This window comes from Hevea brasiliensis, chromosome 6 (assembly GCF_030052815.1).
Source record: "Hevea brasiliensis isolate MT/VB/25A 57/8 chromosome 6, ASM3005281v1, whole genome shotgun sequence".
In the NCBI taxonomy this organism is placed as follows: domain Eukaryota; kingdom Viridiplantae; phylum Streptophyta; class Magnoliopsida; order Malpighiales; family Euphorbiaceae; genus Hevea; species Hevea brasiliensis.
In genome coordinates this window covers 96,198,390-96,306,772 of record NC_079498.1, presented here as the reverse complement: position 1 = coordinate 96,306,772, position 108,383 = coordinate 96,198,390, and the positions used below count along the sequence as shown (strand labels likewise).

At 33.4% G+C, this 108,383-nt stretch overlaps 6 protein-coding genes across 12 annotated transcripts; 1 reads left to right on the top strand and 5 right to left on the bottom strand.

Annotated features, from left to right (window-relative positions):
• Nucleotides 1-14,659: 14,659 nt before the first annotated feature.
• Nucleotides 14,660-16,207, bottom strand: LOC110636448 (transcription factor TCP20). Its single transcript, XM_021786161.2, has 2 exons — nt 14,936-16,207; nt 14,660-14,841 (listed from the first exon to the last, which is right to left on the bottom strand). The coding sequence occupies exon 1, from the start codon at nt 16,084-16,086 to the stop codon at nt 15,133-15,135; it is 954 nt and encodes a 317-aa protein (XP_021641853.1). The 5' UTR covers nt 16,087-16,207; the 3' UTR covers nt 14,660-14,841; nt 14,936-15,132.
• Nucleotides 16,208-29,802: 13,595 nt separating this feature from the next.
• Nucleotides 29,803-41,504, bottom strand: LOC110636449 (probable metal-nicotianamine transporter YSL6). The gene is made up of 7 exons (XM_021786162.2): nt 40,734-41,504; nt 40,465-40,637; nt 40,165-40,262; nt 39,767-39,904; nt 39,235-39,424; nt 38,614-38,746; nt 29,803-30,887 (listed from the first exon to the last, which is right to left on the bottom strand). The coding sequence occupies exons 1-7, from the start codon at nt 41,074-41,076 to the stop codon at nt 29,953-29,955; spliced, it is 2,010 nt and encodes a 669-aa protein (XP_021641854.2). The 5' UTR covers nt 41,077-41,504; the 3' UTR covers nt 29,803-29,952.
• Nucleotides 41,505-42,952: 1,448 nt separating this feature from the next.
• On the bottom strand, nt 42,953-48,748 carry LOC110636450 (uncharacterized). Its single transcript, XM_021786163.2, has 2 exons — nt 48,499-48,748; nt 42,953-43,255 (listed from the first exon to the last, which is right to left on the bottom strand). Exons 1-2 carry the CDS (start codon nt 48,664-48,666, stop codon nt 43,208-43,210), a joined length of 216 nt encoding a protein of 71 aa, XP_021641855.2. The 5' UTR covers nt 48,667-48,748; the 3' UTR covers nt 42,953-43,207.
• Nucleotides 48,749-52,025: 3,277 nt separating this feature from the next.
• Nucleotides 52,026-65,489, bottom strand: LOC110636460 (ABC transporter I family member 11, chloroplastic). 7 transcript variants are annotated; one of them, XR_009149515.1, is made up of 13 exons: nt 65,285-65,488; nt 65,131-65,194; nt 64,902-64,981; nt 64,762-64,813; nt 64,531-64,664; nt 60,878-60,992; nt 60,621-60,707; nt 60,433-60,481; nt 59,781-59,865; nt 58,661-58,785; nt 55,748-55,902; nt 54,977-55,052; nt 54,076-54,829 (listed from the first exon to the last, which is right to left on the bottom strand). XR_009149515.1 is itself a non-coding variant. In XM_058148655.1 (11 exons), the coding sequence occupies exons 1-10, from the start codon at nt 65,371-65,373 to the stop codon at nt 58,707-58,709; spliced, it is 834 nt and encodes a 277-aa protein (XP_058004638.1). In that variant the 5' UTR covers nt 65,374-65,488; the 3' UTR covers nt 52,026-52,295; nt 58,661-58,706. The 7 variants fall into 7 exon arrangements, 4 of the variants coding, with proteins under 4 accessions (XP_058004638.1, XP_058004639.1, XP_058004637.1 ...); XR_009149514.1 differs by having other exon boundaries at nt 54,076-55,052; XR_009149513.1 differs by lacking the exon at nt 55,748-55,902.
• On the top strand, nt 53,272-57,090 carry LOC110636456 (protein LAZY 1). The gene is made up of 5 exons (XM_058148657.1): nt 53,272-53,402; nt 53,491-53,557; nt 54,333-55,081; nt 55,637-55,925; nt 56,889-57,090. Exons 1-5 carry the CDS (start codon nt 53,397-53,399, stop codon nt 56,909-56,911), a joined length of 1,134 nt encoding a protein of 377 aa, XP_058004640.1. The 5' UTR covers nt 53,272-53,396; the 3' UTR covers nt 56,912-57,090.
• A 2,918-nt stretch (nt 65,490-68,407) lies between the features above and the next one.
• LOC110636473 (uncharacterized) lies at nt 68,408-72,225 on the bottom strand. The gene is made up of 10 exons (XM_021786198.2): nt 71,968-72,225; nt 71,343-71,496; nt 71,187-71,252; nt 70,956-71,061; nt 70,611-70,653; nt 70,291-70,363; nt 70,061-70,148; nt 69,097-69,153; nt 68,935-69,013; nt 68,408-68,669 (listed from the first exon to the last, which is right to left on the bottom strand). The coding sequence occupies exons 2-10, from the start codon at nt 71,411-71,413 to the stop codon at nt 68,656-68,658; spliced, it is 597 nt and encodes a 198-aa protein (XP_021641890.2). The 5' UTR covers nt 71,414-71,496; nt 71,968-72,225; the 3' UTR covers nt 68,408-68,655.
• Between the last annotated feature and the right edge of the window lie 36,158 nt (nt 72,226-108,383).

Sequence of the window (108,383 nt, the reverse complement as noted above, 5' to 3'; positions counted from 1 at the left end):
AATCCCCAAATTTTCCAACCAAAACCTTAAGTGCCAAGAACTCTAATTTTCAATTGTCACAATTCATGAAATTAAAGTATACCACTAACATCTACTCACTCAATTGGGCTTGTATACATGATTAATTGAATTAAATTACATCATTTCCCTCAATTACCCATGGCTACCGAAATTTTATCTCCCCTTAATATGCATGATTTTTTCCATTTTTCTAAGTCAATTCTACTTGCTCAACATTAATTCCACAACTATAAACCAATAGGAATGTAAAAAGAAACTTACCTTATATAGAGCTCTTAAATCCTCAATTCTTTCTCCAAATTCTTTAAATTTCTCCCACCAATTCTTCTTATCAAGGTCAATTAAGAGGGTTTTATGGGTTTTTGTTAGGGTTTATAGGGTGAAATCAAGCTTTGAAAGCTTGAAGATGCTTAACAACGGTGGAAATTTTTTAGAGAGAAAATGAGAGAGAGAGTGGCTGGCACTTAGAGGAAGAAGAAGACCAATTTTAGCTTTTTAATTTCCATTTATTTCCTATTTATACTTTCCCAAAAATAGTTAATTAAATAATAAATATTTATTATGTCATGCTTGCATCATATGGTGATGTCATAATTCCTTTTAAGTTTATTTTCTTTTCTTTTTCTTTCACTCACCTTTTCACTTGTAATCTATTTTTCATAATTTTAATTTTCTACATTTTAATGGACATTTAGGCCAAAAGTCACCTCTAAGGATGAATTGACCAAATTGCTCCTTACTGGTCTGATCCGTTTTTCCAATAGCATTAAATTGCTTTCGGAACTCTGGTTCAATTATTTAAGCTGGTTCTCTATTCTTTTCTGTGGTTTTCACAGTATCATTAACTTTGCAATAATCCTTAGGCCTGGGGTGTCATAAGGTCCCACTCGAAAATAGGGCAGCGACTGAACTCACAGTCACTTTCCGGTTCGGTCACCCATCACTGTGGCCTCAACTCATTTAACCCATTATACCTTATTTTCTTAATTTCTATTTTACCTTCATGTAATTGTTATTAATTTTTGTTTGTGGCTTTTTTAGGTGACTTAAATATGGTTTTAAACCCCTTGACTGTCCGGACCAACACTAGTCACTGGAACAGTGAAATGTACACAACTAATGAATATAGGGGTGTTACAAGACCACTCACATTCCTCGAAGAGGAATTTATTCCTTATATACTACAACTGATAGCACACCATAGCAAAATAGGATAAGTCCTCAATAGAAACAATAGCCATAATACTGCAGAACTAGTGTTTAAATGAGGAACCATGAATTTGACAAACAAGAGAGAGATTACTAAGGTTCCACATGGTCACAAAATAAACAAGTGGATGGGACTATGTTAATCCTCCTATGAAGAACATCCTTGTTTGGAAGGATATCTAGGTTGCATGCCATAGCAAATTAAGAACTTTAGGAGGGACACAAATATGCCAAAAAGACTTCCAAAAAGAAGAAGTCGAGGAACTCAAAGAAGATTTCACACCAACTTGAATTGACATATCTAATGCCACTCAATACCCGCTTTTCACAATATAGTTCCTACTTAGATCATAATTGTAAATGATGGCATTCTCACGCTCCAAAGATCCCAAAGGAAGTTGCCGAATATTATCTGCATCAATTGGGAAAAAGATATGGTGAACAAGATCCGAATTCTATTAACGAGTATGTTGATTTATGAGTTCCTCAACCAAAGCATAAGGGGAAAAGACCCTGTTTGGAGTAATCACTTGAAAGGAAATTAGGTGAGATAACCACCTGTCTCTCCAAATATGAATTTGTCTACCATTTTTAATATGCCAACTCGTTCCTTGAAGTAAGATTTCCTAACCTCCTAAGATGCTCCTCTAAGAATAACTAAAGTAAGCACCTAAGGAGGCATGTAAAAAATCACAATGAGGGAAGTATCTAGCCTTCAGAACTCAAGCAAGAAATGGATTCAAATTTTGAATTAAATTCTAGCCCTGTTTAGCCAATAACGCCTTATTGAAACATGAAAAATCACAGAATCCAAATCCTCCTCTATCCTTAGGAAAACACAGTTGATGCCAACTATAAAAATGAAAATGATGTTAACCATGGCATTGTCCCTACAAGAAATGACTAATCGTAGCACATAGTTCATCACAAATTGACATAGGGAGTAATAGACATTGCATAACATAAGTTGGTATTATCTAAGCCATGATTTCAAAAATTACCTCTCTTGCCACCCCATATAAGAGTTTTTCTTTCCATCCTTTCAATCAATCCTTAAGTCTTTCCTTCAATTTAGTAAAGCGCACCCATTTGGAACCACTTACAACTGTTAGAGGCCTAAATACAAAGCATGCTGAACCATTTATCAAATAACTAAAATGCCAAATAAGGACTACCTCAATTCAACACTTATGTTTGAGCTAAACGAAGCCTCTGATTTTTCAAAACTCACCTTTTGACCCAACAGCTGTAGCACAGAATGAATTGCACCAGCCTCATCAGGTGTAGCTTTGGAAAATAAAATGTGGTCATCTATAAAGAGAAGATGAGAAATAATGGGTTCCCCTTTACAAATAGAAACACCATGAATTTGACCAGTTCAAGTAGCCTCATGAAGTAAGGCAATGAAACCCTCAGTGCACAATAAGAACAAATAGGGAGAGAGGGGTCTCCTTACTTCAACCCATGGGTAGGGGTGATGAAACCAGTAGGCTTACCATTAACTAGCACTAAATAAGTCACAGAGGTGACACTCAGCACGATTAACTCAACCTAAGACTTCGAGAATCCAAGTTTAAGCATCACAACACAAAGGAAATCCTATTCCACCTATCATATGTTTTGGCCATATTGAGTTTAAATGACATCGACTTTTGATTAGATCAACCTTATCACTTCATGAAGTGGAAGAGCTCAAAAGCAAGCAAGAAATTATTAGTAATAGGACAATCTGGAACAAATGCACATTGAAACGTTGATAATAACTTGTAAGACATGTTTCATTTTGTTATCAATATCTTTTATGACAATCTCATAAAACACATTGCAGAGACTAATAGGGCGTACTCTAAGATTAAAGATGGATGTTGAACCTTAAGAACCAAGCATATGTGAGTATGATTAAAACATCAGGCATTTCTCCCCTATTTAGGACAAGGGAAACTAGATGAATCACATCATTACCAACAATGTCCCAAAATCTGTGAAAAAATAACAGAGGAAGACCATCAAGACCAGGTGTTTTTAATGGGTGCATTTGCCTAATAGCTAGTAAGATCTCATCAATAGTAAATGGCTATAAGAGAGTAGAGTTCAATTCACCAATTACCTTAGACTGAATAAAATTAAGATCCTCCACCCAGCAGCCTAAAGAAAAAGAGGAGAAAAGCTCAGAATAAAAGGAGAAAATATGGGCATTCAATGCCTCCCCATGTAACTCACTACCAATACCATTTCACAAAAGATCAATGTGGTTAACCTGCCATCGAGTGAGAAGTAATAAAGTGAAAATGTTTCGTGTTCCTATCCTCTTCCTATAACCACTACTCTCAAGAACATTGTCTCTACCAAATTTCCTCCCTTAATGATACCTTAGCAAGTCTCAACTTCACTTCCTTATGGTTTCAAACATTAACCAACTGGGTAGAGGTACTCTTATTGGCTAATTCAATAATCAACTGATTCTTTTTGGACCTTATACTGTCCAAAATTATCCTACTCTAATAACATAACTTCATATAGCAAGACTCAAGTCTAGTAGTCCAATTGGATTGAATATCTGATGACAAGGAACTAGCCACCCAAATCATACCGGTTCACCATATTCAGGTTTATAGAACCATATTACTTTAAATTGAAACTGATACCCTTACTAATGATGCATTAGTGGAGCTTGTAGGTCACAACAAATAAGGAGATGGTCTAACTCATAGTGAACTACATGCAACAATACTACTTTAGGAAATAACTAAAGCCAACTTAGAGATGCAAGACCTCTATTATTCCTTTTGTCCATAAAAGTATCACTCGACCTCTTATTATCCTTAGTGAATGGGTAGCCATCAAACCCTAAGTCCTAAAGATCACATTGCACAACGACAGTCCTAAAGGAATTAATAAAATGCTCAAGATAAACTACAACCCCAAATTTCTCAGAATGCAATAATATCTCATTAAAGTTCTTGAGAATTAACCAAGGCAAATTAGACGCACCATGAAGCGTAAATAGAAACATCCCTAACTAGAGAGCCCACATGAATAGGTGTAGCAATGCTAAGATAAGCATTATTAATAATACGCATAAAACTGAGATTCTCATTACAACATAGGTCCACATGATCCAAAATTATCCCCCTGTCTATTGCCTCATGAGACTTGCTTATCTCCTTCGGAGGCATAATCTATGATCTGAAAAGTTTCTCATTCAAACCTTACAGCATAAACATCAACATAAGGCCCAAGCCAGAATCAGAAGTAGAATTATCATCACCCTCAGAATTTAGTCGCATCGGTGATGCACATTCAAAACCACACAACTCCGCTATTAGTCATTTTTTTTCTCTTTTCCATCAAGTTATGAACTTTATACACTTTCTTCATAAATGCCTGAAGCCATAAACCTTACTATCCTGAAGCTGTTGGCCCATTAGTCTCACATTCATACAAAACATGTCCCATAAAACCATAGTTAAATAAAAATTGATGAGGTCTTTGTACTACAAATGCACCCACTGCACCACAAAATCAAAAAATCACAAAAGAACTCCCTTGTTAGGAGGCGTATCCACGAGTGTCCACACTTTGACCCTTAAATAACCAGACCAACCAATCACATCATCATCATCAAATGCAATAAAACTATCAAACATCTCACCAATAACTTTCATTGTATGGCAAGAGTGATAACAAAAAGGAACCCCAACTGCACGTATCCAAAAGGGGCAATCTGAAAAGGTTAAGGAAGAAACTAAATACCCTTTCACCATTTCGTTTAGTAATCATAGATGATCATCAAAGCACTAAGGTTCCTCATTCAAAACTCTCTACCTATGATCATCAAAGCACTAAGGTTCCTCATTCAAAACTCTCTACCTATCTTCTTCTAAAAAGAAATGGTAAACAAAGAGATTCTCTCCCAACTATTGTGGCCCAAACCCTTTCTTCAATTACCAATTAAGCAACATAGTCATTTTAAAAATAGGTACATTAAATCTTTATGGGTTTGGAGTTTACTGACCAAGCAAAGGGAAATTTTCAATTGTTGATGATAGTCATTATCATGACCCGATTTCTGGGTTGGACTGGCACTATGACTTGGGTCAGTATAAGACTCCCGAAGCTCGTAGTAAGTATTACTATTTTTAGTCCAAACATAAAGCCCATAAATGTAATCCAATTTTAAGGAAATAAATGGATAAAGTTCGACCATAAATTGGACTATCCAACGGGGATCATTAACTTATCCAACCTGTAAACACAAAAAATCAAAATTTGGAGAGCTCAGCTCACCCTCACAATCCTCAATACATATAGTTAATCAAATGGGAGCTTAGCTTCCTAGATCCATAGAAAATAAATATCGTAAACATCCAAGCATATCCACATAAACAAGCTTACAACTCCAAAAGATTAAGTTATTATAACTCTAGATAAGATTAATATATTATTGGTACATGCGGAGTTCTAGAATTTGAAACAAGGAAAATAAAAACACAATTAAGCTTTTTTAGTAAACATGTGAGAAAGAAAGCAGGTTATTCTTAATAAGTCTACCTGTCACTTGAGAAAAAATAGTTGAACAGGGGTGAGCATTCGACTCATAGAGTAAGATATTGATTTTAAATACAATTTCTATAACTATCTAGAACTAATGCATTTACTAGAGATGAAATGCAGCATAGACACATAGTGTCAAACAATTCAAGCAATATTCGTACAAAAGAAAATTTGGAGCATGCACATACCTGTGTATCACATTAATACATATATGGGAGGTGATCTCCTATATAGCTCTCTTAATCCAATACTTGCCAGCGAGGTCAACTCAAGCTAGACTTTCTCTTAATAATCCAAATGTGGGGGTCAGCAAGATCAACTCAAAGCCCTACTTACTCTGACTTATCCACATATATAAGGATCGGATCCCAGTGAGTCCAGCTCTAGCCGCGACTACCCATCGTACCATATCCATATCCACACCATACTCATGCCAACACACGCACACAACTCCAAATTACCTTAAAGTGACATCCACATACAAGTTCATCAATAAAATATACAATACAAGAGTATGCCTAGCATTTAATTGTTTACACACACATGTATATAAGTGAATGTATGAGCATGATATGAATATAATTTAATTATATTAAAATTATAAATAAAATCAATATCAACTCACAGATCAACTAGAGATCGCTGAGGCGGCTAGGCGGAGGAGGAGGGTTGACTCGAATCACCTAAATAATTATATTCATGATTTTATCAATATTAAAACAAAATAAGAATTTATAGAGTCAAAGACATCCTAAATTTATGCCGAAAATTCGGTAAAATTTTCCCTATACCTAGAACCTACTCAACCTGTAAAGCAATTCAAACAACACTTTCAAATCCAATGGCCTCAGGCCCATATCACAACAATATCATATTGTCCCTCCTAGGCCTGCCAAACTAACCAAAACTCAAATAACTACACAATTCGCTATAAAGTTCAAAACTAACATTTTACAAAAACTATTCAAACTAACCCCAAAAATTCTATAATCATATTTCGCAATCCTTAGCGATGCTATTATACTATTACAAAAGGAATTGCAATTTTCTAGCTACTCACGAATATTTTATGAATTTTTATTCTAAACTTAGCATTAGGCAAAAAGGCATTTTGGAGTTAGGGTTTACTTATGTCAATTTTGATACCTAAAACACGTCTGAGGCGTCTGAAAATGGTGAGAAGCATTGTAATATTGACTCACTTCTGAAGTGGGTTCGATAGCCTACCTGTCCGGCCTAAAAATACAATCTGGTCACCAGTGGAATTTCCTTGAAATGAGAACACTTACACGAAGCCCACAACACCAGGAGTTAAAATATAATTTTTATTTAATTAAACAAACCCATTAAAAATCCAAAAAATTACTGCTAAGTTCATGGGACTCACTAAATTTTTGGTGTCGAAAAAATTCTAAATTGGTGTTGTTGCGAAGCTCTCGACGAGTGAAGCATGCTGGTGGTCTTAGAATCTCAGTGGGGTTTACGGTTTGAGAGAAATCTAGCAAAAAAATTGAAATGGGCTAAAACTTTCTGAGCTTAATTCTCTCAAACCGCCCTATAAAAATTAGTGAAATAAGTGTCTATGGAAAGCTTTCGAGGAGTAGAATACGAAGGGAACTGGACCCGGTCTGATTGATGATCTATTGGCCGGAATCAGCCAAGGAAGGTGAAACAGCACGTGGAGGAAGGAGGGACTTTTGGGGCATTTTTCCAGCTGGCTGGAGGGGCAGCGACGGCAGGGGAGGCTAGCTGGAGGTGCGCCAACGAGTGGAGAAACAAGGGGGTGGGTCGACCGGCAGTGAGGAAGGGAGGAAAGAGAAAAAAAAAGAAGAGAGAAGGGAGAAAGGTGGTGCACGCGAGAAGAAGAAGGAGGAGGAGAAGAAGAAAGCCAGTTCGATTCGATTGGTCCTATCCGATCCGGTTTGATTCAATTAGTTCGATTTAAGATACCCAAAATTTGATTTTTGCTCTGCCTTGGGATTCAAAATAAAGCCCAAAAATTTCAAAAAATTACAAAAAAACTCAAAAAAATTTATAGAGTCTAAATATATTTTTAAACTTGTCACGTAATTTTTAAATTAATTTTTTAAAAATTATCAAAATGAATTGTCTTGAAAAATAAAAACCTGATTTTGAAAATCCAAAAAATTCAAGTTAAATATCATAATATTTAATACATTAAAATATCATATTAAAATATCATAATTTACATATATTATAATTATTTAAAAATTCGAAATGTTACAGCCATTGTCAGAATAATCGCTACTGCACCAATCAGTGGTAGATTCAGTATGATAAAAAAGTGGTCAATTACCCCCTCTTTTTTATTAAATTTCTCTTATATATTTACATATTTATTTATGTTGACCCCTCGTAAATATAAATATTGAACACTCTTTTTTAATGAAAAATATATTTTTTTACTAATTGGAACTCCATTTTTTTACTAATAAAAATATATTAAATATTAATATATATTTATTAAGTAAACTATTATGTACTCGTGTTTTATGTATAATTTCGCCCACAAAAGTATATATCTAACATTTCTAAATTTAAGATTTAATTGATTTTATATAAATATTTGTACATTATTTTTTAGTATAATAAATATATTATATAATTTGTCTTCATATTAACTCCAAAAAATTTTTAACTAGATCCACCACTGACACTAATAACCACCTCTACTTTAGTTAAACGAAGGGAGGCCAACACATCTTTGACAGAGTCCATTAGGCTAACAGCAACGGAAGAATATGATGAAAAAAATAAAAAAGAAACAGTCATGAAAAAACAGAAAAACAAAAAAAGAAAGGAAAAACAGTAGGGAGGAAGAACCCAATGGGAGAGAGACTCCTAGACAAGAGAGGAAACTGTTTCTCATATTTATATCATTATTGTATTTATTAAGGTGTAATATATCCAGAATGATTCTTTGAGATTGCATATTGACTATAGAGTAAACATGTGTGAGTTGAGGTCTGTAAATTTATGAACGTGTTCTATGAGCTGATCTTTCTTTCGAGATTTCATATTGATTATAAAGTGAATATACGAGTAATTTATATAAAAATAAAAATTTTATTTAAATTATTATAATTTTAATAATAATTTATTCCTATCATTTAATCATTTGTGTATTCAGGACACTTAGGGCGACCGATAAAGCGGAATGGGAATTTAGGGCGAATAAAGTCAGCGTGTTGGTTTGGGAAAGCGGCGGAATAGCACAAGGGTTGAGGTGCCCATAATAATAATAATCTTCATGCGGATGGATATGTATGAATACATTCCCATGTGCACATTCACAGTAGTTTGTCTTTGGTGGCCTAACCAAAACAAAATGTCCAACCAAATGTGTGGGCCCCTTTCCGAATAAATGTATCGATCAAGTGAATCCCTCTATAATGATACCGGTGGGTTTATTTTTAGTAAATTAATTAAATATTATTTTATAAATAAATTATAATTAAAACAAGAAAACTATTTGAAAAATTTTATTATATTAGACTCCGACATAAAATTTTATAATTTTAAAAATAATAATAATATTATAAATTTAAATTTATTAATTTATAATTATTTATTTTAATTATAAATAAAAAAAACAAAATAGATACTTTACTATTTAAAATATTAAATTATTTTAATAATTTTTAAAATATCAACGCTATTTTCACTTTAGCGGTCATAACATTTAATTATAATTTTTTTATTATTTTAATAAATAAAATTAATTTTAAATTCATTTTAACTAAATACTTAAATTATTTTAAAATTATTTTAAAATAAATTTAACTACTTATTTTTAAATAAATTTATAAATTAAAAAATACAATTTTAATCAAAAATTAAAAATAAACAGCTAAATTAAATATTTTCTAAATATTCTTACTTTTAAATTTTATGATATTTTTAGTGGCTGCAATGAAGTAATAATTATATATATATATATATATAAACATTAATTTGCAGGGCTCAAAGGATGAAAATTGAATGTAGTGAGTGACTTGTATAGAAAAGAAGTCTTCCATTATGGTGTGAGTGAAGTGGAGTGGGTAATGGTTTTGGTGTGAGTGAAGGAAGACTAGCAAGGCATAAGTTTGTGTTTTAGTGGGAGTTGAGGTTGGAGTCAACAAAAAATATGTGGACAAGATCCTCCATAATATGTCCTTCCATTTTCACTGGTATGGCTTCCTTCCTCAACTCCAAACTTCAACAATTCTATTCCCCTCTCTCAAATTAAAATTTTATAAGTATTTAATTCAATTAATTTTATTTTTGTTAATTCTTATGTTTAAGATGAAATAATTCAATTCTTTTTAATTTAAAAAAATTATTTTTAAAGAAATAAAAATAAGTATGATAGTGTAAAAATTCAATTGAATTTTTTTTTACAAATTATTTACTTCAAGGAAAAACCTTATTTTTCTTACATATTATTTATTTACTTATTACTTTTATTTGTCAATATTTATATTTATATTTATAAATTTAATTATTATAATATAAATTTTATTTTATTTATCAAGAATTATATAACAAATCTCTTTGATATGAAATCATGAGAGACTAAATAAATGTTTTGAATGATAAATTGATTTTTTTTTTCATGTATTAGTCTTTTTTATTAGGGCTGTTTATAATGATAAAGATTGATAAAAAAAAATATATAAATAAAAAAATATCAATTGAATTTATAGTTAATCAAATCTTTTTATTCTTAAAATTTTATAAAAATAAAAATTAAATATATAAAAGTAAATATTGATCATTTTGCAAGCCCTCCATTTTTAACTTATTAGTTAATTCAAAACTAACAAATAAATATTAATTTTATTATTTAATTTATTTATTTATTAAAAATATTTTATTCTACTACATTTAACATTTCTAATAGATTCATTTTTAATAATTGTTTTTATCTCATTGGACTTATTATACATTTTAATTAAATGAATAAACTTTTATTTTATATTAAAAATTATTTGCTAAATCGCATTGTTTTTATTAATAAATGTGTAACAAATTTATTTCTTTCTTATTTTTTATAAAATAAAATATTTTTATCAGTTTTATTTAATTTTTCTTTTTTTAGATTTTTATTTATTGATAATGCTATTCTTTTTATATAACACTTCCTTCAATGGATTGCATCTTGGCACACCCTTGGTTGGGTTTACGGTAGTGGGTCCTAGCACACCCATGGTTGCTCATGTTAATGAGTTTTTATCCCTTTAGGGTCTCGATTCTGGCTATGCTTGTGTTTGAACCTCCTACGTTGACAGCCTCTGGAGACTCTGGCAACGGTAGCAGCTACTTGGAGTTGTCTACAATAAGCAAGTTGGCATAGGATTGTGAGCTAGAATCAGGTTTGTTGTGTTTAGCCATGGGTTGTTTTTCATTAGTCTTCAGGACATTGGCTCTCTTTTTTAAGCTCGTAACTAGGCTAGCCCATGTACTCTTATTTCCATTATATATCTCTAGACCTACTAAACACAGCAAAATTCAAAACCTTTCTATCAAATTCCTCAAAAGGTATACTGCCCATGACTGCATGTCATATGTATTTATTGCGTGCACTCATGAATTGCAGTGTGTTGGCATTTATTGACCTTAAAATTGAGTGTTATGGCAATGGCATTAACTCCAAGCCGCAAACGTTGCAGACATAAAGACGATGTCTAGTGTCAGATTATTCCTCTTAAAATTTGAATCCTAGAGATCAGGCTTTTTACTCATTCTAAGAATCCTAGAAAGGAGGGTCATCCAAATCAATAACTGTACCAACAGGAATTAACTGTAACTTTCACAAAAGAGGGAAAAGGGCATAGAAATGATGACCCATTGTGAAGTTTCGCAGAAATAGCCAAGTACTTGCCTCCTTGGAGTTATACCCATTTTTCTGAAATCTGTGTACGAGCTTTCAACATCACAAGGTGCTGGCCTTTGGCAATTGATGCTGTCATATTAGGCTAAACATGGCATATTATATATATTTGGCAGACTTTAATTCTAGCACATTTTCTTCAACCCCAGATATCTATAGATCATTAAATGTACCATCATTCCTCAGTTTTCACAAAAGCAAAGATTATGATCAGGCAATAAGTTCTAACACTGCTTAAGCTTTGATATTGAGATGCATAATTATCTAATGGAATCGGGATGATTGATATTAATAGAAAGAGAGATGAAACATGCAGGGAGCCGAAACGATGGAATAGCTAAGATGGGATTCAAAGATGTTAATGTTTGATTAAGAAACATAACCAATGGAAAGGATGCAAATGGAAGGAATCTGCAACAGAATGGTTAAAAAGAAGATTGATAACCCAGATATGGTGTCTATTGTCAAAAAAGAGTTCACAAATTCTCATGCAGCATAAATATGCTCCAAATACATTGAGCAGTCCATTGTAAACTGACACCTACCCGTCTCAAAGCTATGCTGCTAAAGGAATTTATAGATGCTTCAAATGAGTTGCTTGATATGAAACATACTAATGACAACACTTGACAACAAATGAGGTTCTACTGCAAAGCTTTTTTTTATTTTGTTTTTGTCATGGAAATTCGGCTTCATTCAATGCACATAGATTTCTTGAATATACAAGTAAAACAAGGCAAGTAACAAGAAAGCAGAGTTTTGTAGGCTACAATAACAAATGACATCCAAGGTCATATGGTTATATCTCTTCAAAAAGCAGATGTCTTTTAAATAAAGGAGCTTCCAAACAAAGAACCAGGAGAGTGAATTCCGAGAGGAAAAAATGAGCAGAAAGAGACCGCATCGAGAAGAACAGATGAGGACATGGATTTCGTCGCCAACCACATGAATAATTGAGACGATAAAGTCAATGATGAACAGTATCTTCTTCCTTGAACATCAATGATTTTCAAATTTCAAAACAAGCAAAAGACCTCAGCCCTATAACGTACACAAGTAAGCTGCATGGTAATATCAATCTGATGGAAAAAAATGCACCCAGGCCTACCCTTTTTGACACAAATATACTTATCGCACAGCTTCTCTATTTGTTCTTTTCTATTCTCCGTGTTTTACTCCATAAAATTCTCATCTAGTCCCTTTCAAACAAATTTCATTGATTTATCACTTGTTCATGATTGTTTCCCGAAGCTGAATGATTTTCACAAATAGACAAATCACTGTATTAATACTTCACCTTTCTATATTCCTGTCAATCACCACACTAGAAAGCTAAAGAGAAAGATAAACAAAACAATAAGTTCAAAAAGAGCACAAATGAAAACAAATATCAATATGAAGGACCCATAGATCATCTATTCTTGAATGGCCAAATGATCAATCAACATGATTCCAAATGTATTGAACTCAGAGAAGCACACATTTAGACCTTTCTATTATGAGCAGAAAATATTCTGTAACCACAATAAAAAAGGATAAAAAGTACGATGGATAAATTATGAGACAGCCATTGGAACACTCAATAATAAAGAAACGAATTTTTTAAAATCAAACATATTCAAAAGCAAAGTTGTACTATTTTCAACCATTCCATTCTTAAGCACAAACACTTAAAATGCTATCTAATTTGCTGAAGACACTCAAAACTCCAAATGGCTATCGAGAATGTTGCTTCCACTTGATACTCCATGTCCAAATGTCATACTTCAAATACAGGATACATTCAGCAAGTACTAATTGCACAATAATAAATCTTGACTTCCTCAATTCAGGCAACTCTACACCTATATGTACTTCACCACAAGCCCATGGCCATATACCAAGGCAACATCTTGACGATTTGAGACATTGATATCCACTCAAAATCACAATTTACAATAAAGTGATTTTGCAAAATCAGAGCTTTAAGGCAAAGATGAATGCCTGATACTGATAAGCTTTACCAGACAGAATGCTCAGTGGATTTAAGTAACAGTTTTATTCAGTCTACATTGAACATCTTCCTAAAAGAGCTCGCTTCATATTTACGAGATTTTTCCTTATGTCAAGAGAGAGTTGGATTACAGTACAGAGCCTAAATAGTGTTGTCAGGTGTTGTACTTAAAGGTTCATGTGTCATGAATAACTGGTTCTCGACTTCTTGGAAGCTTGGAAAGGCAAAGGCGCCACAAATTGATTATGAGTGACAGTTGACAGAGACTTTTAATTTAAAAACTTGAGTTTTGTACAGACTAAGGGGGAAAAGCCAATATAACTATTTGAAATATTAAGACTATCTAAATTGTATGGTTGTAATAAAGGCCTCCAATTAGCAATCATGGGAGGGCGACTGATATACCTACAATTCAAAACTGGACATAATAAGAACTCACAAGAATTTCAAATATTACACGAAGAACTATGATTTTGAGTTGTAGTTGAAAATGTCTTGAAGGAATTGTTCCAAGAACAATGTGGATTAGCAATCCTCTGAAAGGATAACAGCTCATCTTTACAATTTAACTATGCCAGTAAAAACTCACTCATTTCATACATTATAGGAAGAACCATAATTTTAAGTTTATACTGGATTCAAAAGGGAACAAAAGAGCACAACAAGTACAGGATTGAAAATCTAGGTGATCAACAACCTAACAGCAAATTTATGTAATCCCCTACACACGAAATAAGTGGTCAATATACATTTCTAAAATGAAAATTCTTTGATGGAGACAAAAATTGAGACACAGAGAGACAAAGATGAGTGAGAACAAGTTGCAGAGGAAAACAGCAAAATGTTTTTGAAGAATTATAAGGTGATGACTAGAGAGAATAATTCCCAGAAACAGTAAAATCCATATAAGACACGAAAATGTGAAAATTAATTGTCCCTTTGGAAAACATTTTCTTCTACCAGATAATTAAGAAGCTTTCTAAATCTAAAATGAAAATTGGACAACTATATCACTATTTAATCTCACAAACAAACTGATCACCGCTTCATCCAGACAAAGATAAGAACAAAATAATTAAAGATGCCTTACACTATAACCAACACACCTCTCTGAATTAGATAAGAAGTTAAGCCCAAACCCAAACTATTTGGCTGTGCACAATTCCACCTGCACGTTCCACAGCAAAAAAGAACCATTACAACCGTTGCAACCTAAATAATTGCACACCCAAAACAAAAAATCAAGAACCATAAAAAAGCACCTGTATATGGAGAGTGATGAAGGAGAGAGTAAGAGGCAAACCAAATCCAGTCCCTATTGAATTTTCTTAAGTATCTCTTTTTTTTTTTTTTTTGGGTCTCTCTCTCACATTTTTTTTCATCAATTATACAACACAAAAACCATTACAAAAATCACTCGGCGTCTCTCAACATCAAGAATGACTACTCTGAACTGCTATTACTGCCCTGACCCTTGAGAATCATCCTTGGCAGGATTCTGCTGTTGATGCTGGTGCTGCTGTTGCTGTTGCACTCTAGGCTGCCCCATCTGCTGATAAATCTGACTCAAAGTATGTGGATTCAAAACCCCAATATGGCCATCCTGTGACAAACCAAGCTCCAACCCAGGTATCTGCTGGTTAGTCCCACCCAAAATTGAGGTAAAACTCATAGGACCCATATTATTTCCTGGCAAGTCAAACCCAGGAAACTCAATTTTTTGCAAATAACTAGAACCCTCAGTCCCTAAATTTGTTGTTGCTGGACCAGTGGTAGATGATGACTGGAACCCAAATCCACCCACTGGGGGCCATAATCCTGTTGTTGCCACATGGTGAGGTCTGGCTAAATTGCCACCTACCATTGCCCAACTGGTCCTACTACTACTGGACCCACCTAATTCATCAATCTTTTGGTGCAATCCAGCTGACAGAGAGGTCCCTTGCTGCGAAACTGATCCACCAGCAGCTGCCAAGGCTGATGCCGGTATTGTTCCTGTCCCAGTTGCAGCAATGATCGATGGTTCAGCTTGTTGTAACAACCACTGTATTGTTTCCCCATCAGATTTGTGACCCAGTTCTCTGGTCAATTGAAAGATTCTTGCTGCACAAAGAGCTGGCATCCTTATCCTCCTTCCTCTACCTTCAACCTTGGTGTGTCGGTCCTTGTTTGAGCTTCTTTTTGGAGCTAACTGCTTCTTTTGCTCTTCTTTGTCTGCAATTACAATCTGGAAATCTTTAATTTCTGCTGGTTTGTTCTCTCCCATGCTTGCCTGCTGTGGCTGTTGTTGGTTTTGGTTTTGGTGTTGCTGCTGCTGCTGCTGTTGTTGTTGTTGTAGGGTTTTAGAAGGAGGGTGGGTCAAGAAGTTCGGTAGTTCATGTGGGTTCTTTGAGTTTGAGCCCTTGGGATCCATGAACAGGAGGAGAGGCAGAGGCAAAATAAGCTTAAAAGAGGGGTCCTCTTTGATTGAAGAAGATGACCTGAAAAGTCCAACACTTTCATGAGTTTTCACTGTTTTTGGCAAGAAAAGACTCGGCGGACAAACGACACCAATTATAATAATATTAAATTTCCAAATAAATTATTTAATTTTTCTTATTAATAAAATAATTTTTTCATACAAATTTTATTTAATTTACCATTAATTATAAACTAAATAAAAAAAACTTTTAATTTTATTTTTAAATTAAAATAATTACATTTATCAAATAAATCAATATGTCTATATTTTATATTTAAAAATTATATATCTTATATGGCAGGGAAAATTTGTCTGTATTATCGTGTTTTAAATTTGTAAAAATAATTATTTTAAAATATTTATATCGTGCTATAAATATATTTTATATTGATATTTAATTTATAAATTCATTAAATATATGAGAATATAATAAGTTATATTTAAAATTAGAAGGATTAAAATAATTTCATTACAATTTTCATGATTTATAATAAAATTTTATGAATAATATAATATTAATTAAATTAATTTATACTTTTTAAATAAAACATATTATATTGATCAAAAAATTAATAAAGTGTGCAGTATAGAAAATATTAAATAAATAAAATAAAATTTACATGATGATGAATAAAAAATTTTAGAAATTTAATTGTTTTAAATTGAACAGATGATTAAAAGTGTTGTAGTTTATAATTAATAATAAATTAAATTTAAATTAAGTAATTATTTTATTAATAAAATAAAAAAACAAAAAATGATATCTTAAATAAAAATAAAGAAATTGATTTTTTTTTTATATAACTAATAAAATGATTTATAACTTATTAAAAAAAATAATTAACAATAAATTAGCAATCTTTTCTTTGAAACTATATTTTTAACTTTTTCTCTTTTTTCTTTCTCTTTATTTCAAGTTTCAACAAATTACATACATGTGTACTTCACTTCATTACCACTTTTTTCACAGTAGTTTAGCTGGTTTATTTTTTTTATAAAATTATTATTTAATCCTTTTATTTTTAATAAAATTAAATACTTAATTTTTTATTTTAAAAAATAAATTAATTAATTTAAATATTTTTTTAATCCTTTTTATGGTTTAGAAGCTTATTTGAATTTCATTTAATCATGTAATTTGAAAAATATAATTACATAATTCATCTATTTTTTAAATATTAAATTATTTAATTTTTATTGACACTGAATAAGAATAATTTAATGAGTTAATATTCTACCTAGATCTCTCTAACCTGTGGCACTTAAGATACTACACGATAAAAAATTAGAGCTACATCTACTAATACTTTAAATTACAGTGATAAGCTTTTGACCTTATAATTTTTATTGTAATTCTTTTTTAAAATTTTAATTTAAACGAAATGAAGGGTCTAAAAAATAAATAAGATAAAAATATATAAATTAATTAATTATATTTTTAAAATAATAGGATTAAATACTGGCAATTTCACCATCCCAGACAAGGACATGGGATCAAAGGATAGAAGACATAAGAATAACACACCTCAGGCCCTTCCCACATTCCATGAATTCTTATCTATACTTTACTCTTATTATTCTGTTCATAATTTCTCATCCTCTACCTTGCATGCCATTATTGCAACAGCAATTTATGGTGCCATCTCTTACAAGGAACTCAAAGTGCCCATGTGGATGTTTATAATCCTAACACCTGGATGACACAAGAGTTGCTTCTAACCCACCCTTCCCATAATTAGTATTAAATTTAAAGTGGGAATATAATTAAAGTGAGAAAACCAAAATTCAAAAAACATAATATTAAAATAAATAAATAAATAAACCTGGATAGGCTGGCTGGTCCTGCTGCATGTTGCAGTTATAAAGGGGCACTGAGGATTTGAATTTTTGATCAGTTTCATGTTTGTTTGGACTTTGGAGATTGGATCTTTGGTGGGTCCATCCCATTTCCAAAAGGGTTCTGACAGTACCTTGCTAATCTTACAAAATATCCCATTGTCAACACATCCAATTTATTTACCAAATGTAGCATGCATGATTTAGGGTTTCTTTTAGGATACTTAGGCTCCTTAATCCTAAGGTTATGTTCTTTTAGATAAAGATATAAAGATATTTCTTTCATTTAACTAGCATATGGGTATTATTTTTATAATTACTCTCTTCATTTATTTTTATTTATTATTAATTAAATAATATAAAAAATAATATATAAATGAGTTGTATAAATTAATAATAATAATATATTATATGGGAAAATTTTTGAACAATAGATACACCAATAAGCTGTTTAATAATTTACATGGAAATTATGGTAAGGAAATTTATGGCAAATGGTACACCTGTCAAAGCAATTAATCCCAACTAATTTGAGTGGATGCCTATTAATAGCTGAAGAAAAAGACACCAATTCCCTTGAATTTTTCCTATGACATGACAAAGATACCCAATTTTCAATCCTACATTAATTCAAAATGATTTCTTGTGTCTTAATCTCCATTATAATATAAGTTAGTAATGTAGTATAATTTTTGCAAACCTAACAAGAGAGATAATAACAATTCTTGAGGTACCTACATGTGTACCTCTTATTTGTACCATCCATATATACATTTTTTCCAATTGCACATAAATGAGAAGAAAAAAAATTACATTAAAAATCTAAATTATATTATTTAATATTTAATAAACTTCTCTCTATCAGCTAACGACTTTAGAAGTGACAATATTAACTTAAATTAAGCATCAATCTAGTAACGATTATATGAAATTGAGAAATCAAAATTTATATCATGTCTCTCTCGACTTGTTCAGCCTCGACTTCTAATCTCTTATACAATAATCGATTACTGTATCTCTCACCCTTTACTTTTACTCTACTGACGATCATGTACTGTAGTCTCAATACAATGATCGCTAGAGATTTAGATTCGAGTCTTGACCCGTTTTAGCTTTAGGGCTCCATGAGATTAGGTCATTTTAGTGAAATGATAAACCATCATAAAACAAAGTTACAACAACCACCTCTATTGATTTGAAGGCAAATTTTGAATTAGTATTTACCAATCAATGTGCTAGTCTAATTTCTGCCACTTATCAATGTCAATAAAGAGAAAGGCAATAAGGTGTTTTTTGTTTTTTTTTTGTAAGTATGATTGTGAGAGATATAATTTCATTTGTGATAATTAGATTATTATTAAACTTCACTAGTCACTTAATTTTTTTCATAAAAATATGGTTGGAATTTTGGATAAATCTCATTAGAATTTAGTCATTGTGATTTTATTGAGAAAAAGAAATTAAAAATATGTAATTTTATTAAAAAAATTAAATTAAAATAATTTTTGCACTTGAATTTAGTAATAGATTTATTACCATTAATGAAATTAACTTCAAAAAATCACTCTATCTAAATTCGAACTCTATCCAAATTTAAACTTAACTAATATTTTTAAAATTTAAATTTATCTCAAAATGCAATTAAATTTTACCTTAAATTATTCAAATCCATCACAAATTTAATTATTATAATATATTTAATTTTATATGTTTTAATTTATAATATACATAAAATATATTTTTATTAATAATTTATATTTTAAAAATTTAATAATTATATAAAATATTTAAATTCTATTTATTTAAAATATAATATATAAAAATGTAAATATATTATTATAAAAATACATATATTTAATTAATTATATACATAAATAATTCAGATATTAAATACCCAATACATAAAATTTGAATCCGACCCAAACTCAACATGGATTTCATTTTCCAAGTGTAAATTTATTTCAAACTCGATTATATTATAATTAAACTTATTCCAATAGGATTTGATCAAATCAAAATTTTGAAAATATCCCAAAGTTTCCATCCATATTAATAGAAGTTATCAACTAATTTAATTTTTTTTAGAATAATTTGATTTATTCTTTAACATAACATTTAGTTCACAAAAATCTTTTGCAATTTCATCCTCCTACTTGGTTGGAGACACCATGTAATAAGTATGAAATTCCGAATTTGCACATCAAACACTCCATAATAACGTCTTTAACTCACTTTTTACTTGAAATTTTATGATTTTTTTTTATCAGTGTATTAACTAATTACTAATTATTTAATGGATTCATGAATCTCATATATTTGTATCTTAAATTTATGATAAATCGGATTTATGTAAGAATTTTTCTTATTTAATAGTGTATATTATCATTTAATTATTTTTATTATATTTTTAAAAAAAATTCATATACTTATGGTGCATGATCTACTAATATATTAAATAAAAAAAATTTAGGCAAAATAAATAAGTTCACCTTTGAATTTTATCAAAAAAAATTTGCAGCACCTTAAATTCTTAAAACGTCCTATGAGTCATATAATACACTTCAATTCTTGTAAAATGAAATTAAAATATTATTTGATTTATTAATATGACAGCTTATTGACTAGAATTCAAAGAGTATCTTATTTTTACTTTACAAAAATTAAGGTGTATTATGAATATGTTATGAGATATTTTAAAAGTTCAAAGAGTTATGAGATTTTTTTGATAAAGTTTTTCAGCTAAAAATTTACTATTATCAATAATTGAACATAATAATTATTATCATTGAAAAAAGAAAAAATGGGTTTAATTATAAATTTAGAAAATATTATCCTAACTTATAAAATTAAGAAAAAATTCAAAAATTAAAATGTAAATTGGTAGTCTATCTCAAGTGAAATTACATAAGACTTGTATGCTCTAGGAAACAAAAGAATGAATTGGCAAATGGTCCAAAGTTGCTTTTTTTAATTTTCAAAATTCAAAAGTTGGAGGTTGGAATGATGATTGTTTCACCTTTTACTATTAGAGAAAAACAATTAGATATCAAGTTAATAAGAAAGTGATTAACTCATATTTTCAAAGGAAAACAATTTCTCTTCCATCCCATATATATGTGAAAAAGGGCACACAATTTTTCCACACTATCAATATCAAATGAGAGACTTCCAACTCCATGTGTTAACACTCCCCTCCACTCCACTTCATTGACTTTCATTTCCATGAAGTTGTTGGTCACTATGATGGATAGCACAAAGCATGTTTTAACCTCTGATTTTTACTGAGAAAGTCTAATAACACCTTAATTTTTAAGTGAATTTTGTGATCTTTATCATCATCAAAATGAAAGGAAAAATTAGATTAATTAAAGATGCCACTAAACCTTTATAATAAATATCGAAGGTTAATTTATACGTTTGATATTTTTAAATTTATTAAATTATAAAAATTAATAAAATAAAAATTTTTAAATTAAAGGTTTTATTAATTTTTTATTAAAAATTAGAATTTAATTTATGCATTTAGGGTTTTTTTTTTTTTTTTTCTCTTTTATCATTGTCTCCAACTTGATTGCTAAGTCACTTTAGAATTTTGGTATGAATCACACAAAGAATGGTAGAATTGGTTGATTTTTTGTTTTTCTCCCCCTTTTGCCCTTTAAGTATAGAACTTTGCTTTGATGTGGAGAAGACCAATATGATGATAATTATGATAGGAGGTGGGTATGTGTGTGTTGGTGATTGTTTTGGTAGTCATTTGTGCTTCCCATCATGGAGACAAGGGAGGCCCCTCTTTGAAAGGTAGGTGTTGAAATTATTATCAATTCCCTACAATATCCCATGAAATCAAAGCTTGAATGGGAAAAAAATTTACAATCTTTGCTTTCCATATGGGTTGTTTTTTGAAGAATAATCTCCCATTAGAGATAAGCTTGGATCTACCCTTTGTCTAAATCAATATTAATTTATGCCTCTATCTATCTTTTTCTAAAGTTTTAAATTTGCCCATTTGAAGGGAAAGGTTGAATTATTGTGATGTTAATTAAGATTCAATCAACACATCTTCTCAAAAAGAAAAGAAAAATCAACATTAAGTTCAAGTGATTTTCTTTATTTTATATATATATATTAAACATTTAAAAAAATCAGAAATTATAATGATTAATTTCTCTTCATTCACATTATAGATTATTAAGGGTGTAAACTATTTCCTATTATTATTATTATTATTATTATTATTATTATTATTATTATTATTATTTACCCTTTCTTTTAAAAGATCTTCTGGACCTCTTAATTATATGTGTTAATTTAAAAAAATTACAAAATAGAAATAAAAAATACATAAGCATGTTTAAAAAAATTACAAAATAAAAATAAAAAATACATAAGCATGACACAAGGCATGAAGGTTTATTTTATATTATTTTATTTTATTTTTAGAATTTTCAATCCACAATCTAATTAAGAGACTAAAAGGAGTAAGAAAGCATTCAACACATGCATTGGCTTTTCCTAGATTATGTATGATTTGATCTTTTGGTCTTACAAAGAGTTGATTTTAATAAGTTGAATTCTCGAGTTTGAATTTTAGTTAAAATTAATTATTTTTAAAAAGAAAAAAAATTAATTATATTTAGATAATTAATATTTATTTAACTCATATTAAAAATTAATTATTTTACTAATTTAATTATTTTCAAATATCCAATATATTGTCTTCTTGTGGGGGCTCATATGATTTCAACTTCACACAATCTTACCGTCCAATTTATTTTACCAAATATATATATTTTTTAATATCATTATTGAATTAATATTATAATAGATAAACTTTATTGTATAATTAAAATCTTAATATTTTTTTCTTTACAAAAAATTTGGTGCTTCATTGGGACATTTAGTCCTCACATAGCCAATAAAATCTTGGAAAGATAAAGAAAATAAAAGGATGAAAAATAAGGAAAGTAATTTTATTTTATTTGTAAAGTAATTTACTAATATCTTCAAAACAGAGAGAAAAAAAAAATCATGAGTCAATTTTGAATAAGGAAAATTATGAGTCAGAAAATGCAATCATAATCCAAAAAAAGAATGTTTATTAATTACTATGATGAAATTTCTATATAATTAAAATATTTAATTTAATTAAAATATTTAATTAAATTAAAATTTAAATATAAATATTTAATTTAATAATTATTGATTTATTCTTATACGAACTCTGGCTTATGATAGCCACACCTATAATAATTATAATTTATACTAAATGATTTAAATTCTAATTCAATAATATTTATTGTAAAATAGATGGTTAATAAAAACTTAAAAAATAAAGTTTGTTTCTCACCATAATAATAATAATAATAATTTGAATCATGACAATAAAGAAAATAATTTTATTTTTTGCTAATTTCCTAATTTTAAAATGAATTATTATCCTCACCGTGATAAAAAAAAAATATAATAAAAATAATAATCAATTAATAAATTAATTAGTGGCAATTCATTAAATTAAAGAAAGATAAATCTGGCAATTTATCCAAACATAGTAGAAAGAGAGCAAGCATGGGTTTTTCTTTTTCTAGTTTATCTTAAAATACAACTCAACTCAACTAAATTTTTATCCAAAAAATTTGGGGTCAGCTATATAGATTCTCTTTCTCCACTCTAAACGATTTTGGGTTAAATTTTCGGAAATGTATAATGCTTTTAGGTCATGTTGTACTACTCTCCTCTAAGTTAGTTTAGGCCTACCCCTTCTTTTCTTTCTATCATCTAATCTAATGTGCTCTACTTGTCTAACTGGAGCCTCCGTATGTCTACGCTTCACACGACCAAACCACCTTAATCTCTCTTCTCTCAACTTATCCTCAATTGGCACCACTTCTACCTTTTCTCTAATACTCTCATTACGGACTTTATCTAGTTTAGTATGGCCACTCATCCACCTTAACATTCTCATCTTCGCAACTTTTATCTTAGACACATACGACTCCTTCAGTGCTCAACACTCACTACCATATTAAATGGCCAGTAATATGGCTGTACAGTAAAATTTTCCTTCCAACTTATTGAGAATCTTGCGATCACATAAAACTCCGGTGGCATGCCTCCACTTCAACCATTCGGCTTTAATCCTATGACTAACATCCTCCTTACTTCCCCCATCTACTTAAAGGATTGAGTCGAGATATTTAAAGTGATTACTTTGGGACAGTACCACTCTATCCAAACTAACTCCTTCCCTATCACCAGTTCGACCTTCATTGAACTTGCAATACATGTATTTTGTCTTTGTTCTACTTATTAACTTAAAGCCTTTGACTCTAGAGTACTTCTCCAAAGCTCTAGTTTTTTATTGACTCCTTCTCGTGTCTCATTTATCAGAACTATATCATCTGCAAACATCATGCACTAAGAGATACTCTCTTGTATATATTTCGTCAATTTATCTAAAACTAATATAAAAAGATAAAGGCTTACAGCTGAACCTTAGTGTAATCCAACTGAGATAGGAAAATCTCTTGTGTCCCCTCTCACTGTGTGCACCAAAATAGTTGTTCCTTCATACATATTTTTCAACACTTGTATATATCTAATAGATACCTTCTTTTGTTCTAACACTCTCCATAAGACATTTCTTGGAACACTATCATAAGCCTTCTCCAAATCGATAAAAACCATGTGTAGATCTTTATTCACATCTCTATATTTCTCCATCAAGCTTCTAATGAAAAAGATCGCTTTTATAGTTGAACGACCGGGCATAAAGCCAAATTGATTGAGAGAGATAGAAGTATCATGACGTAGTCATTGTTCTACAACTCTCTCCCATAACTTCATAGTATGGCTCATGAGTTTAATTCTCTTATAGTTTGAGCAACTCTGTATGTCTCCCTTATTTTTTAAAATAGGTACTAAAATACTCATCCTCCGTTCATCAGACATTTTCTTTGAGTTTAGAATCTTATTAAATAATTTAGTTAACCATGCCACTCCCATATCTCCCAAACACTTTCATACTTTAATTGGTATTCCATCGGGTCCACAGGCTTTACCCACTTTCATTCTCTTAAGTGCTTCCTTTACTTCTAAAGATCTAATACTTCTAGTACAATTCACATTCTTTTCTATTGCTATGTAGTATATATTTACGCTATTACCATTTTGACTATTATTAAAGAGATCCTCAAAATAATTTTTTCATCTTTCTTTAATGTCCTCATCTTTCACCAACATTTTTCCTTCTTTATCCTTAATGCACCTAACTTGATTGAGATCTTGATGTTTGTTTTCTCTCCTCCTTGCTAATCTATAAATATCTTTCTCCCCTTCTTTAGTTCTAAGTTTCTCATATAACTTTTCAAAGGCCTGCGCTCTTGCTTGACTAACTACCTTTTTTGCCTCTTTTTTTGCTATCTTGTACTATTTATATGCCTCATTATTATCACACTTAGGTAATTTCTTATACCATTCCATCTTTCTCTTCATTGCCTTTTGTACTTTCTCATTCCACCATCATCTCTCTTTTGAGGGTGGTCCATGTCCTCAAGATTCTCTAAGTACTTTTCTAGCTACTTCTCTAATCTTTGATGCCTTATGTATCCACATACCATTGGCCTCCATATCCAACTTCCATGCTTTGGACTCGAGAAGCTCATTTTTTAACTTCACTTGCTTTACTCCTTTGAACTCTTACCACTTTGTTCGAACTACACTATTTCTTCTAACCTTACTTGAATTGTTCCTAAACTTGACATCCAAGATCACTAATCGATGTTGACTTGTTAAAGCCTCTCCTGGAATGATCTTGAAATCCTTGCATAGAGCTTTATTTATCTTCCTGGTTAAGAGGAAGTCAATTTAGCTTCTATGTTGCCCACTTTTGAAAGTCACTAAATATGACTCTCTTTTTATAAAGTAGGTATTTGTTAGTATTAGATCGTATGTCATGGCAAAATCCAGGATGCTTTTTCCCTCCTCATTTCGACTGCTAAAACCAAAACCTCTATGAACATTCTCATAACCTTGCTTATCACTTCGTACATGTCCATTCAAATCTTTACCAATGAAAACATTCTCTTCATTCGGTATGCTTTGCATTAAATCATTCATATCTTCCCAGAACCTTTGTTTACTCTCACTATCTAGTCCTATTTGTGAGGCATAAGCACTAACTACATTTATTGTTTCTCCTTCTAGTACTAGCTTTACTAGTATAATTCTATCTCCTACTCTTTTCACAGCTATTACAGCATCTTTCAATGTCCTGTCTATGATTATACCTATTTCGTTCTTATTTCTCTCCTTTCCGGTAAACTACTGTATGTACCCTGAATTACCCATTTTCTTACTTTTCTCTCCTACCCATTTAGTCTCCTGAATGCAAGCAATATTTACCCTTCTCCTTTTTAATGTATCCACAAACTCCATTAATTTTTCTGTAAGTGATCCAACATTCCAAGTACTAACCCTGATTCTCTCCTTATCATGTTCCTTCCTAATTAATTTATTAATATTTAATTAATAAATTATTAATTTATTTATAGCGAGATTGACAAATTGGACAAACTAACTTGTTGAATTAACATGGCATAATTTATGCAATTTCAACTCAAAACGGTCTCGTTTTGCCTTTGAAACTTGAAAAACATAGCCGGTCCATAAAAGTTTGATTAGACGGGTAGAGGAAGCATTTAATTGGGCACAGAAAATAACAACCTCAAAATTCTCTTTTTATAAAGTATGTATTTGCTAGTATTATGTCGTATGCCATAGCAAAATTCAAGATGCTTTTTCCTTCCTAATTTCGGCTGATAAAACCAAAACCTCCATGAACATTCTCATAACCTTGCCTATCACTTCCTACATGTCCATTTAAATCTCCACCAAAGAAAATATTCTCTTTATTCGGTATGCTTTGTATTAAATCATCCATATCTTTCTAGAACCTTTGTTTACTTTCACTATTTAGTCCTATTTATGGAGCATAAGCACTAACTATATATATTGTTTCTCCTTCTAGTATTAGCTTTACTAGTATAATTCTATCTCCTACTCTTTTCACAGCTATTACAGCATCTTTCAATATCCTGTCTATGATTATGCCTACTCCGTTTTTATTTCTCTCCTTTCTGGTAAACCACAGTATGTACCCTGAATTACCATTTCCTTACTTTTCTCTCCAACCCATTTAATCTCTTGAATGCAAGCAATATTCACCATTCTTTTTTCCAATTTATTCACAAGCTCTATTAATTTTTCTGTAAGTGATTCAACATTTCAAGTACCAACACTGATTCTCTTTCTATCATATTCCTTCCTAATTAATTTATTAATATTCAATTAATAAATTGTTAATTTATTTATAGCGAGATTGACAAATTGGACAAACTAACTTGTTGGATTAACATGGCATAATTTATGCAATTTCAACTCAAAACGGTCTCGTTTTGCCTTTGAAACTTGAAAAACATAGCCGGTCCATAAAAGTTTGATTAGACATGCAGACGAAGCATTTAATTGGGCACAGAAAATAACAACCTCAAAATTCATTGGCTTCCTAATTTTTTTTTTTTAAAAAGACAATTTGGATATGAAGTTGGGTTATGTTCTAATGTAATATTTATTAATTTTTTTTAATAAATTAGACTTCACTTTTTTAAGCAATGTTATAAAAACTTCTTGATAATGAGCTAAATTGATGATAATAAAAAAATAAATTAATTAAAAAAACCCAATTAGGATGTAGAATTCATTATTAATTTTTTTTTTAGAAATATTTTACAATCAGATAGTTATCGCCTTGATTAATCCATCTCTTTAGTTATGTGTAATGCAGAGAGTCAAATATTCTATTATAAAAATATATATATAATAAATTCAAGTAGTGATTAAAATAGTGAGAAGAAAGAGAGCAAGTCTAAGATGTTATGAAGAAAAATAATATTAAAGGATTTATAATTTGGATATTGATGCGTACTTATATCTATAAGAGGTAAATATCTAAACAGAACCCATATAGCTGCTCCAAGTTAATGGGGAAAATAATGTTTTATGGAGCTGTTATTTTTCATGGCCACAACCACTCAGCTAGAGGGAGAGGTGGAATGTATTGACAGGGACCTAATGTAAAAATAAATTGTCTTTTTCACAGCAATTAGAATCACAAGTACATAATCCTTACCATGTAAAATTTTTTGAGTGAAATCTGCAAAAGCTTTTACTTAGCCAAATTCTATCTTGTGTCCTTGTCTATTTGCATTATTATTATAATTATTAATGAATAGGTGTTGATGAATGGAGTTACTGTTTAGATCAGAAGGAATGAAAATGAAGAAAGAAAAGGGCAGCTGCAGCTCCACCACAATAAATAGGAGCCACACCCACCAATTGCTGAGCTCCAATAAAGCCAGAATCTCTAACTGAATGCCTCTCTTTTGATAAGATTTGGACCTCACCATTATTATCCTTAGGTCACATCTACATCTGTCACCTATACATTCTTTTTCTAGGATCCTAATGCAAATATTATAATTCAAATCATGGCAGTTTATGCATTTTAAAATTGCTAAAATATAAAAAAAATATACTAATAATTAAAAAAATCATATTTAATTTATAATTAATCTGTTTATTTCTTTTATTAAAAATATATATATAATTAAAGAAACGATCTGCTTTGCTCTTTTCAGGGGGTTATAATCCTTGCATTATTGAATCTGATTCCTTTCAGATTGTTCAACTTTCTTCTTCTCAAGTGGCCCCTCAATGGGCTCTTGAAGTTTTTATTGATGATATTAGAATGTATCCGTCTCTCTATCCTTAATTAAGTATTATGTTTAATCCTAAATATTCAAATAGATGCGCAGACTGGGTAACAAATGTGGCTAGGACCTTTTCTATAGAGGCAGGATGGGTGATAAATCCTTCATCCCAGTTGCTTTCTCTTTTATATTTGTATAAGACTGTTCTTTCTAATTTACAAATGAAATTACTTTCAGATTAAAAAAAAAAAGACTATATATATTTTATAAGATGATGTGATGATAATTAATTGTTGTAATCACATAAGTTTATAAAATGACATTTGAGGGTAAGCATGATTTGACAAATATATAGCAATAATTAATTATAGATCACAAACAGATACATGGCAGCAAATTTAGATTAAAATAATTAAAAAAAGGGGATGGATACATAGATTCCATATACAGGAGGTCACAATCTCAGCCACGTGGTTGATATGGAAAACAAAAAATCAAAGTGTGGTGTCGTGGGGTGCATGTGGTAACCCTAACCTTTTGCATGTCTATCTTTTTCTATTAATGTTTTGTTGTGAAGTATCGAGGCAGTTTCTATTACTTGCTAAATGGTCTAGTGCTTTCTTGTTGTATTGATACAAATTGTATCTCATGCTAGTCTTAATCATTCTAAACAAGTGGTTCAATCACTTTCAGAAATTGGCTCATAGGCGTGGGAAGAGTGCAAGACTAAGTTTCTTTTCTTTTGGACGTTACAGAATCTAAAATGGGCAGAAACATGGGTCATTGAAATACCTTGCCCAGAGAGAGAGGTTGTGATATGTGAAGGGCCCACCAAGAATCCATCAACCTCAGCTGCGTCTTTGGGCCTTACTCAAATGCTCCCTGGGTTTTGCAGTTCATATCATGAAAGATCCATCACCATCGCCTTGCCTAGGTTCAACCTCTCCATTCCTGCATACGCCATACCATAAAAAGAACATGTACATACACAGTTCATAGAGAAAGAAAATACTTGTTTACATCTCTTCTCTCTCTCTCTCTCTCTCTCTCTCTTGTTTTCCACTTTTCAAATTGTTTTCCATTTTTCAAATCTGTGCTTGAAACTTCTAAATAATCAAACACCACACACATTTACAGAATCCAATGAACACTGCAGTTCAAATAACGTATTACGTATATTTACAAGTTACAACACATCCATCAGCTACCCTACTCAGTTACTCAAAGAAGGCCCAAAGTACATGCATATGGGGGGATTGATCCTGAAAATAGAGAGGATTGCTGATGGTATTGTCCAGATCCCATCGCCGCATATCAAACCTGATGCAACTGCCCCAGCATAATCTTCTGCATCCTTCCGATTTATTCTCTCCCAGATGTATAATATCACTGTCCCGACAAACATATCAATTGCAAAGTAAGCTCCGATATAAAACGGGACAGCCATAGCCATTGGAATAGGAATAAATTGTGAGAACTTCTTAGGAGTTACATCTCTCAGAAGATTTATAACCAAAGCGGCTATAAAGAAACCACAACACATGGCCAGGCAATGTTTGGGCAGCTCAGAGAAGCCCTCAATACCTAATATGGCCATCTCCCTGAATATTACTGCATATGGAGCTTTGTATGGACCATCTGGTGCTCCAATATCAAAAGCAGTCCAAAACATCCAAAATGTCAATGGGGCTATAACACAACCCATGGCTGTGCCTATCAACTGGCTCACAAACATAGATTTGGCTGATGATAGAGTGAGGTAACCAGTCTTGAAATCCTGCATGAGATCAGCTGCAGTGGAGACAATTGACATCATCACCCCACAAGCTGCTAATCCAGCTACAACTCCTCCATTACTCCCAACCATTGAAGCAATGATGAAAAGCCCAATTTTTCCATAGGTTGACGCCAAGCTCCAGTCTGTTAGCCCAGTGCCATAGGAATTACAGAAGGCAAGGGCAGGGGCAATAACGTATGAACTGAGAACCAAATACCACTTGAGGGGTGGAAAAATGATTGGAATTGTTGCTGTTGATATTGCAGCCAGGCCCACATATCCAGAAGCTGCAAACCAGGAGGGTATTGTGTCTTTCAGAAATACCTCATCTCGCTTTCTCTGTTCCAGTAGCAATTCGGAAGTCTCACCATCTGTTCAGGCACCATTACAACAATTAATCTCAAGCAAAAACAGTGCTCTTTTGAAGCCAGGAACAGTTATAATACACACGCATTAAGCAGGCCCCATTGAGCTCAAAGTTCAACAGGTACATGCAATATTTGAGGATTATATTAGTTGTATAAATCTGTTAAGACACAACCGCCTAATAATGTCCATTAAAATTCCGTTTCTTGAAATTATACTCCTAATTTGAATGATGAATTATAAATATTTCCGGTTATCTTTTTAAGTTAACCTCCTAATTTGACATTTCAAGCTGAACACAATAATTGAATAATGTTAACAATTATAGTTGGTGCAAAAGATGAGATGGATCTTAACAATTATAGTTGGCCAAAAGATGAGATGGATTTTCTATAGAAACCCAATATTTATCTATTTATTTATTTATTTTAATTAGCTAACAATAATTTAATATATTTATCTAAAAAAAAGGAATATTTTATTAGATGGCCTGCTTATTTATTTTTTTATATATATTATTTTTGAAATTAAATATATATCTGTAATCTGAACAACCCAGTTCAATAATAACTCTTATCTCATTCTACACCTAATAGAACTCTTGAAATATATATACCATAATCATCTCTTTCTGCTAAACTTTACTCTCAAAACCTGTTTATCATCTCCTTGTATACCAAATACTCTCAACAGGTATTTTTCATCATCTTTTATTTATTGTTATATATGTGTATATATATAAATATATAAAAATTTATGATTTATAATCTGATGTGCACAGAGAATCTATAAATTTTTACTTTTCTATTCATCACCTTCGATTATATTTTCAAAGATATTCGAATATTCAATCTGTCAGTTTAAATTGTCTCTCTTCCGTTGAAAATAATTATTATCTTGGAAGTTCCAGATGAGTGGTAATTATAGTACATGGCACCGTTTTAGTCCCTTTTAAAATTTCTTAACATTAAGTTTGTTATTAAATGAAATTTTAAATCAATATTTTAACAATTATTTTACATGTGATTTTCTTGAGTTTTATCATTGAATTTTATTTTGATTTTGATTAAATAATTGATTTTGTCAACTATCTCTGCATTAGACCTATTAGGATTCCGGGAACAGGCCTTTAATGTATTTATATTGATTGATATTTGACTATAAAATTTACAGATGTATTACACTGAATTGATTTGAGATTATTGACTCTCTGAAATTATTGAAATAAACTATTGGAATTGCACAATCAGTTATTATTTGCTATCTGAAATTTTTTATTGATTTTGATTGATTTGTACAAATTGATTTTCTGTTTTGAATTGATACCTGTGCCAAATATCTGTTTTTATTATCTGGCCCCACCGTGTGGACTATCACGGTATTAGGTTGTATTGTCGAGTCATGCATCATTGCAGTTTATAGTTTGCATTAGTATCATATACATTGATATCTGTGAAGGAGGAGGAAGGTATCTAATATCTCGTAACGCGCTTGCCATCTGGCCTTTAGTGATGTGGGGTATCATCACCCTAGTGCACTGTACCATAAAATTTTTATTGAATGAATTTCTTTTATATATATGTTTTGTGAAATTATTTTATTAATGATTTTGACAGCATGAGCATGATTTTATTGAATAGAAAATTTATTATGAAATTAATCAAGCGTCTGCCTGTTCCTATTCCGTTGTGTGTTATAATTATCATTCACTGAGCATTTAGCTCAAACCACATTTTCTCTGTCTATTCTCTGTTTCAGATCAGTAGAATTCTACAACTAATCCAAATATTCAGTCCATTTTCTGAAGAGGAACAATATTTGATTTGTTCTCATGGTATGCCCAAATTCATGTTTTCTCGGGCTAATAATTAGTTTAGTTTAATGAACAGTTTAAGTTTTTATTTGAAATCTGTAGAGACTCCGCAGTTTACTTATGGGATATTTATTCAGCATTTTGTTTATTTGGATTTTGTCTATTTTTTGGGATTAGTAAGTGACAATATATTCATTTAAGATACTCTGATAAGGCTTACATGATTTAAGAATACTTAAATTATGCGCTAGTCACGGTTTAGAATTTTGGGTCGTGACAAAGATGGTATCAGAGCACGGTTGAGGTCTAGTAAACTTGCGGAACATAGGATCCTTGACGTCTTTTCAGTTTATCATTACTTTAGATATCCGCGTCCTTCGCACTTTTTCACCTGTCTTAATTTGGCTCACATTTTCAGATTTAATACTTGTTTATTAAAATGAATAGGTGCCTGAGTCTGTTAAACGTAGGAGGAGAGCTAGGGCCAAGGGTCCTAATGGTGCAAACCTTGATCCAACAGGGGAAGTACCACATCAAACTATTAATCAGACATCTAAACAGACGCCTATGGCTAAGTGGGCACAATCATTCCTTTGTTTCTCCATACTTTTCCATGAGATTTAGTACAATACCTACTTTGTTAAGAGTATCCTTTATCTGTATCAATACCTATGGGTAATGCAATAGACACTGATATGGTGTATAGGGGATGTATAGTTCACATTGGAGATAGGGAATTAGTTGCAGATCTTGTTTCTTTGGATATGTTTGAGTTTAATGTGATTTTAGGCATGGACTGGTTAGCCACTTATCACATTTCATTGGATTGTCATAATAAAGTTGTGTTCTTTAAAATTCCTGGGAGACAATTTCAATTTTAGGGAGATCGTAGTATAGCCTCTAGTAATCTTATCTCAACAGTGAGTGCTAGACGATTTTTGCGAAAGAGGTGTAAGGAGTATCTAGCTTATTTTAGAGATGTTCAGGTAGAAGGTGCAAGTTTGGAGAATGTTGCAATGGTTAAGGAGTTCCCTGATGTGTTTCCAAAAGATTTATCAGGTTTACTCTCGGAACGAGAGGTAGAGTTTAGTGTAGACTTAGTTCCTGGAACTGAGCCCATATCTATGCCACCTTATCGTATGGCACCTACAGAACTTAAGGAGTTGAAGGAGCAGTTACAGGATCCACTAGATATTTATTCGCCTTAGTGTTTCTCCATTGGGTGCTCCTATGTTATTTGTGCGGAAGAAGGATAGGTCTTTGAGAATGTGCATTGATTATAGGCAATTTAATAAGGTAACTGTGCGTAATAAGTATCCTCTTCCACACATAGATGTCCTGTTTGACCAACTTCAAGGTGCAAAGTGTTTTTCCAAGATTGATCTTCGATCTGGGTATCATCAATTGAGGGTCAAGAAATAAGACATACTCAAGACAGCCTTTAGGACTAGGTATGGACACTATGAATTTCTTGTAATGTCTTTTGATCTTATCAATGCTTCAACCGCTTTTATGGATCTCATGAATAGAGTTTCAAGCCTTTCTTAGATCAATTTGTTATAATGTTCATCGATGACATTCTAGTGTACTCAAAGAGTAAAGAGGAGCATGAGCAGCAGTTGAGAATTGTCATTTAGACTTTACGGGAACACAAGCTATATGACAAGTTCTCAAAATGCGAGTTCTGGTTATATAGTGTGGCTTTCCTAGGCCATACAGTATCTAAGGATGGGGTTTGTGTTGATAAGAAGAAAGTTGAGGCAGTGCTTCATTGGCCTAGACCCATAACTGTGTCAGAGATTCATAGTTTCTTGAGTTTAGCAGGGTATTATAGACGGTTTGTTCATGACTTCTCTCGTATTGCAGCACCTTTAACTAAGTTGGTACAAAAGAATGTAAAATTTCAGTTGACTAAGGTTTGTGAAAAAAGTTGAGTAGCTTAAAACTCGTTTAACTACTGCACCAGTGTTAGCCCTTCCGTCTGGATCAGGGGGTTATGCAGCATATTGTGATGTTTCTAAGATTGGTTTAGGATGTGTTTTGATGCAGCATGGATGATTTATTGCATATGCTTCTAGTAAGTTGAAAAGGCACGAGCAGAATTATCCAACTCATGATTTCGAAATGGCTGTAGTAATTTTTGCTTTAAAAATCTGGAGGCACTATCTGTATGGTGAGACTTGTGAAATCTTCACTGACCATAAAAGTCTCAAATACATCTTTGACCAACGTGATCTTAATCTTAGGCAAATGAGATGGGTAGAATTGCTGAAAGATTATGATTGCACCATACAGTATCACCCTGGAAAAGCTAATGTGGTAGCTGATGCTCTAAGCAGGAAGTCTTCTGGTAGTTTAGCCCATATATCTACCAAGAGGAGGCCTCTGATTGGTGAATTACATGAGTTGCTAGATCAGGGAGTAGAGTTTGAAATCATAGCTAGATCATTCTTAGCACATTTTCGAGTTAGGCCTATCTTGATTGATCAAATTAAGGCTGCTCAGAAGAGGGATTCTCAATTGTGTGATATTATAGATAGTATTCATCAAGGCCAAGCTCAAGGGTTCATGTTAAATGATGATGGAGTTCTTCGTTATGGCACTAGACTTTGTGTCCCCAACGTTGATGAGTTGAGAAGAGAATTCATAGAGGAGGCACACCATTCTGCTTACACAGTATACCCAGGTTCAACTAAGATGTACCATGATTTAAGGGAACATTATTGGTGGGGTGGCATGAAGAGGGATGTTACAGACTTTGTTGCTAAATGTTAGACTTGTCAACAGGTTAAGGCAGAACATCAGAGACCATCTGAGTTACTTCAGCCGTTGCCTATTCCTTAGTGGAAGTGGGAGCATATTGCCATGGACTTTGTTGTGGGTCTACCTAGTACACGAGGTGGTTACAATGCAATCTGGGTGATAGTGGACAAATTGACAAAATCTGCTCATTTTCTTCCTGTGAATACTACATATGACTTAGCTAAACTTGCACAGTTGTACATAAACAAGATTGTTAGTCTTCATGGAGTTCCAGTTTCCATTGTCTCTGATCGTGGTACTCAGTTTACTTCTCGATTTTGGAAGAAATTCCAAGAAGCTTTAGGAACACGAGTAGACTTTAGTGCTGCTTTTCACCCTCAGATGGATGGACAGTCAGAAAGAACCATACAGATATTAGAGGACATGCTTCGTGCAGGCGTTATGGATTTTGGTGGCTGTTGAGATCATCATTTGCCTGTAGTAGAGTTTGCTTATAATAACAGTTATCAGGCAAGTATAGAGATGGCTCCATATGAGGCATTATATGGTTGAAAGTGTAGGTCACCAATTTGTTGGGATGAAGTTGGAGAAAGAAGGCCTACTAGACCAGAGTTGATACAATTAACTTCAGAGAAGGTTCAACTAATTCGTGATCGACTTTTGACTGCTCGAAATCGACAGAGAAGTTATGCTGACCCTAAGCGTAAAAATGTAAAGTTTATGGTTGGTGATCATGTATTTCTGAGAGTTTCACCTATGAAAGGAATCATGAGGTTTGGGAAGAAGGGGAAGCTTAGTCCTCGTTTTGTTGGTCCATTTGAAATTTTGGAGAGAATTGGAGCAGTTGCTTACCGTTTAGCCCTTCTACCTGGTTTTGTACATGTACATCCAGTTTTCCATATCTCTATGCTTAGAAAGTATGCACCTGATCTATCTCATGTTTTGCAACTTCAGACCACACAATTTAGGGATAATATGTCATATGAGGAGCAACCAGTAAAGATTTTAGATCGACAAATTAGGAATTTTCGGTCTAGGGAAGTGGCTTTGGTCAAAGTCTTATGGCATAATCACACAAGTAGTGAGGCCATATGGGAGGCAAAATCTGAAATGCAAGCCAAATATCCTCACTTATTTAATTCTTCAGGTTAGAATTTTGTCTGTTTAAATTCGGGGATCGAATTTCTTTTAAGGGGAGAAGTATGTGGGAACCCAACATTTATCTATTTATTTATTTTAATTAGCTAACAATAATTTAATATATTTATATAAAAAAAGGAATATTTTATTGGATGGCCTGCTAATTTATTTTTTATATATATTATTTTTGAAATTAAATATATATCTGTAATCTGAACAACCCAGTTCAATAATAACTCTTATCCCATTCTACACCTGATAGAACTCTTAAAATATATATACCATAATCATCTCTTTCTGCTAAACTTTACTCTCAAAGCCTGTTTATCATCTCCTTGTATACCAAATACTCTCAACAGGTATTTTTCATCATCTTTTATTTATTGTTATATATGTGTATATATATAAATATATAAAAATTTATGATTTACAATCTGATGTGCGCAGAGAATCTATAAATTTTTACTTTTCTATTCATCACCTTCGATTATATTTTCAAGGAGATTCGAATATTCAATCTGTCAGTTAAAATTATCTCTCTTCCATTGAAAATAACTATTATCTTGGAGGTTCCAGGTGAGCAGTAATTATAGTACATGGCACCGTTTTAATCCCTTTTAAAATTTCTTAGCATTAAGTTTGTTATTAAATAAAATTTTAAATCAATATTTTAATAATTATTTTACATGTGATTTTCAAGAGTTTTATTTTATTATTGAATTTTATTTCGATTTTGATTAAATAATTGATTTTGTCAACTATCTCTGCATTAGAGCTATTAGGATTCCGGGAACAGGCCTTTAATGTATTTATATTGATTGATATTTGACTATAAAATTTACCGATGTGTTACACTAAATTAATTTGAGATTATTGACTCTCTGAAATTATTGAAATAAACTATTGGAATTGCACAATCAGTTATTATTTGCTATCTGAAATTTTTTATTGATTTTGATTGAATTGTACAAATTGATTTTCTGCTTTGAATTGGTACCTGTGCCCAATATCTGTTTCTGTTATCTGGCTCCACCGTGTGGACTATCACGGTATTAAGTTGCATTGTCGAGTCATGTATCATTGCAGTTTATAGTTTGCATTAGTATTATATGCATTGATATTTGTGGAGGAGGAGGAAGGTATCTAATATCTGGTAGCGCACTTACCATCTGGCCTTTGGTGATGTGGGGTATCATCACCCTGGTGCACTATACCATAAAATTTTTATTGAATGAATTTCTTTTATATATATGTTTTGTGAAATTATTTTATTAATGATTTTGACAGTATGAGCATGATTTTATTGAATAGAAAACTTATTGTGAAATTAATCAAGCGTCTGTCTGTTCCTATTCCGTTGTGTGCTATAATTATCGTTCACTGAGCATTTAGCTCAAACCACGTTTTCTCTGTCTATTATCTATTTCAGATCAGTAGAATTCTACAACTAATCCAAATATTCAGTCCATTTTCTGAAGAAGGACAATATTTGATTTGTTCTCATGGTATGCCCAAATTCATGTTTTCTTGGGCTAATAATTAATTTAGTTTAATGAACAGTTTAAGTTTTTATTTGAAATCTGTAGAGACTCCGCAGTTTACTTATGGGATATTTATGATATTTATTCAGCATTTTGTTTATTTGGATTTTGTCTATTTTTTGGGATTAGTATGTGACAATATATTCATTCAAGATATTCTGATAAAGCTTGCATGATTTAAGAATACTTAAATTATGCGCCGGTCACGGTTCAGAATTTTGAGTCGTAACATTTTCCAACAGTTTCAAATACCTTTTTTAGCTAAAGTTAATTATTGAACTATAATTGATCAGCTGTTGCATGGATTAGAATTAATTCTAAACCTATTTGAGATCAAAACAACTCACATGGTGATTGGCATCAAATTAACAGCTAAAAAATATTTAGAAGATATATAGCTACTCACAGCATATGAAACAACCATAGCAAGCAAGATCATGTGGCCACACTATACAGATCCAGATTATAACTCACCTTGAAACTCCCTGACAATAGGAAGGTGATTCTCCTTGGTGCTTTTATTGCATATTTCCCTAATAGTTATTGCAATTATCTTGATCAAATTGTAAAGGCCATCCCCAAGGATAAGAGAAATGGCTATAAAGACCTGCAAACAATGCAATTTTTTTTTTTTTGGGGGGTGTGGGGGGGGAGGGGGGAAGGGGGACAGATATTAAAAAAAAATTCACCAAGCTAAAAACATGCATGAAACATTTAAAAATAAAATATCATAGAATATAGGGGTCAATCTCATATTGCAAGATTGCTTGTCTGAATGTGGTTATTTTTCTTTTTCTTTTCAGCCTGGCACATTTATCTAATATCTTCCAACAATTGGCCTATTTAAGAGGTGAAAGCCAAAACTTCATAGTTTTTAGAGGGTTGACAAGCAGTTCTGTCAGTGTTGGTATATATATATATATATATATATATATATTTATATGCATGTGTATGCGCCCACGTGTGTGTACATACACATAGGTAATGAATGCAGCCACATAAGCCACATAGACCATTGAAAAGTGCAGGTACATCAATATATAAAGCCACAATAGGGTAATCTGATTGTCACAAAATAATGATTTTCTGTCATACCTTGTATCCGTAAAGACCCTTAAAATCATTACTACCCAGGTCAGCTGGATACCAGTCCCCAGCATGTTGGGAGATGAAGGGCCACAGAAACCCCCACGAGACTATAGCCCCCAGAAGAACTGAGCAGTTGACTATGTGAGGGCAAATAAGACCACATCCAACATAAGTTGGACTGAAGTCAAAATAAAACCTGCAAGGAGTTTTGTGAATCATGTGGTCAACTAATAAAATTGTGAAGACAAATCAGCATTTATGTCAACAAACAACAAAACTTCATGATATTTTGCTGAAAATTAAAATAATATCTCTATCTATGCCTTCTTACAAAGTTTCTTGAGTAAAAGACTCAGCCAAAATGAAATCAACTGCACAATATAAACTGAAACTCACAATCAAACAATGCGCAAGTGCATAATGATGACATCTAATTCCTTACTAAATTTTAATTTTAAAGTACCAACATGAAAAGCATGGATCAAACAGCAGTTTGAAGACAGAGTTGATTCAGAAACTACATCCATTTGAAGCTTACGTGTTTTTGAATAGTGTTAAACCAAAACTTGGGAAATTGTCAAATCCACATGAATCCCCAATACCGCTAAAGAACCACTTAAAGCAGCTCCAAGCCAAACTTATGCTCAAGTGCTTTCCAAGACAAGTGACTTGTTTCCTGTAAAAAGTTCACAAAAAGGAAAATAATTAGAAACTGTTTTTTTTTTTGGGTCCTCTATGCTTGTTTCTGTTTAAAGAAGCTCGAAATGTTCTTATTGGATAACCGCTGAACAGTTAGTACAAGCAGAAAAGGTAATCGCAGTTTATTAGATTCTGTTGCAATATTCCTCACAAACATGATTCCGACATTCTCCACTTATTTAGAATTTTCAAGATGAACTAATTAAGAAAGGCGGGCTTAACATAGAAGGCACTTACCCTGCAAGCTCAGCTCCCGTGTTTGTGTGAAAGCTATTTATCAACATTGCTGTAGCTGTCCCACTGGGATATGTAAGCTTATAATCCATGACCATAACCTATAATCTCAACCCAAAAAAGGAATGAGAAGGTGAAGTAATAGACGTGTAGAATATTAAAGAATATTAATGAAGCTAGTATAGAACATTAGCATAAGCATAATAATTCAAAACCCTAATCATTGGTGAAAATTGATTTGCACAAAAAACTTGAAATTCCCTGTAAATATAGCACTAAATAAGAGTTTGGGTGGTGTTTGACCTTGCGAAGGGGAACAAGACTAAAAAGTCCAAGGAAGCTGACAACAAACAAGAATCCAATCATCCAGGCCAATCCTGGGTTCTTGACATCCTCTGCCCTGTTACCAGGGTAATCAGGACCTATCAATTCATAAGTTCTCTCGTCCATTGCGATCAAATACGACCCAAATCCTCCTGTCAACAATAGAATATTCAAAGAAAAATAAGCAAAACCCTTTTTATCGCAATACAAAAAGTCCCGTCATGTACATGTGGGGGTATGGTGTTTACCGCTGAAAGCGAGGCCATAGCAAGCGACGACGCAGGTCTGGATAACAGTGTTCTCCTGTTTGGTAAAGGGAGAAATTGTGAAACCCAAACTGGATAAGAATCCAACCCATGACTTGACAAAGAAGAAGCCGAGTAAACCAGCAGCGACATTCAACGAGGGGATAATGCCAACGGTGAGATTGAGCTTGTGGGTAATGATGCAGAAGAGCGTACCCAACAGGGCGCTAACTACAAGGCCTCTGATCGTGATCTGATCCTTCCACTCTGGGATCCGCTCGGCGTCAACGGCCTGGATTTTGCTAGAATCGGGCAGAAGCAACGGCTCTGATATATCAGTCCCCATGATTCCGTTTGGGAGAGGGGAAAGGGAAGGGATTTGGATTGGAAGGAAAGAAGGAAAGGAAAGAAACAATTGAAAGTTTGTTGAAAGGAAGATAATTCAGGGACGGAAAATTATAGAAATAGTGGTTGAGTTGGTCGAGTAAGGATAGGCCACGTGCACATAGTTGATGGGCTGGGTTTGGTGGCAACTAGTTAGTAGTTTTGCACATGAAAGGGGAGTTTGTTCCGTTACTTCTGGCTGAGAAACGTGGGCGGCAATGGTACCTCGATGTTGGATACCATGACGACGGTCTTAGCTGGCATAGCCGCTCTGAAAGTTTGGGATTACACCTCATCTAATTTCAGACTGGGCCGCGAAAGTTGGACCTGGATATGTTGTCTCTATTCAGACCCGATCCGATAATTCGGGTCTATGCAACTGGCTTTTTATGGACCCACCTGATGGCATCTCTGTCTGCATTAGTATTACTTTATGTACATTGCCTTCTTTCATCGAGTTACGAAAAGTATTACCTTTATCTTTCCACGTGCGTGTTTGTCTCGATCTGAATTGTTGATTATATTACGTCAGTGTAATTCACCTAATTACAGCTAACCTTTTCTCGTTCTCAATGTAATTTCAATGGCAACGAAGAGTTTTTTTTTTTTAATTTTTTATACAAAATTATTATTTAATATATATATTTTAACAAAATTAATTTTTAATGTGCTAAAAAATATAATATTTAATTTTTTATTTTAAATTATGAACTGTTTAATTTTTTTATCAATGAAGTTATTTTAGAGTAATTCAGTTTCTATAATTTAATAATATAATTATTTATTAGTCTCAAAATTTTAAATTCATCTATTCAATTTTTATCATTTGATTTTTATTCCTTCAACTAATTTATCTATAAAAAAAAATAATGAGAAACACTAAACAATTTTATGAATTAAAAATATAGAAATTAAATAATATATTTTTTAAAAAGTAAAAGATATATATATATTTTTTGAACATAAAAGATCAAAGAATTAGAGTTAGGTTTGGAGAGGGATTTCATTTATTTGGATTTAGCTTATCTAAGCTTGGGGATTGTCAAGTTGAAATGATGAGGAATAATTTTAGTTGATTTGTTGATTTTTATGATGAGAATGATAAAATGAAATCCGCTGACTTTAGGTGAAGAGGGCAGGATGGATAAAGGGTGTTATCGGAAATCCATAAATACAAATTGCAATGATTTTATTGTTTATTAAATTAAAATTAAGAATATCTTAAGATATAAAATTGAACGTCCTCGAAGCTGAGAGCGCTGATAAAATTTACCCATTTTTCTGGAGAACCGACTGATCTCAGCCAGCGTCAACGTCTCGTCCGTCAGGCAAGCGTACAATGTAGTGCATGAACCATTACGCAAGGTCATGTAGGCATGAATGGGCCAGACTGAAACCTATATAAGATCTTTTTCAGAAAACACACCTGCCGTAAAAAAATAATTTAAAATTTTTATAATTATGATATATTATATTTAGTTTTTAAATAATTTTTTACAATTTTTATTTAATATATTTAAAATAATATTTTTCTTAACAACATGCGTAAGGGAAAACTTGCATATGGGCCAAACCGAATCAGATTAAGAGAGATATGGCTCAACCCCAAGTTAGCTCATTTGAAATAACACAGACTCCAGTCCAGCCCAAATTCCTTTTTATCTGTGTTATTATTCTGGCCTCATGCAATTGCTTTGCTAGTTTGCTCCTATGCAATGGCATCAAACATACCCTTCATTTACCTGTAATATGCTCCATATTAGCTATTTTGGCATCTGAAATGGGTAAACTATTACTATTCCTACTGTTCAGATACCCTAACAAAACAGATCGCACCATCCAGACAACTGAATGAAACATTATTATATCACAAGTAGTAACCACAAAACATTCAGCATTCCCAGCAAATTAGCAGATTTCAAAATATAAGAGATACTTCTTAGAAAACACACACACACACACACACACACACACACATATATATATATATATATATAACAATTCCCAGATATGGGCAAAGAGGTCCCAACAGAAAACCAGTTTTACTTCAGGTGCAATTATCATCGACTGTCCAGCATTGTAAAGAAGAAAAGTCAAAGGAACTTCCTGTATGGCCTGCCTGCATCTTCATCTTGCATATTCTGTCAGTGCATATAGCCAATATGTCAACATAATTCACAAGTTTAACATGTAAAATATTAAAATACAACTGAGAATCACTTCTCCATAATGGGAGGATCCACAATATCAAAGAAACTCTAATATAAATAATCAACCAAGACCAAATGTCTACGCTACTCTAAAGCCAAATGAAATATGCTAAAATGAACATTTATATGAACAACAAACCAAGATAATGAGTCTATGTTTCCCCTCATTCTAGGAACTAAGGCTGTTACTTGTAAGACATACAAAATTAACAACAAAAAGACTGCTGCCATATAATTTAAAGAAAATATGCTCATGGAACACAAGAAATTATTAGTTAGAGATGTCATAGGATGTACTTCTTATGTAGTCCCAGAATTATTCCAGTGTCCGAAGCCAATGTAAAATTTTGCCAACAAAATAAAGACTAGCTAAAATTTTTGGAATCTGACAAGGCCAAAAACAGTAAACTAGCAAATATAGTATTTAATCAAGTCAGCTACTAGAATCAAGAATGACTCATGCTCAGGAAACAAACTTAATTAGAATAACAATACTTTATAAGTATCTGGTGTTGCAACTGATGCATTAAAAAGCCAAATTAAGGAAATATGGAAACTGCAAAAAGAAACAAATTTTTTCTGCTGCTAAAAATTTGTAAGCATTTCAAATTTTCAATTTCACTATCAAAATGAAAAGAGAAAGCCCATCTTGCTTTCAGATAGTGCATGCATTTCAAACACATTAATTCACTCCAATGCACAATCATCTCCAGCAGAAACCTATATGATTCAGTAATTAAGGAATAAAGGACTCTAAATAATTATCCAAACATCAACCTCCATTAGACAGTGAAAAATATGCTTTCTCAAGACTAGATGACATTTTCAAAATATAGATCAGGTACAATAAGAATTTAGGTGAAAACAATACAATACTATGAAAAGCTCAGACAAGATTAACTTCTGACAAACCCACAAAGAGTTACGATGATCGCTCTTTCCACATATTGGATGAAACACGGAAAAATGAAAGAACTGGGGTGCGAAAAGGGTGACATATCCTGCAATCAATTTTCAAGGAAAATGAAAAAATAGAGGGATAATTTCACAAACGTATCCTGCGGTTTAGCATTCTATCACTAAAGGAAAAAAGTTTGATTTTTATCAAAATGGTACCCTGAGCTTTTGTGCCGTTACATTGTACCTGAATCTGTTAACAGAGAGCTGGCCCGTTAACGAATTCAGGGACAATGTAACATAGTGAAAGTTCACGGTGCCATTTTGATGAACATCAAACTTTGGTTCCTTTAGTGATAAAGTGCTAAATCATATGATACATTTATGAAATCATCCCAAAAAGAAAACAAACATCTGAATCTCATTACTGTTTATAACAAAAGAAAAATTCACCCAAAATATTTTTGTAGAAATTGTATGATTAATTGACCCAGCCTACTGATCTTCCATTAATTAAGCCACTAAGAAGACATGTAAACAGGTTGGGAGGCCATATCATCATATTGCTTTTGTTTGCATAGCCATTAAAGATATAACCTGTCACCTTTTATTTTAATTGGCTCAATCTACTGCCAATGCCATCCAATAATTTTCAACTTTTTAGGTCACACATAATGGAAGCCTAAATCCAAACGCATACACAATTTTGTTTCTCTGAAAGTGAACTACCAATCACCCAAAGCATTAGTGCAAGAGCAAATGCAGATCAAGCTTTTGTGAATTGAATGAATGCACTCCCTCTCTCCAATTCTGACCTGAATTAATCTAATCTTAAACCTAAAATAAGTCTTAATGACAGGTGGCTACAAACATATATCTATGTCTTGATGTTCAGTTGATGTCCAACTACATTGAAGTCCATGACGACTTGAAGCAAAACGGGCAAAACCAAAGCATGCCAAGGCTGTTCAAAATTTGGTTCAAATCAACCGATCTGATCCGACCCAAATAGACATTTCAGGTTGATTCACTGGATTGGGTCAGGTTGGCCAATTCATTTTGAAATTTATCCTTTGTCGGTTAGGTGATGAAATTATCCATATCTTCATCCAAGAAACATTCCATATGATCACCATTCCATCGTTACAACTCAAACTCTCACCCTTTAGTCCATTGGCGACAACTCAAACTCTCCTCAGCTGTCATGATCACAACTCCTGCCTTGCTCCGAGCTCCCTACTGTTGCATTACTGATAGTACCTCACTCACAGCTCCCTGCTGTCACATTACTAGCATTGATTTTTTTCTAGGTTTTTTTTTTTTTAATTTTTATTGCTCTGAATTGCATATTCTTCTTAGTGCTAGCTCGACATTGATATTGTGGTGGCTCTTTCGCTTTGCATGTTCATTTTGTGATCTGGTTATGCCCATTTCAATGGCATTAGCCTTCTACACTTGAATTTCCTTGTTTTTGCTTTTGAGAAATCGGTTGCTTTGGTTGTTTTTTCTTTTATTTTTTCTAAAGTTTTTGCGTATTGAGTTGTTCAATTCGCATGGTCTGTTTAGATTTACAAGTATGAATATGATTTATTTGTTCTCTTAGGATTTTGTTAAGACTTTAGGCTATCGAAGAAACTTGGGGGCAGGGACATAGGGAAAGTGTATTTGGTTGGGTTGAGAGGGATGTGTTTCTATTTCAATTGTTTTCTTAATTTCTTATTCAAATCTGTGTCTGTTGGTTCTAGGTTTTCTTTTATATAATGTCAAATTTGTGTTTCTATTAGATTGCTTTTGATGCCCTTAAAGCTAGAGTCTTGAATGTCAAGTCTATCTCTCCCTTGAGCTCAAAACCAAACCTAGAATCTTGCTTTTGATTTTTTTTGCAAGATTATATATGTTTCTTCAACTAGGTTTTGGGAGAGACTAGAGCTTGTGAGTGGAATTGCTTGTAGCAGTAGCAGCTCAAGGAAGGTGTTGTATTGCTTGAAAACAGTAAGTTGTCTGTTTCTTATGTATTTGTCAATTTGATATTGTTGGTTGCTCGAATATTGTTTAGTCTCTATTTCTTGGAACAATATGCATGCTCTAATATTGTTGGCAGCTATTTTATGGAGGCTGTTTAATTGCTTTTTAATATATATCATTGTGTGCCAAGTGTCAATATATAGGTCCTGCATAATAGCGGACAAACCATTTTAACTTTTAAGCACCTTGCTTCAACTTCTTCATTAATTTGCTATTGGATGATTGATTAACTAGACTTTGTAATTTGAATGGAGAATTTTTATTTGGATGGATAACAATTAGCCTACAATTTTTTACCAAAATGAAATGGATGGAGTGAAGAGAATGATTCGAAACAAGCTAGTATAGCACAACAAATAAGGAATTAAACCTGGAATATTTTAATCATATATGTGAATTTTACAAGTGTTACTAGCTAATTGCCTGATCCATAAACTTATCAATAATTTTTACTTAGTCAAAGCTTCCGGTGTATGTCCAATTTGTGCAACCCACATCTCTTTGATTTAGTTTGTGTTTGCTAATTTACTTTGATGTCGCCTTCCCATTTTACTAGGATCATAAGCAGCTCATGTTCAACAACTGAATGTTTCTGGGTGCCTGTCCATGTTCATGCTTTTAAGTACTCTAGCAGCATAGCAAACTAAATTTGGGAGACTCCTATTTGTATTGCATGATCAGCAAACAGCACAGCAAGAAATTTCAGTAATTACTGTCAACACATGAATATGTTTATATGAAATTATCAATGAAACAAATTTATATGAAATTATCAATGAAACAAAATCTAACTTCTATAAGAAAAAAACTACAAAAAAAAATAAAAACATACTGCTTCGATTAACCAGCTTTAGTAGGCATTAGGCACATAGGATTCTTGACAGAATACTTTTTTATCAGAAACTCCAAGATGTGATGCTCCAGATTGTTGAGGCAAATGCAGGATATCCCAGTTTATGTAGTATGTCCTGATGTGGGTTGGGACTATACTTAAGGGACAATATATTTATTTAATATTTAATTTTTCTTATTATAAATTATAATATTTAATGATTATGTTTGTTTATTTAAATTTTTAATGATTATCTTTTTTTAATGTTCTATTAATATAAATTTTTTGAAGTTAATTAATGTAATTTTTAATTATAAAATAAAATATATTATCACTTGGCACCAAAGCAAACCGTGGCTGAATAGAATTTCACCCGATGACTAATTCATTAAATCCAAAGTTTTGGGTTGGTCGGTTTAATTTCGGTTTAGAATATAAGTTAATATAAGTTGGATTGGATTGGATTGAGGCAACAAAAATACCCAAACCGACTTGTGAACACTCCTACGTATACCAATAAAAAAAAAGACTTCAACAAATTAAATTCCGAGCATAATTAATACAAATCCAATTCCTAATGTCTTCAATAAACACTAGATACTACAACTTATGATTTTGCATTGTTTATAGACTTGCTCTTTGTCAGATTTGCCTGAATAGTTTAAGCATGTGATACAGCCAAAAAAAAGATAGCATTCACATATTTCATTTAACTCCAGAAGTCCAGGACATTTGCAATTCGGGGTCAAACCAGCGGATTCCATTCCATGAGGAAGATCCCTATGGGAAGGAAGCAACAGTCACTACTATCCATAATGATATGATTCAACTTCTCAATGAAAATGACAAAGAAATAGGGTATTTTGTCTCGAATATCAACCTGTCCACTGGGAACTTGGCTTAGCCGCCTAAGGGTGAGGAATGATTTGAAATAGAATTGCTTTTCCCGCTTCATTCAAAAAGACCATAACGGATGATCAAGCAGGGGACAGGGTATAAGGATGTGAAAGATAGATTCCAGATTTTTAAGTAGAATAATCATCTACATTTGTACGAAATAAGTAAAAAAAAAAAAAATCCAAATTCTAATTTCAGGTTTAAAAGCCGTGTTAGCCAACAATGTAGGAAGCACCCAAACCATCAAATTCATGCCTACTCCATTCTAACCTAATACTCCAAATTAAACTCGAAGTCTTCTATTCTCATCTCCACAATAACAGATTCCAGGAACAAAACCAGACAGGGAAATTAAGCACTACAAGACTCACAATTCCAGAAGCTAATTAATAAAAACCCAATTAAAATAGGATCTACATCCCCTCTAGCAATGTGGGTTCAAATAAATTAGCAAGAAAACAAGATCTCAGATAATTGAAATAACAAATAAGAAGTTGGAGAGCGAAAGAGAAGGGGAATTTACGAATTCTTTGACGATGCCCTTGTAGATGAAGATAGGAACTGCGATGCCGAATAAGCCAACGAGGGCGAAGTTGCGTCGAGTCCAGCGGAAGTTGTACTCGAGATTCTCCCGAGCACTGCCCCACTCCTCTATGAACCTGTTCTTGTTTGCCTCCATTCCTCCTACCATTTTCCTTTCTCTTCTCTTTTATCACACACTCTCTCTTCTTCTTTCTTCGTCTATCTTTGTACTTTTCACAGGTTTTGAACTTTGATAGTCAGGTTAAGCTGCGCAAGAATAAGTCAGCTGTTTGGTTACATGGATTAGCATGTTCCCAAACGGATATTGGTTACTTTTTTTTTTTTTTTAATAATTTATTATCTACTTATTTAATGAAAATTAATTTATATATAAAAATTATTTTTTATAAAAATTATTTTTTCAAAAAAATATTTTTTTATTTTTTATTATTTTATTATAATATTAAATTAATATGTATTTATGTCATAGATATATAAATTTTTTTTATAGTTTAATAAGATTATTAAAATATAAAAAATTACTTTTTTTAAGGGAAAGTTATTTTTTTAAAAGTGTTTAATTTTTTTATAAAAAAAATTTTTATTCACTAGCTTTTTAAATGCGTCAAATATTAGAGTTTATTTACTTGTTTGAAAATTATTTTTTATTTTTTATTTTTTAAGAAACTCTTTATGAAAAATAATAAAAAAATAAAAGAAAATATAAAAAATATGTTGACTTGCAAATAATAGAAAACGATTTTTTAATTTTTAAAAAGTTATTCATATCATTTATAATTAAAAAAAAATAAAGCATTATAAAATATATTAAAAGATTTTTATTTTATTTTTAATATATATTATTCATTTATTTTATAATTATATAATTAACTTTTTATCATTATAAATAAATATTTTTCTAAATAATTTTAATCTTAATTAAAATTGAGGACTTTGGTTTTTCCGTTTTTCATTTGGAAAATTGGTATATGTGAATTTAAAACTCTGTTTTTCAGTTTTTTTAATAAATTTTCTTAGAAATTACTACAATTTTTTATAAGTGAACAAGCTCTAAAAAATACAAAAATATTTTCAACAAATGAGGTTTTATTAATAATTAATATTCTACTAATTTTGAAAAAAAAAATCATTTATTGGATTTTCTTTTATCGTGCATATTTCACCCTCATAAATTCATTTTTAAATCATAACACTCACCACTTAAGTATTATTTTGGAAGTTACTTAAATTGAATTTAAATTGAATCGAGTTTAACTTGTTTTAATATTATATTATTAAATTAAATTGAACGAACAGAGGTTTATAAATGGGTTGAGACAAGAGTATGTGAAAATTAAGATATGTTAATTTCTTGAAAATTTTGAAGGACTTCTTTGCAATTATTATATATTTTCAGTTTATGTGTAAATGACCTCTGCTATGCTCGGCGCCTCCTGTGGTAGCCGTTGCCCCATCGGTTGCTGCTGCTGCTTGTCATTATTTGATGGCTTGGTACTGTGGGAGAGCAACACTTTTTGGGCTGGAGTCTTCAGATCTATGGACCCACCTAAGTAGTTGGGCTATGGCCTTTGGGCCTTGTGTTGGACTTTGGGGTGGTTGGGTACTGCTTATGTATTTTCCGATCTTCTACTATGAGTCTTGGGTTTTCTAATCCTTTTTATTGATGTATAACTTTTTACCTCAATAATATTTATATTTTTTAAAGGGATTAAATATTAATTTTGAGATTTAGTTAATACTTATCCTTTAAAGGTTAAAACTTAACATTTAATCCTGAGGGAGGTGTTTAGTATAAGCTTAACAAGGGATAATTGTTGTCTTTTTAAGTTTTAACTCTTATTAATATTGTTTGGATATTTAAAAAAAAAAAATTAACTTTTCACCTCATTAATATTTATACCTTCTTGAGAGGTTAAATGTTAACCTTGGAGTCTAGGTTAATAATTACCTTTCTTAGGGTAATATTTAACCTTTATTTTTTTGATATGAGATTAACAAAGATGATTATTATATTTATAACTTTTAACTCTTTATTAATATTGTTTAAATAGTTAAAAGGAATAAATTAACTTTTTACCTTATTAATATTTATGCGGGTTAAATGTTCTTTATAATCTCATACCAAATGCCTAATGAAATCCAAATTACCTTTTCAAGAAAAAAGAACAATGAAGGAAGGGGGAAGGGGCTAACCATTAAGAGCCCATTATGAAGAGATAAGTGTAGCGGAGAAAATACTACTATTTAGAATTAGACAAATGTGTTTGGAAGGGCATTAGAAAGCTAAGTGGAAGTGATTGGTAATGGAGCCACACACTCCTTTATTAGATGCCCTGTCATGAGATTAGTAAATGGTGTAATAGGCAAACGTGTTTCCCAAAACTTGAAAGGATTTGAACTCGTGTGCAAATACAGTATTGAGAAAATGAATACTAACTTCACAAAGTTGCACGTGGAATTCACATGGTCGTTCTCTAATCGTGTAACTTGACTGACCACATACCCCACCACGTGACTCACAGGTTTGCACCTTTAGGCTTTAGTGTTTGTGTTGGTTTGCAAATTGGATTGCTAGAAAAAAGGAATGATAGACTAGTCTAAAAGTGGTAAATTCATTTGTTCTATAGTTGCTTGTTAGATAGCTCAAAATGGAATCCTTCAACATCCACCTAATTTGCCACAGTTGGGTCTTTGATACATTTGGCCAAGCTCGTCTCAATTATATTATGGTTTATGAAAGTAATGGTACAATCTCAATATGCCACTGGTTGATGTTTTATTAGGGGCTTAATACATCTTTCACCCCTAAACTTTATCTGAAAAGTCACTTAGTATAACCTAAACTTTATAAAAATATAACTATTAAATTCATAAATTTTATAAAGAGTGCAACAAAAGGTTAGAGCGCATGAAAGTCTTGTCAACGCATAACTGATAGTGTTGAAATATTTATAAAATTCAAGATACTATTTTATCACAAACTGAAGACTTGGAAGTGCCAAAGCTCAAAATCTCAAGTTATTTTTTTTCACATTTCTCCAAATAAAATTTTGGTGCTATAATTCACATTGCATTTCCATCAGCACTTTTTGCACTGTCAATCCCAAACCCACATGGACTAAAGTCATCCATAATTGAAGATTGCCTCTGGCTTTTGTCAACAAATTTTCAACATCTTTCAGCTTTTCAGCTTACAGTAAATTAGATGTTTGTGAGGGTATACAAGCATATCAGAGCCAGCTACTGTGTCTACTTGTGCTCCTTAATAATGTTTGAAAGGAAAAAGACCATTGGTGCAATATGTTAAGTTCAACTGAAATCAATAATGATGTCGTAGTCAGGCCTGCATCAAGTTTGTGGTTTCATGAAAAGTACCATGTACATTGCAAAGCAGACTGTCAATTTGTGTAAAGAGCGGGTGTCCTCCAAATAGAAAAGGAGGCAAAACGGAGATCAACTCAACTCAACTCAACTCAACTAAATTTTTATCCAAAAAATTTGGGGTCCGCTATATGAATTCGCTTTCTCCACTCTAAACGATTTTAGGTTAAATCCTCATAAATATTGCCCCTGTCATGACCCTCACAGAAACAACAAATATGTGGCTTTTCGTTCTCTCTCTCTCTATATATATATATGAAAAGAAAAATTTCAACTATTGGACTGACTAGACCTGAATCAAACTGGAAATGGAACCATCAAGAACCGGATCAGGACCTGTGGTCCAGTTCAGGTTCATTTCCTCCACAGACCGGAATCAGCCGGTAGCCGGACTACCTGCAAGGGAGCAAACAGGCCACATGATTCATATTACAACTTGTTCAGATGAGAACATTATTACCTATTAGCAAAACAAAATTATCACCACTACTTCAATATGAAAAGCTTAGGACGACCATATAATCAAAAATACAAAGAACCTGAATTTCACAAGAGAAGGATGGCATTAGGGCGGGGAAGAATGGTCAATGATGATAACCATGTTAAAAATAATATCAATAAGAGAATATCACAACGGCACAAGCTAGTCCTCGAGATCAATACATGCACTGACCACAGTGGTACCGGTGTACTAGATAGGAATCATAATCATGCGGTTAGAAATATCTCACCAGAAGCATTTGCTAAGGAGCTAAGAGAATTCATCCTTTCCCTCAGGGGTCCATGTTGAATATAAATTATAACGTAAGCACTCTTTGACCCATATCAATTATAATGCAATCACTTCTGTCCCACAGCATTTTTCTTTGGTCCTACAAGCAAAGGCGCCCTTCTTCATCTCACAAATTACCTAATAAAATAGACATGATACAAAATATTTCTTTATAGAGTAAATTTTTATGAAGATTTTATTGTGTTCATATGTCCCTTCTCACTTACTGTATGTCCATCAACAAACAAAAATCTGTTCATGTGCATCAAGATGCACATATTAAATAATATATGGCAACATAATAGATGCAATGTGACAACAAATTGCACCTATTTTGATCAACAGTTAATGTGCATCCATTAATGTATCTGTACAACCATCTCAAGAATGCATGGCAAATATTTCACCCCGACTTGACTACTTGAGATCTCCTAAATGCTCCCCAATTCTTATACTTGATTTGATCTTGACAAAGAACAGCCAACTAAAAGCTTGTTTCTATCTAAATGTTTCTCTCCAACTGTAGCCAAATCAGACCCTTCTAGCACCCACTGACTTCCAATTCATTGAACAATCAATGATTAAAAGATCCTCATTCTTATGCTCTTTGGTGATCCTAATATCTTCTTTTTAAGCCTGTTCCCTTGCATATCTAAATCTATCTCCGAATAGCCCTTGTGACAACCAAGGCAATCTAACATCAAACCCTCAAGAGAAAGATCAAAATGAGGGTGAGTCCATACTCCACACTCTACCAAATTTATAATAACGTAGATGTTAATGATCATTCAACTTCATCTGAATATTTCATTTTTGCAGTTACTAGGTTGGATGCACAATAAAATTCGGCATACTAGCATTCAGCCATTCAAGGATTTTACAATAGGTATTCCAACTATCTTCTTCTTCTTCTTCTTCTTCTAAACAGATAAACACACACAAACACTTCTGACTTCCCTAGAAAGTATCAGTTACAACTTACATGGATAAGATCACATAAATAGGTCAAACCAACAACAGTGAAAAACAAGAAGTCCTAACCATCAAATATTGCGAGTCTCAGGCATATCATTTTTCTGTGGCAGAAACATCTCAACTACAAAGATTTACCAAGACTGGCTAAGACCACTGATATCCTGTGGCCACAGAATCAGCTGGTCTCTGTCTACAACAAGTTAGTTTTCACAAGATTAGATTTACTGTCAAATAATTTCTCTGGGACAGTTTTTTGCAGCTGAGAAAAAGTAGAAATAAATAAAGAGAGAAAGAGAAAGAGTAGTTCAGTGTAAGTGTTGACATCTGACCTTTTTCCGATTTTCCAACATAAGCAAACTTGAGACCACATATCCCTCGTTTTTACAGTGCAATTGGACCTCTGTCTTCAGTGAGATAGCTAGAAATAGGTAGATAAGAACATATATAGCATCCACCTTGTAATTCAAATAATGTGTCATGTACAGTACTACCGCATTGTTGTTTAACTAAATGATTCTCTAACCTACCATGTTCATTCGTCTGAGAGTTGCTTAGTCACTATAATGATACACAATCGTAAAGGTAGAAATCAAGTGACAATGAATGCTATTATTGCTTGCTTAAACACTCCAATAAAATGCTTGCTTCCCATGTTGTCTTCATTCTTCTCAATACTCTGTCTTCAGGGAACTATTGTGTTTGCCTTTCAGCAAAGTCCCCCGTTGATGACAAAGTCTCCTATATAAGACCAAGGTTTGACTCCAGACATGAGGTATCTGACAATGCTTTATCCGAAGTTGAAGCCAAGAAAGCAGAAGGTAATCAAGAAGATCAAACATCTAGTGCCATGCCTGAGCTTTTTCATGGTTTCCTTGCAATTGGAACTCTTGGTTCAAAACAAGTCAACAGTGAACCAGCAACGCCAACATTTCCCATGTCTTTGGAGAACATAGCAGATGAAAAAATAGAGGCAAAAGAGAACGACTTGAAGCTCATCAACAATGAAATAGAAAAGTTTATTGATGCTGAAGCTGAAGAAGGTTGCAATGAATCATTGGCGAGGAGCAGTTACGTAAGCAATATTACACTCAGCGGCATACAAACAGAGGGAGCCAATGCTGATGATTATAGAAACACTGCACTATGTCCACTTCAAGGATATCTATTTGGTTCATCAATAGAACTGCAAGAAACAACAATTGAATTAAAGAAGGAAAAAGTATCTCTCAGGGAGCTGTTTCGTAGGACAAAGATTTTAGACGAATCTTCCAAAGGAACTGAAGGGACAAGAGAGATGCATGCCAAGGAAGCACATAAATCTGCTAAACACCTCATCAGAAAGATACTTGGAAAGTTTCATGCTTCAAGAAATCCTGCTCCTTCTTCTTCCAATGATGCTGCCAACTCTGTTTCAACCAAGAAAAAGCTTAATAAGGTAACTTCTCCAGCTCTAGATTTCCTCAGAAACATGATAGGTTGATAAGGAAAGAGACCCAGTAATTCTATATATAAAGTATAAACCTGTGATCAATTTTGCTAGTCTAATGATCTATGGTTGAATATGCTGACAGAATATCTGGACAACTGGTTCTCAAGCACAAGAATGAGATGGTGCAGATTTTATTTTCTTTTTCCTATTAACCCAAGCGATCTTTACAAAAGAAAGACATCAATGGTTGAATACACGATAACCCGTTGAAGAAATTCATCTATACTGTATCATCTACATCTTAAATTACAAACTACTCATTTCACAAATGTTTTTATAATCACCACTCTGGACCATCTAATAACGAGTATTCATGACCAAGCAATATACTTTTCTACAAAAATCTCCAGTAGACCTCAAATCCACCACCTTAAAAATAAGTTCTCCAGGATCCATTATATAGGACTTTGAAATAGGAGTAGGAACATTCAGTATTTCAAAAAATAAATTATGTGATATGCTCCACTAGAGTTTTTTATTTTCTTCAACTTTGGCATGCAGGTACTAAGAATGCTACATAGAAAAGTCCATCCTGAAAACTCTTTAGCTGAAAAAGAGTTCACTAAGTCCCATAAAGAGAACATTAAGAAGACTCTGCATCAAAATGCAGACCTGGTGCACTGGGACGAAGACAACAGAAAATTTCTTCCAGGATGCAAGTCAATGGAAGGGATACAATGCGAAAAGAACAACTTGAAACTATCCCAGTATGGTCTAAGTGAAAGTAACTCCAATGGAAATGGGAACTCCAATGGAAATGGGGAATACTGGATCAAAACAGATGCAGACTGTAAGTACTAACATATCTCGATCTTTCAAATAACATACGCATGTAGTTTACGTTAATAATGGATTCCTGAGTAAGGTAGCATGTCAATCATTTAACAAGATAGATAAAAAGAAACAAACATATTTTCATCTCAATAAATATGATGAGATTAAGAAAGACAAATCCATTAATGGTGGGTCAACTGGTCAAGTGGCCAACATTGATCTAACGTACTAAGGAATTTTATTCAAAAATAACTTTCAATAAATCACAGAACTTAGAAATAATATTGTGGTGGACGCTAAAGGTAAGAACAATGTATTTAGTTAATTACTATGCAAATTACTTAATTAAAAGCACAATAAAACAAGCAAAACTGCACAATGGATTACCCAATATAAACTCAACCAAGCTTTAGCACCAACTAGTTGAAGCTGGCCACATAAAGAGCAATGACTATATAAGAACATATATTTATTTATTGGCTATAAATTTGTAAATTTGTAAAAGAAACAGATAACACACTCTCATAGTAAATTCAAAATACATTCCTAACTTTTTCATCCGACAAAACCTTTTTTCTTAAAAGAGAAAAGAAAAACACTGAAATTTGAATAAGCATATAAACAAATTTGGCATATTGTGGAACAACAATACATTGATCAACATTTTTGGGGACCAAAAAGGAAAGAAATGTTATGGCCCTTGCACATATGTGGGCTCAATATCAGTCTTCAGGTTGAAATTCAAATGCCAAGATAATAAACTGGGTACTCAAGCCAAATTTCAAAGAAAGCCATAATCATTCCAGACTATATTCCATGTATCCAATTGCATTATTGACTGCTTATAACGAGAGTTTTTTTTTTATTATTATTTAAAAAAAATGCACTGGTGGACCATTTGTCACCCTCAAGATGCAGCATTGAGATCATTAAGCTTATAGATGGATGTATCTGACTCCCTTCTAATATTGGACTGTAGACTTGGTGCTGGAGCTGTTGTGAAGGAGCAAAAACACATCTAGTGGTGTTTAATGGATATCATCTACATTCTTATGTATTGGTGAGTGATTTGGTAGTGATAACTCAAGAAGATGGAAAGAGTATGAGGCATCATACCATATCCTTGTGTGATAATAAAAGTGTGATTGCATAGTCTCATGTAACATTCTTAATTTATAAAATATGGGTTGAACTATTTCCAAGTGTCATTTGATTTCTAAGGAACTAATTTGTCTCTTCAAACATGTAAATAATCAAGAAGATCAATATTATGAGGAGGGACAGAACCAGGATTATTAGCGAAGGATCTAGAAGAGTTGGTATTATAATACAAAGATCTAGCTCTAGCAAAAGCATTTGATCCCAAGTCAAACAAAACTCAACTCAATAAGCCCTAATCTCAAGCTAGTTAGGTTCAACCATATGAATTTGTTAGGGTTACATCTGCAGAAAGATGTAAATCCACTAAATCCTTTGTTACTACTTCCTTTCAGGTCACATTAGGCCTGCTTCCTTTTCTTATCTCCTACTAATTTAATGTGCTCAACCTTCTGTGCTAGTGCACTTGGTGGTCTACAATGTATGTGTGCAAGATGTCTTAATCTTCCCCCTTTTTTTTAATTCTCAAATAGGTGCTACTCATGCCTTTCTGCAAATGAACACATTATTTAATTGATCCATCCTAGCATTTTTTGCATATCTATCTTGACATTCTCTTTTTTGCCACACTAATATTGCATGTGTTTTGTTTATTCACCACCTAACACTCACTGTCATACATTATAGTTTGTCAAATCATGACCCTAAAAACTTTCCCTTCAACTTAGCTGGCATTTTGCAATCACAACTAAATCAAATATACAACCAGATGTTAAAAACTATTGATTTGGCCAAAGGTTTCAAAAGCTTGGTGTTAACCAACAACTGAAAATTTAGGCTTTTGATAGTGAAATAATTACTTTATAAGATTCAACAATTTGTGAAGTTTGACAAATTACGTGATGTAGAATATCCTAAAGATTTTAGGACTTTAGGACCACTTATTTTAGGAAGAAGTGTAGGAAATAGTATTCTATTTTATTTAGAAGCTAGTAGTTTTATTCCATCCAATCTTTTGTTTTCTCTATCAACAGAGGGGTTTCCAAGAGGGAAAGTGGATGCATATAAATTGTTAGTACTTTAAACTAAAGGCTTTTTTTTTGCATATTTTACTTCTCATTCGCCTACCATTTTCCAATTCCTCTAAAGTGGAACTAAGATTATTAGCTACTCTATACCTAGAGATTTAATTAGCTGACAAGTATGTTATTAATGCTTTCCAATACAGCTAACCTGACTTCTTCTTCTTTTTTTTTTTTTTTTTTTCCTCTCTTCATTTTTTCCCACAGTGGGGTGAACGGGTTGCATCTTGGGGGAAGCTCATTCATTAGTCCTGTCTTTTTAATATATAACATTATAAGCTAAATATGTTGGCCAGGCATCGTTTAAGCCAAGGCCACTAACAATCCAATATACCCACTTATGTCAACAGGTTGCTTACATCATTACTTTTTGTTTTTCTATGTCTATCACATGGAGATAGACTCCACCTGGTATTCATTCCATACCAACAAATAAGCATTGTAAGAAATCAGGATTACATTAGCCAGACATATCTTTCAGTTTTATTTCTCTTCCATGGACCTGTTGTTCCCAACAATTCCAGCTTTTGGAAAGCAAATAAACCTAAGAACTAGATCATCAAAGTCAAACCTTGTAGCCTCTAATGTTGATATGGTAGCAATAGTAGACTCCCATGCTATATGGGAAGCAGCTCTTCTTTGAGATATCCACCCATTTCCATCCTCCAAGAATGATCAACTAGAGCTGCTAGCTCTCTGGAAGAGACACCAGAAGCTCAATAAGGAGAAGAAGTACCATATGCATCTTATCAAAGAGAAGAGCGACGATCAAATACATGTTATGGTGCCTTATGACAGTTTAAGGTTCAATATGTTCATTTGTGGAACTCTTGAATGAAATCAATCTTGGCTTAAAGACATCAAATTCCACTACATAACAATAAATATAGATTGGCTGGGGAAGTCGAAGGCATCGCATCAGACTGTATTATAAAAATATCACATAGAAGTATAATAATTCCATTGACGCTTATACTGATCCTTTTTTCTTTGTTTCTTTTTCTTCAAAACCATCTATCAGGTTTTGATGCTGTCTATATGGACCTAAATGGTTTTACAAAATACTAGACTTGTACATGATAAGGTATTAGAAGATTCGGCCCTGATTTTCCACAGGTGACATCTTCTCATGATATCAACATTGTGCCGAACACATGTTTATCCAAGTCTTACATTCTGGGAAAAAAAATATGACAGAAAATACATTTCATTTGCTTGAAAATGGAGTGCCAAAAGAGACAAAACATGCTTTTTGTTAATTTTAAATCCTCTAGAACTATTATTTCTTTACCATCATGTGATTTATAATTATTCCTAACACATGAAACTAGTAATATATGTCTACATAGAGTAAACATAAAGACATGTTTAAAAAACTGTTCCAAAAGTTAGATTTTAGAGACCTGCTTTACAGATTATAGGAAGACATACGGGATTACTACCATTCAATGTCTGTTGGGACATTCACACACCTTTAATGAACCTATGTCTTTGCTTATGAACAATAGGAACTAAAATATAGTTGATAATTTGTGTTAGCAAAAAAAGAATATAAAGAAAAAAAGCAGCATCTTAACAAAATTTAGAATGTAAAAGTAACAAGAAAAAAAACTTGAGTTATTTATATATATATAAATAACTCAAGTTTTTTGTCTTGTTACGCGCGCGCGCACACACACACACACACTTACTTGAGGTCATGACTGACAACAAGAACAGTTAATTCTTTCTTCAGCTGCTTTAAAAGATTTATGACATCCGCTCGAGCCTTCCAATCTGGTCCAGCATTGACAACAATTTAAAGATGACAACTTAAACATTTCAGAAAAGATAATTCCAAATAAAAAAAAAAAACAGTGTAATGAAGCCCAAAGGAGCACAACCCAGTTCTTAAAATCTCAAGAAAAATAATGTTAATTGAACAGTCACCAGACCAGGCACTGCATTTTAGAATCTGCAAGCTACAGGTTCAATTTAAATTGGAAGTATTTTGAACTGAAGTAGAATGAAGTCGCCCAACCAGCCTTTTTACCTAGGTGCTATCTCTCCCTCTTCCAAAGGGGTGATCAAGGGTCAAAATAGTAGTGCTTAGAGTTATCAAACAAACTTTTATCATGAAACGTCAGCCAATCTTTTAGCTATGATTTTAGGTAAAGCCCAAAGCAAGAATTGACAAGTAAAATCATTCTAGTTTTTTAAGCATACAAAGGTGCAGAAAACTGCAGGTCTCATGCTTGATTTTGATTAACTTCTACTGAATTCCTATATTTACAAACCATCAGTTAAACAAGCAGGAAGACAAAGCATGACTTGGGAACCAAAAGAACTAGATGAGACTCATACCAAGACCAGCAAGAGGTTCATCCAGAATTAACAGATCAGGAACTTGTACCTGAACATCAAAATTCAATGAAATCCATCAAATATGTCATGTCATAAATACGAACAGTCATGAAAGTATAAAAATTATGAATTTAGATTAAAGGCTGTGATAAATGAATTATAATATTAATTAATATATGGGTTCTTACTAATTGGATAGCCAAAGCAAGCCTACGTTTGTAGCCACCACTAAGGGAGTGAGGATCTTTTTCCAGGGAGATGCCATTTAATCCAACCTGAGGTTAACGATTAAAATAAGACAAAAGAAATTTATTATAGAATTGTAAATGCCATGCAACATAACAACCAGCACTAAATTAACTCACACACAGAAGCATAAATGAATTAAGAGGAGAAAGAGAAGAAGAAAAGTCAAAAACATTGCTTAAAAAAAAGGTGCCCGTACCCAAGTAATAGCTTTCTGAAGATTCAGAGCAAGACGCTCCTTCAATTGAAGGCTGCCCTTTAGCCTTGGCCATCCAAAAATAACTTCATTGAGTATAGTATCTGCCACAAAATACCTAGCTAGCAAGAAAATATTCTTATAAGCTTAAACCATATAAAACCTTGAGAAAATAGAGCACATTTCATATAGTAGGCATGGAAATCATACTCATTAAAGAACAACTCAACTCAACTCAACTAAACCTTTATCCCAAAAATTTGGGGTCGGCTATATGGATTCGTTTTTTCCACTCTGAACGATTTTGGGTTAAATCCTCAGAAATGTGTAATGCTTCTAAGTCATGTTGTACTACTCTCCTCCAAGTCAATTTAGGTCTACCCATTTTTTTCTTTTTATCCTCTAACCTAATGTGCTCTACTTGTCTAACTGGAGACTCCGTATGTCTACGCTTCACATGACCAAACCACCTCAATCTCCCTTCTCTCAACTTATCTTCAATTGGCACCACTCCTACCTTTTCTCTAATACTTTCATTACGGACTTTATCTAGTCTACTATGGCCACTCATCCACCTTAACATTCTCATCTCTGCAACTCTTATCTTAGATGCATACGACTCTTTCAGTGCCCAACACTCACTACCATATAACATAGCCATTCGTATGGATGTAAGATAAAATTTTCCTTTTAATTTATTGGGAATCTTACGATCACATAAAACTCCCGTGGCACGTCTCCACTTCAACCATCCGGCTTTAATCCTATAACTAACATCCTCCTCACATCCCCCATCTACTTGAAGGACTGAGCCTAGATATTTAAAGTGATTACTTTGGGACAGTACCACTCCATTCAAACTAACTCCTTCCCTATCACCAGTTTGGCCTTCACTGAATTTGCAATGCATGTATTCTGTCTTCGTTCTACTTAACTTAAAACCCTTTGACTCTAGAGTACTTCTCCAAAGTTCTAGCTTCCTATAGACTCCTTCTTGTGTCTCATCTATAAGAACAATATCATCCGCAAACATCATGCACCAAGGAATACTCTCTTGTATATGTTTCGTCAGTTCATCTAAAACTAATGTGAAAAGGTAAGGGCTTATGGCTGATCCTTGGTGTAATCCAATTGAGATCGGAAAATCTCTTGTGTCCCCTCCTTTGTGCACAATAGTAGTTGCTCCTTCATACATATCTTTCAATACTTGTATGTACCTAATAGATACCCTCTTTTGTTCTAACACATTCCATAAGACCTCTCTTGGAACACTATCATAAGCCTTCTCCAAATCAATAAAAACCATGTGTAGATCCTTCTTCCCATCTCTATATTTCTCCATCAAGCTTCTAATGAGAAAGATCGCTACCATAGTTGAACGACCAGGCATGAAACCAAATTGATTGAGAGAGATAGAAGTATCATGACGTAGTCGATGCTCCACAACTCTCTCCCACAACTTCATAGTATGGCTCATGAGTTTAATTCCCCTATGGTTTGAGCAACTCTGTATGTCTCCCTTATTTTTAAAAATAGGTACTAAAATACTCTTCCTCCATTCATCAGGCATTTTCTTTGAGTTTAGAATCTTATTAAATAATTTAGTTAACCATGTCACTCCCATATCTCCCAAATACTTCCACACTTCAATTGATATTTCATCGGGTCCACAGGCTTTACCCACTTTCATTCTCTTAAGTGCTTCCTTTACTTCTAAAGATCTAATCCTTCTAGTATAATTTACATTCTTTTCTATTATTCTATAATCTATATTCACGCTATTTCCATTTTGACTATTATTAAAGAGATCATTAAAATAATTTCTCCATCTTTCTTTAATGTCCTCATCTTTCACCAACACTTTTCCTTCTTTATCCTTAATGCACCTAACTTGATTGAGATCTTGACATTTCCTTTCTCTACTCCTTGCTAATCTATAAATATCTTTCTCCCCTTCTTTAGTTCCAAGTTTCTCATATAACTTTTCAAAGGCCTGTGCTCTTGCTTGACTAACTGCCTTTTTTGCCTCTTTCTTTGATATCTTGTACTGTTCATATGCCTCATTATTATCACATTTAGGTAATTTCTTATACCATTCCCTTTTTCTCTTCACTGCCTTTTGTACTTCCTCATTCCACCACCATCTCTCTTTTGAGGGTGGTCCATGTCCTTTAGACTCTCCAAGTACTTTTCTAGCTACTTCTCTAATCTTTGATGCCATCTGTATCCACATATCATTGGCCTCCATATCTAGCTTCCATACTTCGGACTCGAGAAGCTCATTTTTGAACTTCACTTGCTTTACTCCTTTGAACTCCCACCACTTTGTTCGAGCTACACTATTTCTTCTGACCTTACTTGAATTGTTCCTAAACTTGCCATCCAAGACCACCAACCTATGTTGACTTGTTGAAGCCTCTCCTGGAATGACCTTGCAATCCTTGCATAGAGCTCTATTTGTCTTCCTGGTTAAGAGGAAGTCGATTTGGCTTCTATGTTGCCCACTTTTGAAAGTCACTAAATGTGACTCTCTTTTTATAAAGTAGGTATTTGCTAGTATTAGGTCGTATGCCATAGCAAAATCCAGTATGCTTTTTCCCTCCTCATTTCGACTGCCAAAACCAAAACCTCCATGAACATTCTCATAACATTGCCTATCACTTCCTACATGTCCATTCAAATCTCCACCAATGAAAACATTCTCTTCATTCGGTATGCTTTGCATTAAATCATCCATATCTTCCCAAAACATTTGTTTACTCTCACTGTCTAGTCCTATTTGTGGGGCATAAGCACTAACTATATTTATTGTTTCTCATTCTAGTACTAGCTTTACTAGTATAATTCTATCTCCTATTCTTTTCATAGCTACTACTGCGTCTTTCAATGTTCTGTCTATGATTATACCCACTCCGTTCTTATTTCTCTCCTTTCCGGTAAACCACAGTTTGTACCCTGAATTACCCACTTCCTTACTTTTCTCTCCTACCCATTTAGTCTCCTGAATGCAAGCAATATTCACCCTTCTACTTTCCAAGGTATCCATACTCATTAAAGAACATTAAATTCAAATCCTCTTCCACCCAAGGAATATTGTTCTCCCATACCAGATTTGTAATAAAAATAATAAATCCAGAATGTTACTTGGTCCAACCTACATTATTTTGTAACGAAATAGCCAGAAACAAGAGTACACTCAAAATCAAGCTGGACCATGAAACATGTAAGGCTGATTTATGAGCAGGTATCTCTTTCAATCTCAATGAATCGAAAGATTACATTAACAATGATAATAAATTGATGCCTGACAGAAAAGCTTATAAATTCAAATAATTTACTTCAATATAACAGTAAACAGTCCAACCTAGTTTAAAAATTCAAAACTAGTGGATATGGATATTAAGGTTCAGTTTGACAATATTATTTGAGCCATTGTTCAGAAAATTCACTCCTTGAATATGTTAATTAGAGGCCATTAAAAATTGTTTTCAAGTTAAATTTGAACTTTTTAGTTATAAGAACTCCAAAAATATCTAAACATTAGTTTCAAACCACTTTTTCCAACAACATCTAAAAGGCCAAAAAGCATGTTTGAACCTCAAATCCAAGATGGCTCTGATAAATAATGACTAATGAGTGAAACTAATTTAGGATACCTCTCCGGAAACTGAAAGACAATACCAACTTTTTCTGGAGGTAGTGGTTCAGGAGAATGACATGGATTGCCATCATTCCCATATCTTTGAATGCCAATGGAACCTGATGTTGGTTCACTTAGCCCAGCAAGAAGCTGCCAGAAGGAACATGCCAAATTAAGATTTCCAAAAGTGATACAAGTAACAGCAAACATTTTCAAAAGATGAAACATAAAACACAAAGCAGCAGACCTGCAAGAGAGTAGTTTTACCGCTCCCACTCTGTCCAAAAATCAATCCAAAACTGTAATAATGAACCCCAAAAAATTTAAGCCATGAAACACAAACTTTCTTCTAATAATCGACAATTATATCAGAAACTCAGCAAGTACCTCTTCTCTGGAAGAGAAAAACTAACTTCATTTAGAAGGTTGAGCTGGGTTCCCGGAGGCCTATAGCTAACACCCCTAACCTTAGATTAAGAGATAGAATGGTCTCAGACTAACCTAATTACAATTAATTAAGTAATGGGAAAGAGAGAGAGAGAGAGAGAGAGAGAGAGAGAGAGAGAGAGAGAATAAAATCAAGCAGCCAATCATCAAATTGAAACATGAAACAGACTTCGACGCAAGAGTAATCGCAGGAAACTCGGTGAGATTGATGAAGCCTCTTGAAACTCAATTTCCTATGAGGAAAATCGGTCGAATTAGTTAGAATAGAAGTGAAGAGTTGGTTGACAATAGTTAAATATAAAATAGATTGGAGAAATGCTTGCCTGTAGCATGATTTGGGAGAGAACGGAGCTGGTGATTGAATTGGTCTCTGATTAATTACGAAAAATACTGACGAAGTGGAGGTGGCCATCTAGGTGGCCGGAGTTTCAGTTACGGTGACCGAGGGAAATGAGTTTTGGGAGTTTCAATTTTCAACAAGCGAATAGGCTTGGTTGGTTCCGTTGAAATAATTCCACCAGATTTGCAGAATTCAATTAAATTTTATAATTTATGCATTTAATTTTAAAAAAAAAATAGAATTCGATACAATGAAGCCATTATAAACAAAATCAATTGGAGAAAATTTTAAATTAATTTTATAAAATTTATATAAATATATAGTTTATTGATTCATATATTTAATAATTATTATAAATTTATATTAGATCTAATATTTTTTAATAGAAGAGGGAATTATAATTTTATTATTTTATTAATGAGGATAGTTTAAGAAATAAAAATAAAAAAATTTCAATTATAAAATTATACTGAACATAAATAAAATTTAATTGAATTATGTATTTTAAATTATATCATATCAAATATTAATAAATATTAATTAAATTTATTTAAAATAAATTTTAGACTTACATTTGATTTAAATCAAGCATGGTTCTAGTGTTTCAGCTTTCGATGTTTTCATTTTTTTTTCTATTTTTCACTTTGCGATGACTTAATTTAAAAAAAATATATTAAAAAAATAATTTGTAGAAATAAGTAAAAACGATAATTTTTTAAATTTTTTGTAATTTTTCAGCTTTTGTAATTATTTTAAACATTTCAAAATTTTATTTTAATTTTAATTGATTTTAAATTATTATTATTATTTTGACTGAAATAATTTTGTTTATAATAGAGCGTAATTCATTATTTTAATAACAATATTATAATTATTTCACCTATTGTGGTTTTTTATTTTTAATTTTTTAAATTTAAATTTTTATTTTATTTTTAAAATTAAAGATTTTTTTATTTTACATGATATATCTTGAAATCTTTTGACATGTTGTCCTATTTTTTTAAATTACTTCAATAATTTAAATTAGAAGAAATGTACGAATATCCCTCAAATTTTTGTTTAGATATTTTATTTAATTAATTCAATTTTCAATTTTATATTTATTTATTTATTTTAATCTTTTAAAATGCATAACTATTTATATATGAATTTAAATTATTTTTTATATTTTATTTTTCTTTTATTGTCATTTTAGTAATATTTCTTGTGCTTTTTTATTTTTATTTTTTTAACAATAAACACTACTTTTAAATTGTAAGATTTTGTTTGACATTAATTTTCTTTGGTTACAATATGGTAATTATTGTTATTATTATCTAAAAAATATTTTAAAATAATATCTATACACTTTTTCAAAATATTTATTTAGAGTTGTTAGTTTATTAAATTTACAAATTTGGTTTATAAGTAAAAAATAATTAAATTTGTTTTGCTCTTAAATTCTAATGTTGTTTACAATACATTTAATTTATTTTTAATTATTAAAAAAATATTTTAAAATAATATCAGTATACATTATTTTTATATATTAAACCTATTGTCATAAGAATATTGATTTTTTTTTAAATGTGTTAATTAATTTTTTTTATTCAGAATTACTATTATTTTCTTTTACAATTAAACACGACAATTAAATATTTTTATTATTAAATTATATTTTATTTAATGTATTATAATAAATAAATTATAAATATTACATTATTAATATTTGTTAGTATTAAACAAAACAATGTAACATGACTAATATAAAATACAGGTTAAAATTTTGTTTTAATTGAATTTATTAAATGATTTTGATAGATATTAATCAATAATAATTTTATTTATAAAATATAAGAATAATATTTTGAATTATTATAAAAAAATAAATATATTTTTAATATAAATATTTTTTATTTATTAATTATATTAACATGATAATAAAAAAAAAAAAATCCGCAGCGTCACGCGGTGCTTGAAGCTTGTCCTAATTAATTGTTGTGCGACAAGGGTGTCATGCCATTGCATAACCGAGCTGAGCCATCCGCGGGTTAATAGGCGAGAGGACCCGCTATGATAACTAGCGGGTCAGCCATACTGGCTTGAGTCTGCTCGAGGCGAGCCATGAAATATGAATTTATAGAAATCGGGCCATTCGATTGATTTGGTTTGAATTTGACTCGGATTTCAAGGTGTACTATATCAAATGGATATAAAATCACAGCATATTTACTTACTAGTGTACGGCTTAAGGTGTGAAAGACCAAAACACGGATGTTATACAAGAGAAATAAAGAGAGAGAGAGAATTTACGGTTTGATTTGATTGGAATTACAATCAGAATCAAAAGCCTCCAATTGTAAACTATTAATGGTCTCATAGGTGGGCCTATTAAATTTACAAAATTATTGACTTGTGTGAAATCGCTTGAACTGTTCTTATATTTGTCAAACAACACAAGTTGAGCCTAAAAGTTAAAACAATAACTATCAACCAAACAGACACAAAATATGCAATTTAACTACATAACAAATTCTGTAGAGGCATAGATCGGTGGTAGGAATGGAAGGATACAGAGAGACAGAATGAGTTGGTGAATGTAGGGATTGAATATCGATCAGATTATTTTGATTTTATTTCATTAACTTCGAACAATCAACAAAACACATGCAGCAGTAATGAACCAAAACACAAGGGGAAAGGAACGCACCAGTAATGAACAAAGACGGAAAAACCCAACTAACTTAATAGCATAAACCAACAAGAATATTTCACAAAAATTTAATAGCAAACAGAAATTTTAAAATCAAAGCAAACATATCCATGCAGTGGACGAGAACAACAAATGAGGAGAAAGTCGGCGAACGAGAACAGCAGATATTCAAATGAAGAGAATGACTTCACAGAAAGATTCCACACAAGTTATGCATGCAACCGATGGAGAATACGGATTACACAAAAGATCGAGGTGCTTTAAGCCTTTAACTCAGGTTAGAACGGGGGTGTTTTAATCTAGATTCTAACAAAGGGGGCTTTCTTTTGTCCTTGAATATTTGATAAATTTTTACGAAAGTTTGCAATACATATATATATAATACTAAATAAGGCTACGACTAGCTTTATAGCATGCCAGCAAATTTACTCTTTACTCCAAAATTTGAAAAATTATAGAGAGAATACAAAATTTCTGTTACTATCTTTTGATAGAAGGAAACAACCTCAGCTCGTGACAGGCACTAAAAATCCTAGAGGACATCACCTAACAATGGATGGAAATAAATAAAAAAGACAGGTTGTGGCCTTAGATATCATAATATGTAAACAGCAGATGAGATTATGACAACACCATATCTCTTCCCACTCTTGTAAGATGCCTCAAAATCTTGGAGCTGCAACAAGAACACAGATGTGAGTCAGAAAATGATGGAGAATTCCCCATTTCAGAACCAACTACTAATCATTAAACTAGATAAATTACTCCAAAAAAAATGACAAATGTCTCCTATTGCTGTAAATATTCATCAGAGACTTTTTATCTCATCAGCCCATATTAAGTTTTCATAAGAGAGTCTAATTTAAATCTGTCTATTGGAAGAGCATTTTTCAAATTGACACAACTACTAGTAACACTATGTTTCACAACATAGAGCTTACCTCCACCTATTGTTGCTTCAGGCATCCGCTCAATTGAATATTTGTGTTGAGTAATGTACATAATTGGAACACCAGGGATCTGCAAGTAAACAAAGGACCTTGCATCAGAAGATCAGAACTCAAATTTCATTTAAATACACAATATCTTATTACTGAATGTACCTTGCGTATCCTTCGCTTCAGATCACGATCACATGTGGCAACAATGTAGCATTTATGCTGTTCCAAGTAACAATTGTTCATGTTAGTCAAGCCCCACGTGATCATGCATATGTGTATTGATAAAAGCAACCAATGTTGAAACAGGGCCCTGAATGATATTGTAGCAACTAACAAAATAAATGCTCCCCAAGCAAGTTCAAACAAGTTTGAATGGAAATGTTGGAAGTATAACCAGAAAAAACATATAGAATGCCTGCGTCACTACCAAAGAACAATCACATATATACTTCTTCCTTTTCCCCTTTTTCTTGAGAGGTGGGAGGATGGGAGTTTTGTGTCGGCCATGGGCGAGTTCTTGTGGGATCATGCCAAGGTAATACAAACTAAAGTACTCTCAATGAAAGTTAATGTGGTTTCACAAGAACTGGATTTCTGTTATGTTAGCTACCTCAGATGCATGTGACCACACTCTTTACTAGGTAGACTCTCTCCCATAACATGCATGTGATCTAGCTTCTAGGAGAAGGTATTCAGTGACAAGATTTATCTTCTTTAAACCCAATATTGGTTTAAATTTCTTCATAATTAAAGTGCATCACTAAAATAACCTTTCACTTTTTTCTTTACCTTATTTATTTAATTTCCCGGTGCATTGATTGGCTGGAAAAATGAAATAGGAACTTCCATGTGACTGAATTATCTAGTTCCAACCAAATTTAAATATCTTCCAAACAAATGTGAAGAAGCCACAGAAATGGACGATAAGACAACCTACACCCCCTTATTTTATGTTAAAGTACCCAATTTGATACTTTAAATAACCTAGAGGATGGCAGTCAACTCTGCAGATATAGATCCTAGTTTGGAAAATTTAGAGACAATGACACACAGGTGAGAGAGAGAGAGAGAGAGAGAGAGAGAGAGAGGAAAGGATAACACATAGGATATTAGCACAGAACCATACCTGAGTAACCCTATCAACAATACAGTCATCAGCATAAGTCCCTTTGTGTATACATGGCAGTCTCTCAAAACGTGGATCCTTAGCAATCCTATTAAAAGATAAATAAAAACACTTCATAAATACTTACTGAAAATGCATAAATTTTCACAGGCGATGACAAAAAATTGTCATCAAAACTTGCCAATATCACCAGCAAAAGTTTGAAGTAACTAAATCACGTGAGAAAATACCTCAGAGCTACACGGTATTTCTGACCTAACTTCTCAAGCTCTGCCATAACACAATCAGTGATACAAGGTGTACCTTTAAATCCAAAAGGAGGAATGAATCAATAAAGTAGAAAAAGAGAACAATTTGTCTCATTTCTCATTCTTATAAATTACTCTAGTTATCAATCTATCATTTCTTCTGAATTATACAATGAAAGCACCAAAATTTTGCAACAGATAAGTAAGCAATAAACACGATGGCAACATTAAGGCATCAATAGAATAAAGAAAAAGTTGAAAAGTTCAGAATAGTGAAGGAAACCAGAGACCCCCAAACTCACATTTTGCATACAAACAATCCATCATTGCCTTCTCCAAATCCAACTGCAAATAAAGGGGGAAAAATAAAAAGGGCAAAAGTTGTAAGAGCTAAAATAAAGAATAAAAGAGATATAATTCCCAGTAAAACTAAATGAACAAGTGAATGTAAACCAACTGTTAAGATTTGTTAAGCATGAAGTACAACAAATAGCTCAAAATTACAAAGATATTCAATTTAAATTTTACCCTTTTGAGATTTCTCTCGTATTATAATCATAATGTTTACACTTTTGCAATTTTTGTATCACAACCAAATGAAGATTAGATGGAGCACAATTGAAATGAGAACAACAATAACCACTCACTTTATTTTGGATGGAGAAATTGATAAAGTTGGTATCCACCAAAACCCTGTACGGTGGCCCCAATGCTGTGTTGTATGTGAAGTAAAGTGCAGAAGAAACTTGTGGCCTAATTCACAGTAAAATGAAATAAAACATTTGTGTTACTAAAAAAAAGTAATATATAACTTTAACTTCAAAGATTCTTTAAGAGAATAGAGAATCAAGACAGTGACATAAGATTTAAAGACTTACACATTTCGAGGGAGCTTTTCCTTGGAGAGATCTTTTTTATTTGGATTCAAAACCTCTTCTTTGTATCTAAATAGAACATTAAACAACACTATCAACACAGAGCTAGAAGTAAATAGGTGAATGCAAAGACGAAAAGATAAAAGTAAAAGAGCTCACTTTTTAATTGCTTTTGAGGTGACTATCTTCTTCATTACTGCAAATTTAGGGCCCTTTTTCGCCCTCCCCATTGTGTCGACTTGTGTTTGCCTCGCTGGATAAATTAATGTACTATCTTGTCACCGGTCTTTTTACTTCAATAAATAGATGTAACCTAAGATAGGAAGAAGCGAGACCAGTTGGGTCAGTGACAGTAACAGGGAAACCAGTGAGCCCAAACTAAGTCCATCTCATATCGTTTCATGTTGAGCGCAAGTTTATAGTCTAGGAAAAGCAGAAACACAGCAATCTTATGTTGGATTGATCGTAGAGTGAAACTAACTACTACCCAATTCAAACAGTGATATGCATAGGCACAACTATAACCTCATGATAAAGATACTTCAACTATGTTCCATTTTGCTGGATTTTGGGAATACACAAATCTAACACATACACTAATATGCACACAACAGCGATGCAAAGCATAAATTCTGAATAGCATAATTACTATCTATAATTATGTATTAACAGTTCCGATGTTTTAGAATAGGAAAGCTGAAGAAATTAATCCTGAAATTTTACTCAAATCACCGAAATAATTCTTACCAGATGCAGGGAACCAAAGAGCAGCGGACCCACTCACCTGCAAGATGAAGGAAATTTTCTTCTGCATAGAACAACAGCTGATGGATTGCTTCTTGACAAAACAGCGGAAGAGATGGAAGAAAAGCAATGAGCAGTTCTACAGCAGCGGCGGATAGGATGTAGAAAAGAAGATCAAAGCCGAGATTGGAAGGCAGTAAACCTTTGGAATTGGGCTTGCCCTTCAGCTACCAAACGGAGAGAGAGGGCCGTGCGGCTGCAGTGAGGAAATATGAGAGATTTTTAGGTTTAGGTTATATTTGTACGTTTAAACGGTGCGGTTTAGTGAATAAATAAATAAATAAATAAATATATATATATATATATATATATATATATTAATAAAAATAAATTTAATAATTAGAATTTAAATTAAAAATATTATAAATATTAAGAGTAGAAATATACTTATATAGAATATTTAATTGGTTAAAACATTTTAAAAAGTAAAAAAATTTAAAATATTTTTTGATTAAACAATAATCTTATTTTTTAGCATTATAATTAAACGATAAAAAAGTTAATTTTTTAAAAAAATATTTTCTATAAATAAATTATTTTTGACAAAACAAACATAATCTTAAGTTAAACTTATAATATATTCAAAATAATGGTTTCCATCCCATGAATTATAAAATATTTTTGGTGTATGTCAAATATTAATAAAAAATTATTTTTTTTAATTGTCAAAAATAAAATTTATAACTTCGCCTAATTAGTTTGAGCTTAACCAGTCCAAAGCCCGGATAAAAGAGAGGGTTACGATAGGTGACAACCAGCGTAAAAATTTTGTCACACCTTATGATATAGATTCAAATGATATAAACATTGGGGCGTTCTCTACTTACGACGCGCTACATCGGAGCTCGGGTGTAATGAGAAATATGCAAGGGTGTAGGGCGTTCACCGAAAGCGACGTGCCATGTCGACACCCGGGTGTGGTGTTAAGTGAGTAAGGGTTCCCACATCATGGATGGGTGTGGGTAAAGAAGTTAATCCATATGACAGATAGTGGAACAGAACACAAGATAGACACAGAAAACAATAGAAGATAGGAGATCAATTAGGAAGGAGCAGGATAGGAGGAGGATCAGGGTTGGTACTTGGAATGTTGGATCACTTACAGGAAAATTATGGAGCTTGTGGATACCTTGGAAAGGAAAAAGGTGAATATTACTTGCATTCAGGAGACTAAATGAGTAGGAGAGAAAAGTAAGGAAGTAGGTAATTCATGGTACAAACTGTGGTTTACCAAAAAGGAGAGAAATAAGAACGGAGTTGGCATAATCATAGACAGGACATTGAAATAAGCAATAATAGCTATGAAAATAGTAGGAGATAAAATTATACTAGTAAAGCTAATACTAGAAGGAGAAACAATAAATATAGTTAGTGCTTATGCCCCAAATAGGACTAGACAGTGAGAGTAAATAAAGGTTTTAGGAAGATATAGATGATTTAATGCAAAGCATACCGAATGAAGAGAATGTTTTCATTGGTGGAGATTTGAATGGACATGTAGAAAGTGATAGACAAGGTTATGAGAATGTTCATGGAGGTGTCACACCTTACCCCTCTGTAAGGCATAACATGATCCCGTAGAATACTTGATGAACTACCGAACTTCACCTACCGATAATTCATTAAGTACACTACAAGGGATTTTGAAACCATTTTCTTACATTTTGGAAGTGGTGAGCATTTTGGTAAGAATTAAAAATTATTTATTCAATATTTAAATACTAATAAAAATTTTGTCCATTTAAATTTTGCCGCAAATTTTATAAAAATTTTAACAGAGTTCCGTTTGAAATTGGAGAAAACAATTCTTCAAATACCTAAAAAAAACACTTCCAAAAGTTTTTCACAACTCCCAACCTTCAATAAATCTCAATCAACTCAATTCAACGCACTTCAAAATAATTTCACAATACAAATCAAGATTTATCATCTTAAAATATTTAATATCTCCGATCACAAAGCATAAAGTAAGAAATTCATAAGTACAAATATTAATTTACAGAAGGAAATCCAAAAAAATAATATTATTACAATTTATTTACAACTGCTCAACTTACATTGATACATACAACATTTCTATATTTACATCAAAATTATCTACAAGGGTATAAAATAATACCCGTACAAAATGATCGACGTGGTCCACAATTCAATAGCAGCTCACTCTGCTGCTTTCTCCTTGCTCTTATCTGCGACAGCAAAATAAGCTATCGCTGAATATAAAAATACTCAGTGGTGCACAATAAAAATTTAAAATGCAATATATAAATCATTCATTGGTGAAACACAATTTAAATATTTCTCAAATTAACAATGCTCATAATAACACAATTTAGTCAAACAATTTCATAAACACAGTGTTGCCAAAGTCATACACAACTTAAGCAATGACACAAATTTTCCGATCAATGTCGTGTTGTACACCACGACAAAGCAATCTACAACCTCACTAATCGAAATCAATGAGGGAGGTGGCTAGCTAGCTAATGAGTACTCATCCGATCTCAACCTCAACTGGCAAGCCAAAGAGAGAGGAAAATAAACGATCTCAACCCCATAAATGGAGGAGGAATAATGTGATACTGTCATGCTAAGTGTGAACATAAAATTAATTCAAAACAATTTATTCAAACAATTTATGAGAAATCTGATCAATTTTCAAAGTCACATTTATGATTATAAAATGGCAACACAGTACATAATTAATCAAAGAAGTCAAATTTTTGAGATTAAAATATTTAAACAATTATTATTGTGCACAAACCTGACTTGAGTCGCCTTTAAACCTTAACTCAGTCTCTTCGAATTTTCAAGTCTTTTTCAGCTGAAACACACAGTTTCACAGTGTTTCAGTACCATAACTTAGCATAAATTCAAAAATAAATTTCACTCAATTTTTACCTAGCTTTAATGTGCTAATTTCGACGTTCTCGAAGTTTTTATGTTTTGGGTTACTATTCACTACACTATTTAAGTCAATTTATTGACTTTTTAAGGCTTAATAGGTATGGGAACTCCAACTTCACCCACATACCATATTTTGGTCATTAAATTTGTTGGTTTTGGTCATTTTCTCAAAGCTTAAATCCTTTTGGCTAAATTGTCAAATTTTCAGTTTTGGTACTCCAAGTTGCACTGTTCCATTGGTCAATCTACTGTTAGAATTTGGCAAAACTTCCTTCATAGAAAATGTTCCTTAATGTCTTAAGTTTATTCTCCTTTTTGAATCACCCCAATTGGAATTTTGTAGCTCAAGTTATGGCCCTTTGAATTAGGGCTGCCGGATGGAAAATAACCCAGATTTTCTGGGCAAAGTTTGGTGCTGGCAGTTTTGGGTCACCAACTTGGGGTGGCCAAATGGCTTGGTTGCTGGCAGAATTTGGACTTGTGTTCTTCATGAAAGTCTTAGGTCTATATCTCATCTAATCACTGGTAAAATTTCAGGTCAATTTGACCTGCCTAGCTCGAGTTATGACCAAATGAACAAACACTGTTCATTTGGTCAGTTTGTACAGTGGAACACTGCTCTTACTCAACTTTGGTCAATTTGTTCACTAGGTTTTGGTCACTTTTTGGGCATGGTTCCTAAATGAAAATTGTGTCATTTTATGTCTGTTTTCATCCCCAATTGGTACCATATCAATTGGACTTGTAAAATTTCAGTTTTGGTCCTTCAAAGTTGACTTGGTCATGCTGCCAGCAGCATGACCATACAACCTCCGAATTTGGCTTCCATTCCAACAATTCAAACACAACTCATTTGGTCACAATTGACCATTTTTCACTTCTCAATAGGTCAAACACACAATTTACTCACTTCTTCAAATTTTTGCTTCAAAACCCTAAGTCCGAAAACCCTAACTCACTTAATTTGTTACATTATACTAATTCCAACCATACAAACACAATTCCTCAACTCATTCAAGCTTTCTAACATATTTTATCCAATCAAACTCATGCAATTCTCACCCCTACATAGGTTGGACGAATTTTCTTTTGGTCCTCTAGAGATATTTTCTTTTCATTTCAAGTATATTTCTAGATTAATTAAGCTATGAACATAACTAAATCAACTAACAAATCAAGTTTAGTTTACTAACCTTGTGTGCAGAATTTTCTTCTCCCTTTTCTTCAAGTTTTCTTTTCTTTCTTTCCCTTAGATCTTGTTTTCTAGTTGCCCAAACAAGTCTTATATATGGTAGACTATTTTTTTGTGGTGGGATTTTTAGTTCTTCAAGCTCACAATAGAGCTTTCATGATGGTTTTGTGAGGGAGAGAAGAGAGTGACGTTTTTGGGAGAAGATGAAGATGACTTTTTATTTTTTTTTTCTTTTCTTTTCTCTAATTTAACTTATGGAAGACCACAAAAATCTAAATTAATAATTAACTTAATTAATTTATTTTATGACATCATGCATGAGGTCATGCATGATGTCATCACCTTTTTACTTTTTCATTTTCCTCTTTTTTTTCTATTTTTTTATTAGTTCTTTAATTTAATTCTCGATTCCGAAATTTTCTTTTCTCTGATTTTATTTGACAGTTAGGTCAGGAGTCAGCTCTCGGGGTCAATTGACCAAATTGCCCCTCGCCGGTTCATCCCGGTTTGTAAATAATTTCATATTTCTTCCGGCTCCCTGACCTAATTATTTGACTGGCTTAACAGTTCTTTTTTGTGATTTTCTCTTTTCCACTGTGTTCATAATGGTCCTAAGGACCGCAGCGTCACATTTTACGGTTCGAAATTTGAGTTTAAAACGACTTCGCAGTCGTTCCCGAGGAGGTCACCCATCACTGTGACTCTCGGCTCGTTTAACCTCTTATGTTCTATTTTTCTTATTTATACTTAACTAATTGAACATTACTAATTATTTGTGTTTATGGTTTCTCTAGTTGTCTTAAATATGATTCTAATCCCCTTAATTGTCCGGACCGACACCGATCACCGGAACAATTAAATATACCAGGCTATACAAATAGGGGTGTTACAGGAGGTTTTAGTTTTGGCAGTCAAAATGAGGAAGGAAAAAGCATCCTGGATTTTGCTATGGCATACGACATAATATTAGCAAATACCTACTTTATAAAAAGAGAGTCACATTTAGTGACTTTCAAAAGTGGGCAACATAGAAGCCAAATTGACTTTCTCTTAACCAGGAAGATAAATAGAGCTCTATGCAAGGATTGCAAGGTCATTCCAAGAGAGGCTTTAACAAGTCAACATCGGTTGGTGGTCTTGAATGTCAAGTTTAGTAACAATTCAAGTAAGGTCAGAAGAAATAGTGTAGTTCGAACAAAATGGTGGGAATTCAAATGAGTAAAGCAAGTGAAGTTAAAAAATGAGCTTCTCGAATTCGAAGTATGGAAGCTGGATATGAAGGCCAATGATATGTGGATACAGATAGCATCAAATATCAGAGAAGTAGCTAGAAAAGTACTTGAAGAGTCTAAAGGACATGAACCACCCTCAAAAGAGAGATGGTGGTGGAATGAGGAAGTACAAAAGGCAATAAAGAGAAAAAGGTAATGGTATAAGAAATTATCTAAATGTGATAATAATGAGGCATATGAACAGTACAAGATAGCAAAGAAAGAGGCAAAAAAAGTAGTTAGTCAAGCAAGAACACAGGCCTTTGAAAAGTTAAATGAGAAACTTGAAACTAAAGAATGGGAGAAATATATTTATAGATTAGCAAGGAGGAGAGAAAGGAAATGTTAAGATCTCAATCAAGTTAGGTGCATTAAGGATAAAGAAGGAAAAGTGTTGGTGAAAGATGAGGACATTAAAGAAAGATGGAGAAATTATTTTAATGATCTCTTTAATAATAGTCAAAATGGTAATAACATGAATATAGACTATAGAACAATAGAAAAGAATGTGAATTATACTAGAAAGATTAGATCTTTAGAAGTAAATGAAGTACTTAAGAAAATGAAAGTGGTTAAAGCCTGTGGACCCGATGAAATACCAATTGAAATGTGGAAGTACTTGGAAGATATGGGAGTGGCATGATTAACTAAATTATTTAATAAGATTCTAAACTCAAAGAAAATGCCTGATAAATGGAGGAGGAGTATCTTAGTACATATTTTTAAAAATAAGAGAGACATATAGAGTTGCTTAAACTATAGGGGAATTAAACTCATGAGCCATACTATGAAGTTGTGGGAGAGAGTTGTGGAGTATCGACTACGTTATAATACTTCTATCTCTCTCAATCAATTTGGTTTTATGCCCGGTCGTTCAACTATGAAAGCAATTTTTTCTCATTAGAAGCTTTATAGAGAAATATAGAGATATGAAGAAAGATCTACACATGGTTTTTATTGATTTGGAGAAGGCTTATGATAGTGTTCCAAGAGATGTCTTATGGCATATGTTAGAACAAAAGAGGGTATCTATTAGGTACATACAAGTGCTGAAAGATATGTATGAATGAGCAACTACTATTGTGCGCACAGTGGGAGGGGACACAAGAGATTTTCCTATCTCAATTGGATTACACCAAGGATCAGTCATAAGCCCTTACCTTTTTACATTAGTTTTAGATGAATTAACGAAACATATACAAGAGAGTATTCCTTGGTGCATGATGTTTGCGGATGATATTGTTCTGATAGATGAGACACGAGAAGGAGTCAATAGAAAGCTAGAGCTTTAGAGAAGTACTCTAGAGTCAAAGTGTTTTAAGTTAAGCAGAACGAAGACAGAATACATGCATTGCAAGTTTAGTGAAGGGCAAACTGGTGATAGGGAAAGAGTTAGTTTGAATGTAGTGGTATTGTCCCAAAGTAATCACTTTAAATATCTAGGCTCAGTCGTTCAAGTAAATGGGAGATGTGAAGAGGATGTTAGTCATAGGATCAAAGCCAGATGGTTGAAGTGGAGACATGACACGGGAGTTTTATGTGATCGTAAGGTTCCCAACAAGTTAAAAGAAAAATTTTACCGTACAGCCATACGACCGGCTATGTTATATAGTAGTGAGTGTTGGGCACTGAAAGAGTCGTATACGTCTAAGATAAGAGTTGCAAATATGAGAATGTTAAGGTAGATGAGTGGCCATACTAGACCAGATAAAGTCCGTAATGAGAGTATTAGAGAAAAGGTAGGAGTGGTGCCAATTAAAGATAAGTTGAGAGAAGGGATATTGAGGTGGTTTGGTCATGTGAAGCGTAGACATACGGAGGCTCCAGTTAGACAAGTAGAGCACATTAGGTTAGAGGATAGAAACAAAAAAAGGGGTAGACCTAAATTGACTTGGAGGAGAGTAGTACAACATGACCTAAAAAGCATTACACATTTTTTAGGATTTAACCCAAAATCGTTTAGAGTGGAGAAAGCGAATCTATATAGACAACTCCAAATTTTTAGGATAAAAGCATAGTTGAGTTGAGTTGAGTTGAGTTGTATCGAAAATAAAATTTATATTAGGAAAAATTACTATTTAGTTAAACTAACCATTTGGCCATTTATTTTAAAAAATATTCTATTTAGTCCTTATATTTTGCTTCTATTAAATTATTTAATTTTTTCATCAAATTTTTTGTTATTCATGTTATGCAAATAACTATTTAGTCTTCTATTTTAAGGAAACTAATTAGTTAATCTCTGTATTTTAAAAAATACTACTATTTAATATTTTTATTTTAGTGAAACTAATTAGTTAATCTATATATTTTGAAAAATAAAATATTTTGAAAAAAAAAACTTGGATGAAAATATAAATTTTGTTACGTAGAGACAAAATCTAAATTTATATATATTTTTTTAATTTTTAATTCTTTGGACATCATTTTTCTATTTTCTTTAATGATAAATAATTTTTCTTGATTACTTAGAAATCTAAGGAAAGTTATTAACTTTTTTGTGTAAACACCTTATATCATTTTTATCAGATGAGAGAGAGAGAGAGAGAGAGATAGAGAGATAGAGAGAGAGAGAGGGGGGGGTGTGGGTATGGAGAAGAAAAAACATAAATGATAGAGAAATAAGGGAGGATACAAGAAAAATAAAAGAGAGAGAATTATGATAGTTTATGTATAAAAAATAATTATGGGACTAAATAGTTAATAGAGTCAAATTATAGAAACTAACTAATGAATTTTTCTAAAATATAAGGATTAAGTTATTAGTTTAACAAAAATGGATGGACTAAATATTAATTTGATTAATATTAACTAATAAAAATATTAACAGAGGAACAAAACAATTTAATAAAATTAAAATATATAGATTAAATAATAATAAATTTTTTAAAATATAAATATTAAATAATTAATTTTATTAAAATATAAAAATTAAATAGTAATTTACCTTTCTTATTATTATGATCATACGAGTTGCAATCGATATGGAGGTTCTCTCTCTTTCCTATTTAGAGAGAGAAACTCTTGTTTTTCTCTTTGGATTTTATATCTAGAGCCTAGGGCTCTTTTTGTTGCCATCCTCATCGGCTTCCCCTGCCCTCCGAGCAAATGAAGGCTCCTTTGTCCCTACCTGGCTTTGTGGGCTGCCCTCCCTACACAGACTGTGTTGTAAATATTTTTTTATTTACTTTTGGTGGAGTAGCCATTTTTGCAAGTGCCCTTTTCAGAGTTACTCCTGTTCAACTGAGACTTGTGCTTCGAGTTGCATCGACAAAGATAAACCTTGATTCCCTTCTGGTGGATGTGAGCCTGGAATTGTTGGGAGACAAAGCTTCTTCAATCTACTTCAAGTAAGGGAGAACCCAGAGGATTAAAGTGTTGGTGACTTGTCTTGTACCGTTGTCCCCCTTCTGGTAACACAAGAATGAGATGCCATAAGGCTATCTCTCTTTCTTCCCTATTTTATATTCCCTGTATAGTGCGATTCATGGCGCCATGGTCTTGTGTATTTTTGTTTTGGATGAAACTTGTGTTCTCGTTCACATATCGTGTGGGTAGGTTGTGATAGGCTCTTCTTTCTCAAGCAATGAGCCATGCATGGGCCTTTTGGCGCTTTTGTTTGTGTCGTGATACTTATCAGTGATGGATGTCCAGCGAAGAGGTGCTCCCTGGTGTGTTTTGCTTTTTGGCAACAATGCTAATCTGGGTTAAACGGGTTCATTGATGTGAATTTCCTAACTCTATCTTAGATGGCTTTTTGGGTGTTCGGATCCTTTTGTTTTTGCCATGGGCTCCTTGTATGGGTGGATTAAGGCCCAATATATAATTGGGTTTGGATGGGCTCTTTCTGTAATGGGCTATAAGCCCTTTTTTGTCAATGAAATTTGTATCTCTTGATTTTTTTTCAAATGTACATTATTTTAGTAGGGAATACGAAGAAAATAGCAGTGTATGAAAATGGAATTGAACCATGCATATATATATTGAGAGATTCAAATTCATAGAAAGAAGTTGAGTTGAAAATCCTTGATATTTACCTGAAAAATTTAATGGCATTTAACCTTTAAAAACATTTCATTTCACACTTTTAACTTTTAAAATGTGAAATTAAGTAAATATTATGATTCTAATTAGCATTAAGGAAAAATTAAATTAGTTGGGAGTTCTACTAAACTATTTTAGAAAATGTCAATGATTAATTTATGTATTTAATCTTTCCAAAATTATTAAATTATAGAAGTTCAAGTGTAAGATAGTACATTTTTAAAATTGAGGATGTGACTAAACTCTTTAAATAAAGGTCAGGATTAACATCCAGTCAAAGATTTTGCAGCATGCAAGAAGATGGGGAGCTTGCCTTTACCACTCCTGCATGTGGCATGTTTTTGTCTTTGATGACCAGCTATATGGCCCTTATGAGTTTTGAGCCTCTTGATGATCCGATGTCCAGGCTTCATGCATTGCATATATGGCCCCTTTCACTCATGTCACTGTTACTGTTGGGATCAATTCTTTCTTTTTTCCCCCTTTTTTTTTAAGTAACTTTTATGCTGAATCATCTTCAAAAGCAACTTTGTGTGAAAGAAATCTTCATTGAGCTTTAAGCATTGTATCCTAACTATAGCTTTTGTGTCAAAGATCTTTAGTGTCTATCCACGAACTTAATTTTCTTTTTCCTTTTTTTAAGAGTACATACATTCATTCATGAGCAGTCTTGAAAATTCTAGAGATTTTACAAGCTAGCTTGCAAGATGTAATAAGCTCAACAGTGATTCTGCAAAACATATAAGCACTTATCTCTTACAAAATTCTCTTGTGGGTATCCCTTCCTTGTATTTGTGTTGTTTAATTAGGGGCTTTAGCTCCAATCCTTGCAGGTTTAACCCAAAAAAAAATCTCATTTCCACATTAAAAGTAGGAAAATTTACAATTCGATCTTTAAATTTTATTTTATATTATACTTTAGTATTTGAATTTTGAAATATTAATTATTTAGTCTTTAAATTTTACACTATATTATACTTTAATCTCTGAATTTTGAGAAATAAATTATTTAGTCCCTATAATTTTAGCATCTTATGGATAAAATAATTGTGAATATTAAAATTACAAGAATTAAATTATTCTATATATTAAAATTAAAGGGACTAAATTATAAATTTTCCTTAATAATAATTATATATATTTCTAACAATCCAATTTTTCTAATAAATATATTTTATTTTTCTTTTGTTGACCTGATAATCTATTGATATTTTATTCATGAATTTAAACTAATATTTTCACTATGGTAATTTTTGTTAAATGGGTATCATTTTGTTTTTCATATATTATTATTATTATTATTATTATTATTATTATTATTATTATTATTATTATTATTATTATTATTATTATTATTATCATTGTTGTTTTAAATTGAAAGCAAAAATTTCAAAGAATTAAAAATTTGGACTTAAGTGAATAACTCATGAAACTTTAGGGACTAGCTATGTAATTAAAAGATAAAAAAAAAAAAAACAGAAACCCAAAAATGCTGCACAAACCCCCCCCCCCTAGCTCTCCTTCTCTTTCTCCTCATCATTCTCTCCTCCCTCTCGTTTTTCTTCTTGCCGGTGACCACTCCAACGTCGACCAGTCCAACTCCAGAAGCCACCGACGCCGGCCAAAGCTCCTCCAGCCGCTGAAATGAAGAGAGAAAGGAGAGGAACCCGTGCGATGGGGAGAGGACCATCCAAGGTCGTTTCCAGCCATCTCCGAACACAGGAAGACAGGGGACGCTGGCAGCGAGCTTCTGGCAGCACTGGGTTCCTCGTCCGACCAAGACTCGCCGGTTTTAATTGAGTTTTCTGGCAAGAAACGAAGAGAGAGAATGAGGAGAGAGAAAGTGACGGCTGTGGCTTTCCGGCCACTTTTTTGACAATCCGACCGTCGGATCGAAAATCCGAGGCCACCGATGGACTCAGGACGATAAGATCTTCGAGATAGGACTGATTCCGCTCCGATCAGACACCATTTGAAAAAGGCGATAATCGGACGGTCCAAATCTCTTGATGAGATTTTTAAACTTTTTTTATTTTCAAAATTTAAAAATAATTTTATGATAATTATTAACAAAATTTGGACTTAATTTAGGTGTGATCGGATCGAGGATAGCTCATCGGCGTTGGGACCGCATTTTCAGCTAGATTCGGCTGCTCGACGGCCCGTCTCAGAACGTGATCGATATTATAGTCAATCCTAGCATTTTCAGACGTTCTAGACACATTCCAGGTGTCAGAATTGGCATAGGCAAATCCGAACTCCAAGTTGCTCATTTTCGGCTAATACCAATTTAGAATAAAATTCATAAAATATTCGTGGATGATCAAAAAATTATAATTCCTTTTGCGTTAGCTCTATAATATTGCTAAGGACCGCGGAACAAAATTTTAGAATTTTTAGAGCTTGTTGGAGTGAATTTTTATGAAATGTCAATTATATGGACTAAAACGTAATTTTTTATGTTTATGACTATTGACTGTTGGGTGGGCCCAGGAGGGGCTTTGTGATGTGATTGGGTTGTGATTTGCGGATTTAGAAGTGTTATTTGAATCTTCTTGCAGGTTGGGTAGGTTCTAAGTCTAAGGGAGACTCTGCCGAATTTCCGGTATGAATTAGGCTGTCTATTGTTTCTTTAGAGTCTTATTTTGAATTAGTACTAATAAATCTATAATATAATTATCTAGGTGATTGAAGTCAGCTATTTTCTTCCACCCAACAGCCACAATAGCCTTTGGTGTACTGTGAGTAAAATATTAATTTTAATTATAATTTCGATATTATTATATGTTCAAGCATGCCCATGCATCACTTATAAATATGTATCTATGTAGTTAAACACTAGGCACGTTTTATATTATATTCATAATTGTTGAAGTGTCATGGATGTTGTTTGTGGTAATTTGGAGCAGTGTGTGTGCGTGGCGTGCGTGTGGTATAGTATTAGATATGGACAAGACAGGTAGACATGACTTGAGAGACACTCGTTGGGACCTGGTCCTTTGGGGTAGACACGGCTTGGGAGACACTTGCTGGGACCCCACATTTGATTTATTAAGTGAAAGTCCGGCTTGAGAGACACTCGCTGGCAAATGTTGGATTAAGAGGGCTATATAAGGGATCAGCTCCCATATATGTATTGTTTGACAGTGTTGGGTGTGTGAGTGCTCCAAATTGCCTTGTTGCTGTTATGATATGACAATTATGATGATGTTGCATTTCACTCTACAAGGTACATTAGCTTTAGATAGCTATAGAGATTATGGTTAAAATTGATATTTTACTCTCTGAGTCGAACGCTCACTCCTGTTCACCTTATTTTTCTAGGTTACAGGAGGAGACATTTTTCAGAATAACCTGTTCCTTTCCTCGCAGGTTATGAAAAATTACTTAACTGTATTATTTTTATTTAAATTTGTAATTTAGAACTCCGCATGTATTAGTAGTAGCATTAATCATGTCAGAGACTGCATGAATTTAAATTTTTGTATTAACAAATGAAAAACTTTTTATGAGTTTTAAATAGTTTATAAATGATGTAACAAGGTTGAGCTGGGCCCCCTTAATTTTAGTTTCTGATACTTACTAGGCTAATTTAGCCCGAAATAAAATTATAACAGTTTAATTTAAATTATTTTATATGCATATTGGGCCTAAATTGTGGGCCTAGAAATGGGTTTGGGAACAGTAAGGCTTACTACGAGCCTCGGAGGCTTTATGCCGGGCCAGGTCCTAGTGCCGGTCTGGCCTATAGGTTGGTTCATAATAAGAGTGGTATCAGAGCTTAGGATCCAAATTCATGGGAAAGAATATACTTGGGAGTGTAAAAGGAGTCTTGTTAGGATGTTACATGCGAAGTATAGGATTCTGTTTTGTCTTTTGCTGTAATTCTTTGTTTCTAGATTTTGAGTTATACCTCGAGAAATATAAAAGTGCCTCAGTTTGTGTCTTGATTTTCGTGGAGTACATGGAAATGTGAAATAGAATTAGCAGACATGTTGAGATTTGTCATGAGGATACGTACTCCAAAAAATGTTATATTTCTGTCAGTATGGGTTTAAGTGTCGTGCCTATATGGTGTAAGACACGAGCACATAAAGGTGATTTTTGGCAATATAGTTGCTTTATATGGGAGCGAGGATACCACTGCTAGTAGTCATTAGTGGATAACCCCATCAAAGTAAGTGTATAATATTAGTGAGTTCAAGAGTGATAAGATATTCGGGAAATCTAGTATGTGGGACTTACCACATTAACTATACAATGTTCTCGATGTCTGCTCTGTAAGCTGTAAATTACAGTACCGATATGAGATTATTGTGTAGAGCTACGTGCATCCCCGTGGTGCTCCATAATGAGGGTGTTTACTGATGGCCTCTGTTTTAGTACAATTATGCTAGAATAGAGTTCTATATCTGCAGAGGAGTTAAGAACTCCTGGTTAGGGATCTAGAGCTAGAATATCGAAAGGTCACAGTTGGGTGGTAACTAGAGTCAGTAACTCAGTTACCCTAGCATGAGCTAGTGTTATATTAAGAGTTTCCATCAAACCAGAGGTTGCGGATTAGTTGCAAAGTAAAGGTGACATCTATAGAGTGAGACCATCTGGTCTTCAGCATGGAATTTTGGATGGTTTTTACAGTATGACAAACGTTTTGCTTAGAGCTTAGTGAGAATAGTATACCTTGTGTGTATCATCAAGGTGTAAAGTACAACCCTACTACCTAGGAAAGGTCAGAATTATGAATTGATGATTTACAAAGCTATGATATAATAAGAGAGTCATTAATTTGACATGGTTTTGGCAAGGTGGTAAATGTAGTATCTTTGTTGCAGTAAGTTAGGGTATAGTCCTATCTTTTTAGAAGGGATCAAAGGTTATTACTGATAATAATGACTTATGGAGTAGTGTCCCAGATGGGATTGTAGAGTGAGATAGAGAGTTGTTAGCTCAGGTGTTCTGGAGAGGGTACAAGTTTCATGTAGGAATTATAAGATGTAAGATCAAGATGTATGTAAGCCTTTAAATTGAATGACGGGTTTGGATACCCAGTATTTTTAGTTTCAACTAATTAAATGGATATAAAAAATTAGAGTTGTTATAGATCCCCTCCTTAAGGTAGTAGGGGGTAGTATATAGTCCAAAAGGGTAAGAATAGAGATCACACAGGAGAAGTATGACTGCTATTCCCTAAATTCTTCCTTAGCTTCTTAATGCTTAAGACAAAAGTACACTCCAAATAAAGTAAAAGAAAAAGGACAAAAGTTAGCATCGATAAATCATAGAATATATATATATGCTCATAGGGAAGAAACAAAATCTAGATCTTGAACAATATATAAATAACTGAAGAAATAAACAAAATGCATAAGAAAAGGAAATCTTCAAAAATGAAAATTAAATTTGTAAATTAAAGAGTAAAGATTATATATATATATATATATATATATATATATATATATATATATATATATATATATATATATATATATATATATTATATAGTACATAAGCAAATTCAGTTAAGAATATATATACTTATCAAAATAAAAATTAAATTTGAAATTTAAATATGAATATACATATATATATTCAATAGGCAGCAGAGCCAGTCCGTTATAAATATATATACGTATATTTATGCAGATCAGGCAGTTGAACCGACCATATGCATGCAAAATAAATTTAAATTTTTGTAAAAGAAATTAAAGAAAACTTACTTCAAAATCTTATAAATTTTGTAAGATTTGTACAAAAGTTTTGGAGATGTAATTCCGGATAAGACTTACAAAGGTTGCTCAACACATGAGCTTCCTAAGATCTACTACAAGGAAGTACAGGGTTTATAGGTTTGTAGATGAGGTAGAGGTAGGGCAGGATGGGAAGTGACCTTTCTTGCTCCTTTCTTCACCTCGGGGTGAAACTCCTTCAGGACTTTCTTCAGATTCTCTTGGCTTTAGAAGCTTGAAGGGGAGAAGCTTGGGCTCAAGAAGCTTGAAGAATAGTTTGAAGTGGCTTCCCTTGCCTTGGATAGGTGCCCCCTTATATAGAAGTGACCAGGGACAGTTTTGTAATTTTTTGGAATCTTGAATAGTGTTTGCCACTTAATTTTTAACGTGGGAATAGTACTTGAACAATCCTTCCTATCGGGTGAATAGTGCTCGAACAGTTCTTCCTGTTGTTTTCACATGTGAACAGTAAAAGTGAACAGTGACAGGTAAACAGTATCCTGTCAGATTTTTTGTAAGAAAAGTAAAAGTAAAAATTTCAAGAGTAAAAATAAAAGCAGAATGAAAATAAGATGGATAATTTTACCGCCATAAATTTCTTTTGCCGGTCTTAAATTTTTTTTTTTTAATAGAGTGGAGCTGGGACCACTCTTTTATCTTTTTGTCATGTTTTGTAAGTTGTGCCATGTCTCCTCGTCGTCACTCGTTTCGTCATCTGACGAGACAGAAGATAAGTCATAGTAACTTTCATATTGAACCATGTAATTTTCATACTTCGTTTCAATATGAAAGGGTTTTGGACTTGGCAAATGTTTATAGTGGATATATATCCAAGAATATGTACCCGTATGGACTAGCGCATACTCTGGATATTGGTGTTTTCGCCAATTTTCGACGACTGTCTTTGCTCGCCATTTGTTGAGTTGGACGAAATGGTCTTCGTGATTACATGGCCAATCTGGAAGATGATAGAGAGGAGGAAGTTTTGTATCCAGGTAGAAGTAATGGATCGCTTACTGTAGCTCTCCATTTGCTAATACTTCTGGAGGTGTTGAAATAATTTGTATGTTGACTGGGTTTTGGCAGAAAGGACTCTATTTCCCCAAAACCTTATCATTTCACAATAAGATATTGTGACTCGGACTCCAGCTAACATACCCCATTTGAATAGTTCTCTGGCATCTAGATATCGAGTTCCAGACATCTGAGTGGTTTTGAAGCGTGGGATGCTGAAATCTAAGCTGTGTTCACAATCTGGATAGCACAGAGGATATCAGTTAGGATGTTCCTGAGTGCAATAAAAACGGGGTTTTGAATGGTACTCCCATTCCCATGACCATCCATTGTGACCTTGCTGATTGCTTTTTATAAAATTGAGACATTTTTGGAGAACATCCAGCTGTTCTTTGGTTCTAGACTGGATGATGTTTTGTAGAATCTGCTTGCGGATCTCTTGAGGAAGATCGTTGAGAACTTGTTGCCTGAATTTCTTCGAAAGACAACGGGTTTAGAAATGTTCTAAGGACCTATTGGCACCAAGTGAAGTAAAAAGGACTTCACTGTGGTGAAAATTTTTCACATTGACCAGTGGGGCCAATGGTAATTTTACACTAGAATCCAGTGAGGATTCTAGGCCTTCAGTCTTTCACTTTTGAATTCTTACACTAGAATCCAGAGGGGATCCTAGGCCTTCAAATTCCTGTTTTGGTAATTCAAGGTGATGATTTTGATTAAAGGTGGATGGATCTGATGGACTAATTCTGGATGTAATGAATTTGTATAAAATTTGGTTTTATAAAAACTCAGTGAATGATTGAGCTACCATGATATGATCCTCATGATATTTAATTCTACTAAGGAGGTCAGCCACATATTTATTAGCTTCCTCAAACTCAATACAAAGTGCATTGAGAGCTGTTACTCCCAACCTTTTGTTTTGTATTAAAGTCCAAAGATTGTCTAATAAACATTGGTGCCTTTCCGTGGAAAAATATGCAGTTCTGGCTACATTAATTCTGAATTTTTGAGGAGGATTTTTAGAGAGGACTATTTGTCCAAAGTGGACTAAATTACCATTGTTGGATGATTCTGTCATCTGCAAAAACTCACAAGGATTAGTTTGTAATAAGCAGTAATCAAAAAATTGATTTTTGAAAACAAGCTCGTTTAAAGAAATTTCCTATTCCAAAACATTTATTTGATTATCAAAAATGGAATAAGCTTTTATGATATTCAAATTCTTTGTTTTGGGTTTTTCAACAAAAGGAAAAACAAGGTTTTGATTTTTTTTGTTTTAAAAGAAATACTATAATAGTTGACTCTGTAGGAAGTAATTAAATTGATGAACGGCGTCCCTAAAATGACACTATGACTGATATCTTTTATTAAAACAAATGAGGTTTTTAGAAGAAGATTTGAATTGGCTATTGAAGCCTCTATTTTGTAATTAATTTTGATTTTAGAATTGTTTGTAGCTGAAAGTTTTTTAGTAGTTTTTTCTTGGAATTTCTCTGGAACAATGCCTTCTTTAATACAATTTAAATCTGTACCTGTATCAAATAAGGCAATTGTATCGATCTTGAAATCTTTTGGAAAAACTATCGAAATTCTAATCAAATATTTTCTGGAAGAAATCTCATTAAGAATGAAGAGAAAATCTTTTGTAGGTTTTTCAAAATTTTGAATTTCTAAAGTATTTTCTTCATCTTCTTCTTCGAGTTCTTCATTGATTTGTTTTGAAAGTAATTTTTGAATTGTTTATGAGTCCTGTGCCTGTTTTTCTTTAAGCTCAATCTTAACAGCTTTTATTTCTTCCTGAAGACTTTGGACTGAAACAGTTGATTGTTTTGAAGTCTTCTTTCTACCCAATATGGCCGTAAGGTCATATGTATTTTTTGTAATAGAGGGCAGAATAGAAGGTTTTTGTATTGGTTGTTCTTCAAAGGTTTTTAAAAGTTTTCCTAAAAATTCCTTTTGTAGTTGAGAATCTTCAACCTATGTAAGGATTTCTAAGAGTAACTTTTGATCTTTTGAAAGAACATTGATTTTCAATTTTGGTTTTATAAACAGTTCATTTTTTATTTCAGAATTAGAACTGGATGATGAACTTGTGATTAATTCATCAATTTGTAATCCTTCTTCATTTTTCGTGGGTTCAGAATTACTTGACTCACATTCGATTTCAACTAAAAGAACAGTTATCTTATCAATAACTTCTTCTTATAATTGCAACTCATGAAGTTTTTTGTTTAACTTGCAAAAATTTGCAGTGTGGCCTTTGTTACCACATTTTTAGCAAGTTAAATTTTTTAACTTTGTTTTGGATTGAGGACTAGGTTTACTAGTTTTTTTTTTAAAGTTTTTTGTAATAGGAATCTTTTTCTGGTTTTGAAGAGTGTTTGTATTTTTGGGATGATTTTTTGTAAGGTTTTCTGCTACAACTTCCTCCACAATCTGGAGTAGGATTCTTAATTCCTATTTCAAATTGTTTGCAGAAAAATCCTAACTCTTGGCGAGTTTTTCTCATTTCCTATTTCAGATGTTTTTGTAATTTCAAATCCTGACAAATCTTTAAACCTTCTTTTTGAGTGAGACTGACTAGTTCACTATAGGTTAATTTATCATACGGAATTTGATTTCCAAATGCTTCCTTAATTTTATTCCTTTTTCTCCTAAAAGGGTTGGAAGTCTAGCAAGGAATTTTCTTTCCAAAAGGGCTGATTAGAATCTTCTCTAAGCATTACCCTAGTAAGAAAAGTGTTTTTGTAATACTGAAAATCACTCAATTTTTTGCATCTAAGGTTTGAAAGGAGTTCGGCATTCTTATCCTTAAGATGAGATGGGTCACCTACGAAATGTAAGGAGATTATTACTATCAAGGTGGCTACTGCATCTGGAATTGGTTGGCCTAACTCATCAAGAATTGGCACACCATCTTCTTGAGTTTGTATGGATTCTAGAATCTCAGATTTTTGTAGGTTCGTGAGATGATAATCCCACCATCCTTTGAGCTATCCTGAGAATCCTGCAATGAGGAGTTCAGCAATAGCTCTGTCTGGGGTTCCAGTTTGGGTTTTATAAGCATTTGCTCCCATGGTCATTTGCTGGAGCAAATTCAAGATGTTGTATTCAGACGTACCATCTATGTTCCATTCATAGACAGTAAAGGCATTGAATTTAGACTAGATCAGAATTTCATATCTATTTTCTATGCCTAAGTCTTGAGCTGTTATTGGGAGAGGTGTTGCTTTCCGCGGCCAATAAAGTCTATTAATTTGTAAAGGTTTTGAAGACTGAATTTCTTCAGCTTGGATAGGCTGGTTTTCTTGGCTTTGGACATCTGAATCTGAATCTTTCTCAATTATATTGACACTCCTTTGGGAAGTTTGAGGTGTTTCAGGTGCTACTAGAGTAGAAGTTGAAGCTTCTAGCCTAGTCTTCATATCTCTCAAAGCTTGGGTGAATTCAGAATTGTTGTTATTTTGTAAATCTTTTTTACTATTTTTGGAAACTTAGAATGGTTTGAAGATTGGGTTTTTCAATTTTATATATGGCTTAGTATCAATTTGGGAAACTGTAGCCTGTTGGTTTTGTTCCATTTTTTGTAATTACTTACCTATGGTATGCAAATGGGCATTTATAAAATTATTCTGTAGAACAATATTTTTTATATTCATAGAATCATTTTCATTTAGAATTTTATAAGGGGCTGCTTCAACTATTTGTTCTAAGTGGGGAATTTTTACTTTCCTAAGAGGAGGATGTTCAGATTGTATTTTTCTACCATCTGAAATTTCCCATTCAGGAACTTTGTTTCTTACAGTAACAAGATTAACAGACAGTTTTTCCTCTATTTTCTTTAGAAGAGCTTTTAGAGCCGCAGTGAACTCTGATTGATTATCTTCTAACTCCTGTTGTTTAGGTTTGAAATTTGAGAAGGTTTTGAAACTGGATCTGATTTTTTGAAATTTTTTGGAGTTTTGGAAAACGGATATGAAATGTTATGCTTTTTAGTATACATCACAAATCAATCAAAGAAAAGAATATGAACTTTGTGTTTGTGTATAAAGTTATAATATTCCTTTTGAATTTCTTTCCTTTGATCATTGGAATTTTTGAAAAACCACATTTGCTTTTTATGATTTTTTAGAGAATAAAAATCATCATGCAAATATTATTTGTCCACTTCAAATTCTTTTTCAAGCACATTAAGTTCATGGTTTACATTTTCTATAATGGCTGAAAAGGTAGGTGAAGTAGGTTCTAATTCTGTTTGGGTTTTAACCTGAACAGACTCGTTTTGTAAATTTGTATAAATTGGATGTGGATCATTTGTAGAGTAATCTACGTTTTGTAAAGTGGATCTAGGTATTTCTGAAGTAGAAAACCTAGAAGAGCTAGGTAAGTCTGAGGTAGAATACCTAGGCTGAATATTTTGTATTCCAATTGGTTTTGTAATAGGCAAACTAATGACAGAAGGTATATAAGACACTCTTCATATGTCTACAGTACTGGATGTTGAGGAATCATCTGAAAACCTAAGGCTTCTGTTAAAGCTTAGGCTGACTCTTCCATTGTCATACTGGGTTATTTGCCTCAGTTGAACGTTTGGCTCAACTATTTTTGAAGATTCTGGTTCTACTGCACCTTCTAAGATCCATTCTTCTGGTAGGGTTATGTCCTTCCATTGGATAGATCTAGGGATTACAGTGTTGGATTTTGTAAGATCAATTTGTAAAAGCAAAGTTTCTCCTCTTTTACTTTGAAACATATGTTTTGTGGCAAAAGCAGAAACCATAGCTTTGTAATGGATTTTGTAAATCAGTGCAAGAGGAATAGATCCTTCAAGCATTTTGTAATTGTGAGTTTTGATTTGTAAAACAAGAGATTTTGTAATATTACTGTCATTTAACGAAACAGTAAAATTTGGATAGCAATCAAAAGATATTAGTCCACTGCACAAACTTGACTCGACTGAACTAAGCAAGGAGTCCTGGAAGTTTATGAACCTAGTATCTCTAAGAACTGCTAGGATTGAGGTGTTCAATCCTTCTTTTGTAAGCGGCTTAATTCCAACTTGGACTAAACCTATATGGATGTATTTGTATTATTTTTCATAGTGTTTTTGTAAGGATTTTTGAGACAGAAGAGAAATCGTCTCAAAGGGTTTTGTAATCTGAAGATCTCTTTCTTCAGTTTTGATTGTGAAATCAGTTTTGAAAAAATTGAGTTTTGTAGTTTGATAGATTTGATCCTTTTGTACTTTTAGAATTTCCCAATTATCTATACATTTTTCAAAATTTTTGATTATTATTTCTTCACTATTAACTATCTTTCTAGACTCAGAGGACAAGGTAGAAGAGTTTAAAGAAGAAACTGTCCTATAGAAAATTGAATTCATACTTAAAGAATTTTTCTAGGTTGATCTTTTGAGTTAAGTGAAGTAATCGCCAAAGGAATCACTGCCCTAAACATGCCCTCTTGGCTACAAAGACGGAACTTACAACTCAGGCCTGTTTACACCTTTAAAGAAGCTGTCTTATCACCTTAAGATCATCTTACCAACCTCTAAAAATGTTTAAATGTGAATCCAAACCTTAAATAGAACCTTTCCCCCCCCAGGCAAACTAATGACAGAAGGTATACAAGACACTCTTCCTATGTCTACAGTACTAGCTGTGTTCACAATCTGGATAGCACAGAGGATATCGGTTATGATGTTCCTGAGGGCAATGAAAACGGGGTTTTGAATGCTACTCCCATTCCCATGACCATCCATTGTGACCATATATATATATAGATGGAGTGTGGTTCAAATGCAATAGGAGAGATAGCCTGAATGCCAGTAGAAGTCTAGCTAGGGCAGTTAGAAGATCAATTCTGAGTAACATTGAGGTATAGAAGACGTGGTAGGGATAGTGAAAATGTATAAGTTTCTGACATGACAACCAGGTTCAAAAAGAAGATAGTGCTAAAGAATGGAAGAGTGAAAGTTCGGATTTGGATAAGATAAAAAGAGTTGGCTAAAGAATAAACTGGAAAAACAGATTAGGATAAGATTAGGAAGAATAGATCTAAGATACCGAAGAGGTGAATGTGGTTCTAGGAAGGGTAAACGAGATAAACAAAAAAGTAAGGATAGAAAGCATAGAAAATGATGGCATTAGGAAGGACATTGTCAAGTTATGGAACCCAGAAGTACAGGACTTAGAGTAGGTCATAATTGATGTAGTGTTAGAAACCTGAACCTAGAGCTTAGAGTTACAGAATCTGGATTAGACCTTATCTGTTTTCTACCCCCAATGTAGGATAATGGGGCAATGACATAAGAACCCTTTTGGTTGTTGACAGTATAATGGAAATTAGGTGAGGTGTGCAATCAAAGTAAGTAGTTGCTGTTGAGCGTACTGTGGTAACTTGAATTGTATTGTCAGATAAAGAAGCAAGATCAGTAGGAGTAAGTTGGATAAAAGTTAACATAAGGGATATAAATATGCAAGATGAGGGATAATGTCACTGAGGCTTGATATTAAAAATTTAGAGTGGTGAGACCTAGAGTCAAAAATTGGAGTTAGACATATATTTTCAGTGTGATCGATAGAATAATTATGTAAAAAAAAAAGAGTAATAATAAATAAATAAATAAATAATAGTATGATAATATGTAGCAAAACGCTAGTAAAGGTCAGAATAGTACAAGATAGGTATAGGTGTAATTATAAGATATTGAGAAGTACATGGATTAGAGGAGTGATTGTTGGTAAGATTGGAGTAAATCTGAAAGAATCTATGAGTGCTTTTATCTTCTAAAATATAACCAAGTATAAGGAGTATTGGACAAATAATTATAAGTATAGAAGATAAATGGAGAGTAAAAAGGAAATAGTAAATTCTAAAATGATATGTCAGGCAGGACAACAGTATAATAAATGGTAGATACAACTGATATCTTATAATAAAGCACAATAATTACAAAGAAATAATGAAACTAAAAAGGGAGACTAAGGGGTATGAGCTAAATCTTATTTATCAAACAATGGTATACCATAAATGGTGGGAGAACATTTCTCCTTCTTTCCAAATTAGCTCATGTTTCGATTCTAGGAGATTATGTTAAGAAGAGAGGTCATGTCAAAGTGACCCAATTAATTAAAAATTTGATAGGCGTTAGCATATATCCAATCTTTTAAGGCAAAAATGACGATAATGGTGTACCTAATGTTAAATACGAAAGAATGATCAGAGAGGTGATAGGAGTTAAAACAAGCTAGTTACTAGGGCTTACAACCCTTTTGAACTATAACCTGGAGGAAGTGTTATTTGCTAATGAGTTATAGGGAATGGAATTGTTGCTAATGGAAAAAGTTGAGGCTGAAGTTTGGAAAGCTATGGGCAGTATATGTGATTATATTAAGGAGAATGAACACGTGAAGTATCTTGTTTGGAATTAAGGCATGGCACACATTTCCCACAGCCGTGTTAGTTCAAATGGAACTTATAGTTTCTGTGGCTCCTATCCATCCAGGATGAGCAATTTCCTACTAAGGCTAGTAGGGAATGATAATGTTCTGATAGTTAAGTTAGAAAAGGGGATACAAAAAGAATTTTCTATGGTTAATTACAAGTGTTACATGAGGTGAAGAATGTACTGGTAAGAGTAAATCGTAAGGTTAGAATTCCCGAAGTAATGGAACTAGTAATCAAGATAAGACTAAGAAATAAAATGAAAGTTAAAGTTGATGATGGGATGGACATCCTTGAAGGAAAAGGTGTAAGGTTGAAATAGGACTAAGATTAAGGAATAAGTACAGCAGGTTGAAAAGGTATCAACAATGATAGCAATGGGAAAAGGAAGTGGGTAAGATCCAAAGGACAGGAAGAAAGCTCGGTAGAACTAGTTATAATGATGAGGATAAGAAGGAATAGGTATCCTAGGAAGACACTAAGAGATGTTTAAAACAAGTTATTATGAGATGAGACTAAAGGGGTAGTGGAGCCTCGATCTAAGTGCCAATGTGTCAAAAGTAGGCCACATACTAAGAAGCTTTAGAAAGAAGTCTAGATATTTCCATTCCAGAGAAGGAGTGAGAAACGATAAAATTGCAGTAACTGGGTTGTCAGGGAATACAAATACATTTGTCCTATAAGAGAAAAGACCCAGTTCACTTTTCAATATTGATAAATGGTGTAGGATACATTTGACACTTGGATGGAGCTCTATATAACTAGTTACATAAGATGCACAAAAGTTGATCTGAGACCTTAGTAATGACAAATGTAAATTGGAAATTCAAGGTATCATGGGAGTGAGAATATGTATAGCTGTTAACCATTAAGGTCATAGGACGAATAAAAGTCTCGAACAAAATGCCTAAGTTAGGTGCTGCAGGAAAGTTTCTCATAGGATGTTTTAGGATAAGGAACATAAGTCATGTGCTTGGGAAACAGAATTGTTGAAAAAGGAAGAATAAAGACAAAAATCACTAAGAGGTGTGTTAGGACGCAACATAAGAGAGATAACCACCAAGTTGATTGAAGTTATGAGACATCAAATCAAGAGCAATGAGGTATAGCGAATACTTGAAATGTCAGAAAAATGGTCAATGAATAGCCAAGAGATAAGAGCATCTATAGGAATAGATGATGACAGTTATGACACTATAGTAGAATCAGAGAGCAGTAGAATGTCATCTATAATATATGAAGAGTTTGAAGAACAAATGTTTTACCAATCTCGACATAGCTGGAGGAGTAATGATTGCACTTGTTATAATAATCTTCTTTTCCTTATTTATTGTTTATTCGAAAATTCGAGGACAAATTTTTCTTAAGAGGGGAAGAATGTAACAACCCAATTTTTCTAATAAATATATTTTATTTTTCTTTTATTAACCTGATAATCTATTGACATTTTATTCATGAATTTAAACTAATATTTTCACAATGGTAATTTTTGTTAAATGGGTATCATTTTATTTTTCATATATTATTATTATTATTATTATTATTATTATTATTATTATTATTATTATTATTATTATTATTATTATTATTATTATTATTTTAAATTGAAAGCAAAAATTTCAAAGAATTAAAAATTTAGACTTAAGTGAATAACTCATGAAACTTTAGGGACTAGTTATCTAATTAAAAGATTAAAAAAAAAAAAAAACAGAAACCCAAAAACGCTGCGCAAACCGCCCCCCCCCTAGCACTCCTTCTCTTTCTCCCCGACTCTCTCTCCTCCCTCTAGTTTTTCTTCTTGCCGGTGAGAGACCCCTTGTCGGTGACCACTCCAGCATCGACCAGTCCACCTCTAGCAGCCACGGACGCCTGCCAAAGCTCCTTCAGCCGCTGGAATGAAGAGAGAAAGGAGAGGAACCCGTGCAAAGGGGAGAGGACCATCCAAGGCCGTTTTCGGCCATCTCCGATGACAGGAAGACAGAGGACGCTGGCAGTGAGCTTCTGGTAGCACTATGTTCCTCGTCCGAACAAGACTTGTCGGTTTTAATGGAGTTTTCCAGCAAAAAAAGAAGAGAGAGAAAAAGGAGAGAGAAAGTGACGGCAGTGGCTTTCCGACCACTTTTCTTGCGATCTGACCATCGGATCAGAAATCTGAGGCCACCGATGGACTCAGGACGACGAGATCTTCAAGATAGGACTGGTCCCGCTCCGATCGGACACTGTTTGAAAAATGCGTTAATCGGACGGTCCAGATCGTTTGTGAGATTTTTGATTCCCAAAATTTAAAAATAATTTTATGATAATTATTAACAAAATTTGGACTTAATTTAGGTGCGATCGAATCGAGGATAGCTTATCGGTGTTGGGACCGCATTTTCAGCCAGATTCAGCTGCCCGACGGCTCGTCTCAGAAGGTGGTCGATATTATAGTCAATCCTAGCATTTTCAGACGTTCTTGAAGCGTTTCAGGTGTCAGAATTAGCATAGGTAAACCCGAACTCCAAGTTGCTCATTTTCGGCTAATACCGATTTAGAATAAAATTCATAAAATATTTGTGGATGATCAAAAAATTATAATTCTTTTTGCGTTAGCTCTATAATATTGTTAAGGACCGCGGGGCAAAATTTTAGAATTTTTAGAGCTTGTTGGAGTGAATTTTTATGAAATGTCAATTATAATGACTAAAACGTAATTTTTTAAGTTTATGACTTTTGACTGTTGAGTGGGCCCAAGAAGGGCTTTGTGATGTGATTGGGTTATGATTTGCGGATTTAGAAGTGTTATTTGAATCTTCTTGCAGGTTGGGTAGGTCCTAGGTATAGGGGAGACTCTACCGGATTTCCAGCATGAATTAGACTGTCTATTATTTCTTTAGAGTCTTATTTTGAATTAGTACTAATAAATCTATAATATAATTATCTAGGTGATTGAGGTCAGCTATTTTCTTCCACCCAACAGCCACAATAGCCTCTGATGTATTGTGAGTAAAATATTAATTTTAATTGTAATTTCGGTATTATTATATGTTCAAACATGCCCATGCATCACTTATAAATATGTATCTATATAGTTAAACACTAGGCACGTTTTATATTGTATTCATAATTGTTGAAGTGCCATGGATGTTGTTTGTGGTAATTTGGAGTAGTGTGTGTACGTGGTGTGCGTGTGGTATGGTATTAGATATGGACAGAACGAGTAGACACGGCTTGAGAGACACTCGTTGGGATCCTGTCCTTCGAGGTAGACACGGCTTGAGAGACACTCGCTGGGACCCTACATTTAGTTTATTAAGTGAAAGTTCGGCTTGAGAGACACTTGCTAGCAGAGGTTGGATTAAAAGGGCTGTATAGGGGATCAACTCCCATATATGTATTGTTTGACAGTGTTGGGTGTGTGAGTGCTCCAAATTGCTTTTTTGTTATTATGATATGAAAATTATGACGATGTTACATTTCACTCCACATGGTGCATTAGCTTTAGATAGCTATAGAGATTACGGTTAAAATTGATATTTTACTCTCTGAGTCGAACGTTCACTGCTGTTCACTTTATTTTTCTAGGCTATAGGAGGAGACCTTTTTCAGAATAACCTGTTCCTTTCCTCGCAAGTTATGAAAAAATTACTTAATTGTATTATTATTATCTAAATTTGTAATTTAGAACTCCGCATGTACTAGTAGTAGCATTAATCCTATCAAAGACTGCATGAATTTAAGTTTTTTGTATTAACAAATGAAAATTTTTTAATGAGTTTTAAATAGTTTGTAAATGATGTAACAGGGTTGAGCTGGACTTCCCTAATTTTAGTTTCTGATAATTACTGGGCTAAGTTTGCCCGAAATAAAATTATAATAGTTTAATTTAAATTATTTTATATGCATATTGGGCCTAAATTGTGGGCCTGGTCATGGGTTTAAGAACAGTAAAGCTTACTACGAGTCTCGGGGGCTTTATGCCGGCCAGGTCCTAGTGCCGGTTCGGCCTATAGGTTGGATCGTGACAATATTAAAATTAAAGGAACTAAATTAAAATTTTTCTTAATAATAACTAGAAAGGAGACCAATATAGAGGAAAAAATCGAAGCAATTCTAATAATAATATCAAATATATTGTAAGTGTATGGAGACTTTAAAATACACTTTCAAATAGCTAGCTTTCATATCTAAAATTTGGGCAAAATAATCTTATATATAATAAATTTACAGGAAAAATACACTACTAAATTTACACTACTAAATTTACAGGAAAAATTATATAATAAAAAATTGATCTCATATATAAAATTTATTATAATCTTATATATATATAATAATCTTATAATTTATATAAGATTTCATATACTGCTATATAATTTGATGTGAATTTCCTAACTCATCTTAGATGGCTTTTTGGGTGTTCGGATCCTTTTGTTTGTTTGGGGCGGGCCTGTAAAATGGTTTAGCCATGGGCACCTTGTATGGGTGGATTAAGGCCCAATATATAATTGGGTTTGGATGGGCTCTTTCTGGATATAAGCCCTTTTTTGTCAATGAAATTTGTATCTCTTGATTTTTGTTCAAAAGTACATTATTTTAGTAGGGAATACGAAGAATATAGCAGTGTATGAAAATGGAATTGAACCATGCATATATTTATTGAGAGGTCCAAATTCATAGAAAGAAGTTGAATTGAAAACCCTTGACATTTACATGAAAAATTTAATGGCATTTAACATTTAAAAACATTTCATTTCATACTTTTAACTTTTAAAATGTGAAATTAAGCAAATATTACGATTCTAATTAGCATTAAGGAAAAATTAAATTAGTTGGGAGTTCTACTAAATGATTTTAGAAAATGTCAATGATTAATTTATGTATTTAATCTTTCTAAAATTATTAAATTATAAAAGTTAAAGTGTGAGATAGTACATTTTTAAAGTTGAGGATGTGACTAAACTCTTTAAATAAATGTCAGGATTAACATCCAGTCAAAGATTTTGCAGCATGCAAGAAGATGGGGGGCTTGCCTTTACCACTTCTGCATGTGGCATGTTTTTGTCTTTGATGACCAACTATATGGCCCTTATGAGTTTTGAGCCTCTTGATGATCCAATGTCCAGGCTTCATGCATTGCATATATAGCCCCTTTCACTCATGTCACTGTTACTGTTGGGATCAATTCTTTCTTTTTTCCCCCTTTTTTTTTAAGTAACTTTTATGTTGAATCATCTTCAAAAGCAACTTTGTGTGAAAGAAATCTTCATTGAGCTTTAAGCATTGTATCCTAACTATAGCTTTTGTGTCAAAGATCTTTAGTCTCTATCCATGAACTTAATTTTCTTTTTCTTTTTTAAGAGTACATACATTCATTCATGAGCAGTCTTGAAAATTCTACAGATTTGACAAGCTAGCTTGCAAGATGTAATAAGCTCAACAGTGGTTCTGCAAAACATATCAGCACTTATCTCTTACAAAATTCTCTTGTGGGTATCCCTTCCTTGTATTTGTGTTGTTTAATTAGGGGCTTTAGCTCCAATCCTTGCAGGTTTAACCCAAAAAGAAAAATCTCCTTTCCACATTAAAAGTAGGAAAATTTACAATTCGATCTTTAAATTTTATTTTATATTATACTTTAGTCTTTGAATTTTGAAATATTAATTATTTAGTCTTTAAATTTTACACTATATTATACTTTAATCTCTGAATTTTGAGAAATAAATTATTTAGTCCCTGTAATTTTAGCATCTTATGGATAAAATTATTGTGAATATTAAAATTACAAGAACTAAATTATTCTATATATTAAAATTAAAGGAACTAAATTATAAATTTTCCTTAATAATAATTATATATATTTCTAACAATCCAATTTTTCTAATAAATATATTTTATTTTTCTTTTATTGACCTGATAATCTATTGATATTTTATTCATGAATTTAAACTAATATTTTCACTATGGTAATTTTTGTTAAATAGGTATCATTTTGTTTTTCATATATTATTATTATTATTATTATTATTATTATTATTATTATTATTATTATCATTATCATTGTTGTTTTAAATTGAACGCAAAAATTTCAAAGAATTAAAAATTTGGACTTAAGTGAATAACTCATGAAATTTTAGGGACTAGCTATGTAATTAAAAGATAAAAAAACAAAAACTCCAAAACGCCGCGCAAAACCCCACGCTCTCTCCTTCTCTTTCTCCTCAACTCTCTCTCCTCCCTCTCGTTTTTCTTCTTGCCAGTGACCACTCCAACGTCGACCAGTCCACCTCCAGCAGCCACGGATGCCGGCCAAAGCTCCTCCAGCCATTGGAATGAATGTCGATACCATATTTTGGCCGATCCCCAGAATTAATAAACTCTGAAACCGATCCCCAATACTAAATCTCTCTGTGCTAGATAACCACATTTCCGATCTCTCCTCACAAGGAATTGAATCAATGCTAAGTCCTCACATCAGTCAAAGCCTTACCGGTCTATTAAATCACTCACCGATCTCTCAAACCCATTGTCGAATCTCCTGACCAGTCAAGTATATTCCTGATCTCAGTTGACAAACGAAATTGAACTAACACTAGATCCTTGTTACCATTTTTGTTGCCGATCTCCCTTTCAAAAGTTTAAGAATAATCAAAGGTTCCGTTCCGGTTTAATGATGATCCCGATCTTAAATGTTAAAGCCCAAATTTCTAATTTTAATCAAGTACCGATTTCATGCTCATTGTGTTTTCCGATCTCTCACACTTAGGTTAATAATCACTTTCAGTTATTTCAACATACTCAGACAACCAAGCGTTTAAATAATTTAGAAATCTTCCGATCACAACCATTCATCGAACAAAAAGGGCATTCCATTTCATTTCATTTCAAGAATTTGTACAAGTTATTCAGCTGGAGGATCACCCCCAGCCTGATCTACATCTTGTCCGTCCCTCTCTCACCCTCACCTCCTCCTCACTCTCCTCACCTTCATCATCGGAGCCAGGTTGGCCATCCAGAGAAGTCCTCCTCGTGGTAACGCTTCTGAGCTCGACCAGAGATCTCGTGAGCATTCACATAAGCGCCGCCACTCCAGTCACTATCTCTTCCTCTTTCACCTTGAGCTCCTCAGCAAGGTGAGCGAGTTGAGCAGCTTCATCGGCCCGGAGCGCTTGCACTTCTTCAAAAGCGTGAGCTTGCTCGGCCAGTTTGTCCTCATAAAACTTCATTCGCCCCTCAAGTTGAGATATGTAGCCCTGAGCGAATGAAAGTTGAGATCGGAGGGAAGCTGCCTCATGACCCATCCACTCGACCTCTTTACCCAGGCGATGCGCCTTCTCCCGTACGATGTGCTGGTTCACTGTGCACTCCACGCTCGTGCTCATGGATCGGTCGATATCATCAAGGTTATCTGGAGACAGCCTATCCCGATCTTCTCGGAGACAGATAGAAGACGCCAAGACCTTGGCGAAACCAGGATTTTCATGAACCGTACGATTCTTCTCCAGTGAGTGGACTAATACTTGGGCACCGCGGGAGATAGTTCTCACATTAGGTTGAGAAGGACCTTCTTCTGCGTTCGGAGCAACTGGAGGAGGTGGAGGCGGCTCTTCCCGGCGAGGAGGGGATCGGACCACCTGCGATCACGGCCCCGAAGGTTAAGACGAGCCTTCTTGTATTTCCTGCTCATGCTCAAGGCGTCAGATTTCTCAACTCGTTTCATCTCCCGTACCTTTCGCGAGATCTCCCTCTTTCGCTTCAGGCTCTCTTTGGAGGCTTCGCCGCTTGCCATACCTGCACAAAGAAAAGGTCAGTGAGATCGCTAAGGTCCTGAGATCTGAGATGTAGAAAATACCGATGCCGAGGTCGGAGAGCTGGAGCCCGCGATCTTCGCCGGTGATCACCAGATTGTCCAAAGGATGCGCTGGTCATCGTGCATCTAAACAGGAGAACTTCTCCCTAGCCGCTTGATCTTTCAGTTCCATCACCACGGCTCCCTCTTCCCTATTCAAAGCGAGATGCTTTCGGAGTCGAGGGACCTAGATGTAGCCAGCTTCATGGGAAACCCTCAAAACCGTTCGGAATTTTGCTCCTCAGAATAAAGAAACGATTCTTCAATTCTTCAGGGAGGAAGGCAAATCGGTAAAGAGTCCACAACGAGGCTTCGCTTGGAAAAACCAATATTCGTCATCCTTTCGACGAGACAGCCGGTGCAGTTCGGTAAATACTTTAGCCGTAGGATGGAGACCCTTGGCTCGACAGAGGCCCCTGAAAGCCACCAAGATCCGCCACGAGTTCGGGTGAACTTGGGCAATGCACACTTGGTGAAATTTTAAGACCTCCTTGAAGAAGTCATCTAGGGGAAACCGCAGACCGGCTTTCAATTATTCTTCGTAGACCATGATCATATCATTTTCTTCGAAGAAGTGATCGGCACGAAGATCGCCGTGGCATTTAATTAGCTCGCATTTAGTCGCCGAATGTTGTATTCTTGGCTGAACGACTGCAGATCGGTTTCTTGAAGGACCGATGGCAGCTCGTCCAGGGGAAGGTTCTCTCTCCCTAAAGAAGGCGCATGCCTTGATAATGTCGCTTGTCCCGTAGCCGAACGAGACCCTAGGAGGTTCAGTCGCGCTGGCCCCGACTACCTCTACCTCATCGGACGACCACGAGAACTGAATAGAAGGAGGGCTCGTAGCTCTCTGACCTTCGGCACCGCTCATTTTCAAAGGAAATAAAGATTTTAAACTAAAAGAAAGATCAAAGCCCTTACCGGAGTCTGATCGGTGTCGGAGGAACTTGAGAAAATGAGAGGATTGTGGGGTTGTTCGCGAGAGACTGAAAATGACATAAGAGAGCGAATGGCTGGCCCCTCCTCTATTTATACTCATCTGAGCATTTAATGCTCACTCTGCCCTAGGCGGCGCATCGGTTAACGGGATTCGCCAGCTGTTCTGACACGTCTCACGTATATTCCCAGATCGGTTATTAATAGAGCGGCAGATCCAGGTGTTTCGAATTACGGATCGGATAAGTGTCATTCAGGTAAAGAACTAGATCGGATAATCACATTAGAGATCGAAAAATAATCAATGCAATAATAATAAGATGATAATCGACAAAATAAAGTCTTTATTTTCAAAAGATCGGATTACATCATTTGGGCGATCTCTAGGGATCGGATTACACTAAAATTGGATTACATAATTTCTGTGATCTCTAGAGATCGGATTACATTGAAAACAAAATATATCATTTTGGCGATCTCTAGGGACCGGAATGTCACATTGTGACTGATCCAAAGGGGTGTCACCGACCAGAACCGAGGCGCTGTCGGAACACCCAATGTGGAGGAAAGCCGCTGTCGGAATACCCAATGTGGTGAGAAACCGAATAAACTTGGAAGAGCAACCGTCAAGGGTCGGCAGAACATCGGCAATTTGCTCGGCCAAAATCGGTTCGCCGATTATGACAGTTGAACGACTCGAGATTGGCACAATCGAGGTTCGCAATCCAGATCGGTTAATTGATTCAGTTCTCTTACCATCATCAGATAAGGTCATCACGATTATTCGATCACCAGGGTCATGAGTTTTCAGTCGGGGAATAAAAAGGCCCATCGAAAAAAGATCAAAAACCACAATCCTCGCCGAACAATCGCGAACGATCACTTAATAACTAGAATAGGAAAGTAAAGAAGAAAAGAGGAAAATCGGATAGAGAAAGTTTTTGGGTCAGGAGGTATATATAGGGGGAAATCAAGCATTTATTGCTACAGCGTAAAACGGCTGACGCCGAATCGAGGAATTAATGCTTTGACCGACCGCCCGTTAAGGGAAGTATTGGAATAATAGAGATCAGAAGAGGGGAGATCGGTATGAAAGATCGGAGAAGGGCCATGTTAAGAAGATCGAAAAGGAAGAGAGAGCAGAAAACAAAAAGGCGCCTACTGCCGTCACCATAATCAGAGCCGAGGTAGTTAAAGCAGTGCCAGGTAAAATCTCAACCGCACGCCCCGTAATCGCCTACATTTCGACATGCGACGCCAGATCTACACAGACATCCTAATCTCCACCATTGATCCAACTTGTAAGGACGAGCTCAGAGCCCTTGGATCAAAGAAGAAGACGACAAAACCAGCGTCTTTCACTCCTAGCCCTTGGATTGCCCCGGACAAGAGAATTTAGGGCCGCTGACAGGAGGAAGAAGACAAATATTCTGAAGTGGATCTCGGCCATCTGGTCTGATTCTCTTTAATTCTTGAGCTTAGGATTATGTCCCTTGAAATCTTGACCCTCCATCTCCCTTAAGATAGATCCTGACCCTTCAAGGGGAACACCCGGTCCCTATAAATACCTGCATGAAAAACTGTTCAAGGGACGAAAAAATAGAAAAAGGGTAGTGACCATAGTGGAAGAACTCTGAAACTTAATTCAGCCATACTGCTATTGTAGCTTTCATAAGAAAAACTTTGGAAACCGCTTCTCAAGTGTTTTCTTGCAAAGGGATTTTGAATACCGAAATTCTTCATTTTCGGACTGCTTCATTATCCTGTGACACTCTCACTTTCTGTCTTTGTTATCTTCTATTTCCATTCATATTGTCCAAGCTCAACTCCATTCAAGCTTGGTTATTTTGACCTGTTTACATTTTAACAAAGAATCCTTCATTCCGAGGCGAGCCTTAGTCCTCCAGCTATCAACCTGCAGTCCTGTTACATTCTGTGATCCCATAGTTAGTTTAATAGATTCGACTCCCTACAGGTGAGTGCTATATCGTTATTTTATCAAATGTTCTTCTTTATTCACGTATTTCATTTATTCTTTTTTTGTTTGTAATTTTCACCAAGTTTATACTATATTTTAAACACGAAGACGGTTATTCTTGAGTTTACTTCTTTGTTAATCAGCCTATTCTTTGATTAAGCTTCATTACTTCTTAGCACAGGAGTTCTGGTCCCGAATAGCGTAGAAGTAACTAAACAAAATGTAGGTAACGACAACTTAAAAGTCCTTTTATAATGATAAAAGGTCTAAATAATAAGACAGGGAAATGGTGAAGCCGAATCACTAGAAAAATTCAATAGGTCATTAGGCAAGACGTCATAAGACAAAATGAAACCAAACATTGGATAACTAAATAGAATAGATCGGGCATTAATAAGTATTGGTAAGGTGACCACATGGGAGGTCGGTAAATTCAGTCTTGTATCCCCCGTCTAGTCACAAGGTATCAATTTGTGAAAAGAAGCCTTATTCCCAGCACCTTTGAATGCCAGAATCCTTAGCTTTAGGCTCTTATGACATGTAGCTGAAATTAAGATTCGGAAGACCGAAAAAGTCCCTTTCAAGCTCCTGTTAATTTAAAAGAGATCGGAGGAGAGTGCTAATCCGATTCTCAACGTAAAATTCCAATAGATATTTAAAAGAGATCGGAGGAGAGTTCTTACCCGATTCTCAGCTCAAAATTTTAATAAGTACTTAAAAGAGATCGGAGGAGAGTTCTTATCTGTTTCTCGATCTAAAATTTCCATAAACATTTAAAAAGAGATCGGAGGAGAGTTCTTATCCGATCTTCGAGCTAAAATTTTAATAAATACTTAAAGGAGATCGGAGGAGAGTTCTTATCCGATTCTCAATCCTAAATTTTAAATACTTCAAAAGAGATCGGAGGAGGGTTCTTATCCAATCTCCACTCAGAATTTTAATAAATATTTAAAAGAGATCGGAGGAGAGTTCTTATCCGATTCTCATATTAAATTTTAAGCTGTACGCAAAATAATCCCAAAACCAAAAATGATATGCAATGTCAATTCACTGAGGTTGTCTCATTTACTTATGTATCTGGGTAATCCAAATTTAGTGAAAAATCAAATATTCCTTTGGTCAAAAGGATTAACATTTCCATTCAAGCCCTCCTAACTAATGCAAAGTTAAATCTACTTACCCTTATTAAGGGACGAGGTGGGGTGCCTAACACCTTCCCCACCCGTTTACGGACCCCGAACCTAGAATCTCTGCCTTGAAGTGGTTTCATTTCAATTTATCTTCATAAACGGTTTCCTTTAATTTCCCTCAAAATTAAAGTGGCGACTCCTCACTCTTTCCCACTTCGGTGAGGGTTCGTTCAGGCGACCGCAAAACACCTTGCGACAGCTTGGCGACTCCACTGGGGATACTTGAGATTTAACCCCGGTCTAGAGGTCCAAAAGTAGATTTAATTTTTCAATCAAATTATAGTTAGGTGGGCTCACCCAGCAATATTTTATGTGTTAATTTTTTTTTATTCCTACTAACTGTTCCGCTTGTTTTGCTTATTTTATTCCCTACAGTGCCCTTCGTTTCGAAAAAAAAGGAAAAAGGAAAAATGGGAAGAATAAAATCCCCCTGAATTGGGAAGAGGTAAAGGTGTCCCTTCACACACTGAACACTCACACGATGTCCTCACACACTTCAGCCCTATACCCGGGCTTTCTTATCCTTTTAGGAAAGTAGGAGGGGGGTCATGTAGCGGTACCCGTGGGTTTTACCCCGTTAGTATCCGTGAAGGCTTCTGCTCAGATTGAAACTCGTTCTATCCACTGTGATACTCGTGGAATTTTCCCGATAATGTCATGGTTATAGAATGGGGCTCACTGCTGATGAGGGGCAATTTGGGAACCTGTGGCTTTTAGAAAATTAGACCTTGAGCTAAACTATCACAATAGCTGAAAGCCGTAGTAAGCTACCTTATAAGATAGAACTATCCAATTAGGTAGCACTCATCCGGTATCAGGAATCTCCCTATGCTATGACAAAAGGGGCATACTTACTCTTAC

Coding starts and splice junctions, on each gene's coding strand:
- LOC110636448 (XM_021786161.2), bottom strand. CDS start 16,086: ATGGATCCCAAGGGCTCAAACTCAAAGAACCCACATGAACTACCGAAC.
- LOC110636449 (XM_021786162.2), bottom strand. CDS start 41,076: ATGGGGACTGATATATCAGAGCCGTTGCTTCTGCCCGATTCTAGCAAA. Junction 38,747..39,234: donor AGGGTCTTTACGGATACAAG/GTATGACAGAAA, acceptor CATTGTTTGCAG/GTCTTTATAGCCATTTCTCT. Junction 30,888..38,613: donor TATTGTCAGGGAGTTTCAAG/GTGAGTTATAAT, acceptor GTGCCTGAACAG/ATGGTGAGACTTCCGAATTG.
- LOC110636450 (XM_021786163.2), bottom strand. CDS start 48,666: ATGGTAGGAGGAATGGAGGCAAACAAGAACAGGTTCATAGAGGAGTGG. Junction 43,256..48,498: donor AGGGCATCGTCAAAGAATTC/GTAAATTCCCCT, acceptor ATGCACTGACAG/AATATGCAAGATGAAGATGC.
- LOC110636456 (XM_058148657.1), top strand. Junction 55,082..55,636: donor CCAAGAAAAAGCTTAATAAG/GTAACTTCTCCA, acceptor TTTGGCATGCAG/GTACTAAGAATGCTACATAG. Junction 55,926..56,888: donor GATCAAAACAGATGCAGACT/GTAAGTACTAAC, acceptor ATTGGACTGTAG/ACTTGGTGCTGGAGCTGTTG.
- LOC110636460 (XM_058148655.1), bottom strand. CDS start 65,373: ATGGCCACCTCCACTTCGTCAGTATTTTTCGTAATTAATCAGAGACCA. Junction 65,195..65,284: donor TCTCCCAAATCATGCTACAG/GCAAGCATTTCT, acceptor TTTTCCTCATAG/GAAATTGAGTTTCAAGAGGC. Junction 60,708..60,877: donor TTCAGAAAGCTATTACTTGG/GTACGGGCACCT, acceptor CGTTAACCTCAG/GTTGGATTAAATGGCATCTC.
- LOC110636473 (XM_021786198.2), bottom strand. CDS start 71,413: ATGGGGAGGGCGAAAAAGGGCCCTAAATTTGCAGTAATGAAGAAGATA. Junction 71,062..71,186: donor GAAAAGCTCCCTCGAAATGT/GTAAGTCTTTAA, acceptor ACTGTGAATTAG/GCCACAAGTTTCTTCTGCAC. Junction 69,154..70,060: donor TTGTTGATAGGGTTACTCAG/GTATGGTTCTGT, acceptor TACTTGGAACAG/CATAAATGCTACATTGTTGC.